Source organism: Microchirus variegatus (assembly GCF_963457635.1).
Source record: "Microchirus variegatus genome assembly, chromosome: 2".
NCBI classification, from domain to species: domain Eukaryota; kingdom Metazoa; phylum Chordata; class Actinopteri; order Pleuronectiformes; family Soleidae; genus Microchirus; species Microchirus variegatus.
The window spans coordinates 39,414,572-39,558,750 of NC_139803.1; the positions used below are offsets into that span (position 1 = coordinate 39,414,572).

The 144,179-nt window shown below is 41.9% G+C and overlaps 2 protein-coding genes across 3 annotated transcripts in view; both read right to left on the reverse strand.

Moving 5' to 3' along the window:
* Window positions 1–4,396: 4,396 nt before the first annotated feature.
* afap1 (actin filament associated protein 1) lies at window positions 4,397–61,020 on the reverse strand. Of its 2 annotated transcripts, none has more exons than XM_083903302.1 (17): window positions 60,857–61,020; window positions 43,713–43,841; window positions 42,609–42,691; window positions 25,001–25,082; window positions 24,670–24,881; window positions 23,474–23,653; window positions 18,205–18,291; window positions 17,644–17,719; window positions 14,057–14,209; window positions 12,948–13,159; window positions 12,194–12,339; window positions 11,798–11,912; window positions 9,423–9,552; window positions 7,876–8,040; window positions 7,598–7,788; window positions 7,326–7,493; window positions 4,397–4,695 (listed from the first exon to the last, which is right to left on the reverse strand). In XM_083903302.1, exons 1-17 carry the CDS (start codon window positions 60,891–60,893, stop codon window positions 4,669–4,671), a joined length of 2,193 nt encoding a protein of 730 aa, XP_083759428.1. In that variant the 5' UTR covers window positions 60,894–61,020; the 3' UTR covers window positions 4,397–4,668. The 2 variants fall into 2 exon arrangements, with proteins under 2 accessions (XP_083759428.1, XP_083759427.1); XM_083903301.1 differs by having other exon boundaries at window positions 24,974–25,082.
* A 46,317-nt stretch (window positions 61,021–107,337) lies between these two features.
* Window positions 107,338–144,179, reverse strand: part of ablim2 (actin binding LIM protein family, member 2) — a 71,366-nt gene continuing 34,524 nt past the window's right edge. Inside the window, exons 7-23 of the mRNA XM_083909944.1 lie at window positions 139,261–139,348; window positions 137,604–137,662; window positions 136,598–136,639; window positions 135,830–135,907; window positions 135,569–135,712; window positions 134,576–134,608; window positions 132,680–132,797; window positions 131,407–131,709; window positions 126,616–126,717; window positions 122,191–122,244; window positions 119,050–119,087; window positions 118,810–118,918; window positions 118,650–118,708; window positions 115,301–115,361; window positions 113,551–113,558; window positions 113,348–113,428; window positions 107,338–108,275 (exon numbers count right to left, since the gene is read on the reverse strand). Of these exons, the coding sequence (XP_083766070.1) occupies window positions 108,162–108,275; window positions 113,348–113,428; window positions 113,551–113,558; window positions 115,301–115,361; window positions 118,650–118,708; window positions 118,810–118,918; window positions 119,050–119,087; window positions 122,191–122,244; window positions 126,616–126,717; window positions 131,407–131,709; window positions 132,680–132,797; window positions 134,576–134,608; window positions 135,569–135,712; window positions 135,830–135,907; window positions 136,598–136,639; window positions 137,604–137,662; window positions 139,261–139,348 (1,491 nt within the window). The 3' untranslated portion in view covers window positions 107,338–108,161. The remainder of the gene's footprint in view (window positions 108,276–113,347; window positions 113,429–113,550; window positions 113,559–115,300; window positions 115,362–118,649; window positions 118,709–118,809; window positions 118,919–119,049; window positions 119,088–122,190; window positions 122,245–126,615; window positions 126,718–131,406; window positions 131,710–132,679; window positions 132,798–134,575; window positions 134,609–135,568; window positions 135,713–135,829; window positions 135,908–136,597; window positions 136,640–137,603; window positions 137,663–139,260; window positions 139,349–144,179) is intronic.

The window sequence follows — 144,179 nt, forward strand, 5'->3', positions numbered from 1 at the left end:
TTTGTGTTTGTGGACAAAAACAAAGACATTTGTCAACATCATCATTTCCATGTTTGACAAACTCTGATCAATGTTTTCTAACATTTTCTGACGTTTCATCGACAAAAACCAGGAAAATGAAGTGATTTATGAAGAGAATCGTTTTTTTTGTAGATGTGGCAAATACAAATAAAGCTAACTTATCGTTATGATCACTATTATGGTTCATATAATGATCCTAAAATATTAAAATAAACTGCAGACTCAAACATGACCATATTTATTTTTTTAAACTTTATTTTGTTTAGTTAGTTTTACAAATAAACTTACAACAATAATCACAGATCAAACTAGAAAATAGAAAAAAATAGAAACATTTATTGTAAAATTATGACATGACAATTTTTTAATTTTAAGATTGAGTTTAGTTAGTTTTACAAATAAACTTACAACAGTAAGTGAGTAGTAGTAGATGGCAGAAACTTTGATATCTGACTAGGTTTAATTAGTTAATTGTGTGAAAAATATGTAAAATGGTGAAAAAAGTATAACAGCGTAGCTCCAGGGTGTGTGTGTGTGTGTGTGTGTGTGTGTGTGTGTGTGTGTGTGTGTGTGTGTGTGTGTGTGTGTGTGTGTGTGTGGTGCTTGTTGTATCCGCTCTGGGGCTCCAGGGAGGCGGGTAGGTGGTGGTCGTTGTCCCTGCTGTGGAGCTCCAGGGTGTGGGGCACGGACATTTGTGAGAATGAAGAAAATAGGAAAGTGAAACTAATGTTAAACAGCTTTAATCTAAATAGTGTGTTTGATGTGTAAAAATTTGAAAAACAGTATAAACGTGGAGATGATTGTGGTATTTATTACGGCAGGGTTAATATGCCGTGTTTGTCAAATTTTGGACCAACAAACTTTTTCAAAGTTTTTTTCAATTTTGAGACGACATCGTATAGTATGTCGTTTTTGTCAAATTTTGGACAACATTTTTTTCTCCAAATAATTGGTCAAATCTTGCGTGAAATACAATAATATGCCGTGTTTGTCAAATTTTGGACGACGTATGTCGTTTATGTCAAATTTTAGACCAAAAAACTTTTCCAAAAAAATTGTCAATTTTGGGACGACATAGTATAGTATGTCGTTTTTGTCAAATTTTGGACCAAACATTTTTTTCCCAAAAAACTCGTCAAATCATGCACCAAATACCGTAGTATGCAGTTTTTATCAAATTTTACACGACGTTTGACGTTTATGTCAAATTTTCGACCAAAAAACTTATTCAAAAATATTTTCAATTTTGGGACGACATAGTGTAGTATGCCGTTTTTGTCAAATTTTGGAACGAAAGTTTTTTTCCCAAATAAATGGTCAAATCTTGCGCGAAATACAATAATATGCCATGTTTGTCAAATTTTGGATCAAAAAACTTTTCCAAAAATATTGTCAATTTGTATACATATATTAATATTATTTTGCTGATGATAAATGGCTGCTTTCACATTTAATTGCATTTATACTGCTTTTTTCCCCCTTTCGTACTCATACTGAAAATGCTCTCTCTCTCGCTCTCAAAAACAGTCCTGCATACATGTAAACACAAGAGGGTGTTGTTGCGCTTTAATAAAGTCATGTGTTGCGTCACAGATTTGCATCATACACCAGCCACTTGATATTTTTATAGAAGCTTGGTTGGTCACTGGTGTCCCGGATCCTATATTCAGCTCCGTTCTCCTCATCATCTCATGATACGTGCCGATCCAAGCCTCGTCGCTGATGTAAGGAGAGTTTCCTGAAGGTTTGTCATTTAATATAATTTATGCTTTTGAAACCATTCATTAAAAGGTAATAAAATATAGGACATAGCGAATAAAAATGGCAGAATATTGTACTAAAAAAAAGCTTTTTCATCTAATTACTTAGAAAAAACAAGATTTGACCCTTTTTAATCCTAGTACATGATGCCACCATGCTTTTAGATGGAAAACAAAGAAACAGTAAAGATTTTTAAATTATTTTCTTATCACAAACTACATGCAAAGTAAATATTTTAGTGCTAATTATTACAGCCTGAGAAGATATCACAATGATTAGCAGCAACATCGCATGTTTTTTTTCTCCATACGCCAAATATGGGCAAAATGACGCCATCTGGTGGAGAGTAGTAACAATTATCAACTCCCAGGAAAAAGCTAAATATGCATGTACTATGCTTTAATGGAAATCAAAAATTGCAGTTTGAATGTGACACTTTTTTGTACACAGTGTATTTTAGCCTTAACTGTAGGAGGATGAGAGAGACTGGTGCTGTTGTTGTTGTTGTCATGGCAACGTTACAGCGTTGACAATAAAGCACAGAAGTCAGAGTGAGCTGTTTGTCAGAGGAGTTTATTCATTTATGTACAAGCGCGTCCGTCACAGAGGCGGAGACTGTCTGACACATACAAAAAGAATAGGAACTGTATAAGGTGCAAAAAACATACACTGATGCATGAGTCTGTGCCCCCCCCCCCACCTCCCTCCCCAAACACACAAACATACCCCCACCCTCACCCTAAAAGCCAGTATGTACAGCAGGTTGACATTGACTTACACAAGCTAACGGGGGAAAAAACGGCGACAAACTGACTCCACGCTAACTTACGCACAATGAGGGACAGGACGTTATGTACAAGACTGAGGAGAGGTTGACGCCCGTGAAGTGTTGGCAGTGGAGCGTATTGTCTTTGTGAGCGGGAAAAAAGCACCATTGACATGTGTCAAGTCGATGTACGGATGCGAGTGGATGCTAAATTAGCAGATTAGCCCCGGAGCGATACCGACTACAGGCGTTACGTCTCAGCTGCGGACCATAACAATCAAATTACCGTTACTTCCGCCTTCTGGTACGGCTAAAACGCGCCGACTTTCGGAAATTCGTAAAGCGCAAAAATGCACGAAGAGGGTGTGGCGTGAAAATGAGCGGTTGGTGTGAACGCGGCATGACACAGCGATCAGGAGTTCACAGCAAGTGACCTTGTTTTTTTTAGTCAGTGTATAGTTGTCGAGTCTGGAATGTGCCTCAGAGACTTTCACACACACACAGCTACAGTAGAGAGTGTGTGTGTGTGTGTGTGTGTGTGTGTGTGTGTGTGTGTGTGTGTGTGTGTGACTACAGGAGCTGGACTGAGGCTCTCGGATGAGGAACCAACGGCGGCCGCGTCGGTCGAGGTTTCTGAGGTTTTCTGAAGCGCGAGTGCTGTTAAGAGTCCAATCCATTGTCGGTGTAAGCGGCGATTTAAAAAAAGAACGGTTACGCTGTGTAGCATACGAGTCTGAAAGTGTGTCGGCATATTCGCAGTTTCTGGTTTAGCATGAGGCTAGATAGTTAGCACCATCCAGAGGATGTTATGTTATTGCCAGGTATTAGCGAGGTCTGGAAACAGTGACAGTTGATGCGCAGAACCTTAGGACTGCAGCTGGTCTGGGTTCCCAAGGGTGCTTGGAATCCTTGAAAGTCCTTGAAACATATTCAAGGCCCTTGGGCATTCTTGAAAATCGCCCTAAATAGACACGGCTCATTGAAAGTGATTGATTTTTGTGCAAGAAAGAAGTCGAGTTGATGTTTAGGTAACATCAACTCGCCTCCCTTGTTTGTTTACCTTGTTTGTTAGAGTGGTAATTACTAGCTAACGAGCTAGCAATGAGCGAGTAACGTTAAGCAACGGAGCGCAAATGAGGATCTGATGCCTGGTAAATTGAAGATTCAAAGCTCTCCAAGATCGACGTCATGGGGGCGAAGCGACTCTTTCAAGTTAGCCTCGCATCTTAAGCGGCGTCAGCGCATTCGGTCCATGAATTTTGAGGGAATTGGTCCTGGAAAGTCCTTGAATTTGATGTCAACCAAGGTGTGGAACCCTGGATCCCCAAAGTATTTTGAAGGTCACCTGAGCCTTGGGGCGCTGGCTGTGATATTTTAGCGTTATTTTAGACGCTCGACGCGACAGAAGCGAAGAAAACGGTTGTCGGCGGCCACACACGAGTAAAACACAGAAGCACGCGAAACCAATGTGTGTTCTGTTTAAAACAAACGCACATGAGCGGGAGAAGGAGAAGGAGAAGGAGGGGCGGAGCGTCAGCAGTGAGTTTTTACAACAGTGAGGATAACGTGGGAGACGATATGTACTCCAAAACTGTAGGGGGCGCTCCGTAGAGGCAAAACAAAAAGGAGCCCAGACTTGTCTTAAGAAGACATAAGAACTGATTTTGTGGAGCGTCACAAATTCAACAAAAGGAAAAACAAACAACAAACTTTAAATATATCAACATAAATAAACAAAGGAAAACTAGTGTTTCCTTTATAAACATTTACAAATAAATACTTGGTTTTGACCTTTTTTGACCTTTTTGGAAATCTTAAACTGCCAGAATAGATTTTGAGTGAGGGAAAAATTTGGTATTTGCTTTAAAAAACAAAACAGCGAAACACAACTTCTACTATTGACACGCTCAGTGTCCTAACACTGGTGTGTGTGTGTGTGTGTGTGTGTACTTACAGTATACTGAGCGCAGACACTTAAGACTGCGTCGTCCCCAACTCTCTGAGACCGAATGAACACTTTTAAATAAATATATAGACAATTTCTTAAAAAGATTTTAAAAAACAAAACAAAAACAAAAGACAGACCAGGAAAGTAAGAGTGATGTGAGGAGGTGAGAGGTTTATGTGCCGCTCTTCTGCTCCCATTCCTGCAACACAGACACAGAGAGAAACATGATTACGTTTGAGTGCATTAAAAAAGTCCAGTGTGTAAAGTTTAGGTGAAATATTGTTTTAAAACCACCAGAAAAATGAGCTTGTTTTGTGTAAAGCAGGAGCCGGGTCAGCGCTACAGGAGCTCACAATAGAATTTTCATGCTAGCTAAAGGCTACAGAGGCTCTGCAACTCACTTCAGGCAGAAGAGTGAGGTTTTGAACCAGATTTTAAATATGTACATCAGCAATTCTCGGACAGGTGTAATTCCATTTAATCAAATGAGAGAAATACTTTTTTTTGCTCTTCTAACATAATCTAATCCAGTTTAGAGGGCGGTTTCACTCATATTTTCCTCCCACTTCAAATCACGATGATGCTGCAGTTTGGTCCAATTTGGTCGAATTAAACAACTTTTTTATTGATTTATTATTTTATTTTTTTCTGTAAAACGTATAACTTTATATTTCCTTTGAAAGGAAATGACTTTGACGTCGACTTTTTCTCAATTTCATTTTTACCTTTTCAATCCCAACTTCCTCTAATCATCAGCAGTGGATCTGAGACATGTCTCATCCCCACAACAACAAATAACACATTTATCTCTGCAAATTCGTAAAAAAAAAACAGTATATTTTTTGGCCCTTTAAGTGTGCAATATTGTTTGCCCATGAAGAACATCAGTGATACGACACGAGAGTAAACGGCACACAAATGTGTTATTTAGTAGGGCTGGGGAAAAAAATCGATTCACATAGGAATCGCGATTCTAATCATCCATGATTCTGAATCGATTCATAAACTTCAAAAATCGATTTTTGAAAAAATAAATATATATATATTTTTAGTTTTAGTATATTAATAATTTCTATTTTGAAAAACCACACAAAAACACCAGTTTGTGTTATTTGTGTACAGTTTATTTTTGTAACTTCTGGGAGAAAAAGGCAGCTAGTCTAAGTTTTTGTACAGGAAGTAAGTTTTATTTGTTTTGAATGAATAAATGTTAAAAGGAACCCCGGCTATAAAACTTGTAGTTCTTAAAAGATAAATGTTAGTATCAGTTTTAATAAATTGATATAAAAAACCTTCTTGATGTCTTCGTTTTTATAAAATTTGTAAAAATAGTTTAACTCGTATGTCGCCGTTGTTGTTTACGTCGCAATGCACTCTGGGTAGTGACGTATAAAGGTTGTACTGGGGGCTTCGGGACCCTGTTGTGACTGTTCAGCACAAACATGTCATCTGTTCAGCCTTTTCAATTTGAACCCGAGCGAAACATACAGGAGGAGGACAGCACTGACAATGTTTCACAAAACGAGCATCAAAATGAAGCGCAAGAAAGACGGGATGAGGCGAGAGTGGGACAAAACCGGTGGTGTGTGTGCGGCAACTGCGTCTCCATATATGGATATACAGTGACGCGGCGACTGCAGACGCGGGTTGTCTGCTCAGGAGAGCATCCAGCGTCTCTCGTCTCTGCCGCTTTTTAACGCGGATTTCACTCGCTTCACGCGGGCGTTTAGGCTCCTTATGTGGGAGAATTGTCGGACAGGCATTTGGTTTAAGTCTCCGTTTGTATCCACCCGCTCCGGTGAGGTCTTTTAGCAGCTGTGGTCGACTAAAAGCCTCAAATGCTTATGGCGAAAAATGTCGAGAACACAGCCGCGGATCTTTAGGAAGTTGTCCTTCCACAGGCATCTTCCCACTCCTTTCTCCTCTTGTCAGTGGGAAAGCTGTGTAAACTCACAGCACTTCCCTTGTTGCCTTTCGATAAAAGCCAATCGAAAGTCGCCCACAGCTGCTAAAAGACCTCACCGGAGCGGGTGGATACAAACGGAGACGTAAACCAAATGCCTGTCCGACAATTCTCCCACATAAGGAGCCTAAACGCCCGCGTGAAGCGAGTGAAATTCGCGTTAAAAAGCGGCAGAGACGAGAGACGCTGGATGCTCTCCTGAGCAGACAACCCGCGTCTGCAGTCGCCGCGTCACTGTATATCCATATATGGAGACGCAGTTGCCGCACGTACACCACAGGTTTTGTCCCACTCTCGCCTCATCCCGTCTTTCTTGCGCTTCATTTTGATGCTCGTTTTGTGAAACATTGTCAGTGCTGTCCTCCTCCTGTATGTTTCGCTCGGGTTCAAATTGAAAAGGCTGAACAGATTACATGTTTGTGCTGAACAGTCACAACAGGGTCCCGAAGCCCCCAGTCAACCTTTTTACGTCACTACCCAGAGTGCATTGCGACGTAAACAACAATGGCGACCTACGAGTTAAACTATTTTTACAAATTTTATAAAAACGAAGACTTCAAGAAGGTTTTTTATATCAATTTATTAAAACTGATACTAACATTTATCTTTTAAGAACTACAAGTTTTATAGCCGGGGTTCCTTTTAACTTTTGTCTTAAGTTTGCCTTTGTGTGATCACATTATCTTATACAAACTGGATTGTTTTAAACCCATAATTTGCCTTAACACACTATGCATTGTATCAATTTTTTAATCGAGAATCGTTTTAATCGAATCGGTTGAATCAAGAATCGATTTTGAAGAAGATTCACATCCCTATTATTTAGTGACTCTGGAGAATGAGAATGAAGGACGTCTTTGACTGACCTTGGCCTTTCTGAGGACGTGTCCCCTCACCGTCGACGGCTTCTGTCCGGCCTGCTGTCGGCGGAGCAGCGAGGCGCTGTTGACCGGCAGAGAGCAGGACTCTGTGTCGCTGGTGTCGCAGCTGGAGAACGGAGAAGACTCCTGCGTCCGCCGCAGAATCGCCGGCGACTGCGTAAAAACAAACAAACACGGAGGGAGAATTAAGACGCGGTCGTGTGTTTGCAGACAAAGAGCTGGAGATTTGTGGTGAGCAAAAATCGCTGATTTCTGACCTGCAGGCCAGAGGAGCCGGCTTTGGGTTCGATGGTGAGGCCCAGGGTGACGCCTCCGCTCAAGGCCTTCTTCAGACTCTCCTTCACCTCCGTCACCTCCAGCTCCAGGTTCACCCTCTCCTCCTCTTTCTTCCGACAGTCGTCCTCCACCTTCTTCAGTCGCTCCGACAGGGAGCCGTGTGAACGTTTGCCTAAAGGACGGAGGTGCGGGTGAATTCTCTGTGACAGTTTACACACGTTTGACTTTTCCGTTCCTCTGTAACATCTCGTCTCTTTACCGGCAGCAGCCTCCACAGCAGAGCGCAGGTCTCTCCTCTCCTTCTTCAGCTGTGTCAGATGGTTCCTGATGTCCTGTTTCCTCTTCATCAGCTCATCCTCTTTGGCCTGCAGCCGCTTGGCGTCGGCCTCCACGCGGTTCTTCCCGTACTTGCACTGCTCGGCATCTGGATCACAGAGATTTGGTACAAATCATGAATTTGAGCGTTCTCTCGTTCTGATCCACCACACAATAAGAAAACCACAGATTGACTTATTGCCTTCTTTTACAGTTCTGCACGCAGGATGTGGACCATGTTTAGTCTTTTTTCAAATTTATAGACCCCTAAACTTGTCCCTTTTAAACACTTTGATTTTTTTAACTTCCTGCACCAAAGTCCATTCAGAAAAACATCCATTTTAGCTCACAGGGACATGGCTTCTGCCTCTGTTGGCACGTTTGTGTCACTTCAGTAAATCCCGAATGACGGATTTCGTACGCCGTAGTCACAAAATACCACAAGGAGGCAGCAGTGGATCAAAGAAACTCACCTCTTTCCCGTGATGTAAAAATCACACATTTTCTCTATGGACTTTGGTGCAGCAGAGTGATCGGTTTACAAAGGTGGATATTACGAAGTAAACTTAAGGGTCGGTAGATTTTTTTTTATCCATTTTTCAAAACATCACTCTTACATTTTTGTGCACATAACCAATGCACAACTTTGGGGTAATGATGATGTCATAGCTCCGCCTCTCTAGCTTCACACCCCAATGATCCAGTTCAAACAAACAGAACTTTTATGTGAAGAAAGAAAGAGACTTTCTATGACATGAAACCAGGAACCGCTTAAACCAACATGTGAGCTGGGGAAAAAAGTAAAAATTTGATTTGGTCCTTTATTATCAGGCCACTGTTGAGACCTGAACCCACACACAGCCTCAGGAAAGCCAATAATTACACCAAGACGATGCCTTCACTGAGCGGAAAATACACCATCCGTCGTGGTTTGTGTGTGTGTGTGTGTGTGTGTGTGTTTATGAAGAATAACTCAATCGAACCACAGCTGACTTGTTCAAATTCAATCCCCCTCATTTGACGCTGGAACTCCCGACGACTGTGCGGTAAATCCGACACGACACATATTTGGTGTTTTCCAGTCTGACATTTGGTGGTTTTAAAACCCGCCGCGTTTTCACACATTGGGCCAATAAATCAATAAATAAATCAATAAATAAATCAATTACGACCACATTTTCGCCCTCATCCACTGAGCTGGGCCCGCGTACGTCACACAAATGGTCTTTAAGGTTTTCAAAGTTATTTACTCCCTCCCATTAAGCCCCCGACTGTAATTTGGATATCCTACATTTTCCAAATGGCTGTGGAGCTGAGCTTTGCTCGAAAGCAATCAGTGGTGGTGAGGCTGGAACTGGGGGGAGCCAGACTCTCTGTCTGCTGCTCGCTGTCAGCACACGGCGTGACTGGAGAAGGTGGACGACAGTCAGGAGTCGCCGCGTTCTAGTTTAATCCAACAAGTTTGACCTTTGTTCCTCTTGCGTTACTCACCGGAGTTGTTGCGTTTCAAAGAGGCCGTGCCGTTTATCCCATTGACACCATTCTTCTTCAACAGGTTCTTTGGCTCCGCCTTCTGTTTTGATGCCACCCCATTGGTCGCTGTGCCCTTTTTTCCCTTCAGCTGATCGGGAAAAGGAACAAGGAGGAGGAGGAGGAGGAGGAGGGAGACTTTTCAATTTAGTTATTACTGCAAACAAATCACACAAAGTGTGGGGTCACTTAGAAATGTCCTTATTTTTGAAGGAAAAACACTTTTTTTTCAATGAATATAACATTAAATGAATCATAAATACACTCTATACATTGTAAATGTGGTAAACGACTATTCTAGCTGCAAACGTCTGGTTTTTAATGGAATATGTACATAGGTGTATAGAGGCCCATTTCCAGTGTTCTAATGGTACATTGTGTTTGCTAATGGCGTTAGAAGGCTATTGGATGATTAGAAAACCCTTGTGCAATGATGTTAGCACAGCTGAAAACGGTTTTGCTGGTTAAAAATCATTATTTCTAATCTTGTCAATGTCTTGACCATATTTTCTATTCATTTTGCGACTCTTTTGATGAATGAAAGTGCGACTTTTAATGGAAAACACAACAGAAATTGTATAGGTGAGCCCAAAACTTTTGAACGGTAGTGTACAAAACGCGGAAAATATACCAAAAAAAAACCGCAATCACGTTGCGGAAATATTCCACTTTCACGTGTTAAAGCTCAAATAGGAAAACGGTCAAAACGCAGCTCTCGGATAAGAAATTCTACAAGTTCCGAGGGTTTTGTTGTGTTTTTTTTAGCGTAATAAAGCATAAGTCACCTTGTCTCGGTAGACGAAACTCAGACACCGTCTGGACGTCTTTAAATGCAAATTTAAAAAGCTCCGTGACATCAGATCCACCAGCGTATCGAGAGACATGGGACAACAGACTTTGAACGTAATCTAAACGTGCAAAACATTACATTTTTCAATTTTTTGTGCATGCAGGAGTAGAGAAAGCAAAGGATCTTGTTCAGCGTTACGATGACGCCCTAGGATTCAGCCGAGGTTTTAAACCATAAGATTACAGCCTTCACTCGAGTTAATTCCAGAACAATACGTAGATATTGACGACGTGCGACACGCTCTTTTATTCCACTGTCTCCAGCGTCCTGCTGCCTGCAGCTGCGCGCCGCAAAAACCTTCCAGCTTCTTACTGTAAAGCCCGGAGCGCTACTTAGTGGTCGTGGAGGAAATGTTAACACGCCATCGGACAACGCCACACATCAAAGGAAGTGGCGGGGGGGAGGAGGAGGAGGAGGCGGAGCTTCCCACAACACCATGTGGTGACTTATGGGGCTGTGGAGGCGAGGGTGGTACTTAGGAGGAGGGCCGTAAAAAAAAAAAGTTACACACAAAGACGACGTCCATTGTGAAGGAAGGACACACACACAAATGCTTTACTTTATACTCAGATTGTTCTGCATAACACAAAACATCTGTGTGTTAAGGAGGAGCTTTTTCACATTAGAACACAGTTATTGATCTGTAGCACGTGTTATTAATAATAAATCAGTATTTCCTGCCTGTTTTTCCATTTTCCAACAACTTATTTACGGATTATTCTCCTACATTGAGCAGATGTTAAGTCACAAAAACTGAAATAAAGAAGGGTGAGAACAGTGTTGAAAGCGTGCAGGTTAGTGTGTTAGTCACCTGAGCGCCGTCTTTAGTCTTAGAATCACCAGAGATGAACTTTGAGGAGAGTTTAGAAACAGGAGCTTTGTAGTGAGTGGAGGAAGAGGAAGCAGAGGAGGAAGAGGGACGCTTAGACGGAGGATAGCGGGAGGTCAACTTAGGGGAGGGCATGTTCTCATAGAGCTCAGTGTTCTCCTCTTTCAGTTGGCGCCCCCCTGTGCTGGGAGTGGAGTACTGCGCCTCGGGGTCCTCGAGTTAGAGCAGGCGGGCGAGCGAGAGTGAGTGAGAGGAAGAGGAAGTAAGAGAGGAAAAAGTGATAGAGGAGACAAAACTGTTAATTCACATCAAAACAACGTTTTCTTATAAAGTAAATTAAGGCAAGGGTTAGGGTTAGGATTTCTCTTTTGGTTTCATGACAACACATTTAGTTTGTGCAACAGATAACAGAGGTAACAGACAGGAAGTATCCTTTTATTCAAGGATAAAATCGAGCCTGAGCTTTGATATTTTGCAGCCGTGGCAAATAGTCAAAAGTCAGAGTAGATCAGGAGAGCAATAAAGGGATTAGTGGTACGAGGGTTTGCTTTCACCTTGTTGTGGTGCCTTCAAAGCTTAAAAAAAGGTAGACATAATAATCCTCCAACTGCTTTCATGAGCAGTTAGCAAGGAGAGACGGGGTTAGTGAAGTCTTACCATTCCGTTAATGGGCACGTCGTCATAGTGCAGAGCTGTTCCAGTGGGACAGGCGTAGCCGTTGACTGGGTTGTCCAGGTACGGGTTAGGAGAGACGGCGCGTTTACTGGTGAAGCTAAAAGTAACAAAACAAAGCCGTGGTATTAAAACGACGTGTCATTCTTCCATCTGTGACCAGAGAAGTTAGGGAAAGGCTTGTTTACACTTTTTTTAATGTCACAAACCTTGAATTTCTGTGTCCACTGTGTAACAATATCTGCTCTTTTAAGCAACATAACTTCATAAGACAAGTGTGCTGATACTTACCCAGAATTACTTAACAGTTAAGAAAATAGATTTTTTTTAAGGCTTAAAAGGAGAATAAAAATATACAGAAATGGTTCCCCTCTCCCTCACCAGAAGGACTGCTTGGCCAGCTGGATGACGTTGGCAGTGGTCTCGACGTCGATGTAGTCGTAATGCAGCGCGGCGGGGTCAGTGGTGGAGCCGGTCTCAGCCAGCAGAACCCCCAACCATCGACCCAGCTCCTGAGAAGACGAGGCCTGCGAGAGGTCACAGAGAGAGAGGTTTATACGTGTGCATGAGATTCAATTTCTGCACTACAGTGAAAAGAAAATGCAGCAGAAAACCGACAAAACAGTGTCCCTTTGAGGTTCTTGAGGACATTTTAATCCTTGTTTTTGTCAGTGGAGTTCAGTCGTGAAGCCTCAGGATTTGAGGTTTTGACCTCACCTGCAACCAGACTCTCAATCACAACAGTAAAAGTGTACATTTTCCTCTAATTTGGGACATAATTCACAACATTTGACATTTAAAATTGGTGATTGAGACCATTAACTACTCAGGAAAATGTTCACTACAAACTTCCTCATTGACTTCCATTCAAACTGAGGCTTTTTTGTAAGCAGCAGTCGCCCCCTGGTGGTTATTCAATATATTTGGACTTCTGAGCTCCCAATCAGCAGCATTGTATCACACAGCTCCACATCATTTGTTGTAGTAATGGAGGAAGAAACCAAGTCAGGAGTCCTGACCACATGAGAGGAACACAGCAGATATAATGTTTGCATGTGCTAGCGTGGCTCTGTTATTTTTTAGTATTTTCCCTGCACAAGAGGAGATGGAACCACAAACTCGTACAAAATCTCACCTCCAGCACGGCCACTTCTTGGCTGTTACGCAGCAGGCGGAAGGCAAAGGGATGTTTGTGGTCCAGGCCGGGGCTGACCTCACAGCCTCGCAGCGGCAGCGAGGCGATGTGGCTCTTCAGGTCGTCGCGGTCCTTGTGCAGCAGCAGCTGGTTGTCCTTCAGGCGGCACCAGCGCTCGCGCCAGCGGTTGTTGGACAACACGTTCAGGTAGCCTGTCAATCAAAGCGGGGGGGGGGGGTTCAAACACTCACCACCTGCACCAAAGTCCACAGAGAAAATCAGTGTTTTTTAGCTCACAGGTTCACAGGAAGTGCTGGTCTACTGCGGCCTTGTTTGGTTACATATGTAGTGTGATGTTGTACCGATGTGACGACAACTAACATCGACACGACTTCCAACAATAAGTTAAAGGTGCATTATGTAATAAAACTAAATCAACTGGCCATAAAATCCTCCTAATATGTCACATAGACTCAGGAATAATGTTCATATAACAAACTGAACTCACCAACAACAACAGTACAGACAAAATATTTGCATTAAAATTTTTTTTTTGCAGACTGCAAATCATGTTTATGTTTTGAAATCATGTTTTGGCATGTGGCGCCACCTACCGCCGTCTACCAATCATTGCAGTCAGTAGAGTCTCAGCTGCCGAGCAACCACGGGTTGCCAGTTACGTCAGAAAACGAAACCTAAAAGACCTCTGTATTTTGAATTTGAATGTAGTAACCGTTTTTGGCCACATTCTTACATATGGCGCCTTTAACCTTGTATGATAATAGACTGTGGACAGCTAACAAACACAAAAAATAAATAAAGTACAGCGCCAAAGCCGAACCGTTCCACTCGCCGGAAACGAGCCATTGGGTAAATTTGACTGAAGGATTTCTGACACTGAAGTCACAAGATGACTTCTTTAAAGTAAAATCGACGATTTTCTCTATGGAGTTTGGTGCTGGAGAGTGAGCCGTTTACCAAAAACGACCGTTTCCAGCCTCAAAAGGCTTTATAATGGTGAGATAAAGATATTGTAGGACTTTAGATTAGACTTTAATTAGTGAGGCTTTTGTTTAAGTGGTTAAAATCTTTCTTCTTCTTCTTCTTACCACACGTGGGCACGTCTTCCTCGGCCGACGACGTCTGCTCGTCCGTGGACGGCTTCTTCTTCCCCAGCCCGATGATCTTGGTGATCTTCTTCCCCGCGCCTTTCCCCACCGTGCCCGTCTTGCTCTCCGACTTGGAGTTCTTTTTCCCTTTGCCTGAGACACAAGACAAAGACGAATGAAATCCATGAATCACAATGAGATCAGTAAAGCTAGCTTGTGAGAACGAGACTCCCGTGGACTTAATGCACCTTGCCATCGTTATCCAAATTACCAAAGGGAGATGTCTCGAGTTAATTTACGCTGATTCGATTACGCGCGGATGCTTTTTTTCAACCCTGTAACGAGGAAAAAGTGGAATCTTAAGATTCTACTGTAAACAGCCATGAGTTAGAAATGACTTGTAGCAGGTTTAATCAGACCCTGGTGGGTTCAAAAGCCTTTTGTCTGAAGGATTAGGATCAGAGGTCCTATCCAGAGAGAAGAGGAGAGGGAGAGGATTGACGCTGCACATTCTGCTGGAAGTCAAATAAACTGTGTCTGAAGAGGTTACGTATGAGCCGCTCCATCTCTCCGTCTGTTCAAAGGAGGGAAATAGCTTCTGCTTGGCTCACTGTTTTTAGATACTGTGGTCTGTGGTGTTTTTATGAGCATGTGTGTGTGTGTGTGTGTGTGTGTAAGAGGAAAGAAGAAAATTAAAGACGGGAAAGAAAGTGACGGGGAAAATAAAAGGTCAGATATCGACGCTGGGAAGAACGCAAAAATGAAGCACGTAGCAGAGGAAAATGAATGAACCTTAATATTAAGAGATAGAAACTTTTTGGATTTAATTTAAGATGAAAAAAAGAATGCAAACACACGTCATGCACTATGCAGGCCTGAGGTGGAAAGCAGACACACACACACACACACACACACCACGAGCTCAGGCCACAGATGTGAAAGGGATTCGCAAAGAAAGAATGGAAGAATTAGCGTTTTTCCCTTCAGGAGATGAGGCTCAGGAAAAGTCTGATCAGGTAAATTTGATTCCAGTAAATCAGCTCTTTTTTTGTTGTTTTGTTACCAGCCATGGAAGGAATGAAGGCTGATGAAGCGAAAAACGCTGCTCGACGTTAAGTAAAGAGGGAATATTCAGATTCTGCCTTGTTATTGAGAGTCTTTGCAGTCGTTACTGTAAGTTCACACAACACAAACGACCGCTAAAAGGTGGGCAATGTATCGATATTATATCAACAAATGAGTGAAATACCATTGTAAATTTCAATTAAAACCACTTATTTCATGTTAAGCCAAATTATTTGTGTATTTGTGCAAAATGTGACCACATTCATAGAGAATTTCCTAGTTTTTTTTTGCACGTAAACCCTTATTTAACATTAAAAAGCCAATGAAATAAACCAATAATGACCTGAAACGAATGGTAATTTATTTGAGTGCATTTACAGTGTATATTATTGCCAATTTTTTGGCTTTATATCGCGAATATACGTCTCATATATAGTGACATAGATGTTATATACGAGTTAAAAGTTCTCAAAATCAGATCGAACTGGTGACATTTGGAATTACGTCACAGTTCAAAGTTCACTTTCGCTCGTTTTTTATGAACAAAAAGAAAAGAAAAGCAGTCTATTTTGTGACTTCTATTACAGCAACACTTCTTTTTTGAGCATAAAATGTGCTTGTAATTATTAATTATGACACCGACGCTCTGACTCTGGCTATATTATATTATTTCTTCAGCAGACGACCGCTGACACAGATCCTCTTTCCAAACTTACACAACCAGAGTTGATGAATCACAGCCCTGCGTCGCCTCCATAATAAACAAAACACTCAGAATTTAACAGCTGGTGGGAAATTTGTCCGAGACATAATGCTGGAAAAATGCACCGATCTTAACAAGGAGGAGTGTTAAATTTGAGCTTTTTTAGACGACCCAAATCACAGAAACGTCTCTCCCTGAGGACAATCTTCCTGCTGAGCAAACAGACGGTAAATAATCAGAGAACATTTCATCCGTGTCTCTTTGCTTTGGCGTCCAGTGTTAAAAATGCTCGTGTGTCACGCTTCATGCATTATTATCATTATCATAAATAAAGGCTCGCCCTTTTTTCAGAGTTCCTCTGAATTATGAGACACATGATGACGACGGGGGGAAACAGAAATATCCCCAAGATGTCAAACCTGGTTTGTGGATTCCCAGAAACAACACTGATTTCAGTTTGGGTTTTTTTTTCATTGCTTTAGTTATAAAATAAATGGAGCTGCATTATAGCAGTGTTTCATGGAGGGGATTAGACTCTGAAAACACCTAAATATAATCCACTTCCTCATTTTGTGTCCGGGTGAAACTTCTCCTCGTGGTTTTAGGATATTAATCCATTATTCCACGTTAATCTCGCCTTAAATTGTGTCCAAAAATGACATCAAATAACAGTCTACAGGCCGGGTCACACTATTCCTACCAAAATGGTTGTCCACCTCAGTTTCTCACCAAGAGTTCTCCCTCGTTTCTATATCCTTGTGTTTTCTTTGATCGGCGAGTTTTAAATGTGCAGGTAGCGGCCGACTTCGGCCGTCTTTTTAGTTACGTCTCGTTTGACCGTTTGGTTTGACTTTTAAGTCTCGATTAAACGCAGATTTCGAGATTTAGTTGGAATATCATCATGTCGACTTTAATCTCGACCGATCCACAGAAGCCTCAGACTTTGTGGGAACGTGAACGTGAGTTTTTGACCTGCTGAAAACTCTTCTTTCTCGTCTGGAAGCGGAAAAATATCAACAACGTCATCGAGTCTCTCTCTTTGGTGAGATTACCGACTGTAGCCTGAGACTTGACCGTCCAGCTCCTGTGGAGAGGTCACTCTCTGTGATCGAGATTAAAGTTCGATATTAACAGTTTCCTGAAGAGTTAACGGTGTCAATTGCTCGTTTTTTAAGTTTTCTTCATAATAAAAATAAAACACGACGATACATTTGGTTCCAATTTGGAGGAAAATAGATCATAAAGTTTTCTGTGACGTCTCTGAAGTTCCGGTTGCAAAGACCCAACAAGGCGTTCACAATCACAATCATCATGCATTAATTACTCCAGTAAAACTGACTGGACGCAGAAACTCTTCCCTTATTTTATGTTTACCAGCTGTAACAGACTTTTACATTTGCAGGACTCGTTGATATTCCAGTGGTTCTGATCGAGTTGAGAAGGGCTTAGTTTGACTCAGGTAGCAGCAGGGACATTATTGGACACTCACTTACAGTCCTGTGAAACATGACATGAAAAAACCCTGCTACACTTCAACTGTAGCCCTTGTCTATCAACCAGTGCGGTCGATAGACTGGCGTCATCCTCTGCCGCTCTTGAACGTCCTATCATTATGGTGTTTTATTCTTCTTTCCATTGCAAATGAAGCAGAAAGGGATTTTCCAAGTTAAGTTTTAGTTTTTTTTTTTTTTTTTTAGTTTCCCACTAACGCTAAAACACTCTGCTGAGCTGGATGTAAATGAATCATTTCTGGTAGAAACAGATGTTTTTTGTTTTTTTTCCCCCAAATCATTTCATTGTTGTTGCCGTGGAGCCTCACCTTGGTCCTTGGGGTCGCTGTGTCCGTTCTCGTGGGGCGCCTCTCCGTCTGAGCTCGGCCTGTCACATGACGCCTTCTGCGGGGGGGAAGAAGGTACCAAAAAGTCATCAAAACAGACATTAACACACGAATACTGTACAATCTGTGTAATTACGAGAAGAAGAAAAAAGCATTAAGAGCATCTGCAACATGTTATAGATGAATAATTAGCCTTTAGGCTGTGCCAAATTGGAGTCGGTTTGTCATTAAAAACCTCTGATGCAGGCCTTTTTCCCCCTCCAATAAACACACATGTGTATACAGTGCAGACGCACATGTAAGTGCTATTTTTTTTTTACCAAATGAGAACCAATAAGACGCAGTTTCCTTCTTTTCTGCAGCCCAGTGTGATTGTGTTTAATTGTGCCAAGAAAAGAGGCCCTCGGGGGGCAGAAATGAGACAAATTGGGCACCATACGTCAATCCAATGAGTTCCTGTTGGGGATTATTCCTTGCACAGACCTAATATTGATGTGTATGACAACTATAATCTGGTCTTTGCCTTCGTTAACCTGCGTTTACCTTTTCCAGTTCTGGTTTGTGCACAGGAGATCCGGATCGAAATCCGTCCAGGTCCACGCTCCCGTTAACGCACACCTCGCGCATCACCTGCAAACACACAAGACGCAGCACATCAGCAGCCGCTCAACGTTATTACTACGTCGGCAAGCGTGATCCGAACACATGGGTGTGTCCCCCCGAAACATTTCCTCACACGACGGCCACATAATTAAGAAGCTCATTCCTTCAGCGTAGACGGCATGCCTGGAGTAATGTGGGCCACATGTGTGGTGAACTCCCTCCTCCTCCGTCGTTCTCCATCATGCTACTGAACGGCAGCCAAAGGCCTTCGAGAGGCAACGCAGGCGATGAGGTGCGCGGCCTGCAGGAGGCGGTAGAGAGTGCGCAAGAGCTTCCTATCAGAGGAGTTTTAGGCTCTGTCTGTGTTGAGTACACATCTTTTTGGTTTTTAGGTTTGTCAATTGTTATTTATGTTTGTGTTTTTATAATTCAGGGGTTTTAGACTTGTGTGTGGATAAGTTGTTGGTTTTGTATATCAGGTGTTAGTCATTTTATTGCATTACTTTACTATTAGGGCTGCAACTAACGATTATTTTCATAATTATTTCCATTATCGATGAATCTGTGCATTATTTCCCTGATTAATTAAGTACTCGTTTGGTTATTAAATGTGGAAAAATGTTGATCCATGTTTCCTAAACCTTGAAATGATGATGTTCTCAAATGTCTCGTTTTGTCAACAAACCAAAATTATTCAGTTTTAATTAATTTTTCCTAAATGGAGCAAATAAAGAAAATATTCACATTTAAAAAGCTGAGTTCCAGCTGTTGTATATACTTTTCACATGCACATATCAACAATTACTCTACATAGTAGGTTATTTGTTAATTTGCTTATACTTTAGCTCTTTTATTTACTGTATATATACTTTATATTGCTGTTCAATTGTTCTATTTCTATCCTTAGTTGACGTAGCTATGACATAAAAACATTTAATAAAGAATTAATAAAGAATTCTTTGATTTTAACTCACGAATACCACTCTGACGTTTAATAGTTAGCTTCCTGAAGTTAAATCAGAGATGGTAAAAGTTGATTTTTAGTGTTGGAAATGTTTTTGATTTATCATAAGTATGTAAGCGCACCACTTTTAATGCAGAAATGTTACATATCGTGTCTTTAAATTGCCCCCGTGGGGGACGAATAAAGTGATTTTGAATTGCATTGAATGTGTGGTGGGAGCTGGTGGAGGGATTGTGGGGTGTGGAGGGGTCTGCTACACACATTAGACACCGCAGAGATTTACTACGTCCATGGAATCCTTGTGCAGATGTGGTCCAGTAGGTTCGCGAATGAGATGTGCAGCGCTCTGGACGGAGGGCGCCAGTGTGCATTACCGTGACCTCGTTGGACTTCAGACCTGGCAGTCGCGGGGCACGCGGCGGTTGACAGCGGTGTGTGTGAGTGTGTGTAGATGAGCGTCGGCGAGGGCAGAGGGAAATGAGATTTCAGATGAACCACTGTGTAAGCACGTCCGCTAATGCACTCCGACACACACACACACACTTTTCCACAAGCATTGTGAACCATCTCTGGCTGTGTCGTTCTCCTCAGCTCATTGGTTTTGGCTCAGACGGAGCATAATTGGGTTTTTGCGGGGGAAAATGACAGGCTGTGGCTCCGAGGGTTTGGCTGCGAGGCCAGAGAGCCGGACAGACGGCAGCCTCGTGTGTGTGCGTGTGTGTGTGTGTGCACCCTCAACTGGAGAACACACTTGGGTATCTAGTCAATCGGATGATACAGAACATGTCTATGAGGAAGATGTTGGTGACATGTTGTTGTGGTATTTTTGGGGGTCACAAAATTAATTGCTTGATCTTTTACTTCAGCCTTTACTAAAGATTTATTAATTAATTCATCTTCTACCGCTTTATCCTCCATAAGAGGGTCGCCATTCACTATCACACTCATACCTATGGTCAATTTAGCGTGTCCAGTTCGTCTAATTCCCAAATCTGCATGTTTTAGGACTGCGAGAGGAAACCGAAGATTAAGATTTATTAAATAACTAAAAATGTATATAACAGTTAGGTATTAAACAAATGGCAGTTTAAAAAAAAAAAAATACATATTATGCACAATTTAGTAATTTCCCCCCATATAACACTGCTTTATTTTCATTTGCCAAGCCTTTATACACTGGAGTTTTGGTGTTTATAACAAATAATAATTATACTCTCTTGTAATTTAGCATGAATAAGTTTACTATTTAAACAATTCAAAGCTTCACATTATATCTAGTCAAATCGCATCGCGAGTGACGACATCGCTACAAATACAGTAAGCTACGCTAACATCAATGTTTACGTTAGCATTAGCATTAGCAACTGGATGCTTTCGGCTCAGACGCTGAATCATTGAGGACGTGCTGTTGTGTTGTTGTTGTGTAACTTGTAGTGTTGTTTACACTGCACCTTGCTGGCTTCTTGTTTAAGCGTGACATGGTCCCACGCTTTAGACTTTTTCTGACTTTCACGGGTTGTTTCACTCTCTCCGCCATCGCGCCAGCTGTGCGGTGGTGCGTCCGCTAAAACGGTCCGTGTGGAACAATGACACCTGCGCTGAACAGGCCGCGTAGCGCGCGAGATAGGAATTAAATCGAGTAATCGTTGCAGCCGCTATACACTAAAACTAAAAACTACGAACATTGGTGAACTGATGTTACGTCAGCATGTGAAGCAGGAGAAAATGTGAGGGAGACTATTTAAAAAAAAAAAAGGGTTGGAAGCTTCATGGGAATGAAGTAAGGACAGAATATGGATGTGCGTTCCATAAACACATCGTTAGCGGACAATGTCTGGGATAATCATTACTGTAACTCACAGGCTTTGGAAAGCCTCAGGTACTCTCCTCGCGTTGCCTCCACCCTCCTTTCCTATCCTACTTTCATCCCTTTCCTCTCAACTCGTTTCCTTTTCCCTCTCCTCCTCATCCTTCCTCTCATCTCTATTTCAGCTATATTCGATATTCACATGAATGCTTCACAAAGACAAACTGTCGGGCCAACTCATTCGACCAGGGCAGGACGTTAAGAGAGATCACTCTTTCCATGATCCAAATAACTAATATTAAATGGTACAAATGGCTGTTATTTTAAGTTTTATCTGTGGCTAAGAGATGAGTTTAAGAGAAGTGGATTTAAAATAAAATAAAATAAAATGACCACCCAGCGGTCGTTTACATCCACAGAGCGATGCAGTCTCCAGACTTTGGCCACGTAAATCTACACATTTGTGCCAAATTTGAAAAGATTTACGGGATTCTTCCCGTTTGCAGGATGAGTCTAAACAGGAAGTAACAGTTTACTCGACAGCCACAAGGGGGTGACTTGTTTGGTTGGAAATCAATGGGAAAAATGTGTAGTTTCAGGTCTTGAATGTGAAAATGATGTCAGTTTTGTAAAATACGTTCCCATTTAGAAAAAAAATAGGCCGAAAGTTCCAAAAAGTGACGTGGGTCAAGTCAAATCATGATTTTTCATGTTCCGTTTATGTTGCAGATATATCATGTTCACAAGGTAAAAAAACAAAAACAACGGAATTGTGAGGTCACAGCAACATCAGCGTTTGACATTGGACCACCAAAATCTAATCAATTCATCTCCGAGTCCAAGTGAATGTTTGAAAAAGATTCTCTGAAGTTGTTCTTGACTGATTAGATTCGAAAGACAGGGAAAAAAAAAAACCTCACAACTAGAGAATAATGTTTGACTTTGGACCAATAAAACCTAATCAAGTCATCCAAAGCGAGTCCAAGTGAACATGTGCGCCAAATTTGAAAAAGGATTCCCTCAAGATGTTCTCCCGATATCGCATCGACAAGAACAACCCCCCGAAAACGTGTAACGCCTCTGGTCACGGACATAAAAAAGCCAGAGAGAGAATAATGAATACATGAGAGAACGTTGGTCCTAGCAACACAATATCCAAACACAGACACAAAGCTAATCTCCCCTGGCCGCACACCACTCCTCGCACACCCCTCACTCCCTCGCGGACTTCAGCGAGGGAGTGAGCGCCGAGTGGACGAGATGATGAAAACTCCCGTGTCGCGGTGATTAAGCAAAAACAGAAACAACACAGGCCTTATCACTTCAACATGTCTCCAATATTTTCCGGCACCTGACTAAATATACCCCACAGTCCCTACAGTCCCCCCCCCCCCCCGAGCAACAATTAGCGCAGTCTTCACCACAGTTTGGGTGGTACTGGGATTTGTATATTTTCACGGGTCTGGTTGCCCACGCCGATCAATAAACAACGGCTGATTGTTGTGATTACCCGGGAAGGGTAATGGAATCAAGGAGGACAAATATTTTTTCATTTCAGGCACAACACTGAAAATAGCATAGATTTGGCAGTTTTCCATTGGCTTCTTCCAAAGACCTTCGATAACCGCGAAAACGCGCAAAAGGAGCTGGAAAAAGCTGGAATGATTACGGAAATGCCAGCGCGCAAAAAAAACAGGCAAGGGGAGGAAGCTTAAAATAGAACACAATGCAAAGTAAAAGGACAAACAAGGAATTCCAGGGAGTTCTGCAGGAGAGCGAGGAGGAAGAGGAGGAAGAGGAAGAGGAAGAGGAGGGGGTTTCTTTTAAATCCAAAGACCAGATGAAGCCTGTTTTTTTCCCCCTCCTGTGATTGAAAGAGAAAAGAGCCCAGAGGAGCTGGCACCACACTGACAACAAATAGACGCACAGTTTTTTATTTAAAAAAAGTACCGGGGTCTATTTGATGTCGACGGGGTGGGTTTGTTTTGTCGAGCAGCCCCGGGTGGGGGGAGAAAAAGATCAAAGTGTGAGAAGAGAATATGATGTACGGGGGTTTTGGGAGGAAGAGAAGAGAGAGCGATCAGAGGAAGGACCAGCAAAGCAAACATTTTCACATCAGAGGGAAAACGCAGCAGAAACACCTTTGCATAACAAGCCCAGTGGTCGCACAATGTCAGGAAAACACTTCATCCTGAGGAGGCCCCCGGGTTATTCTTGCACGAGAGCTACGCCCTTTATCTCACAATGCGATTAGAAAACATTAGAGACGCTACACAAGTGGCGTTTCATTTTATCGCCCCCCCAAATCAACAACGTCCGAAATTAAACCTCGAGCCAAGACTTTCATCCCCGAATCAGAACTTCCTGTTCCTTCATCAGCGTCACATGCGAGGAGAAACAACATCACGTTTGCACGTCTATGTTTTTTTTTTTTTTACCTTGAGCCATTCTTCGGCCTGCTCTTTGCTCTGCACGGCCAGCACCAGGGCGTCGGCCCCCTGGTGGACGATCTTCAGCTCGTGCTTCTTCTTCTTGCCGTCTTTGGGGATGTGCGTGATGCTGCAGCCGGACAGCGTCAGCTCCATCTGCGGGGTGTGGTCTTTGGAGGATTTGTAACACTGGGAAGAGGAGGAGGAAGGTTACAGCGGAGGAAAAACGCACCCGACTATTCAGACGTAATATTAACGGACATTTCGCATTGGGATATGTGAGTAAAGCTACCACAATTGAGAGGGGTAAATCGCTCCATCTGTCCTAGGAGCCCTTTACTGGGTCCAGTCAAGTTCCAGGTCCTTTTTACCCAAGGTCAATCTCTGAGAAGCTCTGTTAATAATTACTTTTCCCCTTTACTCTTCATGTAAAACTAATCCTGTCCGAAAAAGGGCTTCAGACTCCCGTAGACCACACTCAGATATGGACACTTATATTGGAAATGCCTGAGCTACTGCCAAAAATGACCACGTGGTCCTTGGTGAACGCCTAAATCTATGCACCCAAACCCAAAAATCAACCAAAATGGTTGTCCTGCCTAAAAGTGAGGCTGCGAAAACTGAAATTATTTTTATCCCGACGCTATCGTACTCTTACATAAACATAAAAAGCATCAGTAGTGGATTAAATTCCTGCCAATAAACGCTCCTGAATGTGAGACACTGGACCTTTATGTGTTATTTTTCAACTAGTTTTCACCCTCATAATGCTAATGCTAATGCTAATGCTATGCTAATGCTAATGCTAATGCTACACTAGCAGAAACCACTTGTTTGCCATTACACAACAGCAGGTGCGCTGTTCTGCCGAGTGTTATTTCTTAGAGCGACACAGAAGAAGTAATATTTGGCAGATTAGCTTCAGCTAGCTACAATATATGGACAAAAATATTTGGATTACACCAACAGGGATTGTAATGACGTATTCAAATACACATACAGTAGTTTCATATGGACTCGATCCGCCTTTTGCAGCTATAACCGCTCAAGATTTTCTATGTGAATTTGCACCCATTCATTCTGTGGAGCATTTATGAGGTCATGCACTGCGGTGTTGGACGAGAAGACCCGGCTCTCGAGTTCTTCCACACCAAACGTTATAATTATGGATTCATACATGAATGCAGACCGTCAGCGTCTCATACCAGCAGTTTGTTATCTTTGATGACGCAGAGGAGTTTGGTCCACTGGCCAAAGCGTTTCTTGCGCAGCAGGAACGCACAGATGCGGGCGTCCTTCACCAGGTCCATGGACGCCTCCTCAGACGGCCACTGGTGATGCATCTTCTGGCCCTTCCCGTCCTCCTCCTCCTCGTCGTACGACTCGTAGGAGCTGCTCATGGCGTCGGAGTCGTAGTCTGGGAGGGTACAGTGGGAGCAGAAATCGGATTTTTACATCGAGAGATTGTAATCCAACAGCACACGAGTGTCAGCAAACGCATCAACTCACTGGAGGTGATGTATTCAGGAGCTTTACCGGGACTTAAGGGAACGGCTTCCTCATAGTAGCCTTCAGGTAGAGAGGAGCTGGGCAGTGGAGGAGGGCCATTGTTGGGAGGCTGTGGAGAGAACAGAAGTGTCCACCGTTTAGTGACTGACTCACATCCTTAAAACACCTCTGCTGGTTTACAGTTATTACAGCTGTTATTAAAGTTTCTTTTCAACGGACATTTAAAACAAAACAAAAAAAAACGATTCACTTCAATGTATAGTAATAACAACTGAAATATTTAAAATATGCACATTGTCCAGCAGTGACCGACTGCTTTGGTTCATTAAAGGTGCCATATGCAAGAATGTGACCAACTACATTCAAATTCAAAATACCGAGGTCTTTTAGGTTTCGTTTTCTGACGTAACTGGCAACCCGTGGTCGCTCGGCAGCTGAGACTCTACTGACTGCAATGATTGGTAGACGGCGGTAGGTGGCGCCACATGCCGAAAAACATGATTTCAAAACATAAACATGATTTGCAGTCTGCAAAATATATTTTTTTAATGCAAATATTTTGTCTGTACTGTTGTTGTTGTTGGTGAGTTCAGTTTGTTATATGAACATTATTCCTGACATAATACATAATGCAACTTTAATTTCCTCCACTCATTTTTCAGAAAATCCTAAAAAAGACCAGCTATGAAATTAATCTTGACCATGAAACATTTGATTTGGAGCAATAATATCGCTAATAATCACCTCCCAGCGACTCTTTTTTGAATTTAATATAATGTCTAGTATGTTTTTATATTGTTAGTTACTGCTTTTTAGACACAGAAATCATGATAAACACAACACAACACCATTCTGAAACAGTGAGCTACACCAATAAAAGGGATGTTGCTTATATATCTTGAGGATTGTGGGTAATAACGTACTCCTCGTTAAAATCACGAGATGGCTTAAGAAAAAAGACCCGAGCAGAAACACCATTTGGAAATTTCATTATTAAAGATTTTACACTTGACCGAGATGGAAAAGTTGCATAAAAATAGCAGAAAATAGCGTTGTTTCACCATCTCGTAGATACAAAATCTTGGCCAATAATCAAGATTGCTGTGCAGAAAATGAATGAGATGAACAGTTAGCGCAGTAAGACCAAGTACCAAACATGAGGCAGTTTTCTCTGGACAAGAACTTGAATCACTGCTATTTCAGATAAGTCAAGTGTTGGTTCACTGTTTGTGCACAGGAAGGTTACAGAAGATGACGCCATCAACAGATTGAGGCGCTCTGCATGGATAATAAATGAAGATTCCTCTGTTAAAGCAATAAAAACAGAGAACGCAGGTAGCGAGATGAATTACGGCAGCGATGAAGGCTCGTTCGGTGAGTCATCAGAGACGCTGACAGACAATCATTCATTTCGCCCATCAGCAATTTGGCCCAAAGTCTGGGTTTGCAAGACAGGACGCAAAGAGACGCACGGTTAAAGAAACCAAATATAACACCGTCAATTCCTCGGGTGTCAGCTCAGATCAGCGGGCAACCACTTAGCGAGACGTTGTCACCTTTGAGCGCATAATGTGCGAGAAGTACGGTGAGAAAGAATGTGTTTGAGGGAGAGAGAGAAAAAAATGTAATTATAAGGTAGTGTGTGACAGTGAAAACAAGCCAGTGGCCAAGTCTCGTGTTGGTTTAAGAAACCTAACCAGAGCTCTTATTGATACTGACTGGAAGTGGATTTAAAAGTGATTCAGTAGGCAAAATAAAGACGCCGAGAAAGACGGTTCATTTGTGACTAAAGGCGCTGCAGAGAGGCATCGGCGTGATTGCGCGATGACTGATTTGGCCTTCAGTGGTTTATGAAGATGTTTTTACGGCGTTGCAGAGCAGAGCTCATGACAGGAACAGGAGAGGATTGGAGGAGAAAATGAGGCCTCCTTTGTTTGGACTTGTCCCGCAAATCCAGTCGTTAGAGCGGGGGATCGACTGCAGCAGCCTGACGTGATCCGTCTTGGCCCGGAGCCGTACCACGAGTTTGTCGGCTCGGAGTAATAACAGAACTGTCACCATGATCTGATCTGAAGAGTCGGCCTCACTGGTTGGAACATCACTAACAGCACTATGGTTCCACACTCAAGATATAAGAACGTCAGCTTTTTGGTCACTGATGTCTTAGAGCGGGTGAATGCTTCTGGGATAAACTAAAAAGTAATTTCCAATCGGGTAATCGTTTGGTCTGTAATGGTAAATTCAGTTTCTCTGTCTCAGAGCTACGTACATTTGCTCATCACCCATACCCAGTACAGAATACCAGGTCCTTTGTGTATAGTGTATTGTATATTGTGTATTGTGTCTAGCCTGCACCTTCCTGCAATACCAGCAGGGCACCAGCTCCCCGATACCTACAGTAGACAAAGAGGTGTGAAAGCACCGTCTAAAGGAAGAGTCTTTGTCTATTGGAGGAATGTTCACTTTGGATTCACTGCTCTGGGTCTTTCTCCAGCAAGGATCACTCCTGTGAAGATTGACCTTTTCCTTGCAAACGAAAATAAAACCTTGTCGGCCGGTATTTCATTCTTCACCAGCAGCAGGGAAATTTCCACAACAGGTCCATAAAATGTCTGAAAACTTTACGAAATCAGTGTTCGTCAAACCTGGAAAAAATGACATTCTCAAACGTTTTCTTTTGTCCACAATCCAAAATGATTCATCGACGATGACATTTAAGAAGCTAAAACAATCTTGTTTTAATCATGAACAAAGCTTCAAACAGATAAATCGGTTAACAAAATAGTTGACCATTACTCGATTAATCAATTAATAGAGTAATTGTTTCAGCTCTACTGAGAACTTATGGTTGGACCAGACCAACACTGGCCAACTGGGTGCCGCAACAGTGGAAAGTCAGTAGCATATTGAATCAGTAGTGGAGGCCAAAAAACAAAAAAGGTCACTCTGATGTCAACTAAGCAAATTACTCTGCACGAATAAAAATGGAAATTGACAAAACCAAGCCAGTGGCTTTGGCTAAAGTCAGACACTGGACATGATGTCGAAGACTACCGCCACCTTCTGATCTGCATATCAAATGAATATGCGTTGAAGGACTCAAGACCTTGTGTTTGACCAAAATCAACCAAATTAGAGGCCATATTTTACCTTGGTTTATTGACTGTTTCACCTCAAGTTTTCTCGGAATGCTTGTGCAAAATGAAATTACAGATAAAATGAAAACAAAAGCTGTTTTGTCTTCTATCATAAGGAAAAAAAACCTAAGGTGTCGCTAAAGTAACCCAACAACGATTGCGTTTTACTCAAGCGTCCGTCAGTGAACCAGCTAACCCTAAAACTGGAGCAGCGACATGGAATTGAGACATCATTTACGATATTGTTTCCATTGTTTGGGGGCTCCCGACTGTGCCATGTCACAACAACAGCTGTGGAAATGGACGATATCTAATGAGCATCTTTGGTTTTGTTGGTCCCCAGGCAGAGGTTGCATTGTTCGGCGTCTGATGTCAAACGGCTGCTCTTCCAAGTGACCGTTTATCAACATGGAAATCAGGATTTTATTTTTTTACGACTAGAATTAACACAACATTGTGTATAAATCATTCCCTCCCCCAGAAGACCAGAGGAGTACAATAAATCAGTGTTTCTTCTGGAGTCTCATTCGAATAAGCCGCCTACATTTACCGGTACCAGACAACCTCAAAGTGCAGAATATGTCGAGCTGTTAAAGACCTTAATGCCACACATTGGCGTCTTCTTGAAAGGCGTTTCACAAGACCGTGGCTAAGCTGCACACATTTTCCTCGGATTGGAAAGCCTCTTTGATGTTATTCCCTGGTGGCGGAGACAAGTTTTCCACTGGTGGGACTGTAATAAACTTTAATAAAATCCTACCGGGCCATTGTTTGACCAACGTTTGACCCAACCAGTGCTGTGGTGAGGTCAGCGTCACAGAAAGTGTGTGTCACAGCAACCCACAACAGTGGTACGGCAGTCATCCTGCCATAATTACACACTGCTGCTGTGATGAAAGGAAACGGTAGAATTTTATTTCAATAAGCATGTCCACGACTCTCCAGAATGCCAAGAATAATCCGTCGGACCAGTCCTTTCCATGAGGATGAACTGTGCACCTCTTGCTGGTTGGGCCTTTTGGGATTTTTTGGGCAGTCTTTCATGGATTAATTCCATGTAGTGTTTTCCGGGGTTGGGTTGGGTTGGGCCATATGACAAAAACGCTAATCCTTAGGGTTAGGGTTAGGGTTAGGCATAATGACTGAGTATGATGCACCTTGTTGAGCCCAGTGAATGAAGCTGTGGAAATTAGGTTTAACTGGTCGATTCATTGATCCATTGTAGAGTTTTTTGAGCGTTTAAGGGGCCTTTGACTCAAGGTCCAGCTATCCATCGGGACCTTGCCAGATGGATAGCTATCGCTGTGTTGGTGAGCTCTTACCTTGGTAAGGATTTTAATTAAATTGAGCATCAAAAGTATTACTTTTCCATCTTATAAGTATTTAAGAACCATGTACTTCCGGTTCATATTATTATTTCAAAACTGTACGTACTTTTGCTGAGGATCTAATAGCTGAAGTACCCTCCAACAGTGAGTGAGTGCTGTACTTTTAAATGATTTCAAACATTTCTCAAATCCATACATTTGTATTTCTTCCCCAAACCTTAACCGAGACCAACACTGGGCCATTCGTTAACATCTGAAACAGTTGTGATCAGATCAAGGACCCCTTCCTACTGCCTTTCCAGCCTTTCAAACTTCACACAACTTCAAACTGCGGAGGGCAGCGTTGCACCTTTCAGAACTAATGATAATCATTATTATAAGACACAATGTACATGATCTTACATTGAAAACACAATGTACATGATCCTTCTGAATCGGTGCACAATGCAAGGATTAGTTTCTGTCTCATTTCAGTCAATGCAGCCGCCCCCCCCCCCCCCCCCCCCCCCCCGTTAATCCTCCCCTTCATCCTTCATCCTGCCTGTTTCTGTCTCTTTCCTCGTCTATAAGTCAAGTGCCGAGCCAGACCTCGAGCAGAAACCTTATCTCGCCTCCTCTGGGGGAAACAGTGGTTCAGTGAACTCATTTCTTGGCAGAGATTCGCTAACCCACTAAAATCCAGCGCCGCCAGCTTTCTCTTCCCTAAACCAAAAAAAAAAGAAAAAAAGAATCCCCTTGAGAGGAAGACAGACAGAAAGAAAGAAAAGGCAGAGAAGTGAAAAAAGAACAAAAGCGTTCAGCCTCAAACAATGGGGCGCAATATCAGGTTCGAGGAAGCGCGAGTTCAACTCGACGCGTTTTTGTTGACGGAGGGAGATTGTTGACATGAAGTCTCAAAAGCTTCGTATCTCACATCACGACGACTTCCTTCAGGAAACCTTTTTTGCGCAACAATAATACCATTAATAACCTTTACACAAACTGATTGTTTGGCGAGTGCAGCCGAATACATTTGCACTCCAGAGAATGTGATCCCACTGCTCTGCTATGGGAGAGTGTGTTTTCATGCACACACACATACATAGACATTCAGTTCATGCTGATATTTACTGTACTTTTGCTTCCTTTCTCCAGAACAACAGCTGGGCCTTATCACACAAGTGATCTGCAGATAAATAACAGTGTGGCTCTAAAATCAAATTGAAGTTCACCGACGTGAAAAAGTGCATACCGCCTCTTTGTTGACCGGAAAAACATGTGTGCATGGTGCAATTAACTGGATAGAAGGACGCCAAATTGTGGAACCCACTCCCTTTATTACCCGCAGACATATCTTCTTATCAAAGTTATTAAACGTGTTGTAAGCAATGTTATTTTGGTTCATTTTTGGCTAATTTACCGTACTAATTAGCATCCCCCGCCCCCCCATGCCTAAAGGACCGCCTCTTTGTGGAGTTTTGGCTCCAAATTGGTTAAACCCATGTCTCTGAGCAAACAGAATTAGGGAGTAGATCAGGAAATAGGAATTGAAAGTTGCGATATTGAACACAAAAAGGTTTTGCAGAGGCATAACAAGCAGAAATTTGGAGTTATTAATCACATATTTGGGAAGAAGTGAGGAAAAACCTACCCCAAAATGAAAAAAATACAACATCATCTATAATATATCCATACTTTATGGAACTGCTAATCCACTTACATTACATTTAAAGGGAGTTTTCATGTCCCACCACGGTTCAAACTGCCGTTCCTCCCTCACAGTAACTAAAGAGAACACTGCTGCAACCATAAGTGGAGCATCACACACAGGTCATGTGCATGGATGCAGATCAGAATGTCAGAATTCCACAGTCATAATGTGTAATTAGGTGGTGGTAAAGGAGTCCTGACCTTGGTTTGGATACTTGGGAGTGGGAGGATTTGTCTGCTGCTGCTGCTGCTGCTGCTGCTGCTGTGGCCCTGGCCTGAAACTCACATCCAAACATTTATGCTAAGTATCCATTTCTGCGTCTCAGCGTAGGAGGACCTGGACCGGACCTGACAAAAAAAATATGTTTCTGCCACAGTGCCCAGTGCAACGCTGGAATGGATAAACGGAGTGGACACAGGAAAGCCACTCCCTAAAGAAAGGATATGGAAAGAGGAAAAAACTGCATTTCCCATGATTCTTGGCAAACAACCAAGGGTAAACTCCATGTTTCCAGCTATTACCAATCGTTCGCATTTGACTCATTGACTCAGATGGAGACTTTGAAGTTATTCGACGTTATTTTGGGGAATGAATGGACTGAAGAAAAGGTCATGTTAATATTTACATAGATGCTGGTAGGTTCATGCTCGTTTACTCTCAGATTCTGGGTCAAATTTGGGAGGACTTTTCCAACTCTGGGTCAGTTGTTCTTGTCAAGTAAACCCTTGTGCCAACATCTCTGACTGTTACATTGCTCTCTCAATCCTAGTACATCTTGTATCCCACAACACTCTCTCTGATCGTGAAGTTAGGCCATTTGTGCCAAAAGTGGCATTAAAAGGTAAAACAAGTAAAACTGCAAATACTGCGACTACCAGTTGCTGTCAATAGCCTTGCATTTCCACAGCAACACATAATATACACAACTTTACCCTTCGGAAGAAAATTACTGTGTCAAAAAAACCTGGGCATCAAGCACGTACTTCTCTTTGACCAGACCTTCAGTTCCTTCACAGAGAGGATTATGGGTGAAATGTTATTGCAAGCTTTGCTTAAACCATTATTTATTTAGCGGAGGGTTTTTGTTAAGGCCCTATGTTCTTTTCCAGCACCGCCCTGCTTCACAGTTACACACATTCACATCTGGGAGCCGCACAGTACAACCACAGTATTCTCCCCTGCTGGCGTCTGGTCAACGTGCGCTAGAGGTTAAGTGCCTTGCTGAAGGTCACATGGATGGTAGTCATTTAAGGGAAGGAGGCAGGGTGGTGGTGGTGGTGAGGGGGGGAGGGGGGTGTTTCTCCTCTAGCTTTCCTGGTCCTGGCCATTTCGCCTCATTTCCGAGCTACTGCGACCCATATTTGCTCAAGCACATGTGTTTTCAGTCCCGTCTCTTGTCAGATAAATCAAGGACTGAGCAAATGTTTGAGCGCACTCGCAGCGGCGGCTACATCAGCACAGCGAGGCACATTCGAAGGTTTATCAAGCAGCATGCGAGGGCGTGATCCTTGTCAGAGCTTCGGTAATACCGAAAAAAAGGCAACGCGAGGTCAGACGGGACCAAATGTGGACAGATATCCATGCAGACGCACAAACCTCCCCACCCCTCCTACAATCACATTCTTTGAAGCTCACGCATGAGGACAAGCCGAAGCATTAAGTTAAAAATTGAAGCCAGATTGAAGGAGAAGATGAAAGCGCAGAGAGCAAAACGAGGCTTTGACGCAAGTTACCCATCAGCCTCCGGGCTGACCTTGAACGTACCCTGCCATTGTCACAAGACGACCTTGGGAGAACTAGCTTCTAGAAGACTTGAATCACTGTGGACAACTGTGCCACGTTTGAGAAATTCCCTCAAGGATATCCTGAAAATAAATGAATGACAGCCTCATCGAAAATCAGGGTTGACGTTAAATTCGTGGACTTCTCCAAAGACATCAAATTCAAGGACTGAATGTGCCGACACAGCTTAAGATGAGAGGGCAACGTCGCCCGTGATGGCGTCCACTTTTATGGATTCGCAGCACGCTCCGCATCTGGACAAGCGATCGTCCTTGGGATTCCTGGACAAGTCCGTCATTTTCTTTGGTCAGACGGAGATCTTGGAATTTTCACTTCCCATTTGCTTAACGTCAACTCGCTCACTGTTCCGCACGGAATCTCATGTCAACGACAGAGCGAGAGAGACCGTTTTTGGCGTTTAGGCCTCGTCTACGTACATGTACAAGCAACGCAGGGCATGAAACAGTAGGTGGCGTCGCGACAAACAAGGGAGACCTATACCAAAATATCAACTTAACTTCTTTCGAACACAAAAACCAAGCACTTTCAATGACCTATGTCTATTTAGGGTGATTTTCAAGGGCCTTGAAAGTGTATTTTCACATCCATAAACCGTGGGAAGAAAACGTTGGCTGATTCTGTTTAGTTTAAATTTTGTTTAATACAACAAAAGAAAACACTCGATGAGTACCGAATGCCAAAAGCCTTTAACCTTACACTTTCAATTTACGTCCGGTGACATTTCTAAGTGTCAGAACACGCTTGTGTGTATAAATACATGAGTAATCACTCGGAATATTGTGATAACAAACCGCAGCACCTCATTATGTTGGCGGCGGCGGCGGCGGTGGCAGCTCTCCACCGGCATCGCTGAAAGCCTCATTGTTTTCGGGGGGGAGGAAATGAACGCGGATGTCAGCCGATTAGCCAACACGTACTCGACAGTTGCATACATAACAGTCCTCTTTCATGCCTCGCTGACTGTTTGTACGAGACGGAACAAGAAGACAAAAGACAAAGCGAGAGTGTGATACTGTGCAGGATTCGAGACCCCGAGCCAAGATCCTCAAGATCCTGCCAAACTCCGCGATACACATCGAGGTTGTTCCACCTCTGTGTTTATACACGAACCGCCCATGCTAGTGTTACCCTCCGACAAAACAAACCCTTTTCTTCGCAACTTCCCTTTCACCGCTTTCTCTTTCGGTCGAGTGTGTATTTTTGCAGGACAGGTGCACTCGGGGCCGAGGTTGCTGCCCGTAAGAGGCCCTCGGCGGTGCCAGCGTACACAGCCGAAAACTGGTGAGTGAGATTGGGCCGGGAGTTTCCTGCGTTTCTCTCACTTCACAATGAGGTGGAAATGTGGGTCAGGGGCAAGAGGAAGATGGTGGTCCATGGTTTTGGAGGGGGGGGGGGGAACGGGAGCATTGGTCCTGTTTGCCCTGTGAAATAGGTCTAGATCTGGATTGGAACCCGTGTGCTGTAGGACATTGAACGCAGGGGTCTCAAACGCAAATGACCTGGGGGCCACAGAGTGTCTCGTTTGGCCAAAAAAGTCTCATAATTTCAAAATAAAAGTGTCTGTTTTAATATGGAGCGATAAATAGTCAATATAAACGTATTTATTATGATGCAAAATGAATCAATTAATTCAAATTGACCTAATTATAACCTGATATTAAGTGGTGGGCCCAGGATATTTAACATATTCACTCAAACAGACATTATATCTTGTTGTAAAGTTTTTATAAACCATACAATCTGAGGAACTAACACAGTTTTTAATTCAGAAGCAGTTACCCAAATACGTGCCAAGTTAAAAAAAATACGCTTTCTTTTGCGTTTCTCAACCGCAATTCCAACATTTCCACCAACACTTTTCGATTAAATAAAGTAGCACCGTGTCATATAACCTGTCCAATGTGTTAAATGTTGCCTTTGGCTCAGACGGGACATCCAACATAATGGGTCAGACGTTTTCCCAGACCTCTTCCGTTCGTTTCAGCTGAACGTCCAGACGACGGGAACTTATTTCCCACCGATATTCACACAATTACAGCTAAACTGGTGCCAGAATAACACTCTCTTGTTTTACTGCTCGAGCGGCGGGTTGCGAAACCGGATACTTTAGCATGATGTTGCTTGATTTGTAGTAAAAAAAAAAAAAAGAAAAAAAAGATGTTTCAGTGAGACTTGAGATTAAGCAGAAAGACACAATATGGAGCAATTTAAGTGAGCGATTGTATGACATTTTTCCAATTTAGTCAATTTTGAAGTGATTGACCCATGAACCCATTGGTTTGTAGCCAGGCCAGGACCTTCCAGCTGTACTATGATGCCTACATACTACAAGTATAATCTCACATGAACGTGATGTCGACTATTATTGGAAAAACAGCTGAAATAGCTTAAACAATGTGTTGCAATGGTGATTGCACAGTGGACTGGGTTTACATAAGTGCTCTATAAGCCTTGTTTACGCTTTTGTACCATGACCGAAGGGTTTTCTTGGAATAATGGCTCCATTTATTACGTTACTAATCTGTGAAACTATGAATGTACCTCTAATTAACCAAGCTACATCGTCATCGTCTTGAATAAAGGATTAATTGAGTATTTCCAATTTAAGGCGGGGCAAAAAGGCGTCAATCTGTCACCAGAAAGAATGCGTCATCACTCTGTCCGTCGTGGTTTACAGGTTAAACTGCATTAGCTCTTTATACCAGACGGCAGAAATAGATTACATTTTCCCTCAGTGTGTTATTAAGTCACTTTGTTCACTTAATATGTCAAGAGAGAGAAGAAGAAGAAGAAAAAAAATCCTGGCGTTGTAAAAAGCCTTCGAAAGCACTTTAGTGAGGAGGGGGGGGGGGGGAGTTGTGAAATAGGTTTTCCATCCATGCTCCAGTTTCTCAGCGGGGACTTTTTTTCCAGAGTGTCAGGGTTTAGCAAGTCGGGACGAAGCGGTTCTGGCGCTCGGGATTAAACCATGTGTCACTTAGCCGTGTAGCTAAGACTTAATTAATTAATCTCCAGTTTGCCACTTGTTTGCAGTGAGATCCGTCAAAAACCCGCCTCCCCTTTTCCCCTATCTCAACTCAATGACACAACATCGCTGATGTCACCAAAAGCTTTGCTGTGGTTGACCAAAACCGCCGAGTAGGGGAAGCCCACTGAGGCATTAAGTCAAATATGAAAACAGATTCATCAGCACCAGAATGGAAACCAAACCTCGACAGAAACGACCGAAAAAAAACCGTCTTCGATTCGGAAGACGTACAAAGACGGGACTGGATCAAACTGAAGTTTGTGTGATTGCGAGCCAACTCGCATGCAACGCCCGTAGATTGACACAGCAACTGTGACACATTTACTCGCTTGCAATGTGTTTCCCCTTTGGGCTCGAAAACATTTGGTTTGGCAAAATCCATCAGCGCTACATGTATCCCAGACACAAGGCTGCTGGTCTTCGGCCACCAACATTGCAGCGATTAGGAGACGATGGCGGAGATCCTTCCCCCCCACCCCCAACTCGCAGTGACACCTAACAACATAGACTTAGTGTGCATTTAGTAAACCATTTTCTGTACACAAAGCTTTGGGCTGAGATGTATGTTTATCTTTGAAAGTGCTCAGGGAGGATGGGGGGGTTGGGGGGGGACGGGGGGTTTGTCCGATTCAAAATTAATTCCAAATGGGACCCAGACTGGAAAGGACTTACTGCATCACATGAACACATTCCCTACCCCGTCTGTGCTCCAAGTAGACTCTCAGTGTAACAAATATGTCACCGAGTGTGGATTTTTTTAACGCTCGCAGATGAAACGCAAAGGCCAGGCGGTTTTTGTTTGACGGGCTAGAGAGCCCTGAAAAGTCTGTTATGAAGGAGGTGGGGTGTGGGGGGGTGTGGGGTGTGGGGGTGTGGGGTTGGGGGGGTGTCACCGCTCTCCAACATCAACACAGATGGAAACCATTTGTGTCTCAACAAGAGGACTGGTCCGTACGCAGCGCGAGCAAAAGCCACAGCGGAGCCTCGCACGGTTCCTTAGGATGCAAATGATGATGTGACTGGATTCCTGACTGAGATACAGCTGGGTTTTTTTGGGGGTTTTTTTTGCCAAACACTTGCATGTCATTGCCTCCCCCCTCAGATGTGAGCGTTCGCTGCCTTTATCTGGTTTGCATCACTGCAAATTTAATATCCTTGGGGGTTTTTTTTTACAGTACAAGATCCAAGGTTTGTTGCCTGTTAATCCTGATCAATATATTAAAGGGGACATATGATGCAAAATCAACGTTTTAATCATTTAAAATACTTATATTTGGGACTCTGGAGGTGCTATGAGTATGCAAAGTGTGAAAAGTGTTCATGTTTTTGTGGTCCACCTCAGTACAGGAGATAAAATACGCAAATGTTGACTTCCGCACTCTTTGCTACGTCACAATGAGACATTCCTGGTATTGTTGTCTCGCGAGAGTGCAGACGAGGGCAATAGATTCCGGAAGAGCGGAAGTCGGCGAAGTGTTCTATTCTTGGCTGCACAGTTGCAGCACAGAGTTCTACACAAACTTCCAGCCTCAGAGGATTAACATTTTATATATGACGGCAATGTGCCGGCTAGAGTCGGCAAATGATGGCTTTTCCAAATGCTAACTGCCGTTAGCTGCCCGGAGCCTCGTGACACTGACGTAGTTTCCTGTGTCTCATTTGCATATTTAAAAAGACAGGCACTCAAAAGCGAGCGTTCTGAACAGGGCTGTTTTGGCAGGGTATTTTGACCAAAGCAAACACAGACATGTTCATTAGGACACCAGGGAGCTAGGTTAGCTTGTAGAAAAAGGGTATAATACATCTTCTTTAAAAAAGAACTGACTTAAACTTTATAATTGCCCAAATGTCCTAACAAAATGTGGACTCCTTTAGCAATGCAAGGATCCAACTAGTGGTGGTTCCAACTAAAGGCAAGGCATGTGTAAATAAAAAAAACCTGCTGTAGGATAGATCATAAAAGAACTATTGGGTAAAAGTTGTCTAAAGTACACAATACCAGTTCATTTTAACACCACCACCAGAATAACAGTGTGGAGAGAAAAGTCAAAATTGTGGTTCCACTTTCCCAAAAAAAAAAATCAAACCCCCACTGCAATATCCATGGCCAGAAATGCAAATCTGACCAAGACACAACACAAGCGAACCCAACAACAAACACAACATACATGCACTCAAGACCTCAATACAAACTCTACATTTGTATTTTTAAAAAGGACAATAACAAATACTTTTGGCTCAAAGGGATTCATGGATTTGCAACTTGGGGCGAGTTCTCCTTGTGTCCTCCGATATATACACATATGTATATATATATATATATATAAATATATATACATATATACACATATGTATATATATATATATATATATATATATACACACATACACATATATACACATATGTACATATATATATATACACATACATATATACACATATGTATATATATATATATATATACACATATGTACATATATATATACACATACATATATACACATATGTATAAATATATATATATATATATATATATATACATATACATATATATACACACATATGTATATATAAACATACATATACATATATATACATATACATACATATATACACATATACATACATATATACGCATATACATACATATATTCATATATATACGCATACATATACACACATATATACATATATACATATACACATACACATATATATACATACACATATATATACATACACATATATATATATATACACATATACATATATTCATACAAAACATTTACCGTTTGTTCGCACAAACGAAAGCTGAATTAAGGATGTGAAAAAGTTTAAAACTTTGCAAAGTAACCTCTCAAAGGTTAACGTCTACAAAGCTGATTCTACCACATGAGAAAATACGAGCTTCAGTACATTATTTACCGTGCGTCACCGTGTTCATTTCCTTGTTTTTGTTTTCGTGACAGCATGACATACGGACACGGCAGAGAGAGAGAAGTCTTGTAACAAAATTCCCGTGACTAATCACTTCTGGAAGGATGCTCGCCCGGGGTTTATGTGTTCAGCGAAAGCGTCTCCGTTCGTCATCTGGAGCTTAATCCCAATTCCATTTTTCTTTTTAAATGCAGCTTAATGGAAACGCACATCATTTACATTAACTTTTTCTTTGTTGATACGACTTGACGGCAGGATGGAACGCGTTCACATGGCTGAGACGCCGAGCTTGCCGATGAGTTCGACTGCCAAAGATAAAAGAGCAATGCGAGCGTCGCGTAAATCTCGGATAAGAAAACTCACGACAGAGAGAGAAGGAGAGAGAGCGAGCGAAGTCTTTCAAGACCCGACTTGGATTTGTCACATTTCGAGGACATTAGGATCTAATTAGAGCCAGATCTTGTTTTACTGAGCGTGAAAGCACATGGACACGCCAGCGCGTGGCAGATCACACGTCTTTCTCACATATTTACGAGGTGACGGGTGCAGAGAAGATCAAAATGAAAACATCCTGTCTTTTCAAAATAAAGGCACAAAGGCCAACATTACTACTGATTAGAGTCAATGTCAATGTTTTATTGGCCCAAATTAAAGTTGTTTTTCACTTCATCTAATTACGTTGAAAAATGCTAACAATATGTATTTGTCAGTTGTCATCTTTTGGGCCATAAAATCTCAATAAATATAGATTGGTGTGATCCGAACCTTGAAATTACGATGTTCTCAAATGTCTCTTTTTGCCCACTAACAAAAATTATATTATGATTTAACTAGTGCTGGGCACGTTAGCACGCTAACGGGGTCCGTGACGCGCTTCCATGACGACTGACCGGTAACAGACGCGCGTGACGCCATGTTGACATGCCGCGGCACAGTTTACCAGTTAGCGTTAGCTCCTTTAGCGCTGTTAGCGCGCCTACAGTCAAACTGGAGCGGTGTGTTTATGAAACGAAAAGAGCAGAGCTACAAATAACCAGTGTACCTGTGTTTACCGAGTACGTGTGCCTCTGTTTTTAAAGTTTAGCGATACTTTAGAGACTCGTTTTAACAATCGGAAGTCACGTAAACATGACATCACGCACGTCTTTTTCCGGTCAGTCGTCATGGAAACCCATCATGCGTTAACGTGCACTAGATTTAACGATTTCTTTCTCATATGAAGCAAAGAAAACGGAGCATTTTTCACATTTAAGATCACAAAACTTGTTAAAATAGCTAAACTATCACACATTGTTGTTGATATATTATGTTTTAAAGCTGTTAAAATGTATGAATACGATATTGTAGTCGTACGTCTAACACCGCATTCACCTTTAACGCTGATCCTGAACGCATCGTTCGTTGTTCAACACTCAAGCAGAACCTTAGAACAATCTCAACACAATCCACTTGAGGTTCCGTGGACCGACGGTTCCTTATATAACAGTGAGTAATCAAAATGGCCGCCAGCGTGGTGTAACTCCTGAAGCCACAGGCTCTCTCGGCTCTCTCGGTATTGCAGAGAGCGCTGGTTTGGCTCAGCGTTGAGCCTTGACGGGTCACAGACAGACCATAGCCAAGGCCGTCTCTCTCTCTCTCTCTCCTCCTCCATTCTTCAACCACAGCTCTCTCTCCTCTTTTTCTTTTTTTTCAAGTCTGATGCTTTAGAAAATATCATATTTTACACATAAAAAAAACTGAACATAACAGCGTCTCGTCTGGCTCTGCTTTGCGTCTTCAACTTATTGTTTCCTCCCTTTTGCATTCTTCACTCTCTCGCTCTTCCTTTTAACCATCCATCCATCTTTTTTTTTTACCCCCTGCAGGCTAAAATGTACTTAAAAAGAACTGGAGTTGACTGGAGGTTGGAAAGCTCGGCTCTTCCGTCCTCCGTCTGGACAGCGTATCCAGAGGTCAAGCGAGGAAATGTGATGAGTGGTAATTTCGGTACAGAGAGAGAGAGAGAGACTGTAAAGAGAGAACTGGAAGAGAATAAAAGATAGCAGCAGGGTTTGCATCCAAGTGTATTTATGAGAGCTGTACTTTACTGGCGTCATTCTGCACACCGAGCACATACGGCACTTTGTGCAGACGTAGTCTCCAATCACTGTTGTAACCGTTGGTCACAATGTGCTCAAATTTCCATCCCGTTAAAGTATCTGCTTACTCAGATTAACAAAGGATATCGATAATTGCCGTAATTACAACACATTCCAACTGTTTCTGAAAGTTCAAATCCAACATATGCTCATTTCAAGAAGATGGCGGATCAGCGTCTTTGTCCCTCCCTCCAAACACACAGAGCGGCGGGAAAAAAAAATCGAGCAGAAAGCAGCTAATTTTATCCAAAAACGTCTCTAAGACGATCCTCCCCGAGTGATAAAACCACCATCGGTCTGCCACCATTTCAAATTCCGTCTTTTAAAACTGTTAATACGTGCCGTAAATTGTAAATAACGGCCGGATACTGAAAAGTTCTACAAGTATTTTTTAATATAAAATGGGCAAAAACACAATTTTTGGCCCTTTTATGGTGAAAATAAGCAAAACAAAGGCTCAGACGGACATTTTGAGGCACAGGTGTTAAAGGGGTTAACTTTTTCTTTTGCAAATGGTGTATGAATGAATTTCACGTACTAAAACTTCTTGAGCTCTTCTCTGTGGTAGTCGGAGTTCTTCTTGGACATATTTAACTAACTTTTCGGACGTTCGCAGACATCGCCTGCAACCGGGCTCTTATTGGACGACAGCGGCTGTCGATGTGCTGCGCTTTATCAATCAATTTTCCTCAAAATGTTATCATGATTTACAAAATTCACACCGTGAAGACCCAAAGAAGCGATTGAGACCAATAACTCTCTCTTAAATCGATTAATCAGGCCTACGTCTGGTTACATTTGACGTAGAACACGCTACCCAGATGGCGATCTAGACCAAGGTGGCGACCGGTCCAGCCAACCAGAAAAGTAATTAATAAAAAAAGACAATCCGTCCTCCTCTTTCATCCAGTTTTGCAAGAAAATCCTGGGCTGTTGTTCCCAGACACACACACAGGGGTCACTGGAGAGAGCAGATGCTGAGCAGTGGTTTTAATTAAAAACTGCACTGTAAGGTCTTGCATGTGTGTGTGTGTGGATTTAGAAGGAGGAGTTGCGGCTTGAGAACGACTTGAAACAAAAGCAACATCCACTTTTTCTTTCTCCTCTCCTTTCTTTATCTTACAGTTGATGTTAATCACTTTTTTCTTTGCCTGTTTTACGATCAAGAAAACAGAAGGTGTCAGATCTGCGTCCCAGATCACACCCACGGTTGCTATGACAACCAGGGGAAGTTTATTGTTCATTTATCATCATTTCGGCTTGGGCCAGAGATCGGGAAGGAGAAGGAGACGAGACGCAGCAGAGGAACCCCAGCGACACGAAGTTGGCCGGCGTTCGTAGAAACAGCTCTTTTCACTCTCAGACGCCCCCAAAAACTAAGACTGAAAGTGAAAGTTTCTCTTAAGCTGGACTCAGACGACAGGAATTTTTAGGCCGATTTAAATCCGAGGACGCATCTGGTCTCTGAATTGAATCAGGAATGATGTTCGGCCCCAGACTATTTCGAGGCTTAAGGGGTTATCTAAAAAGGGAGGATCCAGGTGAAGGTTAAGGGACTGGATTAAAGTCTTACCAGCCATGGATGAGGGATTTCAGGGAGGGGCATCTGAGGTGGTGCCGGTAGTCCGCTGTGGATCTCCGACTTGAACGAAGGTTCTGCAGTAAAAAAAGTGACAGAATTTAAGAGGAAGTTTGTATCGGGGAAATCTTGTTTTGAGTTTTGTCAAAGTTCTATTTACAGCAACGCGCCTAAGTAGCCGACTCCTTTTTGTTTGTGTGTTCAAACTCGACTCGGAAACAATCTTTCGCTCCCATTCTGCATAATCACATGCACAAACTGTTTACCCAGATTAGAAACTTGGATTAAATATTCAGCATTTGGACGAATCGGAGCGCGAGGACTGACATTACATCTCGACCGACGACTTGGACGCCAGACTCTAAACACTGGCTTTGGTTTTTCGACGTTGGATAATGTCGGTGAAATTAGTCAGGCATGCGACCCGGCACGAACTGGGCGTGTTGCATGTGTCCGACTGTTTCAGCTAACGCTGTTTCATTAAAATACAAGCCTTTTTCCAGCAGGAAAGTGAAGCTTGTGCCACTTCTCCATTGACGAAGTTGGCGGTTTAACAATTTTTGTCAACGCGGTTTACAAAATGACACAAACGTCAGTTCCCCTTTGGGAAAGCGAACAAGCTGAGGCAGATTTTACGAGGGGGAGCCTTTTGTTGAGTGATTAAAATCTGGTTTTCCTGTTTTCCCCAGTTGCTGCCATGTTTTCAATGAGCTCAGACCCAACCACCGCTAGCAGTTTCTGCGAGTAACATTGCCTCATACGCCTCAAAAAACCTTATCTGTGTGTCATCAGTATCCAAAAACTGGTATCAGGGACGATAAAGTTGGATCTTATATCTGAACACTTTGCTCGGTTCAGGGGGTGAAAATCACATCTGTTATCGTTTCGAGCTGTTTTTAGGCACAGTTTTATCGGCCGCGATCAGTGAAATCAATCCAAAAACAGCCTCACCCTCCTCCGAACATGTGAAACCTCTGAATTCTCACAGGTGAAGCCAACAGTCTGATCACGTACAGAGATATAATCGGTTCCAGATTACGTCTAAAAGTGTTTCGCGGGGCGTGCGGGCGTTGCATTATGGCCGGCGTGCGATCGCACCTTTGTCAGCGAGAACTCTGTTTAGGATGTTGGACAGGTAGATCTTCTTCTCTCGGACCCCGGCGCTCAGGTACTCCCTGTCCAGCAGGTCCAGGAACAGACGAAGCTCAAACACCAGCTCCTCCATCGCTGCGGGACGAGAAAACACAGATGATGTTAATTCGGGGGGAAGCTATAATTATCACTCCAGATAACAAGGACGTTTATCCAACGACTCCTCGTAGACCCAGGGCTCTATAGTGCCCCCCAGAAGTCCGGTCAGAAAAAAAGTTGTTGGATTGGGACGAAATTTGTTGAGTTTGTCAGGGTTACTCTGAAGTTTCTTGAGGAATTTTTAGAGAATTTTTGACACAAGAGAAAGTGGCCAAAATCGCATTAAATGCTAAATTTTAGATTTTTTTTCTATCACGTCTAAGTCGCACAAAGTTGTTCCGATTTTAACCAAACTTGGTACACTTGTTGCTCTCATGATTCCAAACAAATTTCCAATGTACTTCCATTTGCTCCGTTTATTCAGAAGTCAGCCATTTTGGAAAAACAAAAATGGCTAGTCTACACGTTTAAACAAACTCTTCCTAGCATGTTTTAGCTAGCCATGTCAAACTCGGTCCATATGTTGTAGACACGTTAATGATTAAAAGTTGTCAAATGATTTTCTCTACATCAAAAGGTGTGGCCTCAGTGCTCCGACAAATTCGACATTAAAATGGCAGGAAAACTACATGAAAATTCCACTTTTTGAAAGCTTTATCGTAAACAGATCTACGTGAAATTTCTGTTGCATGGGGCGAGGGCCATATCGAGCGGTCCTAGTTATCTGTAATCTCACTCATAACAATGACATAATGTCTCTGGCCAAACAAGCACATCCACAATTATCCTACAATTTGTATTTTAAGTCAAGTTGAAGAAACTCCTCAGTTTCACATTAAACGTCATTCATTCTTGACCTTTGAGTGTCTTTAAAGTGCAGTGACATCATCAGTTATTAATCATCCTTTCGTTGCCCACATGTTTTTTTAGCGAAAGCTGTCGGCAGGCGTCTTATCGCTCTCTCCGAGCCAACGCAAAACAGACGGCGAACAATAGCAACGCACCGTTATATAACAGGTACGCGGAGCAGCCGGGCACGGAGATGAAAGACGGTCAGTCGCTCAATCATCGATTCAAAACGACTCTTCATTCCAGCTACAGAGACCCAGCGGGGGCTGATAGCAGCTCGGGCCAGGACAGACCTGGCAACCCACCTGACGGACATATCGCGGCTGAATTATTAGAACCTGGTGGAAAAACGCTCAACGGCCAGAAAAGATTACAGCAGGAACTAAATATAGCACAGATCTAGAGGCTTAGGTATGCGTGTGTGCAGTAGTGAGGAGTGTGCGTTAAAGTGTGTGTCCCTCTCCGCACACACTCCCATCTGAGAGCCTGTTGTGATATGGATGGTATCATGTTGAGATCATAAGCGTGACTGCGAGTGGCCACGCAGAGCTCATCCTTATCCTGAAGCCACTCGAGCTTCTCGTCAACATCTGATTGCATCGCAGGTGACGACGTCACGCCGGAGAAAGCAGCTGCGGGCTGAGCGAGGGCAAGTGGAGTCGACGGTGATCCGTTCAACATGTTTTCTTTTCTTTTTACAACCCTCCCCCGATCCTGCGTCACGTAGATTCTACCCCCCCCCCCCCAAAAAACTTTTTTTAACTGAATTTAAAGCTCTAATGTGTAACATTTCTGCATTTATATATAAAGATACGATACGGTTCTGTGCGCGATACATGGTCCACGATACCAATAAAATAACAATACAACAGTTCAGTGATAAAGACAATCATATAGCGATACGTCACGATATCTGACAAACTGAAGAAAACAAAACCTTAACGTGAAAAGTTAAAAGTGCAGGATTTCACTATTTACTCACAACATAGAGAACAAAGTGCATCGAGTCTATGTATTGAACGTGACGTGACGATCATGCTCCCTGCTAAGATAGTCGTGACGTGTCCACAAAAGCACAGATGGACCGACCCGATCCGTCTTTAAACTAACCGTCCCCTCCAGCTGTTCCACAAATCGATCTAAGGTGCGGGATTGGAATAAACCAGATTGGATCGTAACTCAAACCGCATCACATCAGTGGGGCATCTCTTAGCGTAGCTTTCTCCGCCATAATCCCGCTGTAACTTCTAATCATCGTATTGAATGAGGGAGGACGATGACGATACATCGGCAAATCCATATTTTTCCGCCACCGCTAATCCTAATGGCTGGCTAGCATACATGTTTGTCTCTTCACAACAAGCCTGGAGCAGATATGCTAGCCAGAGGTTAGCTAAAAACGGCAGAGAAGGATCAGGCAGAATTCCAAGTTGAACGTGACGTGGGGCATCTCTTAGCGTAGCTTTCTCCGCCATAATCCCGCTGTAACTTCTAATTATCGTATTGAATGAGGAAGGACGATGACGATACATCGGAAAATCCATATTTTACCGCCACCGCTAATCCTAATGGCTGGCTAGCATACGTGTTTGTCCCTTCACAACAAGCCTGGAGCAGAGATGCTAGCCAGAAGTTAGCTAAAAATGGCAGAGAAGGTTCAGGCAAAATTCCAAGTTGCTAAAGCTAAGCTAAAGATGACGCATTCCAGTGTTTTTTGGGGGGCAAACTAAGTGCACCATCAAGAGAGATGGAAAGGGAAAGGAAATGCAACAAGAGACGAGAAGACGAACAGAGAAAAACGAGATTCCAGCTAATTTGATTCATGCGTTTGTACATTTTCAGGCAAAAAAAAAACGCCAAACATTCCCTCGTCCGAGCCCCTCAGTGGTAACGATATTTTAGCTTTATCTTGGCCCGATGTTACAGAGAATTAATTATCTTTTGGGCTCTTCGTCCGATAAACGGGACATGAATACTGAGCAAATAGTCATTCGATACGGATCGTAAAAAATAACTAGCACATTAATCCTTAATAAACATGCCATATAGATACAGTCCCAACAAGACTTCATGGCCATGAAAACCAGCGGAGGGTCCTTCTGCTCGACCACACAAACTGTTCAAAATGGGGGAAAATTTGTTTTACGTCCTAAAAGTCATGATTCTCTTAAATCCGAGACTCAAAACTGTCTTAGTCACTCGTAGACGCTCGTGCTCCCTGCTAAGATAGTCGTGACGTGTCCACAAAAGCACAGATGGACCGACCCGATCCGTCTTTAAACTAACCGTCCCCTCCAGCTGTTCCACAAATCGATCTAAGGTGAGGGATTGGAATAAACCAGATTGGATCGTAACTCAAATCGCATCACATCACACAGATATCTACGATTAATCTGCAACAGGTGAGAAAGCTGGTAGCTGGCAAGGGCTACGGAGGAGGCCGAACCATTCCAAAACATTTCATCATCGTAGCTCCGTGTTTCAATGAGTTCTCCATGAGGAGGATCGCGCTCAGCGTTCCAAGCCAAGCGCAGCAGCTCCGAGGCCACTTTCACATATTCCTCACACATTTTGATGATTCTGCAGGGGAGAGCGGCGTCAACAGAGAGTGTCCAAGAAGATGGGATAAGAGCCAGGAGGGAGTGAATGTGGGAAACGTCATGTTTCCATCACATATTTTGAAATATCAGATTAGAAGAGGTCGTCTTAGGTGTTTCCATCTTACCCAAACTTTTCCCCCAACAATTCCCATTGGGAAGAACAACGGTTATAACAATATAGAGTTTTAAGAGGTGTTCATTTTCTGCTTAAAACCAAAATTCATTGATTTCTTTATATCTTGACATCAACATGTGTGTTACGTTAACTTTATAACAACATGTATTTGAGGCAGATATGGAGGAAAATAACACCATTTTAAAGGCGCCATATGTAAGAATGTGGCCAAAAACGGTTACTGCATTCAAATTGAAAATACCGAGGTCTTTTAGGTTTCGTTTTCTGATGTAACTGGCAACCCGTGGTTGCTCGGCAGCTGAGACTCTACTGACTGCAATGATTGGTAGACGGCGGTAGGTGGCGCCACATGCCAAAACATGATTTCAAAACATAAACATGATTTGCAGTCTGCAAAAGATTTTTTTGAATGCAAATATTTTGTCTGCACTGTTGTTGTTGGTGAGTTCAGTTTGTTATATGAACATTATTCATGAGTCTCTGTGACATTTTAGGAGGATTTTATGGCCAGTTGCTTTAGATTTATTACATAATGCACCTTTAAGCAGACAAAGACAGACAGTTGGTGTATTATTTTGGTCTGAAGCTTCCACGGGCAGGAAAACCCTACTGTGTTTTAGCTCCCCGCTGATTTACAACAGTTTATACGTGAACCGGGGAAACTATTCGCGGCTAAAACAACCGGAGGATTTTTGTTTATGGCTCCTCCAGCAAACTGTGCATCGCCTCCCGAGACTTTGAAGTAACCACAACCTTGGTACAAAAAGCGTTGGTATAATCTACAACGTTTGTCCAAGTCAGACAAGCAGCAGAGAGGCGCTATAAAAAGAATCGCGTCTTTAAAAACTCTCGCTTCGGCGTCGTCATCAATCACCGAGCTGTCGGATTCTATTCAGAGAACGACAAATACACAAAAAACGCACACGCACACACATTGTTTTTATGTAACAGCGAGAGCAGCCAAGAACTCCACGACTGCTGCACCATTTACTGTTTCACAGAGCAACCTGTGCAACGCTTTACCTCCACGAGGGTGGTCAAAGAGCTCCGTGTGTGTGTCATTAAAAACTTAAAGCACGTCCTCCAGATCACCAAAGACGACGCAGCGTTTAAAGGAGGACCACCCTCAAACAAGGCCCGAGGACACGCAGGAGAGAAAAAAAAAGCCTCATCATGCAAACACAACACCCACGCCCTTTTATGCACTGAGGTTAAAATAAAACACACACAAACTCTCTCCAAACTTTTCCTTCACCCTTTTGTCCATCTGTCACTCAACTCCCTCCCTCCCATTTCCTTGAACATCAGTCTTTGACGACACCTCACTGATGCAAACTCAGACTTCTAACACTTCTAACTCACATCTAAACTGTTTTATAGAACAGTTAGTCCGCATTTATTTGAAAGGATTCTCTCTAGGTGTTTTCTCAGGTTTGAAAACTGACCGCTAAGATCTAAACGCTTCGTACTTGAGTTCGAATGAACATGTTTTGCAAAATCTGAAAGTATTATCTCATAGTTCCTCAGATTTCAGGCATCATAATAACAAAATTCTGCGATTTTAGCTTCTTAACCTTTTAAGGTACACACTATGAAAAAAGCAAAGGAATTTTTTTTTTATTGCATTTTTTATTATTTTATTTTATTTACTTATGATAACAATAACGACAATCAATATTTTTTTTTTTTGAATTTGAATTTGAATTTGACCCTACAGTATTTCAGATACAGGCCTCTACCAAACGGTTGAGACGCCTGTTCATGATAAACCTGGTTTGCATAATTCATAAATTAAGTATTAATGAGTTCAGCTTGATGCATTATTCAGTGACTTAAAGTGTGGTCGACCAAATGGTTGAGTAGTAACTTAAAGGGTTAATTGTGACATTTACTGGACCAAAACATCAAATCCATTAAAGCTGGAATCCTCACGTTGGTACAAATCTAGTAATAGCAGTTAGCGGTTAGCGGTAAGCGATTCCCCAGAGAGCTTAGATAGACCCCAATTTATTGATTAGTATTTCAAGAAACAAATTTTAAAAATTAACATAACTTTTTATAGAAGGGCAGTTCTGAAACAAAACTTTGATTTTTGAAAACTCTATAAATAACATATTTACACTTCCGTACACTGATCGAACAGGGATTGAGGAATCCAACTCAAAATTGGTGAAACCAGTGAAGACAAATTGTGCTTTAGCTGGAGTAAAAATCACACCTTAATGAAAAACTGTGTTGCCGTGGCAATGGTGCAAAGACGGGTGTTTGAAAAGAAATGTTTTAACGTAAAAACTGCATAAACATAAACCAAAAGAATTTCACATTTCGCAAACGCGCGTCGCACAAATATGTTCCAATATATTTACACGAGACGCGTTCTCAGCCGTGTAATTTACCGCTAACCACACCTGCTGTGTCAACACTGGGGCTGGCATGACAAATGATAGCGAGAGCTATTAGATTCCCACACACACACACACACACACACACAGACACACGAAAACAAAAACAAAGCTGCTAAAACACCCGAGACAAGTCAGCGGGTTGTTTTCACTGCGAGGACAAAAGGCAAAATGGGTTTTTCCTGGGTGAGCCGAGCGTGTTTCGCTGTGTTTGTGCGAGGCGGCGGGGTCATGTTTGGGTCTCGCGGGGGGAACCTGAGACCCTGTGGCTCCACTGGTGTTGTCAGTGCAAAAAATGCTTAGGCAGGTTAGAGAGAAGAAGAGGAGGAGGTGGAGGAGGTGGAGGAGGTGGGCCCAGTGTCCTCTTCCCAGAATACAGCTGTTGTGATTGACAACACACTGACAGGAGCTGTGTGTGTGTGTGTGTGTTTTTGTACTTGCGGCATACTGAGGACCAGTGAGGGTTTTTAACCAACAAAGTGAGGTCATTTTTACGGAGTGAGGACATTTTGGCCGGTCCTCACTTTGTTTTCATTGAAATCACTTCCTTGGGTTGCTATAACATGCTATACTCAATTTGTCAAAAAATAAATAAAATAAAAAAAATTTGGACGACATAGTATAGTATGACGTTGTCAAATTTTGGACCAAAAATTTTGGGTCAAACTTTTTTTTTCAAATTTTGGATGACATATGACATTTTTGTCAAATTTTGGACCAAAAGTTTTTTTTCAAAGATTTTTTCAAATTTCGGACGAAAATAGTATAGTATGATGTTTTTGTCAAATTTTGGAACCAAAAATTTGGAGTCGTTTTTAAAAAAAAATAAATTTGGACGACAGTATAGTACGACGTCAAATTGTTGGTCAAATTTTGGATGACATGATATTTTTGTCAAATTTTAGACCAAAAGTTTTTTGTCAAAGATTTTTTCAAATTTTGGACGACATAGTATATAGTATGATGTTTGTGTCAAATTTTGGACCAAAAATTGTTGGTCAATTTTTTTAAAATTTTGGTCGACATAGTATAGTATGACGTTTTTGTCAAATTTTGGACCAAAGATAAAAAAATAAAAATAAAAAATCGAAAAAGTTTTCCTGCCCTTTTTGCTCTGGGGCTCCACCTGCAGATATTTTATGGTACTGCAACCAGTAGTTCTTTGTAGATGTCATTCGTGAAGTAGATATTTGTAATTGTGTTGATTTATAAAGTGGAAATGCTGGTCCTCACTTTGTCAGCAACCCAGTCCTCAGTATGCAGCAAGTACAAGAATGTGTGTGTGTGTGTGTGTAAAGGCAGATCCTGACCTGAGCGCTTGTCAAAAGTCCAGACTAAACACATCCCCTAAAGTGTTAAAGACACTGTTAGTAACAAGAAACAGACACAGTCAGGACATTTCTTTGCACACTCACGCCATTTCATTGATTTGTGTCATAAAGTGTGTCCGCCTCAACTACAACTATGTGGTCTTTTCGAGTCTTTATACCCTCAATTAACTGCAATATATTTAATTGTTTTGGATTATAGAGCTTAAATTCGTCTCCTCGTCAGCACCAAAAATGTACCTGTCGGGATTTTGTCATGTTTTTCTTCATCTCGTTCTTCTGAAACAAACATGTGCATGTGCTCTTAGGCCAATTTGGGTCCAATAAGGGGTATACGTTAGGGATGGGACTCTTTGGGTGGCTCACGATTCGATTCTTAGGGTCACGGTTCGATTCATACGATTCTCGATTCAAAAATATACAATGTATAGTGCGTTAAGGCAAATTATGGCATCAAAACAATACATTTTGTATAAGATAATGTGATAATGTGATCACACAAAGGCAAACTTAAGACAAACGTTAACATTTATTCATTCAAAACAAATACAAACTTACTTACTGTGCAAAAAAATAACGTGCATAAATAAAAGCTTAGGCTAGCTGCCTTTTGCTCCCAAAAGTGACAAAAATAAACTGTACACAAATAACATAAACTGGTGTTTTGTGTGGTTTTTCAAAATAGAAAAATTAAAAATTAAAATTAAAAAAAATATTTTTTTTCCCCGACCCCTAGTATATATGTAAAAGTATTCTCAATAGACTCCCAATAGCATTATCTGGGTCCAGTTTTAATTGGACTCCTCGTAAACTAAGGCTTCATGTAAATGTACTAACTGCTTTAAAGACTAATCACCACTCTCTCTCTCTCTCTCTCTCACCGAGTGTTTTCACTTCCCTGTGAGAAACTGTGTCCAACGCCGTCTAATTACAAACCATCGACACCATAAACTCGCGCCACTGCTGTAAATGTAAACCATTACGGGCTGTTTGTTTACTCAGATAAGTGAGGGTTCTTTCGGCCTCCGAAATCTCGTCAAATTCAACACGTAACTTCCAGATGATGAAACCTGCGTGTCTGTTAAATCCTAGATTCTGCTGATGTGAACGAAGGTGCGTTACCGAAGGTCAAGGTCAAGTCAGGGCGAGAAGAATTTTCGCAAGCAAATGTTACTTGGAACTAAAAAAACCCTGAGATGTAATCCACACCTGATATCTAATTACCACCGTACCACCAATGATGTTCTCGAACGTCTCATTTTGTCCACGAACCAAAATTGTTCAGCTTTAATGATTCCTTTGTTAAACAGAGCAAAGAAACTAGCAAATATTCATATTAAATAAGCCTGTTTTATGATTAAAAAACATCATAATTAATTAATCATTGTAGCCATTATTTACACTCCAAATTCCAAAGTATAGCAGGCCTCTTTGTGGCATGATGTGGAACAGAAATTGACCATAAGAAGTGGATAATAACTGCTTAAGTCAAAGTAAAAAAGTCACCGACCATCACGCTTCTCTCGTGCCAAACATCTACTGCTTCCAGCTATGCATTCTGGGTACTAAACCTATACAGGATGTGCAGATACAACAGTTTCCTTCCATTTCCGACACCTGGCGCGTGTTTTACTGCTGCAGGTGATGCAGGACCCCTTCCCCTTCACGAGCCTGCACCAACCACCAGCCGCTGAGCCCCGGTGAGCACTTTCTAAGCTTCTGGGAAACTTTAGTGTAGCAGTGTGGTCGGGTGTTACAGTAAGGCGGTGGTTGTCGTTAATTGAGGTTGGTTTACAGCCTTGCATCGTCATGGTTACTGCCCCCAGCGGGCCACCAAATCACAGCGGGGGGGCACGACTGGTCGGACGGTGTTTCGTTTGGATAACGAGGCACATGGTTTTACAGGAAACCGCTCACACAGAAGCAGAAGGACAAGAAAACTTCACGTAGCTTAAAAAGATTAGCCTCTTTGTTGATGGTAATGTGTGTGGGGTGAAAGTTAGTCTATATATCAGCTTACACTAGCCTTGAAAGTGCAATTTTAGTAGTGCTGTGCAATAGGTTAACGCGCGTTGAACGCACGACACGCGTGTGACGTCATGTGTACGTGCCGCGACACCGGAGTCCAGGCACCGTTTACCAGTTAGCTCCGTTAGCCCGTTTTAGCGCCGTTAGCGCGCCTACAGACGAAAAGAGCAGCGCTACAAATAACCAGTGTTTTTAAAGTTTAGCGTTTCTTTAAAGACTCAATCCGGAGTCACGTAAACATGACGTCACGCCAACTTTTTCCGGCCAGTCGTCATGGAAACGCGCCGCGGTAACGTTTGACAGCACTAATTTTTAGTCAAACAAATGCATCAAATGCTCCACTCCAGCGACATGGATCAAAGAAAACTGCCAAACGTTTAACATCGGAGAAAGGAAAGAGTATTTTGTACTTTACATGTTTGTCTTACACTGCTGCTGAGAGGCTGTGGAAGTCTTGAAATATGACCTAATAGCAGAAATGTTTCATAAAGGGTTCGTACTCGGCCTCGACTTGGACGAGCACCAGTAGAGAGGGAGAGTTACGAGCAGATCAGAGGACGTGCAACGCTGCATTAGTTTACGATGAAAGACGAGCTGTCTCTGCTCTCTCAACCTCCCCCCCCACCCCCCCCTCATCCTTTTGCTCAGGTCTGTAATTTTGAAGTTTCTGTGCGTATTCCTCGTTCCATTGGACATGCCAAGCGAAAAACATCACAGAGCAAGACTGATTGCCATCGAACCGTACAGGTGGTTTACCGTGCGAGCAGATGTTCCCCCCCCCCCTCCCCCGACCACAAATATACATCTGCAAAAGCCTGATCTGAAGAGGTCTGAGTGGCGGTTAGTGATGGACGGCCAAGGCAGTGATGACGGAGGTTTGAAGAAGATATGAGAAAAGAGGAGGAAAGAGGGAGGGGGTCCAAGTGCAAACCAAAGGCAGATAGTGTTTGGGGTGAGTGTGCGCCCTATGGTATCTCTTTTAAGAAGATAATTAGAGGGTGCACATCTAAAAAACCACAGGCCATGGAGTGGGAGATGGAGATGGAGGGGAAAGTAGAAGCTCCAGCTTCTGGAGATCCCATGTATCTTCTGGTGGGAACGGAGGATATGTGGTTTGCTTGATTGGACTGCGAATGGTAGCAGCCTGGGTGTGAGAATTAGTGAAGTTATGGAAGTGGCAAACCTACTTAGAGGCATCATTCATCCTCTGATGACAGAACTACCCGACTCAGAAGACGACTATAGGCACATGAATGTGTCTGATCTGCTTCCAGAACAGACTGCAGGTCAGGTTTCTTAGGCTGAATCCCAATTTTACCCTTTCCCTTTTATCGGAGTTCCCCTTGGCCCTCAATACAGAGTTGAGGGTGCTAGGGGTAAGAACGTTCCCCTAAGAAATGAGACACCCCTCCATTACCGTCACGTCATCCTCACTTTGACGCTCACGGACTGCTACATCAACAATCGAGTCGGCGAGCGATATCAAAGCAGTGCGCCGGTATAATTTCACTTAAAACCTCAACGTGTCACGCCAAGGGTTATCGGATATCTAATCTAAACAAATAGCTATAGCAGTTAGCCAACCACTTACGAAAGAAAAAACCGGGATATTAGCCTCGGCTACGACTAGCTTGTAATTCAAAACAAACTTGACTAGTGATTCAGAAAAAAACGCTGACAATTGAGGAAGACCCTAATAGTATCATTAGACATTACTGTCGTGATTAAAATGCTGAAAATACATTTGCGCGAGTCCTTGGCTTGAGCCATCGCTTCCAAAAAGATTTACCGGCTAGCATTGGAAGCTTCATTTCAAGGGGTACGTAGCCCTACGGCTTGGCCCTAGCCCTTAACCCAAATGAGAAACGAGACAGCCCTACCCCTCACATGAATGTGCAAAAACAAGGGGTAGGGGGAATGGGGCGGAATTGGGATTCAGTCGACATCAACAGTTTTTGAGCCACAGAAATCCTGTGGCCTAATATTACCTTATATAGATGTTCGCTGCGCTACTGCTGTTGTAATATTAATCTGAGAACATGCTCATTCATCCACGCTTGATCCCGATGTGACCTCATCGATCGCCAAATCTGTTTATCGTACCGTTACTGTAAGCTCACAATGCATTTGTGGTTTCGGTGTATTAGTAAGGCACTATTGGACAGTATATGCACATGCGAAACAAGTCAATAAAGGTTTCCAGAACCCCCCGTGCTATGCAAGTGCACACACCCATGGGAAAGTCTGAGATCTGCAAGGGTGTGTAAATCCTCGCACTGACAGAATATAACTGGCTGAACACCGTGCCCTTACCCATATCTCTGGATGCTCACACAGTCCTGACAGTCGCCCGTTACAGCCCTCCTACAGTACCAGAACACCCCCACCCCCCCCACAAACCACTGTAGCAGACACACCCGTATGGGCATCTGACAAACACAAGTCAGAACATGGTGTAACACCCACATAAACACAAGGAAATCCCACATGTAAACACATCCTGTGGCCACAAGTGTATCCATTTGTCCAAACCTACCCTTTAGCCCTTCCTTTGTTTTCGGTGCCGTCTTTGCTGCAGGACCTCCACTACTCCACCAGATCCCCCCCCCCCCCCCCCCACACACACACACATACACACACCTGCACAGTGAAGACTCATTAAAAACATCACTTTTGTTCTCGCAAACAATCTTGACGTCAATGTGTAATTGAATAAAGAGGCAAGGACACCAGAACCGACCAAATGTGGTCACAAGAGACACATCCAGGACACATTTCGATGCCAAGTGCAGCGTTGTACTCTGGGCTGTCCACATGTGATCATATCATTGAGGACAGATGTTAATACCGGGTCTGAATGCTGCTAATTTAGCGATGCCTCCCCCCCCCTCCCTCCCTCCTCCTCCTACCCACAACCAATGCAGCTTTGGCCTTGTAATCCTTAAAACTTTGTCCAAGACAGACAATTCTGACAGCATCGCAAGCTAACCAGCTCATCCCATTACAAGAAAAAGCCTATTAAAGGCGCCTGGTGAGGCTCATCAGGAATGATCCTCTCCTAATGGACCCAAATTACCAAGGTAACCATCAATGCCAAGACTAAATAGCACTATTTCATCTGAGCCAGGAGTCCAAAGCCGAATACTTGGTTGATGATGTTAAATAACAGGGCGGGTTGCCAGTTTGTACTTTGGCATACGTCGGGTTCTTCTGAATTGTTGCTCGAGCTTGGCCCGAGATCAAAATCCCTTCTCGCTGTGTTTTTCCAGATGGATATTGACACAGAGGGAAGGCAGGGAGAGCTATGATTAGTCGGTCTGAAATATATATATATATATATAAAAAAAAAAATCTCTGTTCCCACATGCCAGCTTACTGACAAGGCCGGCTTTGGAGGGAAGGAGGGGGAGATTACAAACTCATTTCTCCTCATCTGTCCTCTCCACTCCTGTGATCCGTCTTCCCCCGGCCACTAAAAGGGAGGGGCTCACGCGTCTGACAGATGAAAGCTTTTAAACTTCAATCATCATCGGGGGGTGAATGGGAGTCCTGAACAAGGCCACATGAAGTACAGTGACACCCCCCCAACCCACCACGAAAAATATAATATGTAGAAAAAACAGAGCAGAAGGGTGACACCATGTACCCATTCTGCCCACATCACACACACCCCACTTGATCGCCCGTCGACTCAGGGTTTCCGTGAGGAAAGCTGCAAATAATGAAAGGCAATAAACACTTTAACACTTGTGCATTCCCCCCCCCCCCCCCCACACTCCAAAGAAAACATGGCACCCCTTATGCGAGAGACCATTTGAGGGAAGGACTTGCAGAAAAATAAAAGATCTGTGACTGTGTCAAAGTAGGTTACCCCGTTTTTCCATAATCCGCGGATCGAAAAGAAAGAAACTGTTTTTGGTGTGGAGCAGCTCACACAATTTCATTTCAATGGAACGACCAAGATTGTTGAGGGAGTTATTTATGGTGGACTTCAAGACTGGGAAACATTGACGAAAAAATTACCATGGTCTTTTTGTGACTCAACAGCGACGGTCTCATTATTTTATTAATAGTGCTGGGCACTTTAAAGTGTTAACGCTAACGCACATTTACGCATGACACGTTTCCATGACGACTGACCGGGCAAAAGACGCGCGTGACGTCACGTTTACGTAACTCCGGGTTGTTAAAATGAGTCCCTAAAGTAACGCTAAACTTTAAAAACAGAGGCGCGCGTACGCAGTACACGCACCGCTCTTTGCGTTCAATAAACAGACCGTTCCAGTTAGAGTGTGGGAGCGCTAACTGCGCTAAAGGAGCTAACACAGCTAACGTAGCTAACTAGTAAACGGTGCCTGGACTTCCGGCGCACATGTTTTTTTCCAGTCAGTCGTCATGGATCATGCCTTAATGTGTGTTAACACTGACGCCGCTAACGCGCCCAGCTAATGTGAAGCTAATGTGCACAACGATTAATAATTAACCCACCATTGATGCATCTCTGCAGATAACTGTGGTGCACTTGTACTTAATAATGGTCAGAATACGCCGTTGTCGTCTTTTTTAATATATGTGGTAACATGTAGTGAATGCAACTGCAACTTTATGTCATTATACAACAAAGCAACCCACCATTTCCTATAAATATACTTCCCACAAAAAATGCAAGCTGAAGGCATTGGGAAACTGTGCAAACTGAACCACTTCACCCATCTATTACATACCTGCATATTGGACGTCTTAAACTCACAGTGGTCAAAGCCACGTCCAAATCCAAAACCAAAACACGATCAGCTACATTCTTATGCGCTGCAGAGATGTGATTACAGCCCTCGGAAACAATGGGCGTCTGTCAGAACCTCACCGAGTGCCCGGGCAGAGGAGTGCCGCGGGGGCCATCGGATACCCTGCAGCTGCTCGCAGAGGTCCTGTTATTGTAAGGCTCCATTCACCGCAACAGGCAACAGACGGCATAAAGAGATACGGAGCGTTTGTGTTGTCATTCCAAGAACTGGGTTAGTGTGGCTTTACCCCACAGATGAACCCGGACCGCTGTAATAAGTGACTGGGCACTGGCGGCTTACGCTGAGCTGTGGGGTAACGCGATAGAACATGAGCGAGGGACCGAAGTGAAAGGCAATGCTTTTCCATAATTTTCTTGAACGTAACTGAAGAAGGTGAAGCTAATACGTCTTTCAGCTAAAATTAGTCATGTTTGAGTTTACGGCGTGTCAGAAACACGCCGTAAACTAGGGATACCACTATTTTCTATCCAATACTAACGCTAATATCACAGTTTTTAGGTATCTGCTGCATGTGGAAATGCACAATACGATACTATCACAATATGTATTAATATAAGAACTCTAGTGAGAGTGAGCACCATCTAGTGGACTGAAATATCAATGCTATTATGCTAATCGCCCCCAAAAAAAGCTGTCGATATACAATATCGTAACACAAAAGCACCGCGCCTTTCGTCCTATGTCAGCTGGGATTGGCACCAGCGCCCCCCAACTGGATGGATGAATGAAAGCATTGCGATATTTCACGCAATGCTTTTCGATGGTGACGCTAATGCTCATGCTAATTAGTCATGATTGGGGTTAAAGCTAGGGGTCAGAAACACGCCATAAACTAGGGTTACCACTTTTTTCTGTGCAATAATAACACTAATATCACAGTTTTGAGGTATCTGCTGCGCACAATAGGATATTATCACAATATTTATTAATATAAGAACTCTAGTGAGAGTGAGCACCATCTAGTGGACTGAAATATTAATTGATTTTTTTATGCTAATCGCCCCCAAAAAAAGCTAAAATATCGTAACACAAAAGCACCGCGCCTTTCGCCCTATGTCAGCTGGGAATGGCACCAGCGCCCCCGACTGGATGAATGAAAGAACGACAACATTGTGATATTTCACCACTAACTTTCACTTTTGCGATAAGTCCACATAGCTAACAGGATCACTGCATCTCTCACTCCATTTATGTGATATTTAAGGTTTTCGGATTTGACATTTTGACATGTACCGACGATGAATCTTCAAAAAAAAAACACACACACACAAAGGAAGGAAGTACAGAGCAGCTACACTTGTATCTTTCACTTCAGTCCCTCTTTCAACACCCTGAGTCTGCCAAAATAAAGCAATAAACGGCGAGATTCACCCAGATGTTGTGTTTACATTGTTATCACAGTGAGGCGGAGCTGATAAAAAACCTGTTGTCTATCGCAGAGTCTTTAACTTTTCTCCCCTTTTTGCAGACAAAAGCCAGATGTTAGTGGGTGTTAGGGAGGCTTTTCGACCAGTGGAAAAGGGGCTTAACTGAGGTCATTTTTCTTCCTTGGGTACGACCGGAGTGAAAATCTGTATTGAATCATTTCAAATCTAGGCCATACGTTGAGGAGGGGAGGACAGAACCCCCCCCCCCCACCTCCCCTCTCTTTGTTGATACTGTACGAGTCAGCCAAAACTGTGCAGGAATACGCTCTGCTCCAGCAGAGATCAGTGGCAACAGTTTCTTTGCACAACTTACAGTAATTTGCATCCCTTATTTTATGTTTCACTGAGGCGTGCAACATAAAAATGTGTTGTTGATGTATCTGGGTCAGAGTGTTGTCTAGCAACCATGAGGTAATCAGAAACAGACTTGTTTTTTAAGGTCACAATGATGCATGCATGCTTTTTTTTTTTTTTTTTTTAGGCTAGTTTCTGCAGAGCAAGTCAACAGGGAGAACGTCGAAACGTTTCACTCTAATCAGTTTAAGTGCTGTGAAGTGTGCTTGGGTCATAAAAAAGGGTCAGGGTCCAAAACCCCTGCAGACAAAATGTCTTCTCTTACAAAATCGGCATTTCATCGTTGCATTCAAGTAAATTTGTGACTTTTTTCACGGTATCTCATGTCGTCATGTGAAGGTTGACCTAAAATAGGCAACAGAAGAACCAAGACTCGGGTAAGTTTGCATCGTAAAAATTGATTACGCTGCGACCAAGAGGACAAAATATCACCCACCGGTCTAAATACAAACTACTATAAAACACAAGTATGCGTCGGTGTGTTCCTGCACGTCAAAAAGTGGTCCATTATTCCAGTTTTTAAGCGGAAAGTACATGCCCCGCCCACGCCACATCGAATCCAAACATCTGTCAGGGAAGTCACAATCTGACATTTCCTCAACTGTGACTCAGGCCTGAAGGAGTGAAGCCACGTTAGACTGGGCAGATGTTTGAATGGGAGTTTGGCCTGAAGTTCACACTGTGTGTTGGACCACAACCGTAATGACACCGTCAGGAGACAAGTGTCTTCCTGTGTGTAATATATATATATATATAAATATATATATTTAATGTTTATTCTCTTTTATTAAAGCTGAACGTTGTGCTTCTTTCCAGTGCATGCCATGTGTGCACCACAGTACTTGCAGGCCTGCTGTGCCAAAGTGTAGTGGTTTTGCAATTTCAAAATAAAAGTCATGCAAAAACTAAAAAAAAGAAAAGAAAAAAAAGAAGATATTTTTAAAGATTATTACCAATAAATGCTTTTACATTATGAAAAAATAGTGTTTTTTTAACGCTTGCAGCAACATGACAGCCCCAAAAAAAATCCCTGATACGAGCTTTAATCTCCTGCGTGGGCTTTTTCCTGAGAATGCAGAACAAAAACACTGGTTTTCCGTGGTCACTCACTCACTCACTCACCCCTGCTGGAAGTGAACAGAACAGGGTCGCTCCTCATCGTCAAGCCTCTCTCATCTAATCCACACAGAGCGCGTGCCCAGCGGCTCCACGGCACCAGTAAAATCCACGCGCGCACACACACACACAAACTTCGGCTACTTTCTTTCTTTCTTTCCTCCTCCTCACTCGCTCCCTCTGAAGAGAACCGGCCACTAAACTCCTCTCCGTCTCTCTTTCAAACTTCTCTTTCCACTCCTCCTCCTCCTCCTTCCTTTCTCTCCTCCTCCCGTCGTCTCTCTCTCTCTCTCTCTCTCTCTCTTAAACTGCCAGCATGGATACTCATGGTGCGTTTAAAGACGGTCGGTAAATACGGACGCTCTCAGCATTCTCGACTCAAACTACAAAAACGCATTAAAATAGTTGTTTTTTTACTTCTTTTTTTTTTTGGTAAATTGAACTGTTGAGTAACATTAATAGGCATTGTATTTCATTATATTTTAATTTTGTTTCATATGCTGTAAAACCATGTATGCATACAAGTACAAGTAATAGTACTGGTCAGTTAAAGCAGGGTTTCCCAACCCTGGTCCACAGGGAACACTGCCCTGCCATGTTTTAGATGTTGCCCTGCTCTTTCAACTTTTGTCTTATTAAAAATAATATATATATTTAAAAATGTAATGTTTCAACTTTTGTAAAAAATAAATAAATAATGTTTAATCTTAATCAGGTGTTTTTTGGAGCAGGGCAACATCTAAAACCTGGCATGGCTGCGTTCCCTGAGGACCAGGGTTGGGAAACACTGAGTTAAAGTAATAGTACAGTTAAAGTAAAAAAAAAGAAGTAACACAAAAAACCTACTTAATTAAAGTAACTCATTAATTCAAACTAATTCATTACTATAGAAAACTGTTCTAAAAATTCAAAACTGTTCAAGTACTATTATCAAAAGCAAGAATAAATAAGTAAATATTAACTTAAATGATCGTCAAAAATCCCGTGAAATGCAAAAAAAAAACAATATAGGTCTTAAAAATTCATAAATCTAAAGCACGTGTGCATACAAGTCTCTTGCTCGACTGCACCTGAACGCAGCGTTTCCCACCTCAGCCTCTCTGTAATGTTATCCACAAGCTCCTCATTTGTTTATGTTCCCGTCTTAAAATGTACTTTTACTGCTACTCTTTAAACAGGACGTTAACAATTAAATCAACGACTGCATTCAACACAGAGGGATTCAAAAATAATAAAGGTGTATAGACTTATAAGTGCAGTCACATTTTGATGTGAGGAGTTGGAAGAAACAATGATATTTCACTTTGTTTTGATATGCAATGCTAATTTTATATATTAATGAAAAGACACACAGAAATAAGTCATTATAAGTTAATATACAGTGGTGGTCCGCATGAATATGACTGGGTTTGAGGCTTTGACCTTTGACCTGTTGTCTAATAACTAAGTGCAGCTCTGAAAGTCTGCACATTTAACTGTTGAGTGAATTTCAAAAATGTAGGAGTGGAGTTAAAGCCACACACAGAAGGAAAGCATCACTTAAAGAGAGAGAGAGAGAGAGAGAGGCTAGCCTCCGTAATTACACCCATTAACATAAGATGCTGCTGACCGACCTCAAACACACACACACACACACGCACACACACATATCCCCAGGAGGATGCAAGAGCCAGTCTGAGTTCAATATCCCATCTGCCACCAGGGGAGGAGGAGGAGGAGGAGGAGGAGGAGGCAGATGGGGAAGTCAGAGTTTATGCAGTGCTTTATTTTCTTCTCTTTTTTCCCTCTCCTTATTTTCTTCACGGCTGCTCTTTTTCAGCCAGAAACATGAGACAGAGGGAGGGAACGGCACGGAGAGAAAGAATAATGTCCCCGGCTCGACTTTCAGTTCCACCCCTGTTCCGTGGAGTGGGGGGGGGGGGGGGGGGGCGAGGAACGGCTGAGGTCGTTGAAGTGCATTTCCCTAAAGGATAATCACAGTAATGTTCCTGTAACTGACCTATTCCTCAGTGTATGTGTGTGTGTGCTGCAATGTTTTTCTTTTATTTTGTAATTGATTAATCACAGAGTGCGACGTCCGACACAGGAAATCAAAGATCAAGATCATCACAGATCAAGACTTAAAAAATCCTGAAAACTCCAAGACTTAGCAAAGGAAATGTCTAAAATCTCAATAATTAACGGAGGGGATTGCGAGTCTTGCAGGAAGTACTGAACTAATCTTTTTAATAGTGCTGTTAAAAATTAGCGCGTCAACGTCAACGCACAACGCGTTTCCATGACGACTGATCGGAAAAAGACGCGCGTGACGTCATGTTTACGTGACTCCGGATTGTTAAAATGAGTCTGTAAAGTAACGCTAAACTTTAAAAACAGAGGCACACTGGTTATTTGTTTAATAAACAGACCGCTCCAGTTCGAATGTAGGCGCGCTAGCGGCGCTAAAAGGAGCTAATGCAGCTAACGGAGCTAACTGGTAAGCTTTTTCCGGCTGGTCGTCATGGAAACGTGTCGCGCGTTAACGCACGTTAATCTATTGCACAGCACTACTGTTTAACGAATTGATTCTAATGATTCAAAGAACTGCTTTGCCCCTCACTAGTTTGTGAGTTCTGTGCAGCCGTGCTACGACGACCCTGGCCATGTTGAGGACGAACTACAGTAGCGGAAAACGACGCGATTGACACCAAACAGAGTCGAGTTGTGCTGGAACTGTATAATGGAGAAGTGCCATACATCTACACCATAAGGATTCATCGCAACAGGCAGCAACAGGCCACACACACAAATTGCGGTCCGACAATTGCCTGTCAAAACAAAGCGCTGGATAATGGGAGAGCCCAACCCCCGTAGAAAAAAGAAAACCCCCTGGTCCAGATTTTCAATCCATTAAAATCCACTTTGCTGTTCTTAAAACAACAGGAGCAAACCAACACGGCTGGGTGCGGAGAAGACGAGGAGCAGCTCGGCTGTGTTTGTACGGGCAGAGGAAGGCGTGGCGTGGCGTTCATCAGCAGCGCAGGGACAGATAACCCCGCGGCGGAGAGAAATCCAGAGGGAGGTTGCAGCTGTAGCTTGAGACTAGCTTCATCTCGATGATGAAGAGGGGAGTGTGCGGCTGAAAAGATGAGTGCTGAAAGGATGGAGGGATTGCAGTGGAAAATGGATGTCTGTTGTAACTCACTGTATTACTATATGTGTGTGTGTGTGTGTGTGTGTGTGTGTGTGTGTGTGTGTGTGTGTGTTGGCTTGGCTCCGCTGCATTACAGTCAATTACTGACATCACTATTTGGCCCCTGACTCAGATTAAATCTAATAGATATTGAGATAGTGTAATAACTTGGACTCTTCTCTGGACTGGACTGGACTGGACCGGACCGGACCGGTCAGCCATCAACCTGTCATGATTTTCAGACACCCCCACAAAGAAGACCCACAAATATGCATAAATTTGCACACACACAAACCTCTCTTCAATGAAGTACCATCAAGGAAAACCAAGGTCTTGTTCCTGGTTATATATCCAGAAATGTGACATGAAAACGAGCATACATACACACTGTGGTTTAACACATAATTACACACAATGGGCAAAGTGACTTTGACTGTTTTCAAGAGCTAAATATGGACTTTTTTTTTAAAAGCCTCCACAGCTTCTCTGTTGGGGTAAAGGTCTGGGCACTGACTGGGTCGCTCCTAAAAGTGTAATTTCTTCCTTAAAAGTCAGTTCGTTTTTTAGTAGATTTAAGGGCCATTGTCCTGGAAGACACCTCAACAAACTTAATTATGGTGTCAATTATGATGCTCCTCGCCTTTTTTATAATTCTTTAAGATCAACTAGGTAACCTCATTCCACATTTATTGTCTCATTTAATCCCTAAATCCAAAATCTTGTTTCATAAATTGGGCTTATGGTTTTGCAAAAACCTGCTTCTTGAACATCTTCTTGGCACTGAATGCTAATGCTAATTGTCCAGTATCGTACATGAGAATGTCACTATTTTTGGTGCCTTCCATATCCAGGCAAAACAGTCTCAAAAACTCAATAAAATAATAAAAGTATTATCTACACTGAACCTTTTCTATGTGACCAAAACCATTTTTAATCAATAGCCTCAACAACTCTTTATGCCCTGTGTAAAACTGTTTATAAAAAGTAATGTAGAGAAGGTGTAGTGACGAGTCATCTGTCGTCACATGGTCGTAGTGTGACATGACATAATTAGCTATTTCTCATTCCATCCCCCCTTCTCCAAGTCGCCTGATTGAATTAAGACAAATGGTTTGGGGTTCGAGACAAAGTGAGCCTTGTCCTTGGAGTGAGAGGAGCCACTGGTGGAGTGCTTTTCTCTCAGGGGCTGATGGGAAACCAGAGACGCCAGTCTACGTTAGAGACTACTACTGGGACTGAAGTATTGATTGTGGAGTACTTTAGCTCCACCCTGATTTGGAAAGACGATGACGCAAAGCATCGGTGATAGGAGTTTAACGTGGGAGATTTGTCTTTTTCAGAAGAAGTCAAGATGACCAGACCAAGAAAGCACTGTAGTTCAAGAACCTACAAGACAACCTGGCCCTGTTGTGGATGTGAAGCCTTACCCTGGTCATCTGGGATCAACATACCCACTGAAAATTAGTACCAGTTTGTTTGGTCTTGGTTTTAAAGCTCACACAGAGTGGTCCTATCGCACATATATGTGAGTTATGGAGGTCTACTTACATACATTAACTTGTTTCTGTGGTCAAAAACCTCCTAATTGCTGGAAACGAGCCGATAGAAATCTCTCCTCACTGAAGCTCTCCTCAGCCGCACTGTTTCAGACTGAAATCTCACACCAAGAAGACAGAACTGTGTTGTGATTGGCCAGCCAACGACAGCTTTCCCAACTGCACATCCGCTCTCAGAAGCACAGCCCCCCCCCCTCTGGAACGGTGGATGCACTGCTACTCATCATCAAAACATTGTTTCAACAATGTTTAAAAATAGCTTCTTCACGACTCCCCACCACAGTCCCTTTTATGACTTTGACCCGGAGTCAGACCCAGAGTCAGAAGACACTGTCGCTCGCGAAACACCTCCACAACGGACGTTATTCTTCTTCTGTGATTCAATGTACGCAACAGGATGTGCCCGGACTAGTGCCCGGAGCAGGAGGATCCACTGTTCAGGAGAACTGCTGTTTACGTAACCGGACCGTTTTTTTTTCAGAGATCTCGCTGAGCCCGAGATTACAATACGACACAGCGTTCTCAGCAGTGGCTGAACTGTTTGTTTCGAACCTTCAGGGCTTCATAAACGAGGTAATGACGCAGACCACACCAACAAAAACAGCGCTAATTGGAACTTCCATTCTAGGTCCGCTTTAAGTTAGTGAAAAATACTTAGATGCAAAGTTAAGCTATTTTATTCATCAGAGACGTGCCGTCTCTCATGACCTGGTAAAAATGACCCGCTACAACATTCATGGTACAATCACAACTGGCTGACATAGTACAGCCGCAAGTTGCAATTACAGATGAAAAATGTTTTTTGGAAGCACTTTTCTGCAAGTATACACACTGGAATTTAGCTAAAAGCTGGACGCAACTGCCTTGTAAACTGTATGCAACAACTCAGACAACAAACTATCTTAACAACACTCATGAAATGCTTTTTCGTTGGGCAGGAAGATGGTACAAGATCCCACGATCAAAAACTTGCTTAAACACTCGATCTTACCCTCTGTAAGTGAAGATCCTTAATGTACAATGTACAATAAGGAAAATCAACAATATTATAGGAATGTTTGTCTTGTGGACAAAAAATCCATGTTCCCAGAAAGCAAGAGTGCTGAATATTTTAAAATCCCACCCGCGCTACAGTGAATACGCCCCAGCAGCGGTAGCGGGCTAACAGGTCAGCGAAGTGAACTAACTCTGCGTGACCCCGGTGACGGCCCACGAGTGTGTGTGTCTGTGTCTGTGCTGACAAAATAAAACAGGGCGGGGGGGATGAAAAGGCTCGACTGTGTGTGTATACACAGGGCAGCTTGTTTTGATTCAGTGTGTTTCCCCTTTCCCAGAAAAAGGCTGGCATTCAAGGCACGCCTGTCAAAACAGCGGCCAACCTGAGCGCCTGTCAACACACACACACACACACACACACACACACACTGGTTTGTGCAGATATCCTTTAAAGGACTCTAATTGATTACCTTTCATTTTAACGGCCTAAACAAGGCGTTAAACCAAACCAGTCAAACCCTAACCCTGGGGGTGTCTAACCCTAAATTTAACCTAAACCTAAACAACAACACCACACACACACACACACATGCTCGTCTGTCAAGCAAAACAGGGTGGAGAAACTCATGAGGGACAGCTGTTCCGTGTTGGATTGTGAGTTTGTGTACACTGCATGTGTGAGTGTGTGTGCATAGTTTTGGAGCTGTGTCGCTGCACAGGAAATCCCTACGGATTTCAGCGCCGAGGTTACCAAACGAACCGAAATGAGCGTCCACGCCCATATCTCCAGCCTCAGAGTTCAAGGTTTGAGTTACAATTTTCCAAGACGCACAATTGTTTCATAGCTACGACTGCTGTGTTATTATGTTTGTTTTGCCCTTTTTTTTCGGACAAAACGATAATGTGAATATAACGTCCAAAACCCCAAGTCCAACGTGTTCACCAAGGATTGCTCACTGTCAGTGTTGTAATGTAACATAGGAGAAATTAGAGGTGGGCACTAGGTTAACGCACGTTAGCGAATGACGCCGTTTCCATGACGACTGATCGGAAAAAGACGGGGCGTGATGTCCTGTTTATGTGCCGTGACACCGGAGTCCAGGCACCGTTTAGCATTTAGCTCCATTAGCTGCATTAGCTCCTTTAGCGCCAGTTAGCGCGCCTACAGTGGAACTGGAGCAGTCCGTTTATTAAAGGAAAAGAGCAGCGCTACAACTATCCAGCGTACCCGAGTACTGCGTATGTGTGCCTCTGTTTTTAAAGTTTACCGTTACTTTAGAGACTAATTTTAACAATCCGGAGTCACGTAAACATGACATCACGTCATGGAAACGGCGCCGTAATCGTAACCACGGTTAACGTGCCCACCACTAGTACAAATACTTTCTGACTACTTCCACTAAATTTCCTAAATAAAATGTGTACTTTTACTCCAATAAATTCTAGTTGGTGTAATGCCTGTTTGTTGTCGCTCGTTGTTTCTAGCGGCACTAGCTGTTAGCCGTTCAGCTGTTAGCCGCAGATTGCGGCTCCAAGTGGACAGCTCCAACACACCAGCGGCTCATTGTTTACCGTGTCCGACACCGAGGCTCCGGTCTCCGGGTTTTCTGGTCTCCTGTCTCCGTATCTCTGTTGTTCCGGACGCCAGGTTTTAGCTAACAGTGTGACGTTGTTTCAGCACTCAGCTGAATACAACTTCTTGGAGCTAACTTACTTTTAAGTACAGTAAATGTCTGGTACTTTAAGACTTTTACACAAGTAATATTCTAAAAGGTGACTAATTTCTAACAAAGTCATTTTCTGGTAAGATACTTGTACTTTTGCTTTCAAGTACTTTCTACAAGCCTGCTCCCACGTGTTTGGAGACGTCGTGCAACCTGCCGTCCACAACTTGTCTTATCTGAAAATCCGCGAGAAGGAGAGAACAACTGTCTGTTTTAGAAGCTGCTGCTTAAAAGGTACAAAGGTTGTCATTTTTAAACCTGGTAAGCCGTCTGGTTTGGATTCGGGCGCTGCTTCTTTTTTTTTTTTTACTGCAGGGTGCAAAGGTCAACGGAATCAAAGTCAAAGCTGGAATGGGTTTTTCCCGGACATGTCGTTTTAAATTGAGTGGAAAGAGGAATGTTTTCCATCAGCAACAAATAATGACAGGTCTTGTCCTCTTCAAGGGTCAAGCAACACCGGTGAGGGCGGGACGCAGAACGATGTGTACGGACAGGTATCAGCGAGAAAAATAAGAGTCTTTAACTTTCATACTAAAGAAAAACCTAACTTCTAAAGGACTAGATTAGCCAATCATTTGCATTCATGTCTCCAGTCACTCCATGAACGTCGAGTACCAACGCTCACTCTTGTCCTAGCTTTGTTGTGGTCTCCAACAACTCCTGAGGGAGATCTCTGGTAGCTGCTAAATGCTCCATTGTGTTCAATATAGCTGGTCGCTAACTGGGTCTGTCTGCTGTTTGGTGCACAGTAAAGTTGCAGGTTGTAAAAACCAAGACAATGGGCCTCTTTCATTAATATCTTTTGAATTTATTTCCTTCAGAAAGTTCCCCCAGAAGTGTCTATGCCAGGTTTACACCAGAAAAGAAGTATAGTGTGTAAAATATGTATAAAAAAATATAATAAAATAGGATTTATAGTCATTTATATCATACAATATTATACAACTTTGGAGCTGAAGACAACTGTCCATTTTCCACAAGTATGGCGCTAGTCAAATGTGCATTAAAGTGCTCTTGAATATGCATAGATTCTTGAGACAGTACTTGAGAACAAATCCCAAATAAAGCATTTGTGAGTCTCGGGATCTTAATAAAACTGTGTGAGTGGGTTTTAGGCAGAAAAGTGTCCCGAAGAACTTTGGCGAATGATGATGTATGAGCTGTTATATGTTAAAAGACTGTATGGAACAGAGGCTCAATGAGTTGAAAGCACATTTTCTGTCCTTTACACGAACATTGGACCCATTGTTAATATGAAAATATAGATTAGAGCAATATACATGTAAAATGTAATCAATCCTATAAATAGAAGTGAAGCACAGGTAAAATAATATTATTTCTTTCAGAAGAACATGAATTGAGCGATGGATTGGGTCAAACCTTGGCTGATATAAGTCAGGGGGACAAAGAAAATCGATCCAAATATATGCAGCATCAATTATCGAAGCCCTAATCTCCAAAAATCAACATCGGCAAAGAAAATTCCATATCGATAGACCTCTAATATCGACTATGATTCCATTGGAAGAGTCCACAGTTCAGGTTGCTTCGGGCTGCGCTGCACTCTCGTTTTGTTTTTCCACACATAAACAAGTCGAGCTAAATGAGTCATCGCGGGTTTTTCAGGTCAAATCTTTGCTCAATTGGACGACTCTGTTGGCAGAACAATGCGCAACGGACAAACAGAATGACCACATGATCTATGGGGCTGTAGGAAAAGTGTTAACACACACTGGACTTTCCCCCCCCCCCCACCCTCCTCCTCCCTTTAAGGGTTGAGTCGACTCTAATCCGTGAGGTACTGGAATGTGGGTGAGGGCTGCAAGGAATTCCTCTGGATCCCAGAACTCCTGCTTGGCTGTGTTACAACAGGCTGCAGCTCTAACATCAAGCGCGCCGCTACCCAACACATCCAGTAGCGAGCACGATCGCTCAGAAACACGTGTTTGTTGATCTGCGCCGTGCCTGTTTTCCATATGCGATAGACACAGTCCACTAATACCAAATAGTGGGGAGGAAGATATGTCACTTACAACTCGATGCAACCTACTAAAATACTCTGGAGATGTCAGCGTTTGCAGCTGGTTGTGCCTGCAGATAATGTTCTATTTTCTTAGTGTGTACGTATTAATACAATGTCCAGATGTTTCGCATTAAACTAGTGCCATAAGAGCCCACAGGCGATGGTTTAAATAGTGTTTTTGAGGCTCAGAAACACTAGGAAACCAAACACAGCCCGGAGCTTTTCTCCAGGCTGTGTTTTCTTTAATGGGCTTCAAATCACCGTATAATAAACACAGTATTGTTTCACACACACACACACACACACACACACACACACACACACACGGCCACACCACAGGCTCACCTTTCTTAACTGGAAGTGTGTAATGGATGTTGACGTCAAGGTATTATAAATCTCGAGTCCGAGTGCGTCACAGCTGAGCGGGCCAGCTCGAATGTCCCTATCTGGAAGTCCCATCATCATTATCATCATCATCATCATCATCATCATAGTCGTCGTCCTCACCAGAGTCGGAGACTTCTGTGTGTGTGTGTCTGAGTGTGTTCTGTAACCGTGAGGCACGACACTCGCGTCCATATGGGCATTATGTATTGAGCTGCAATCATAGATTGTGCAATAGAAATAGGCGTAGCCTTCCAATTCCAAAAAGTGAAGCTCAGGAAGCAGGACATAAGTAGCATGTCCTAGCACCATGGGAGCGACGCCATTGACGTATTTTGAACGGAAGTATATGGGAAAATGGGCCAAACTTCTCTTTTGGAGTTAATGCTCTCAATTACAGGTCTTGATCAAAAGTATATGATATCAATTTGGCCTGGTTGCAGGTGAACTTCTGTCACTTTTTGTTGACTAAAGTCAGCTCACTGTCAAAGTGCATCAGGGCAAATGGATCATTTCTTGATTATTCCTTAAGAGGTTTGCAAAATATTTTCAACGCATCCTTGTTCAGGGCGATGCCGACTATTATGATGGTAAATTTCAAGTCATTCTGAGATACTTTTTGTTTTTGAGACTAAAGTCAGCTCACTGTCAAAGTGCATCAGGGCAAATGGATCATTTCCTGAATTTCAAAAATGCATTATTCCTTATGAGGCCCACAGGTCTTGATCAAAAGTATATGATATCAATTTGGCCTGGTTGCAGGTGAACTTCTGTCACAGTGCCAGTGAAATCACAAATCTCAAAGTACGTCTACTACGTCCACTCTGAGTCATGAATAACGGCTGCAATGCACAACCGCTGGCGGAAATGCTACAGCGCCAAATGCTAACTTGCTTTAAAAGCACTTTTATTTGATACTTCACAAAAATAAACACTTGGCATAACACTGACAAAAAAACTTCCTCAAAGTTCGATCTCAAATCTCTGCTCGTTCAATTGAAATAATCAACTGAATTTTGTATTTGCAAGAAAATGCAATGACAACGCAGTGAGACAAAGATCTCGACTCTGAAGCCCACAGTGTTCTCATCACCACAAAGGTCTCAACAAGTGTGTAATGGAAGAAGTACGGAACCACCCGGATTCTTCCCAGAGGCAGTCATGAAAGGTAGTGGTCAAGGAGGTGAGCGAGAATCCAACTATTTCTTCTAAACAGCGCTGCAGAGGTCAGTACAATTTTATTGCCCCAGACTGGAACATTGGCTCGCAGTTAGGATAAATTCAAAGTACAAAAGCTATTTCAACAGCATAACAAAATAATACCTACTAAGAGGCAGCCAAACATGCAAGGAATTAGGAATTGAAGCAAGATTATTACACATAATACTAAAACAATATCTGAGTTCAAAATCTAGAGTTTCATGGGCACATTCACCAGGGTTATTGCACCTGGTTCAAGGGAGGTTTCTTTTTTCTACTGCACTTCACTGACTCTCTCTCCCCTGAGGGGGAAGCTTCAAATTCTTTTGCAGAATTGGTAGAAGCTGCAGGAATTAAAACAACCAGACCAGACCATAACAGTAAAGCCCTAAAAAGGGTCAGTCTTGTGTTTTCGACTGAGGACAGTACCTTTACTTGGTAAGCGGGGCGTAAACTGAGAACGTTGGCCGCGTCAGAGATACGTAGCACAACGTTGTACCAGAACGACAACAAATCGGCAAGTTTTGTGTGAGCAAATACCGGGTCTAAGGGAATTAAGTTTTTCTGTTGCCCAATCAGCTGACCATACCATTTTACTCTGGTACCCTAAGGGAAGGGTGCCAAAAATTGGAATGTTGGGGTTGGTTGTTTTGGTAGCATTCTTAATGGTAATGCAAGAAAAATATGGATCGTACCAAACCAAAACATGACTTAAGAACTCTCTAAACTGGAGGACAAGTGTTCTGTGATCCAAGACTTGGACAGAACTCCAAACCCAAAGCATAATGCAAGGACAATGGTGATCGGGATGATCAGGGTGATTGTCTCTAGGTCTTACTGCACTTAAATGGCCCGAAAGAAATCCTGACTTAAACCCTGTGTATGATAAGCGTGGAGACCTGAAGTTGGCAGATCCCTCTCAGGTAAGACTGACAGAGCTTGAGTGGATCTGTCAAGAAAAATGTGATTAACTGCCAAATATCCAGGTGTACAAAGCTTCAAGAGACGTTTTTCAAGAAGATTAACAGCGCGTAATTGCAGCTACCGGGGTTTGTACAAAGAAAGAACCGAGTTAAGGGTCGAATTTGTGTTAATTTGTGTTTTCAACTACATCGACCTGTCTTTTTTGTGGTGATAAATGGCAGTGATCATCTGTACTGTTGAATCAGTGCTTCATTATTCTACTACCTTTGCACAACATAGCTATTTCTGGGTACAAAATTGAATACAAAGGAATGTTAAACTTGCAAAGAAACAACAAGGTGCGTCAATAGTACAGTGTCTCTGCTTTAATTAGGAAGAAATATGACCATTTTCGAGGAAACGATTGGAATCTCTTTCACCTGCCGTGAACTGCCGGTGTCTGTTTTGAAGACAGAGACGTTTTTCTCCGAGAAAGAGACAGTGTTGCATAATTTGATACGTCTGTCTCTGTCACAGAACAGCTGCACATGCGGCCGCTGCCTTAACCCAAACTGAACAAGACCTGCAGGCAGACTGGTGAGGGAATTATGTCGAGAACGGAACCAGGTGTTTTTACAGTGAGGGCGCCCTTCAAAAAACACTGTGATCTGTGTGTGTGTGTGTGTGTTTGTAATCATACTGTTTTCTTCATAGAACTATCTGCCGTGAATCTCTCTGCCCCGGTGATATGCGAGCAAAATGGTTAACGGGAGTTTGTTGAATTAGAGATAACATTTCTATTGTAGTTGCCAGTTAATGTAGCTCAAAGCCATGGTGTCTTTAAGCCACAGGGATGAAATGGTTCTAGTTTCTGCTAGAAATGTTGACCTGCACCTGAAAACTGTACTCTTGACTCTTTCACTTCCTGGACTTGGAAGTTGAAATCATCTCATCATCAGGCTCATCTCAGTTTTTATTTTTTTTAATTCTTACTATGTTACTGTAACATTATATGAGAAATAAAGGCCTCAAAGTGCTAGCCTCATGTAGAAATTGGTATTTTACCAACTTCTGGTTGTGGCGCCTCTTTGGTAGATTATTTAACAAGCGGTGAAACTTCTGTTTTTGTACTTGTAAATGTGGCGTTTGTCTGTCCAAACCTGACTAGAGCCCTATGTGGTTAGTTAGTTTGTATCTTGTCTGTAAGGAATGAATGCAATTGTTGCCCTGGGAACTGCTTGTTTTTTCCTTGTGGAGGTGTAAATACTCTTCGAAAGAAAGAAAGAAGGAATTCAAGTCATTCCGAGATACTTTTTATTACTTTGAAGAAAGTCAGCTCACTGTCAAACTGCATCAGGGCAAATGGATAATTTCCTGAATTTCAGAAATTCATTAAAATTATTCCTTAAGAGATTTGCAAATATTTTCAACGGATCCTTGTTCAGGGCGATGCCGACTATTATGATGGTAAATTTCAAGTCATTCTGAGATACTTTTTGTTTTTTTGAAGAAAGTCAGCTCACTGTCAAAGTGCATCAGGGCAAATTGATCATTTCCTGAATTTCAAAAATTCATTAAAAATATTCCGTAAGAGGTTTGCAAATAATTTCTACGGATCCTTGTTCAGGGCGATGCCGACTATTATGATGGTAAATTTCAAGTCATTCCGAGATACTTTTTATTTTTGAGAAGAAAGTCAGCTCACTGTCAAAGTGCATCAGGGCAAATGGATAATTTCTCAAATTTCAAAGATTCATTAAAATTATTCCTTCAGAGGTTTGCAAATAATTTCAACAGATCCTTGTTCAGGGCGATGCCGACTATTACGATGGTAAATTTCACGTCATTCCGAGATACTTTTTATTTTTTTGAAGAAAGTCAGCTCACTGTCAAAGTGCATCAGGGCAAATGGTTCATTTCCTGAATTTCAAAAATTAATTCAGGTTATTCCTTAAGAGGTTTGCAAATATTTTCAACAGATCCTTGCTCAGGGAGATGCCGACTATTATGATGGTAAATTTCAAGTCATTCCGAGATACTTTTTTTTTTTTGCTGATGAGCTGCTGCCTGCTTGGTGCAGCATAATAAATCAGTAAAATTCCTCCCAAAAATTTGAAAAGCAAGGATGCACACCATCGGGCCATGCTCAACCCATATCCAAAGTATGAGGGCAATCAGACTAACGGTCAGCGGCATTTTTATTATATGCCTGTCACAGACAGACAGACACACAAATGCAACTGGCTTTATGGACAGATTATCATTTCAAAATGTAAAATTCATTGTATATTTTATCCAATTTAAAAGGACACATCAATGCGCACCACATAAGGCACAAGCTAACATGACAGGACCAAAAATATTTGTCCAAACCTGGTGTAAACCCATCAAGTTCTATCAGGTCCTGGTACACAAAGCTGGAGGTGGTGCTTCGAGCCTCTGTGTTAAGGGTCAACCACAGATGTCAGAAGTGTGCGCGTTCAGGGGTCATAGTGCGCTACACGGCGGTCAAATGTCACTGGCTACAGCCTCTGCTCTTCCACTGGGACTCTTTTCTACCTTTTTATGACGGAGAAAGTAACCGTTCGCCTCCTAATGGCCCTCAGAATGACTCTTTTACCTCTGTGTAACTTGCTTTAAAGACACAAAGACACAACCTTTTGCCCTTTCACTACTCCCGTTTCAAAGTAGCGTCACATCTTAAACTTTTAGTAAATACTCGCAGTGGCTTTATTGCCGTCAGAAGCCCTACTTTTGTAACCCTAACCCTAAACCACCCTACACCTCATCTATCAGCAAAAGACCCTTTTAATTCTGCCCAAAACTGCCCCCAAGCCTCAAAATATTCCCTCAAAAACCCTTATAACTACAAACTCTGTCTTAAAATCGCCCCGGACCGATAACTAACATGTCAAAGGAGCCGTCAAAAGTCTTAACCTCCCACTATCTCCTCAAAACAGGCCTCAGAGCAAAACCTAACCATACAACTCACCTCTGACCCTCGCCCCCCCCCCCCCTCAAAATATTTACCTTTCAGCACCTGACACAGACAAAGAACTCTCCAGGCTGAAGTCAGCCCTCAGAGAAGAGCCGAGTCGGCCGCTGACCTGCTGTAACAAATCATTTTACTGCTACAGTGTGTTGTACCTGAGCTAATGGTGAAAACAGACGGTAAAAGGAGACGATGGAGGCGTCTCAGGTTCAGGCGGAAGAGGCAGCTTTTCCTCTTCGGAGCTGTAAAGGTGTGTGTGTGTGTGTGTGTGTATTCAATCTTGGGGTTTCTCGGCCGTTTAAATGATACTCTGGCCACCCTCGCACACTATTATGTCACTTTTTCCAAAAAGCATGCTTGAATCTTGAATGTGACACGCTGTACTATCGAAGATAAATCCCACCCGCGCCGGAGCACAGCGTAGCTTGTAGCTAACTAGTCTAACGTTAACAAATTATCACTTCGTAGAGTACAAAGCACCAATTTAGTTTAAATCGACTACTTCGATTCAAGAGAGAGAGAGAGAGAGAAATGGCCACAGCTGCTCAGGCTTCACGCATCATAGAGAATTATCGACTGCTCTGCCTCCGACTGTGAGCTACAGCCGAGCTTTGGTCTGAAAGAGTACGAATGGACCGCGACACAAACCTAATTAGAATTTCAAAATAGGCTATTGTCTCCGTGAGTCTGTGATCAGCTGCTCGGCACCACAAAGGGAACATTTACAGAATGCAAAATACTTCTTATTTTGCTCTTAAAGTGAGAAAACACAGATAAAAACCAGTCAAAGTTGGTAAGGTGAGTAAATAGTGGTTAAATAAGTTTGCATGTTGTAGATGTAGACGCAAAGTATATCACAAAATGCCTTTAAACTACACTGTAAAAAAACAGTGCAAGATTTTTACCGTTAAAAATTGTAGTATGGTATGTGCCGCAAATGCAAATTTATGACTATACTTTTACAGGTAATTGAAAAACAAGTTAAAATCACAAATAAAATATCATTTACTTTTAAATTACAGGTATGTAGTGATATTATAAATGATGCAATAATATACACTGGCATTCTTTGTCCAGTATGAGTCAGCATCTTCCACCGCTGATGTCTTTATGGGTGGGTTTGTCCACTTGCTCATACATTTTTAATGGACCTCACCCAAATACACACACACACAATAAAAATGTCGTTTTTGACGACTCACACGCTTAATATTTAACATCATTCTCTAACTGTGGAACAAATATTCTGTTCCCATGAAGCAGATATAAACGACCCACGACATGACTCAGCTAAAATGCTATTTGTATTAAATTTTTTAGACTATGTGCATTGTGAAGCAAGCGATACATAGGGTTTTTGGAATGAACCGGATTTTTACATTTTTATCTGTTAAGTGATTTTCACCAGTATCGCACCGATACCGAGTATCATATCGGCTCAGAATTACTACGTTAGGGTTGTACCACCTCTAATTTTGGGCCGATTCTTGTCCCTTTTGCAAATATGGTTTGGAATGGTACACTTTGATTTGACTGTCTGGATAAATAATTGCGTAGCTATTTTACGCAATAAGTGTGCGCTACCTTACATTGCGTAAACATTGAACCAGTGTGACACACATTGTCCACAATGAAAAAAAGGCATGTAGCATTGCAGCATGTAGCTTTTTCGTCTAAAAATATTTTTTCTACTGTCGTATATAAATAACAACAAACTATAAATTGAGTAGGTGGAGTATTAATGTGGCCATACTGGTGTTCTTGGTAACCCAGCAGAATGATGCCAAAAACTGGGACAATGCTCTGTTTGATGATGGAAACACAAACTGGACTGGGCTGTTTGGTGGAATCGGGGCTTAAACATGTTCATCTTCTCGTTTCCTCTAATTTGGTCTAACGAACTGAAACGATGTCTTTGGAACTCTGCGCGGCCTTTCCTTCTTCACTCTTTGACAAACGCTCTGTTGTTGAAACAGCCGTCTATGCAAATCTACGGTGAGTCAACGGTTGTTGTTGGCCCCTCCGACGCCGGCATATGTTAGCAAATCGAGAGTTTTGGTACCTATAACGGATGCAAATATTATGCCGCTCGTGCGTTTCCTTGGGCGTTCCTGCATCACAGTTTCCATTTGCGGCACGTTTTTTTTCCGTTGTTGCATTTGAAGTTCCTGGATTAGCAGCACGTTTCCTCCTGACGGAAACCTTCTGGGGCCTTTGCAGAGTATTTGTTCTTGCAACAAAACCACTTGTTTTCCAATCTTATCAGCTTTGTTTTTTATATATAGAAAACAGTGTCTTGACTATTTTTTTTGAATAATACAAGGAGGAGGCAACGGTATTTGCCATGCACATCAGCGCAATATAAAAGCCATATGCACGCAATGTGGTGGGTGATCCCGAGGATGGAAGGAGAATGACTTCATCTCTTTCCACTGAGTCCAGGAGGAGGAAGACGACGAAGGAGGTGGGACAGCGAGAGCCTGGAGAGCAGAGGATGTTTCATCATCCTGCTCCAGCTCACTGTCTCATGGTATTTATAGTACAGACGTTTGGTGAAGTCATCTCTCTGTGTGTGTGTGTGTGTGTGTGTGTGTGGACTTTGATACTGCATTTGAAGTTCACTCTCACACACACACACACACACGTACATCTCAGTCAGCCGCCATTGCTGGCCGACTGCTCCGCTTGGCATGTAGTTCGGAAACTGAGCCCGCGCCACACACCATTGGCTGCTAAGTGGTCAGAGCGGGGGCTCCAAACAGCCAACCAGCATCCAGCCAAAATCTCAGCTCTGTTTCCGGGGCCTGGAAACCTACCATTTCTTGGGAGACTTTGCACAACGCAACTGCATATTTTAAACGCCATTAATCAAGCTCAACGTTAACATTTTACCGCGTTAATCACGTTCTAATAGCATTAAGATGTTCATCTTCCAACCGGCGGTGGCGTTTCATGCCTCATTCTTTACCGTCTTGCGCAATAAGGTCGTTAGACGCAATTAACGTCACTGGATTTCAACATTGGCTGGTTCCTTATTTATTTTAATTTCACTGAATCAATGTGACAACAAATGCTGTGATGGTAGTCTTGATAGTCATGATAAGTCATAATACTAATACATACATACAATAATAGGGCGCAAGCATAGAAATTAAGGAAACAGCACCTACTGTTTTAGTTATTGGTCATTTTGGGGGATTTTGGTGCTTTTGCTGATAACCGATAATACATTTCAAAGCCAATATCGTCCAATACCGATATCGTGCCGATAATATCTTGCATCCCTAGCCTCTCTGCTTCATCTTCAAACTTGGTACAAACCTTTCAGTTTGTATTTAATTCACTTTCAGGGTCAGTGCAGAGAAGTTTTTGCAAAAAAGTTCCTCTTTTGTTGATCGCTTCCAAGAATCCCTGAAATTACAAGCACCAGTGTGAAGCTGAAATCTAATCTCAAACACCACTTTCCATCCAGTGTAATATAAGTCATGTAAATAACTACACAGCTACCGCACCCTACCAACACATCAAAGAGGCGAAGGGAAAAAAGAACCCACATAAGAGCCGGGGACCATGTAAGGACAAACCAGACGTCCACATGATTCACGTTAGGAAACCCAACCATGTTGAGCTATATGAAACTAAATCTGATCAACAGCTTAGACTCCGCTGCTTCATCTTATTACCGAAAGCTCACTTAAGTCTCCCTTGATTCGACATTACAGAAGAAACACAGCTAATGCGGAGGAACCGAGAGTTGGAGCTATTCCAGTAACGCAAAACACGTCTTCCTCTCACACGAGGCTCTGACATGCATTCCTCTGGTACAGACGTTTTTTTTCAGAAGTCTGACTGATTGATGACAGACAACAGCGGTGCCCCCAAAAACATGCAACCTCCACATCGATCCAGATGAGGTGCATGTGCAGGAGGCTTCTCCAAAGACAACAACAAGAAGACGTCTGCCTGGTAAGAAAGGTTCTCTCCCTTGCCTTAAAGTTAAGTGAACAAAATTAAATATGATTTATGTTAGCTGCTTTAAAAACTGTTAAAAGGGATGATTCCAGGTGCTTTTATTTTGTAGTTGTAGCTTTACTTCCTGTTTACCTTTCAGTTACTTTTTTTCCTACATCGCTCCGATTTTAGTCCGACTAGGACAATAGTTTGGTTTTCCGAGTGTCATGTTAACATGTTAGTCCGACTTAAATCAAACTACTTCCTAGTCAGACTAACACGGCATGATCATTCTGTCTGTGTTACTTTTGTTGTAGCTTTACTTCCCGTTTATTTTTCAGTTACTTTTTTCCCTACATCGCTCTGATTTTAGACCGACTAAGACAATAGTTCGGTTTTTCCGAATGTCATGTTCACGTGTTAGTCCGACTATAATCTGACTACTTCTTAGTCAGACTAACACGCCAAGGTAATTCCGGCTGCGGTACTTTTGTTGTAGCTTTACTTTCCGTATATTTTTCAGTTACTTTTTTCCCTACATCGCTCTGATTTTAGACCTACTAAGACAAAAGTTCGGTGTCATGTTAACGTGTTAGTCCGACTATAATCAAACTACATCTTAGTCAGACTAATATGTCTTGATAATTTGATTCAAAGTCCCATTACTCCTGCATGTGTTCGCTTCTAGCAGGAAAAATCACTATGAATTGTCATAAAGATACTGATTTAATTGTGGATGTAGATGTGATTTTCAATGGAGAAAAAAAAGCACTAGCTTATAGATACAGCGCCACCTGTGGAGTCGTACGGTACGCGATTGGAATATTGATAACTGTTGGAGATCAGACATAAATTTCCTCCGAAGACACCTTAACCCCCAGACTTTGTCCACATTCCAGCTAAGAAAATGCAAAGCATTTGCACCAATTTCCGTGCACGAGCACAAACTAAGACCGACAATATGAGAGTTGTGCTCAAAGAGGAGAAAAACCACGACATGTAACTGTCTGACAATGAAAACGATGTGTTTAGTGGAAAGAAAAACATCAGCCATTAAAGGGACGCTGTAATTCGGGGGGGGGGGGGGTTAACTGCACACATTTGTGGGGAACGGCACGGAGCGTGACATTCGAATCACTGCTCCTTTAGGGCAGGTTTTTCCGGAAGACAGTGGAGGGAATCCATATCCTGTCTGGCCAGAGCCAGATGACAAAGCTAAATAAAGCACACATATAGCAAAAACGCTGGTTAGTCTGCTGCATCAATTACCAGATCAGGGTAAGTGGATGGAAGACATTTCAGATTGGAATAAACAAGCAAACTCTTCTCTGGCACAACGTGCAGTGGTGCTTGGTGCCACGTATGTCTGTTCTTGAGCCTTTTCACTCTAAAATGACCTGTTATACCTGGGATTCCTTAACCTGACTGAACCAGTTGTGGGGCAACGCAAACGGACACGTTGCATAGCAGGGCTGAACAATTTGATCAAAATCGCAATACTTGTTAAAGCCAAAATAGCATTATTGTCTTGACCTATGCACATCTTATCCTACAGACTGAAGGGAATATCTTGGTTCTTCACAGATCTGCACAAACATCACCAAGTTATCATTTTTTTAAATGTGTTTTTAGAATGAAAATGAGAATATCGCAATCGCAACTCCCGTCTAAACAAACGCAATTATCAAATTAACAAAATCCTTCAGCGCTATTGCACACAAAGAAGAAATTTGCATTTTTCACACGCCAAATCAAATCAAAAACACTCTCTGTGGTGGTTGGTGGAGTTTGCATGTTCTCCAGGTTCTCCAGGTTCTCCATGTTCTCCGGTTTCCTCCCCACACTTCAAAAAAATTTAAATTTGGGGGTTTAGGCAAATCGGACACTCGACAATTGACCATACAGCAGGTGTGAGTGCAAGAGTGAATGGTTGTTTGTCTCTATGTGGACAAAGCAAAGTCCAAAAAGTCTGTTTTAAGCCTGTTTTAACCCAAGTTTAAATGAGTTTTTGGACCAGTGTAAATAATCCTCCAACTCCACCTCCACCCAACAGGTGAGTCACTATTGGTTATTTGTCAAAAACAAACTTAATCTGGGGAAAACGTAATCAGATTGCAGTTAAGTTGTGTGGGAATGCAATTTTTTTTGTCTCTCTCGCACATGGTCTCCCGTAGCTTCTTCATTTTGATGTTCCGATTTAATTGCTACTGTGCAAACGGTTTCAATAATATTTCCAAACGCACAAGGAAATCATTACAGAAGGAAGAATTTTAACGAGGAATATAGAGGCACGATCTTTTTTGCCGAATCAGTGGGGGAGCATTACGATAGTTACGAAGTCTTCGTTACGCCACGGCCCGGCTCGCTCGCTTTCAGTCGGTGACTTCCATCGACGGTGACGCCATCCCATCCAGCCAGCAGCTACGACTGCGAGCCGCGGAATTTGGAACGATTTTGTTATTTACCTCCTTGGCAAGACTCGGAGGTGAAGACACACCGCCAAGGGAAACACATATTTTTTGCAAAAGGCCCCCAAATTATGCAGTAAATCCACGCGATCTGGGCGCAGATTTACGGCCTAATGAGAGGCAAAAAGAAGAGTATTAGAGAGGAAGATGATGAGGTAATGAGAAAATGGTGATGAGTTTCACATGTCTGCTGAAGTAAGACAAGGCCGTACACGCGGAGAAAAAAAAAAAAAAAAAAGACAGAAGGAGCAGGGCACGGCGGATAATAAAGACCATGCAGCGGCTTTAGAGAGAAGAGGGGGGAAAAAAAAGAAAAAAGCCACACCACATAATCACAAGGATGCGACGCGGTACGGTAAACAACATGAGGACTGGATCTTCAGCAGAGCAACAGATGAGATCACTGCTCTGCATTTGAAAAAACGCTCACTCCTTCTTTATCGTCATTAGTCAACGGGGAATAGCTAATAATTACACGCTGATTCGTATCATTAAGGTCAAGGACTCTGCATGGCTGACTCGGCACATTTTTCACTTTGATTCTATGTTTAGCAACCGCTTTGTGTTGCTGATCGCTATATGCACTACCGTTCAAAAGTTTGGGGTCACTTATTTTTGAAGGAAAAGCACTTTTTTTTCAATGAATATAACATTAAATGAATCAGAAATACACTCTATACATTGTTAACGTGGTAAACGACTATTCTAGCTCCAAACGTCTGGTTTTCTAATGGTACATTGTGTTTGCTAATCACGTTAGACGGCTATTGGATGATGAGAAAACCCTTGAAACCCTTGTGCAATTATGTTAGCACAGCTGAAAACAGTTTTAAAAATCATTATTTCTCATCTTGTCAACGTCTTGACTACATTCTCTATTCATTTTGCAACTCCTTTGATGCATAAAAGTGTGACTTTTGATGGAAAACACAAAAAAAATTGTATAGGTGACCGCAAACTTTTGAACGGTAGTGTAAGCAACGCAGAAATGTATAATATGTGGCGATACGATGCATTTCCTGATACAAAGGTGACGTACGGTTAGACTGCGATATATCGGGATACTATAGACAAGATGATGTACTGCAATTTATTCAAGAACAACTGCTAAATGCATGAACTAAATTTTTACGAATTAGGCTTCTTAATCGAACCCGAGTTCCGTCAATCGTACCTAGTCTAGCGGACCATTACATGTGAAAATGACCTTAGTGAGGGGAGTGGAAGGAGTATGAGAGAGAGAGAGAGAGAGAGAGAGAGAGAGAGAGAGAGAGAGAGAGAGAGAGAGAGAGAGAGGGGTAGTTAAATGCCTGTAAAACTGCTGCCAACTAGTGGTTGGAGGCTTAAGTACATCACAAACAAATCAGAAAACCGACACATCGATTTAAACCAGGTAAACGTGAGGCCTTGTTCGAGCTCAGTTTCCACTTAGCCTCTCGTTAAGAGTCGCGCAGAGCATCGATTTTACTCAAGGATTCCACTGCACAAATGATCACACACACACACTCTCACACACACACACACACACACACACACACACACACACACACACACACACACACACACACACACACACACACACACACACACACACACACACACACACACACACACACACACACACACACACACACACACACACACACGGTAAATAAACACACACACACTTCACAACAAAGCGGGAATACCTCAGCTGCCCTTTACAGTTGTGCGATATTCTCCGCACACATTTTTTACCCCCCCCCCCTCACCTTCACTTATTTTTTCTGCTAATTTCTTTTAGGGCGTGTCTCTCTCATTATCAGGGTAAATATCGTGACCGAAGACCAGAATAGCTGACGGAGAGAGAGAGAGAGAAAGAGAGAGAGAGGCAGAGAAAGAGAGAGAGAGGCAGAGAAAGAGAGAGAGAGAGGAGGGGAAAAAAAGTGGGTTAGAAAAATAACAGAATGGAAACTTTGCATGAAATTGACTCTCAGGCTCGCCGCTAGCACGCGGGCCTTGTATAAATAATGAGTGGATAGGACCTGCCAACGACACACACACACACACACACACACACACACACACACAGTCGGTCACCTACAGCACATACACATGTGCATACAAACACACACACACACACAAACACACACACACACACACACACACACACACACACACCCTTGGAAAGAAATGTGAGGCTCCGCTTATTAACATTAAGTGAATTTGCCAAAAAAAAGTCACACATGGCAAATGTGCAGTTCTAAAAGGCAGGAGGGGGAAAAAAAGAAAGAGATTAAAATGGACGACACATCCGTTAAACTGTGTGTGTGTGTGTGTGTGTGTGTGTGTGTGTGTGTGTCCGTCCAGTGCATGCATGCCTGGAAAAGCTCATCCGCACCGAAACAAACACAACAGAGTTCTGCAGCGCTGACGTATTCCCGTAGGCCGGCACGGATGTTATCATCCCTCTGGATGGATCCATGTTCATGGTTTCCATTTACTGTAAGTTGAAATATCATAAACAACAGCTTTGTTTTTTTGGGGGGGAATCTCGACAGGTTTTGCTCTTCACTATCAAAATTCAAGGACTTTTCAAGGGCCGAATGTGCTGCTTGACACAGCTTAAGACACATTTCCCAGGCGCCACGTCGTCATTTTCTCACTTTTGCTCAACTTTGCTCGCTCATTGTTCTGCACGGAATCTCACGTCAACAGCAGAGAGAGACAGTGTCCACAACACCGTTTTTCTTTTAGTGCTGGACACATTAACGGCGTCAAAGTTAACACGTTTCCATGACGACTGACCAGAAAAAGACGCGCGTGACGCCATGTTTACGTGACTCCCCGATTGTTAAAATGAGTCTCTAAAGTAACGCTAAACTCTAAAAACAGAGACACATACGCAGTACACAGGTAGCGCTGCTCTTTTCGTTTAATAAACAGACGGCTCCAGTTGAACTGAAGGCACGCTAACGGCGCTTAAGGAGCTAATGCAGCTAACCAGTAAACGGTGCCGGGATTCCAGTGCATGGATGTATAATATGAACTGGATAGAGCACCGCCCCTTCGCTTCCGTTCATTTCCGGGTTATGGGGCCCATAGAGCATGCGCAGTAGTGTCACTACCATATAAAGATCTATAAAAGCCCGTGTCCTTGTCTCGAGGTGTCCTGTGGACACTTTTACAGGCGTCTCTTTTACTATTGCGGTCAATGAGAACATTGCTTTTTTGGGCTTTTGGGCTTTTATGGGGATTTCTGTTGCAGTACCCACAGTGGCCACCATGTAAAAATTGTCTTCAAGACAAGAGGGGGCGGTGCTCTATCCAGTTCATATTATACATCCTTGTACCAGTGCCACGGCACGTAAACATGACGCCACGTGTCTTTTTCCGGTCAGTTGTCATGGATACGCTTCATGCAACAAACTTTCAAGGATCTCAAGGACCTGTGGGAACCCTGATCACATGACCTCGATGTTACCAACTAACCAACAGGTGCTTTTTGTGTCTAAACTCGTCAAAGTTATTTACACCAAAAAAAGCACCACGAGTAATTTAAACACTATCAAGTTCCATGTCAATACTGGAAGTAATTTAATTTTCTTTCTTTCAGAAATGAGGCAACTGGTCTTGACCTCACTTTGCTTTGAAGCCCCCAAAGTCGCAAACATTGGTCCTCAGAGTCTCAGAATAATGACACACTTTTGTTTTTCAGATCTTTGAAGATCATTTTTGTTCTTTTAACTCCCTCTCTCTCTCTTCTCTGGTCTTTCCATCTGTTTTTTGTCACATGTGTTTTTAATCGCGTAGGTAACTGGAAGCTATCGTGGCACGCGGCACGTTCCCGCCCCCCCCCCCCCCCCCCCCCGATCGCGGGATGAGAAGGCACAACAAAGGCGGAGGGGTCACGGGACGACCTCTGACAATCGCACACACACACGCATGCGTTTCTGGTTTACACCTGTGGCCCCACTGGGACCTGATTCCACTTTCATCAGGTTCTGCTTCTTCTCCACAGAAATGCAGAGACACACATGTTCGTGCTTTGAGATTCAAAGGTGGATGAAGGCTTTAGCGAAGTAGTACTGTACTGGGGATCGATTACCGAGTTAAACGTCAACTGTTTTCATATCGATTATTAGGTTTTAGAGAATTTTAAGGTTCTTAAAGGTGCATTATGTAATAAATCTAAAGCAACTGGCCATAAAATCCTCCTAATATGTCACAGAGACTCAGGAATAATGTTCACATAACAAACTGAACTCAGCAACAACAACAGCACAGACAAAATATTTGCATTAAAAAAAATCTTTTGCAGACTGCAAATCATGTTTTGGCATGTGGCGCCCCCTATCGCCGTCTAACAATGTTTGCAGTCAGTAGAGTCTCCGCTGCCGAGCAACCACGGGTTGTCAGTTACGTCTGAGCTACAATGGCGGAGAAAGCGAAACCTAAAAGACCTCGGTATTTTGAATTTGAGTGTAGTAACCGTCTTTGGCCACATTCTTACATATGGCGCCTTTAAATGTGAATAATTTCTGGGGTTTCATTGCTCCATTTTGACAAAGAAATCATCATTTTGAGGTCAATCGACATTTTATGAACCAAACAAAATACTAGATTATGAAAATAATCTTTATATGCAACTGTACAAACGTTAGCAGCGAAGCTAGCGAGCGGACATTTCACTCTTATACCTATTTAAAAGTCAGTTTTCAAGTGTTTCGTTGTGACGTACTGACCCCTTCCAACTGAAACCTGAAGTTTGTGTCACCGTGAAAACCTGCTCACTCTCCCACACCAAAGTCCATAGAGAAAACAAGAAATTTTACACCATGGCTCACAGTAAGTCGTTGATCCCCTGCTGCCTCCATTACTGCATAAAACGTGTCATTTCGTGACTTAAATGTTTAAAAATCCTTCATTTGGATTCACGTAAATGACACAGATTCACCAAAACATAGTAAAGGTAGATTTAGTTACTAAAACCCGGATTTTCTTCATGGAGTCTGGTGTGCGTGAAAAAACCTCCAGCTTCATTTTTGAGCTAAATGAAGTCTGCGTCCATGTGACACTGAGGCGTTTCATTCCCATAATGAAGCAGGAGCTGGAATACTCCGACTACCACAGCATGAATCTGCCTCATCACATTCCATCCAATCACGGGCCTCGGCCTCTGCACAGACTCGGGTTTGTCTCGTTCCACTCACGTTCTGGTGTGAAGGAATGCAAAGACAGAAAAAAGGTACGGGCTGAGTGTAGCTCTGTCTCTCTGAACGTTATTAGGGCTTCTGTCTTTCTCAGTATGGGGACATTCTTGTGTTGTCTTCACCCTGCAGGCTTTTTAATAAACATCCTTTATCTGTCATCAGACTACAACAACAAGGCAGAGCCCCGACCTTTTATCCCTCATACAGGAAATGGAATCCTACTGAGCATTAGCATTCTTATGAATGAATGAATGACTAAAATTTAAAATTTAAAAAAACTTGTATCAATACAGTGAAATATCGCAATATTTTACATGGCAATATTATATCGCTTTTGGAACACCATGTATCTTTATCCGTCACTTTTTGTGGTTTAGCATAAACAATAATCAATTGACGTTTCAGTCCACTAGATGGTGCCAAGTGCTGACTCTCGCTAGAGATGTCGCGTAAAGTACACAGCGCCATAATGTCGTATCGCAACTTAAATATCGCGATCATTTCGTATCGCGGTAGCTCCCGCAATTCCCACAGCTAGCAACTGAAATGTTTATGTTTATGTACTGTTGTGGTTTAGCATAAAAATAATCAATTGACGTTTCAGTCCACTAGATGGTGCCAAGTGCTGTCTCTCGCTAGAGATGTCGCGTAAAGTATATATCGCAATAATATCGTATCGTGACTTAAAAATGGCAATAATGCACTGTTAAATATTAAGGGTTAATTTAGTGTCAAATTACAAATTACACATTTCTGTTCACAGAAACATCATAAATGTTTTTTAAGTCACGAAAAAACTATTTTTTTTTATTCAAAATGTAATCTTTTTTTCCATGTATTTTTCATATAATATACTATAATTGCACTGAACTACAGACATAACATGTAGACAGGAGAGACGGACCATTAGTATTGTTCAATGACTGCATTATTTGTATTAGTTGTTATAATTAAACAACAATGAAGGAAAAACAACCAAAATTTGGCTAATTTAATTATCGGCCAATTGGAAACCCTACCGGTTTCAAAAAAATCAGTATTGGTCACAAAAAACCACACTCTAAAATAATAAGTGGTCACTTTAAATCAAAGCATATTCCTCGCTTCAGTTCGTAGAGACTAATAACGCGTCGTTATTCTCACCTGACGTCTTTACTGCAGTAGCGAAGAAGAAGCCGGTGGGTAAAACCTGTCAGAGACGATGACGACGAGACGACGACGATGATCTCAGGACGACTGAAAACGGTTAAAACGTCAGATAAATTAATCGAGCGACAGACGTCAAACTCAGTGAACTGTCGACAGATTTAAGATTTTGTTCAGGAGCCAAAACTGTCACTGTTATTATGAGAGTTTAATCCATTTACTCTAATGATGCATTAAGACCAGACATGAGGCAAATGTTTTTCATGTGATTAGATTATACACACACACACACACACAAGTCAGCGCCTGATAGAATAAACAGTCACGCTAGGGCTGAACGATTTTCACATAAATATCTTATTGCGATTACTTTGTCATTTAAAATGATGACCATGTGATATTTGTGCAAATCTTTGAGTTACAAAGAAACACATTTTGGTTTAAACGAATATTGTGTTGTGATTTCGATAAAAATTATATTAATTGTGATCTGAAAGCTGCTTTAGTTGGTCAGGTCAAAGGTCGGCAATGTTGTGTTTTCAGAAAATGAGGTCAGCTGACCTAAATATGCCCAATATTTTAAGATGAAGATTCCAAGATTCATTGGGTTAAACTCTTGTAAACTCATACTTTTCTCTAATTTTAAACATAATTTACAAAATACAGACCCAGAACTATCGATTCCAACAATAAACTTGTTAACTGACGTTGTTAAATCAAGGTGCTGCCCCCTGTTGGCTCTTCAGTATATTTTTACTTCCACAATAGCTTCTCCCGGCAAACTGGAAGAATATGTTCATTTATATTAGTGCTGGGCACTAGGTTAACCACGTCAACGATAACGAATGACGTGTTTCCATGACGACTGACCAGAAAAAGACGCGCGCGACGTCATGTTTACGTGCCGCGACGCAGGAGTCCAAGCACCGTTTACCAGTTAGCTCCGTTAGCTGCGTTAGCTCCTTTAGCGCTGGTTAGCATGCCTACAGTCGAACTGGAGCGGTCTGTTTATGAAACGAAAAGAGCAGCGCTACAAATTACCAGCGTACCTGTGTACTGAGTATGTGTGTATGTGTTTTTAAAGTTTAGCGTTGTTTTAAAGACTCATTTTAACAATCGGGAGTCACGTAAACATGACGTAACGCGTGCCTTTTTCCGGTCAGTCGTTATGGAAACGCATCGTGCGTTAACGTTGAGGCCGTAAACCGCCGCTATCGCATTAAACGCGCCCAGGACTAATATGTATCCAGTCTATTTACATGTCATCAATGTCTTTGATTCCATTTTTCAAAGCCCAAACTCTGCGTACAACTCCTAAAACTCACAACAGCTTCTCTTCAGGTTCTAAAAATCCACTTTTATTTATTACATTCTCCTCTTTATGTGTCGTAAAACACACAGCCTTTAAAATGGTGTGACGCGAGGGGGGGAAACAGGTGTTGCGTTGGGTGCTGTGAGGCATTCAGGGACCTTATGGTGAGGCTGTTAACAAGTCCGGGCGAGTTTTTCTGACCTACATTAATACGTTAACACACAGCAGGCTCGCATGGGGAGGGAGGACACACAGACGGATGGACGGACACGGGAGGTGACATGAGGTCTACGTGATGGTCGCTACTTCTTCTACACTGTATGTTTTTCATTAGGAGCCGGGCAGACAAATCACGACGGCGAAAGAATCATGTGTTTCACGTGTGTAGAAGAGCAGCTGTGCCGCGATGCACGGCTGCAAAAATGCGATGACACGACGTAAATCTCACACCTTCACGGTGCAGCAGATCGGCAGCGAACGGCCGCCACACATTCTTTTAACTGTGTTCTCGTGTGTGTGGACACACGTGCAAACATCATGGAACTGTTTCACCGCCTGAAGGAAGAGTTGGGTTTTTGCGACGCTGGATTAATCGAGTGAACGCCGCCCTTTCGTTGACTTGGCACGGAGTCAGAGCTACGGTCGACTCTGGCGTCGTTTTGGATAAGAAATGCAAGAAATGGTCGATAGAAATGCGACAGGTGTATCAAAACAAACAACTAGAAAAAAACGCAAAAATATTCAAAAATCAAAATTAGGCAAATATTCAAAGGGAGACTTTTTTTTTTTACATTTTCCAGTTGAATTACTTTGTCGCTGCCCTCTAGTGGACAAACTATGTAATAGCAACAGCGACAGACATACATTCAAGCAATAACCAACATGTGATAAAATTGTTATCAAAGGCTTCATGTTTACATGTTTTCTTTTAAATAGAGAAATAATCATGACCACATTTTTTTGTAATTTTGATATTTTTCTTTAACCTTAATTGTACAAAATGGCTATTTTCATTTTGGTTACTCAATGAATCGTCAAATATTCCGATAATAGGTTATTCAGCGTGCTTTTTTTAATAATTAAAACAAGTTCTCAGATTTATCGACTTCTTAAAAGTGACTTTTTTTCGGATTTCATTGCCCCGTTTGACAAAGAAATCAGTAAAACTGAAAATTTTCCATAAACACATACTGTATTAATCGTGAAAACAATCAATTTGAGTATAAGATTATGAAGAAAATCGTTTGTTGCAGCTCCATTTTTTTTTTACTGGTTGCATAACCTGGGACGGCCTTTCAAAAATGAATAAATAATAAATAAAGACACATAAACCTGTCCTGAATAGAAATCTGATGCAAGAAATACATAATATGTATGTTTGGCAAATATAAAAATGTATTAATAAGTCCAAAGTGGCTGCGTAAGAAAAATACATAACTGAGAAAAGGTCAGTTTAGTATGTTTCCCTATGTCTGACATTGTCTCCTTCACTAAATCAGAATTTTATCGGGCCAGAAATGAGTCCAATTCATGTTATTCTAATATGAGAGGTAGAAATATGACGACATTTATCATCCTCCGAGTCTCCTCTTTGCAAGAAAACGAGCTCCAGCCTCCACACTGATGTAAACTGTGGTTCTTCTAAAGACGGCGGAGGTCTCTCTGATAGCGATTCCACCTCCCTCTAAACAGAAGGTCTTAGCCTCGGCGTAGCATCTGTTAGCCATTTCGCCAAAAAAACAACTGCAGCGTGTGTTTAACGAGATCAGAGTTCCTCGTTCAGAACCAACGCCACCCTTTACTTACTGCTCCCTGAAGGTAAGTAAGGTTGAAGCAGCGCCCGCTGCTCTTTAACTGCATCTACTTTGGACCGAGGCCAAACCACAGCACACACACACATACCTACACACACACTCTCTCACACACAACGTCTCTGCTTAAGCTTCTCCTTCGATGTGGTGGAGGTGCTAACGACCCATCGCTCTTTCAGCCCTTTATCTTCGTGTTCTCATCCCTCGCATGCAAGAACCACGTGGGAGGTGATCGCGTTTATCGTGCGAGTGTGAAGAAGACCAGATTTCGTCTCTTATCAGATCACTTTTATCTGCTTCGGAAGAACACAAAGAGCAGGAGATGTGAACGGAAACCAAACACAGAGAAGGGAGTCGAGAAAAAACCTGATTAGGGCTGCAACTAAGGATTATTGTCATCATCGCGTACTAGTTTGATCCGTAAAATGCCAGATAACCAGGTTTTCATGATTTCTGTGTCAAAATGGAGCAAAGACACCGCAAAATATTCACGTTTAAGAAGCTGAAAAACACTCAAACTGATTCATTTGTTAGGGATGGGACGATACCACTTTTTTGCCAATACTGATATCGCAAACGCGAGTATCTACCAATACCGATATTATTCCGATATGGTCATTTTAGACCATTTATGAACACACGACGCCGTTAGCGACACATTTGTGCCGAGTCATTTCAGAGACATGATTCTACGACCGTGTGTCACAAATATCGTTCTCCCCAAAAAGAAGAAATAAACGAACCCAAACATGACTCGGCTAAAAATGCTTTTGCTGAATTTTAGCAGTGATTTTTTTTTAATAGTGAAGCATGCGATTTATAGGAATTTTGGATTGTATCGGATTCTACATTTTTATCGGTCCGATTCAGTGATTTTGACCAATACTGACCGATACCGATCACCATCCCTAGTATTTGATTAATAATCTCGTTCTTGCAAAAAGGAAAACGTACCGTCAATAAAGGAGCAGGTCATAGTAAACATTCTTTACATGATTTCAGTAATAGGTTAATCAGTGTGTGCACAAATCAACGCTCTACTCACTCTGCTGTAACATGAATAAGTTGCAACCTTAGAAGAAAAGTAAATCAAATGATAATCGGCGTCACTATTATAGTGGCTAATCGAAAATTAAGATACGAGTGATGATGAGACTGCATCAGCTGAGGAAGTGACCTTTGACCTGACCTGAGTCACGGCAAAATACGGTTTGGATGATCAGATCCATCACAGGCGTGATAGGATCACTCAGGGTGGATGTTAATACCAAGAGTCTGAGTGGGGGGTCTTAGGGGCTTCACAGCAGATGGATTGTACCCGTCAGCTCCCTCTAGTGGTAAAAAAATATGTCATATTTCATCTTGTCTTCAACAACAAAACTGGAAAACGATTACATACAACAACCTGAAAGACCTCCAGAGTCTGTGTGGACGTGTGACGGATGGAGAGTGGACGTGGAAGCGTGAGACAAAGCCTGTCCTGTGTGAGAAGACCTCACTACTCACTCACTCTTTGCCTCTCAGACAGACAGTGACTCACAGCAGCGAGACTTCATCTGTTAAATACCTTGACATCTCCCCCCATCACACACACACACACAAAGAAAGAAAAAAACTCCCCTCTTCTTTATTTCTGACTAATGCTTTTCCTTCACCTGCCCTGCAGCAGTCTGGATGGTATATATGGCATCTTAATGGAGATGAACACACATACGCACACACACACACACACACACGCACGCGCACGCGCACGCGCACGCACACGCACACGCACACGCACACGCACACGCACACGCACACACACACACACACACACACACACACACACACACACACACACACACACACACACCTCTGTTCTACTCGAGCCGATGTTGACTCAAGACATTCCTCAACACGTGTTTTTAACTTCACACAGTGAAAGCTTTAACCTTCATTTAAAACATACTTCAAACTAAATCACGACAACTCAACGTTAGCTTCACATGTCTTTTTAAGTCAACAAAGATGATGCTGATTATTGCGATACGCACTCGTTTACAAGCACGTTAAAAGTCCAATTTTAGTCAGAATAAGGCAATAATTTGGTATTCTTAATGTCATGTCAATGTCATAAACTAAATTAGTCAGACTAAAATCAAGCTAGTCTAAAATCAGACTAAAATACATGGATAATGCAATTCATAGTCCAATTACTCCTGCATGTACTGTATATGCTTAGTCGGACTGGAGTGGGAATAAAACGATTTTCTCCTCCGCAAGTTGTCCGATTGCCTGTCTTAGTCGGACTATGGTCATAGCTCGATTAAACTGTGCATGTAAACGTCAGAGAAAATGATCCATTAAAGAAAGAGCAGGAGATGACTAAGGATTATTGTCATAATCGACATGTCTTTTTAAGTCAACGAAGACGATGCTGATTATCGCGATACGCACTCGTTTACATGCACCTTAAAAGTCAGATTTTAGTCAGACTAAGGCAATAATTTGGTTTTCTTAATGTCATGTAAACTCATTAGTCGGACTAAAATCAAGCTCGTCTAAAAATCAGACTAAAATACCTGGATAATGCGATTCATAGTCCGATTACTCCTGCGTGTACATGCTTAGTCGGACCGGAGAGGAAATAAATAGATTTTCTCCTCCGCAAGTTGTCCAATTGCCAGCCTTAGTCAGACTATGGCCTTAGCTCGATTAAACTGTGCACGTAAACGTCAGAGAAAATTATCCATTAAAGAAAGAGCAGAAAATTTGCACGAAACCGGATTAGGGCTGCAATTATTACAGGATTATTGTCATAATCGACATATCTTTTTAAGTCATCGAAGATGATGCTGATTATCGTGTTACGCACTCATTTACATGCAGGCTAAAAGTTGGATTTTAGTCGGACTAAGGCAATAATTTGGTTTTCTTATTGTCATGTAAACTCATTAGTCTGACTAAAATAGAGCTTAGTTGGACTAAAATACCTGGATAATGCGATTCATAGTCCGATTACTCCTGCTTGTATATGCTTAGTCGGACTGGAGTGGTAATAAAACGATTTTCTCCTCCGTAAGTTGTCCGATTGCCTGTCTTAGTTGGACTACGGACTCGAACTGTGCATGTAAACGTACCGACTGTCGGAGAAAACAAGCTATTTAAAAGTCAACGATATCTGTCGAAAACCAAAGTCTTGGTCTTGTAACACATAACAGAGGTGAGGACTGACGCTGTGTCTCCACACGGTGATTTTCTTCAACCTCCTGCGCAGTTAATGTCAGGACATTTGATCTCTGTACAAGAACACACACGGTGACTCAGCCAGCACCACTTTATAACTCTGTAATACAATTCCCTCCTCGACCCTCTAATCACTTATGGTTATCTGTCCTGTTGAAGCAGTGAAGGATCAGAGCGAGGGGGCGAGTGCCAACACACACACACACACATACACAAAATCAGTTCAACGCATGATTGGATTACAGAGACTCACTTTGTCTTGGTCTTTTTTACAGGCTTTTCATTCTCTCACCTCAGGCGCTCAGGTTCTCGTTCTGTCATGTTTTCATTGACTGAGGAGGTGAACACAGGCTGCAGCAGGAAAGTGTGCGTAGGTGGGAACTCAGGAATAATCAACACGGTGAAATATTGCGATTTTGTGTGGAGATATTACAAACAGTAAACTTTTTGAGGATTAGCATAGCATAAAATACGCAACTTTAGGGAAAACGACAATGTCATATCCCGTTGTTGTCTTCTTCGTGTGCTTGGAGTTTGTCCCCAGCGTACAAGCTAAATGTGCACGCTCTACGTCTTCTTCTCTGTTTTTGGTGTATTTCAATGGCAGTGTTACAGCGCCACACCCAGGCCTGGCATACATACTACAGATAATTTTTAAAAAACAAAAAAACAATGCCACGTTTACAGAAAACTTCTTAGATACGAAATATAAAAATATCTTGTAGGCAAACTTCCGTTTCTGGCTTCAGGCTGCGAGTGCATACACGTTTAACTGGATGGTAGCACCTCATGATATTGGGAAAACACGCAAAATGTGGTAATGTTGTTGATTATCGCAACGGCGATTTGACTTGCGATAAAAAAAAAAAGTATAGGATGCTAGTGTCTGCATTGGGTTTGCTGCTAACACGGTACCAGATCGTAGCTATAATGTGTCGTTAACAGCGTCATACGTTCATAAATGGTCTGAAATGACTGTATCGGAATAATATCGGTATCGGTAGATAATTGTTTCACGCAAAAACACGCCAATCTGCTTTTAAATACAATCCAGAGGAGTGGTGTATACAGTTGTTGGTTTGGGTAAAACTTGACCAATTGGCTTCTCATTTCTCTGCCCACCAAGTAGTTTGGGTATGCGGGCGTTGCAGTATAAATATACAAATACTTTTCCAGTAGGCTCTTGTACAAACAAATCTAGCGCAGAACGCACGATAATTTGCAGTTCGAGCAGTTGCCACACACGCTAAAAACACGCACACGCATGTTTGTGTTCATTAAAGCTAAAAGCATCTCAGAAACGGAGTGTTTTTGCAGACGTGACGAGTGACGGTGAAGACGAGTTATAAACACACACCGTAAAAAAACGTCCTCTAAGAGAGTCTTGACTCGGGAAAAGCTTCGAAGCTTAAGTGTCACCGAGACGCTCCGATAACAGAAAGTTTACGGCCTCTGCTGACAACCTGTTGTTACAGCGAAAACCACAAAAATCCCCTCAACTTCCTCAGTCACGTGTGTCCACGCTCAGCACAAACAGGACAGTCCTCATCAGTCCTTAGCTTTATGATCCAATCTTTGGGCTATAGGCTAGTTGTCAATCACACAAAACTACTACACTGCAGGATTAACAGGTGTTTCTATTATATGGTTCACGTTATCTTTTTCAGTGAAGGTATAAAGTTACACGATCACTTCTATAAAGTCTGTACAACCAGTGAAAGAGCGCAACAAAGAAGAATGGTACATTCCTGTACCGTTGTATCACTAAAAGCACCGACAACACCGACATCCTTATACCGGGGTCCTTATAATAACTGGAATAATTGTAAGTATCTAACGCTTGTCAGGTTATCGTTTCTTCCCATCGTCTTTGACTTGTATCGACAGAGCGCGAACCGTCCAAACACATTAGCTCCTGAGCCGCAGATGTGGCCGAGGCCGTGTTCCGACACGACGTTCAGCACCTGAGCTTCTCCACGTTGCAGTCATGCGTCTCCTCACAAGCGTCGACAGGCAGGAAATCATTGAGCTCTGAACTACAAATCAACAATAGGAGGGCTAAAAAACAGACCTGAAATAAAATAAAAGAAGCATTTAAAAACAATAAGAAAGAAAAACAACTCACTACTTTTAAACGAGATAGAGTGGAAGCTCATTCCTGAATTCAGGAGCTTCAACCTTGACTTTGGGACAACTAAGAAGACCAGATCTGCAGATTTTGTGACCTTGAGGGAACATACGGCTGGAGCAGATCACAAAGACATTTATAGGCAAATTCCAAATAAAAGTTGAGAAAAAAAAACCCGCAAACATATCTCATGCTAGCCTCATTGCTAGCAATACCGACAACAACAACCTTGACTGATTTACTGCAAAACAAATACAACAGAAGGGCTTTTAATAGTAAAAAAAGCAGCGATTCCGAGTTCCAATGACAAATGGAACGTCCCATTACAGTCACAACACAGCCAGGGTTCCTTATATACCTATATACGGCAGCTGAGACACTACTGACTGCAATGATTGGTAGACGGCGGTAGGTGGCGCCACATGCCAGAACATGATTTCAAAAGATAAACATGATTTGCAGTCTGCAAAATATTTTTTTTAATGCAAATATTTTGGCTGTACTGTTGTTGTTGGTGAGTTCAGTTTGTTATATGAACATTATTCCTGAGTCTCTGTGACATATTACGAGGCTTTTATGGCCAGTTGCTTCAGATTTATTACATAATGCACCTTTAACTTTTCTTAAATGTATAGAGCAAATTGCAAGGATGATTTGTGCATATTCTATAGCATCATTTCTTATTTATGCAAGTTTGAATATCGTTGTTCTTGTACACCGTTTTATGTATTTAAAGTTGTTGTTTTTTTTTTTACAAAAAACCACGGACACAAACATATCTCACGCTAGCCTTTGTTTGCTAGCAATACCGACAACAACAACGTTGACTGATTTACTGCAAAACAAATACAACAGAAGGGCTTTTAATAGTAAAAGAAGCAGCAATTCCGAGTTCCAATGACAAATGGAACGTCCCATTACAGCCAGGGTTCCTCATATACCGTGTGCTTCTTCTATATAAAAGACCGTACGCGCCACTTATTCGTGCCGACGACTGATAATCGATCAGAAAGCATACCTTACGGTCATAATCTGACACGTATAAACGTAAGAGACTGCAGACAAAATGATTCATCTACTTTATAATCACTCATGATGAGAACAGAGCTTTCACCTGCAGGCAAACATCTGCAGCGAGGAGGAGGAGGAGGAGGAGGACGGGATATTGACTTTGGGCAGACAGCAGACTGGTGATGTCGGCCCACAGCAAAGCACAGTGGGAGACGAGGGGTAAAGAGCGAGGAGGGGGGGGGGGGGGGGGGGAGCGAGGTTAGACAATAGGAGAGGAACAGAAGGGAGGATAAAAGGGGAACACTTCAGAAATGGTGAGGATGGAAAACAGACATTTTTTTTCCCCCCAGAAATCTGCAAGTCCACGATAATCTATGCAATGCAGTCTATGTTGCAATATAGAAACATTCTCACATGTGCTTAAAACCAGATGCTGAACTGAAGATTGAAAGGGAGGACATATGTACACACGGTTGCCATGGCGTCCACACACACACACATGCAAACACAAACTGCACATGAATCACTCTGACTAATTCATACCAGAATTCTATATTATAATAAAACGCACATTTTGTTTGTTTTTATTTTTATTTTACGGTCGGGACATTTTCTGCAACTGATGCAATTAAGTGTAAATAAACAAAATACATGTAGGTTGGATTTGTGGTTGAACTATGTTGTTGTTTTATTGCATCCAGTAGCACAACGCGGAGAGGAAGTGACACAGAAAAGCTTCGGGTTACATTATGGACAAGTTATTAATCATTTAAAGAGAGAAATTATCATTAAAGGTGCCATATGTAAGACTGTGGTCAAAAACGGTTACTACATTCAAATTCAAAACACCGAGGTCTTTTAGGTTTGGTTTTCTGACGTAACTGGCAACCCGTGGTTGCTCGGCAGCTGAGACTCTACTGACTGCAATGATTGGTATACGGCGGTAGGTGGCGCCACATGCAAAAAAAACATGATTTCAAAACATAAACATGATTTGCAGTCTGCAAAAATATTTTTTTTAACGCAAATATTTTGTCTGTACTGTTGTTGTTGGTGAGTTCAGTTTGTTATATGAACATTATTCCTGAGTCTCTGTGACATATTAGGAGGATTTTATGGCCATTTGCTTTAGATTTATTACATAATGCACCTTTAACTTTTCTTAAATGTATAGAGCAATTTGCAGGGATGATTTGTGCATATTCTATAGCATCATTTCTTATTTATGCAAGTTTGAATATTGTTGTTCTCGTACACCGTTCTATGTATTTAAACAGTACAGCCAAAATATTTGCATTAAAAAAAATCTTTTGCAGACTGCAAATCATGTTTATGTTTTGAAATCATGTTTTGGCATGTGGCACCACCTACCGCAGTCTACCAATCATTGCAGTCAGTAGAGTCTCAGCTGCCTTGCAACCACGGGTTGCCAGTTACGTCAGAAACAAAAAACCTAAAAGACCTCGGTATTTTGAATTTGAATGTAGTAACCGTTTTTGGCCACATTCTTACATATGGCACCTTTAATATTTTAAATATTTAAGTAGTCAGCAGTGCAGGCCTAGCATTCAGATTTGTCAACAGAGACATTCAATGACTGTTTATTAAGTTCAGCGATTCTGCGTTTCATTTTCTTCTTTTTATTTATCAGATTGGAGGGGAAAAGCAAACCAGACTCATATTGAAGAATCATATTGCGCACAAAAAAATATTTGCATATTTTCCCGATTTCTTTCTCCGTATGTTCTCCAGACCATCCACAACCACCCTCGTCTTTGCTCTTATAAAAACCAAATACTGTAAAAGCCACATTTCAGATTACTCCGTCCTCTAATAAAGAATTAAAAAAAAAAAACTCCTGAGGTTAAAACCACACTGCTGCTTGCCGTAGTTTGTGGTTTTCTGCAAACACGAAAATCACGGTTTTACGCTGCGCTCACGCACGAGTGCAGAGTGCACGTCTGTCTGTCCCTGGGTCCTTCAAATCAATCCTGGATTACCACACACACACACACACACACACACACACACACACACACACACACACACACACACACACACACACACACACACACACACACACACACACACACACACACACACACACACACACACACACACACACACACACACACACACACACACACACACACACACACACACACACACAGATGTCCAGTGGTGATGATGTCACCAGTGTTATTGACAGGCTCTGGATAATGGAGCCAGCTGCTCGCGAAACTCGAGGCTCTTGTTATTGTATAGTCAAAGTGTACGAACTCATTTGAATACAAAAGATAAAATGTGTATTTCATTTCATCGTGTCACTAGAGACGTACTAAAAGTCGTTTTTTGGGGTAAATATTCAATCTTTCTAAGCCAATTTTACAGCCGTTTACGCCCGTAATAAATCACATGTAAATACAAGCTTAATGCTTTATAATTACAAGTCATTTCCAGGTTTTTATTATCATCTAATTAACTGATCCTGCCTAATTTTTCCCCCCAATCCCATGCTCTGCCCGTCCGGTTTTCCCTCTATTGTATTTGATTAATTGTCTTTGTTCCACATCAATGAGATGCAGGAACGCCCTCCTTCATGCACAGGCTGCTGCATTACATTATAAGGACAAGAGATGGAGATGGAGGCGAGGCGGGGGGGGGGGGGGGGGGGGGTTAAACAAATCAGCTGATGCCATGAGGCGCTGCATTAAAACTACATTTCTTGAACGAAAAAGTATTCAAATGTTGGAAACGAGTTGCACGCATCTCTGAGTGTTGAAGCGCTCTCTCGTTAAATGAATCATCCGCACATTAAAAACGCCTCGTCCTCTCGATAAAAAGAACCTTGGGAGGTGTTTTCTGGAGGTCACAGCACACAGGGAGCTGACAGGAATCCAGGATCCCAGCTGGCCTCCTCCCCCCCTCCTCCTCCTCCTCCTCCTGCAGGGCTGATGATGCTGGAGGCAGCAGCCTGCATCCTCCATCCCAGGCCATCCAATAGTCTCAGTCTGCCAATTAATCACACTCCTCCTCCTCCTCCTCCATCTCTTCTCCCTCTACCACATGGTCCTTTGTATACCTCTGCAGTCTATCGCGCCTGTATTTCACACCGATTTAGCAAAAAATGGGGAAAATATAGGACTGATTTGGTCCTCTAAACATTGCAATTGTGATTCCAGTTGCTACATTATTGTTATTTCAGATTACAAATGTGTTTGAGCTTTCCCACATGAGATAATATGAACAATAAATAAGCATATAAACAGCATATGCATGGGCAAGAACTTCATATAGTAACCGGAATTTTGCGAGCGGGTCAAGAATGTGAAGACGCTAAATTGGAGCATTTGTGAATTGCTATTGGTAAAAATATAATAGTCTGTAATAGAACATTGCGACAATAACTATGTGATATAATCTTCTAAGGGTTCAGTATACGTTGATATACTATATGCGATTAAATGTTTTGACTCAGATTTGGTTCCGTCTTTGTCTCTGTATTATCTTTAAAAATTACTTTAAAAAACCCACATTTAACTGGTTTCTTTCACTTACACTGACAACAAAAACTTCATATTTCATTATGTTCACATTTTATGTAGATTCCTATACCAATAAAGACAGTATTTAACCATTTTTAATGGTAGCTACCTTTCTTAGCCATGTTGCCCAGGGAGAAACCAATCAGGTGCTGATTAAATATGACAAAAGCTCATTGTAATAATGTACAAAATGATCATTAGACATCATTAAAAAACACAAATTCACTTTAAAACCAATAAATGTGTCACTGAGCAGCTTGTTCATGAGAATAACAATTAAAACAATAAATAATATCACAGTAAATTTATGTCAACACTATAAAGGACAAGACGCCATTTTATAGTTTGTTGTTTTTTTCTTCTTTAATTAAACACATCCAGCGCGTGACTCCCGGAAGCGCATGAGACAACACAACAGACAACAGAAGCTCACGCGGAACCGAGCAGACACCGACACCCGTGAATGAACCCGTGTGTGTGTGTGTGTGTGTGTCTGCGGGTGAAAGTGTTTTGTGGAGCGGACAAACAAACAAACAAACAAACAAACAAACAAACAAACAAACAAACAAACAAACAGCAGCAGAATCTTACTTTTATCGCTGCTGTCCGGCTCCATGTCCTACATTGATGATAGTCCCCCCCTCACTCACTCTCTCTCTGACCGACCACCGGTGACAACAGAGTTCCGGTTGTCACGTGCCTGACACGCCCCTGCCTTGGCAAGGAATCAACCATCATCCCATTTGACATGGGGGGTCTCTCCAAACTGTTTGTTTGTTTTTCAACCCCAAACAAACTGAATTAGCTTGTCGTTAGCTTGTTGTTGTAAATAAACTTGACGAAAAATATAGCATTTAATCATTATTCAATTTAAATATGAATATTCTGACAACAAAACAATGCTATTATACACCGAATTTGGACTTACTCACTTTACATTTTGTTCTTATCGACCCACATGTCACTGTATCACAAAAAGAGGTGTTTTCACTTAGGTTCACTCTTATGATGTCATTTAAATGTTCATCTGACACAGTTTTGTCGTTTAAACCCGTGAAACAAAACTATTTTTACCCATTCTTTGTGGAAAATAGTATGTTTTTGGCTTCTTACTGGTATACGAGCAGTTGTTGTCGCCATTACATTAAACCTCCTTTTTTTGTACCATGTTAGCATTTTAAAATGACTCAATAAGAGCTGGAATTGATAAGCGGAACCAGATGATTTGATGAAATTCACATGATATAAATGGGGTTACGTCCATACTACTATGTTTTCATCTGCAAACAGTACCGATCTGGGTCCGGACGAGCATTTCAGCTCAGTTTCAGAAAGTACAACTTAAAGGTGCATTATGTAATAAATCTAAATCAAGTGGCCGTAAAATCCTCCTAATATGTCATATAGACTCAGGAATAATGTTCATATAACAAACTGAACTCACCAACGACAACAGTACAGACAAAATATTCGCATTAAAAAAAATATTTTGCAGACTGCAAATCATGTTTTGGCATGTGGCGCCACCTACCGCCGTCTACCAATCATTGCAGTCAGAAAAAAAAAAAAACACAACACAAAAACACTTTAAAAAGTCCAAAAGGAACGATATATATTTTTTAATGCAATACATTTTTAACAGCACTTTTGATGACAGATTGCTGATAGTCTTGGCTGATTCCCCGCTCATGCGTCTCCCGCCCTGCTCTGCTCCGACAGGAAACTCCACGGCAGCATGTTGGTCCTCCTCCACTCCTCCTCCGTCTGCTGCAGCTCGTCCACCACCAGCTTGTGCCAGTGCGTCACGGCCTCCACCTCCATCCTCAGGCGGGCGATGTCGCCCTCCTTCTGCAGGGACATGCGCGCCACCTCCGCCTCCTCGCCGCCCTCCTCGCCGCTGGAGCGCAGCTGTATCTGCAGGAACCGCTGGCTCTGCACCTCGTTCTGCACCTCGTGGGCGTTCACCAGGGACGCGATGAAGGCCTTCGTCCTCTGCTCGAACTGCTGGAGGCGGTCGATCTCTTCCCTCTGCTGACCGAGCTGCCGCCGAAGCTTGGAGTTCTCCTCGAGCAGGTCTTGGGTGCTTTCGTTATCCATGCTCTCGGTGGCTGCTCAGTCCATAAGTTGGTAATGTTCTAATAATTCGGGTTTGTGCACCAAGGGATGCAAGAGGAAAACCCCAATATAAGCACTTGATAGTTCCTTTTTTCTTTGATGTTTGGCAACAGTTGGCATCCTTGATGTTGCTTTGCGTCCTCCTTCAACCTTTACCTAAAGAGTAGAACACAAACTAATAACGCCCTTTAACTCATGATCCAGGTGAAGGTTTCACTGGATCATCTCTGACAGTGAAGTACCTTCAATGCTTAGAATTCTCGGGCCTGTTCAAAGTCAACGGTGGATGATGTCATGAGGTTCTTCAATGGCGTATATAAATAAAAGGATAATCACAGTCTTTGTTGTTCTTCGGAAGTCAGAACTGAGTTGAGAGTTCCAGTTCCTAGTCTACGGTAAGCCGTTGTTTGAAAGATACCGGTTGATAGAACGGCTTGAAAACAGCGTTACGGAGGATTTTTGATTATCAGGTGAGACGACCGATGATGGAACCTCGGGAGTTAAGTTGAAAGATTTTATTGTAGCTAGCTTAGGCCCGCGGAGAACCGAGACAATACCTTGGTATCTAGCGATGGAACCATTCAAAGACGCCTAGTTTGTGTCTTATCGTAGGTTACGGCTGCTTGTATTGAACACCAGCTCTGGTTATAAGAAGTATGTGAGTAAATAAACTTGGAAGTTGGCACAAGATTACAAATATTAAGACAAAAAGGAGCAGGAAAATACAGTTGACGCAAGTGGTAGCCATCGTAGAAGGTCGCTCCTACCTTTCAACTCCTTCAACTGGAAGGGTTAGGGTTAGGGTTAGGGTTAGGGTTAGGTTTTCTGAGCGACTGGAACGCACCAGACGATGGATTTTTGTAAAAGCTAAATCAGTAAAGATGAGTTGACACAAAATTTCGACTTATGGATTATTTATAAATCATTGTTTTGCTTCTGGAACTGCGTCCGCTCCCCATACCAAACCCCATAGAGAAAATCAGTGATTTAGCATCACAGTGAACAGGCTTTGCTAAACCAACTGCTGCATCAACTTTTAAGTTCAAATTAGGTTTCTTTTGTGACTTTGATGTTTGAAATCATTTGTTGGATCTACATAAGTGGCACAAACCTATTAAAGAAGGCAGCAGTAGACCAGTATCTTCTGTGTCCCTGCAGGCTAAAAACGCTGATTTTCTCTATTGACTTTGGTGCAGTTCACAAAGTTTTTGAAATAAAACTGAACCCCAAACTGCGTTTGTGTCCGACGTGAACAAACGAGCCGCACGCTGCATTCCAAACATTCAACATTAATGTATTTTCTTGTATAAGGATTAGAGAGGAAGGAGGGGGAGGAGGAGGAGGACGTGATGGAACAGAAACAAACCCGAGATAACGATAAGAGCTCTTAATGAAAATACCACAACAGACGCACTGTCAGAGATAAAGGATGGTTCTGGCAAACGCGTGTGCTCTTAATTCATTTTCTGATCATTACTCTAATAAAAATCATAATAATAATAATAATCTATCAGGGGGAGTTGATTCACCATCATATGAGTCAACGCTGAACTATATTCGACATTTATTACGAGCACAAAAGAAACAGAGCAGTAACAAACAAACAACAAAAACCGCCGCACGCTTGTTTTCATGATCGTAGAACACACACATTCGTGCCAAAGCTCCATTGAAAGTGTGAAATCATGATGATGTTTTGTTGGGTTTTCCCTGTGCGCTGACTCAGCACTGCCCAAAAAACAGGCCTTTACATGCAGTAGTGGATTTTGTTATTTTGTTTTTTGTTTTTTTTAAACAAGCGCAGACAGAAAAGTCCTTGTTTATTAGAACGACTCAAAGCGTAAGGAAACTTTTTGTTTGTGAAAAAAAATATCGGACGATTTCCAATTCGAGTCGACTGTACGAGAGCCTGAGGCACAAAAAGTGTTCAAAAATAATATTTCCATTCAGGATAAATGTGGTGAATTAAAGTTGAAAGAAGAGCTGAGCCTGTTTGCCACACATTGTCAAATATTAGTAAGAAATGTACCAATTTGGAGTTAAATTGGACTTAAATAAAGATAATGCAATTTCATTTGAGATATATTGATATTCAATACTCACTAATAGTGTAGTAGATTTAAACAAGACGATCCAAACATTAACTTTATTCTTATACAAGGATGGAACTGTAAAGATATGAACTGTGTCCGAATTTATGAGTTACATTTACATAAAAAATATTAAATATATCAATTAAATTGTGGCCAAAATTGAGAGATATAATCTGGGACATTCTTGGAAGAACGTACGTAGCGTAATCTTTTAGCCCAGAGTTTGTCAAACTTCTTTTATACATGGACTCACTTTCAAAAAATGACGAAATTGAATTGAAATCAAAGTGAAATTGTGAATTAGTTTCTGGCTCTGAACGACTCAGAATCTGTAATGTGAGATCTCTATTTGATAAAAAATGAATCACAATTTCATTTCCTTGCTTGTGTTATTCGACAAATCCAGATTAAAGTGTGGACGATGGTCAACAAAAATATCTCCCGTGACCCGTTTTTTTTGTGTCACATCAATCTAAATCAAATCTAAAGTCGATAAATCGATGTTTACCTAGTTTCAGGCAACCAAATAAGTGTAATTGGTCAAAATTGCAAGTGAAACCAGAGGAAGAGGAAAAAACTTTTCACTTTTCACATTCATTTATTGAACAAACTCAAGCACTCCAGTCCATTCTGACTGTGGACGTCTTTTTTTTTTTTTAGATAAAGCACTTTAATAGCAGACGGATATTAGAACATGATGCTTGATGGACAACGAGTTAGTGTGTTACTTACAAGAGCCAAAAAAATAAAATAAAATGAAATAAAAAGTGATTTGACACTCTCACTTAAAATTAAACTTGATATGTTTCTCTCTCTCTTTCTCTCTTTTGCGTCGGTGATGCTAATTCGCTCAGATTTAAAAAATAAAATCCCTTCCTTAAACATCGCACATTAAATAAATATCTAACACAAGCTAACGGTAACGTGAGCGGAAAAAATCATAATCAGTCGCCGAAAAACGGACGCAGACAAACAACAAACTCCTCCCCCTCGTCCTCGTCCTCATGCATCGCCTTGACGGTAGAGTTATACACCGCGGTGGATTGTATACAGACAAATATATCTGGTATATGTCCAGTATATGTTCACATACATTTTGAAACCGTATGTTAGTTGGGCGCGCGGATCGAGCATAATGTAGCTTGACGCAAAAAAAAAACACTGCTTTCAAACGTATAAAGTGGAGTTAGCGTCGGAGAGCGATATAACGCGGTTATAGCATCGAGAGCGGCGGAAACAAAAGTGGGCGTGGCCCTCTTCTTCTTCTTCTTCTTCTTCTTCGCCTTTTCACGATTTCTCTCTCGCTCTCACAGTTCTGCGTCTCACGAACTCTCGATCATTTTTTTTCCGGAAAAAGTCAAAAATAGCTTATAAAAATAATTTCTCTGCGACGTTGGACACCTTTGTTTACCCTGAAACTGTCTGTACTGTACTAGGTTTTCCGTTTTGATTATCTCTCTCCTTCCATGTGTGATTTACAGGCCCCCCCCCCGCCCCCCCCCCCCCCCCCCCCTTTCCCCGGCCTTGGCTCTACCCCCCGTCTGCACTGATTTACGAGAGGCTTATGCAAGGACGTGGGACGGCGTTCAGAGCATAATATAATGAAAACTACCCATCCAGGCTCTCTCGAAACGGAAAAGTGGGTGCGATGTGATGGCGTTTTGGCATATTATGGATATAAGGATAGCACAAGAAGTTGGTTCTTATCCCCCCCCTCCGTCTTTGGGAGTCTCTTCCGTGGCAGAAAACAAACGGAACTTGCTCGACAAAGGTAACAGTCAGTCAGAGAGACGGCTACGTGATAAACAAAGTCGCTGCGGAAGAAAAAACGTTTGAGATAAGAAGACGGAGATCAGTCGAGGCAGAAGAAGGCGCACATGAAACGCTTGAGAATTGGAAAAAGATGTTGTTTTTCTGCTGTGTGTGAAAGTGTCAGGATGGGCTGGATCAGAGTCGACGGTGGATGCAGAAACCAACGCGGGGGGTGGGGGGGTGGGGAGGTGGAGGAGCGTCAACAACAGGCCATGCAAACGCGAGCCGTCGTCAGTCAAACATTTCGGACCACGTCGCGTACAAAAAGCTATAGATGCTGCCTGACGTGTGCGACGTATGCGAGAGAGTGTTTCTCGTCTCGATTACACGGCACGGCGTTTTTTTTACAGGTGGTACAGGAGAGTAAAGTCGCGATCGCGGCGCGGTGCATATATTATTATACTGTAGATAGAGATTTTTTTTCAGATGGGTCGGGTGTTTGCGCTTTCTGCCTCCTTTCCCCGGGAAACAGGATGGTCGGTTGTTGAGATGTTGCGTGTTGTGTTTTTTTCATTATTATTTCTTCTTCTTCGTCTTCTTTTGTCGTCTTGTCTAAAAAAGGCGTGCCCTCTTCTTCATGTCGTTCCTCTTCCACAGGGCCAGGCGGTCGAACTGATCCAGGGTCATGCCGAAAACCCGCTGGAAGTCGTCGGGAGATAGGTGTCTCTAAGAGAAATGGAAAAAAATCGCATTATTAGAAACACATTATACATGATAGAAAATAGTAACTGGAGTGTGGAGTAAATAACCACAGAGTGACTGAAAACACAAAAAAAAACGTTGTTCAATGACGCACCGGAGCCGTAGCTAGCATAAATCCTGCGCGAACTCTGTAACGCGAAATTAAAACCCCTCGGTGAAAACAAGGCACAGAAAAGCTCTGCCAAATCTTTAATTTGTTCCTAAATAGTTGAGATAATTCAGTAAAGAAGAAGAACACGTGAGGCTGCAGTACCACTTGATAGAGACAGGGGGAGACAGAGAGCAGTAACCAGCGCCGCGTTTGCGTATAGCGTGTCACTAAATTGTGGAAATGTTGCTTATATACATGTTTGTTTAACACGTGGTTTAATGCCTAAGTGCGCACACTAAAGTGTGTGTGTGTGTGTGCTTGTATTTGTTAACTCTTTGGGACCGAGCAACAACACTGCTCTTGTGAGGACCAGTCGTCCTCATGGAGTCTGGTACCAGGAATTTGTAAGTTTAGGGCTGAAATGTGAATTGTGGTAAGGTTAAAGTTATTAGTTAGTGTTAGGGCATTAACTGGTTATGGTTTAAGTTAGCGATAGCGCTTTGGTTAAGCTTTCCGAACGAATGGAAGTCGACGCGTGTCCTTCAAAGGTTAGCCGTGCCAACCTGTGTGTGTTATTTTTTTGTTTTATTTTTAATATTTTTAAATTCATGATTTGAAACCTACATTTTAAACACTTAGAGCAGAGGTCTCAAACCCGTGGCTCATGGGCCACATGTGGCGCGCCAATCGATTTCATGCGGCCCAAGTTATTTGTGTAGGTTATTTTTAAATTCATAGATTAATTTTGCTTCAAAAATGAGTTTCAACCTCGGCTGAACGGTTGATTTTTCCCAAAAAAGTGAGTTTGTTCACATGACCACCACCTACTGACCAGACTAGATGCTCAGTTGGTTATTTGAGTTTGACTTTTTTTAATCAGTCAAATTTGGCAAGGTGGCTAGTAACGTGTTGATATTCTTTATCTCTTTTACATGTTAGAGCGGACGACAGGCATATGTGGAGCAGAATTCATGGATGTGGATTTCAAAACTTCGGACCTGAGGCGAGCTTGGCTTGTCGCCTCCTTTGCAGATCAGCAGCAGATCTCAGTTTGGACTCGCACATGAAAGACTTTCACGGAGTCTGAAAACCATAATTTGCGTTCGACCGCACGAGCAAGCGTTACATCGCCTTTTGTGTTGAGGTTTAACGCGACAAATTCAATTGCGTGCCTCGCAAAAAAAAAAAGAAAAAAGATCCAAATCCACGCCGAGCTGCCACCCAAAACCCCAGCTTTTGGCTCCGCGCTGCGAAAACTCCCTCAGTAAATGTCAATCATACAGAACAGAATGTGCACGGTGTTCATTAAGAGCCACAACAAAAGGCCTGATGGCGCTTCGGTGTGAAACGTCTTTACGTGACGGCTACAGTAAACCAGAGGTGTTTCAAGAGGCAAAAATCCTCCTAATCCTTCTAATTCCTCTCCTACCATGCTGACTGGATTAAAACATGACTCAGAATATATTTCTTTTATGGCTGAAATTGAATTTTTCTAAACACATTACTCATCAAATTGATCATTTCCAGAAGAAAATGGAACTTTCTCTCTTCGCCCTTTTCTCCGCATGATCAAATCTCCACGATCGATTAATCCGTGGATCGTTTCCTGGATTAAACGATCAGTTCTTGAGGCTGTCGCATGTCAGAAAATGTGAATTATTGCTTACCCAACCTCAAAATGACGACAATCTCAAATTTATTGTTTAAATGTACTAAATTTTTTGTTCTACAAAGAAAATAAACCTTGAAATTATTCACATTTAAAGGCAAAAATCCTCCTAATCCTTCTAATTCCTCTCCGACCATGCTGACCGGATTAAAAACATGACTCAGAATACATCTCTTTTATGGCTGAAATTGAATTTTTCAAAACACATTACTCATCAAATTGATCATTTCCAGAAGAAAATGGAACTTTCTCTCTTTCCCTTTTCTTCGCATGATCAAAGAAATAAATAAAAAAATCGATCTGGGGATCGTTTCCTGGATTAATCGATCAGTTCTTGAGGCTTTCGTATGTCAGAAAATGGGGATTATTGTTAACCCAGCCTCAAAATAATGATGATCTCAGATTTCTTGTTTAAATTTACTCCGTTTTTTTGTTCTACGGAGAAAATAAACATTGAAATTATTCAACAATGGCTATTTATCTATATATTGTACGACGTATGAAGCCTGGCTTTCTTTGTAATCCTGGATTTCTTCGCTCACAAACATGATGCAGGTAAAAAAAATCTCAGTCCCAGGTCAAAAAATATCATATTTGTGTGGCATTGCCTCATGGGAAACTGTGTTTATCTTGGCTCACAGTTGAGTTTTCTTACAGATTCCAGTTGCTGATGAGTTTTGGTGAACCAGCAGCACTTTGGGCTCAGAGATCAAGGAAAAGGGTGGTAAAAAAAAGAGAGAGCTGTGTGAGAGACCACAGGCGGACATCTTGAGTCAGTCACACATCGCTATTCCGACCACGTTTGGGAATATCCCACGATTAAGCCGCAGGCTCGGAGGGAGTTCTCGTGTTAGCGTTTGAGAATAAGGTTCATTTTCTGACTTTAAAAGGTTGCTTTCGCGCTTCAAACGCTTCCTGTTTTCCGTCGCAAAACTTAATGAACGATCTGAAAAAACGGACCGTGTAAGAATAACAGTGGCAGGAAATCGGTTCTAACGAGACATTAAGTCGTCCAATTATGCTTGTAAAGTTACACCGCCACCAATTACGCTCATGTCTCTCAACAAAATCCCACAATTTACACCAAAATGTTATTTTCCATTTTACAGATGGGAATCGAAGGGTTGGGACGGGCTCGTGGTGAACCCCTCATTCCACATCCATTGTCATTAATGTAATGTGCCGCAAAAGTAACAGTCGCCAGCTCTTTTCTTCTCGGGTCCTACACCAGATTTTTTGGATGTCCGTCCTCTGAGGTCATTGACTCGTTCAATATGTTTGCATGACATTCGAAGAAAAAGCTAATTGTTGTGTTTGTTTGACTGAAACTGGACTTTGAAAGTCTGAAATTGCACAAAATCTAATTGTTCAGTCGGTACGCACGCAGAAGAAGTAAGACGACTTTGACAAAAACAATGACGAAATTCAAGTCGGTAAGTTTTTTAGACTGACGAGGAGACCGATTTTATGCTAAACTGGAATCCGCCAAGCTGAAAGGGGCCATTTCGCCCCCTAGTGGAATGAATTCAATCAACTGATTCACAAAGGTGTTGGAGTTCCGGTCAATGTCGGTCCGCACCAAAACAGACTAATGAGGTCTTTATGCTGATGTTAGGAAGCCTTGCCTTTCCACCGCGACGCGTGTCGTCCCAATGGCGATATCGGCTTCGGCTCAATAAATAACATGACTTCATATCAGCATGACAGTGCAGCCAAGCAATAAATTCAATGAAGATGAAGGAAGATGAAAGAGACACAACAAACACTGCTGCACGCCAACAATATTGGTTACAAAAAGCCTCAAATCTTCGCTCTCTGACACGTTCCATTCACGTTTTTTTCCCCAGGAATAGCCAACAATCTGTCAACCAATCAACAGATTACAGTGTTTATAGCTCCACCTTTTCAGTGCTTGGTGCCCCAACTGAACGGTGCCTTCTGGAGTTAGTTTGATCCCCTACACCTTTTTATAATTGTAAATAACAACAGTGTGTCATGTACACAACTGAATCAGCCGTACTACTTGGGCCAAACACCAAACTGTTGACAAAAAGCAAGGAATTCTTTCCTGTCGTGCATCTCTATTTCTTTGGCTCATTGATTTTTGGTAATCTTCGACCAAATAAGATGGGGTTTTTTACATCATACACTCTTAGGAATAAGGGTTCCAAAAGGGTCCTTAAACAAGGGCTGAGGTTCTACCTGGAACCATTTGCTTCTGAAAAAGGGTTTTTCAAGGGTTTGTGGTAACACTTATGGTTCCAGTAAGAACTGTTTTGATCTAGAGAACCCTTTAAAACCCCTTTCCTGAATAAAGGGTTTTAAAAGGATTCTCCTATGAGGACAAGGCGAAGAACCTTATATGGTTCTACTTAGCACTTTTATTTCTAAGAGTGTACTTGAGTCACTGCTCTCTACAGTTCACAGTCAATATTATCCAAAAACCATGATGCAATTTCAAAGCAAAGATGGCAATCCAATTTATTTTTTATTAACCTTCAAAGGAATTCAATATTCAATGGGATTAGTAAGTAAATTTAATCAATATCAGACTTAAATTCATTAAATCTTACAATTGAGGATAAAGGAAAATAACCTCAACTCTATTTGTTGTTGCACTGGTACACTCTTTAGAAATAAAAGTGCTTAGTAGAAACATATATGGTTCTTCGGCTTGTCCTCATCGGAGAACCCTTATGGAGGGTTCCACCAAGAACCCCTTTAAAAACCCTTTATTCAGGAAAGGGGATTTAAAGGGTTCTCTGGATCAAAATGGTTCTTACTGGAACCATTAGTGTTACCAAGAACCCTTGAAAAACAGGAAAGGGTTTTCCAGAAGCAAATGGTTCCAGGTAGAACCTCAGCCCTTGTAGAAGAACCCTTTTGGAACCCTTATTTCTAAGAGCGTAGGACGAATATCAATGGAAAACCTATAAAGTTAAAATCCTTGATGTTTCACTTTCAAAAGAGTCGGTCAGTCTCTGCCATAATTGGTGGGATGGTGTGGGAACTTTGTCCAATTGTGTTAAACGCAGCAGATTGAAGGACTCGATCGTAACAAAGCCCTGACCAGAAGACCACGAAACACAATAGCGTCTGCAAAACCTCTGGCCATGCAGCGATTATACGTACATTTTAAACTTGTAATCATTTTTCTTACAAAAAAACAAAAAAAAATTGGGTGATACTTTCCCAGCGTCACATCATTCTCTTTAATGAGCTGTGGTTAGAGCAGAGGAAATGACAGGGAGCAGCGAGACGAAGATTAGAGCTCACCTCCAGTCTGGTGCGATCTACGTCTCTGGGAAGCTTCACTTTCACTCGATGCGTCACCGCCAGCATTTCATAAGGGTAGACCTGGCACACACAAGAAGTATAAGCATTGTGGGAAGATTACGGGGGGAATAAAATTGGACTCCAGCGGCCAAAGCGGCTGCCAAGTATATTAAAAAATATTTGTTAAGTATTAAACTTCTTACCTTGTATTCTGTGAGGGAAGAGAGAGAGAGAGAGAGAAAAAAAGACAGGATTAATCTGATTTTTTATTCCCATTATTATGAAAACTACCATAATGGTAGTCTGGTCTTGCAATATTGGGTTTCAAAGGAGGCGTCAAAAGGATTATAAATTGTTAGATAGAGCCAGGACTGTAGAAACACACTTGTAAACACACAGTAATAATTCTGCAGCTGGCGGAAAAAAAATGACATCACCTTCACTATCGACCAGAGCCAGAGCTGCAGGGATTCTACGCGATTGGTTCAGACGATAGAGCTCCGGTAGAGCTGACGTCACGCAAGACTCCAAAAGCCAAAACAATGCCATATCGAGAGATTTCACATCATTTGTTGGCTTGAAGGGAGTAAATTAAGTAATTGGGGGCTGAATTACTCTCTGCGATAATTTAGCGTAAATTGAGATGAAGTTGTTCTTGGAAGTTTCAGAAAGGGTTAGGGTTAGGGGTTAGCCAAAGCTCTTGGTTAAATTTCAATTTTCTGGATCTTCAATTTAATAAGTAAAGGAGCTTATGAAAACTAAACTGGAGACGTTTTGCTAACGACGAAGCAACAGATCATGCTTCATGAAACAGGATGACTCTGCTACTTTGTAGTGACTTCCGTAATCATGCATTATTTTTATTGGTTGCAATGGGAAAAGGTTACTGAACAATTGGTAATGCAGTGAAGTTCAACAGTACTGCAGAGGACCAAGGGTCGTACCCTGTGGGACTCCTCAGGTCATGGTGGTGATGGTCAAAAAGAACAGCATGAGCCTTTAAGATAATATCTTAACTAAAAAAAAAGGGACTGGACTAGATGATTAGAGCCAATCGTCCAATCTGTCAAGAATCATTTCATGGTTCGGTGAAGCAATGCAGAGCTGATTTAGCTCATTTTACCCCCCATGACTTTGTTTTTTCCGATGCTAAGGGCAATCTCCCTGCTCCGACGTTGGTTCCAATACTGAGTTCAGATTATTTTAAGGGTGTTCACATTGTAAATAACAATATATATATTGCTTGTTTATATAGAGATACACCAAGATATTATAGGATTTAGAACAGACTGGAACAGACACGTGAGTAAACTCATCATGTTATATGTATTTTATGACATCAGTCTGGCCTTAAAGGTGCATTATGTAATAAATCTAAAGCCATAAAATCCTTCTAATATGTCACAGAGACTCAGGAAAAATGTTCATATAACAAACTGAACTCACCAACAACAACAGTACAGACAAAATATTTGCATTAAAAAAAATATTTTGCAGACTGCAAATATGTTTTGAAATCATGTTTTGGCGCCACCTACCGCCGTCTACCAATCATTGCAGTCAGTAGAGTCTCAGCTACCGAGCAACTACGGGTTGCCAGTTACGTCAGAAAACGAAACCTAAAAGACCTCGGTATTTTGAATTTGAATGTAGTAACCGTTTTTGGCCACATTCTTACATATGGCGCCTTTAAGTAGTTGACCAGACAACTGGGTTAGGGTCAGGTGACTGGCATCCAGCCTTGTGTGGACAAAACTGACTAATAAAAAAAGGGGTTTACGAAGACTAAACTGTTAACCCGACGTTGTTAATGTTTTCTTCCAAAACTCAAAAAAAAAAAAAGCTGGAGTGGATCCAAAGCAATTTCAGCTAAAAGCATGTAAACCACTAACATAAACCAGAGTGGAGAAAAACCCAAGATAAACAGCTCTGAGTTGATTTTCTCTCTCTCACCTCTCATGCCTCCCCAGCTCTGGGAGTCTGGGTCCACTTCATCCTCCACCATCTCAGCAGCCTGCAGGAGCACAGACACATAAACAGAGCCACAGTTTACACACGTTTAGTTTTTTTTTTTAAATGTCCTGCTTCGTGATGCCAAAAACGCTGCTGGTCTTTATCACATCTCTTTAGAGCTGATCCGAAGCCTTTCAGCCACTGCTCTTGCTTTTTCATTCGCTCGCATTCTTTCACGGTGACCAATAGGAAGCGAGTGTGACGCTTTGTTGATAGAGAGCTTACGTTATTGAGTTCGGAGAGGCTAAAAAACGCAGCTGAGGGGAAAAGGGAAGCAAATCATGTCAGAAAAACTTGTTGTTTGTCCACTTCAAACGAGTCATTAACGACAGCTTTGTGCTTTTAGCCGTCGAGTCCAACTACAGTCAAAACTGTGCCGTTAGCCGTCCAAGTCCGAGCGTGCGAGCAGCTGCTGCCTCCGATTAACGTACAATTTAGATTTAAATTAACGATAAAACTGATCAATCTTTACATTTTAAGGCCAACTTTGTATGCTGTAACATTAGCTTAGCCCCCATGACGCGCTACATCGATTTCATTCCACTTTTGAGAGACGATATAAGCTAGAATACCCTAGCTAGCTTTTGTGCAATGTTATTAGCTCTGGTAAAGAAAAATTGACAATGTTGGTCAATAAAATACCTACAAAAATAAAATATCAGAGACACCCATTAGCTAACTCTGTTTGCTGTAACATTACTCTTAGCCCGCATGACGCACTACATTGATTTCGTTCCGTATTAGCTAGAATACCCTAGCTAGCTTTTGTGCAACGTTATTAGCACTGGTAAAGAATGGTACATTTTGGTCAACCAAGTACCTACAAAAATAAAATATCAGAGACACCCATTAGCTAATTTAGTTTGCTGTACCATTAGCTCAGCCCGTATGACGCACTACATTGATTTCATTCCGTTTTTAAGAGACGATATTAGCTGGCTAGCTTTTGTGCAATGTTATTAGCACCGGTAAAGAAAAATGGTCAATTTTGGTCAACCAAATACCTACAAAAAATAAAATATCACAGACACCAAATAGCTAACTGTTTGCTGTAACATTAGCTTAGCCCACATGACGCACTACATTGATTTCATTCCGTTTTTAAGAGACGATATTAGCTAGAATACCCTAGCTAGCTTTTGTGCAATGTTATTATCACTGGTAAAGAAAAATGGTAAATTTTGGTAAACAAAATACCTACAAAAAACACCCATTAGCTTTAGCTTTTCTTTAGCTCCAGTGCTAACTATCAAAAGTCCTGCCTGGCTAATTGTTTTGTTTTTATAAATCCTCCATGGTCATTTGAAAATTGCAAAGATGACGCAATAAAAGTCTAAAAACTAAAATGGAACAGTGGTTTACCTTGAAAATAAATTGAGTTAAATTGATTTTTTGATGGATTTAAAGAGCGTAATGCAATTACAGCTCTCAAGAAATGTTGCATATCATATCTTTACCAGCACGGTCAGATAGTGAAAAATAGTTTAAGTTTATTTAGGTCATGAATCCATCGCGGCTCCCAAGCTTTCATTTCCTCCTCAGTTCTGTTTTTGTCTCCACGGTCGTGATCCATCAACGGTCGCAGAGGGAGTGTAGCAATATCGGGAGATCAGGAGATGATAGACTAAATACCCCCCCAACGTTCCCTCATAATAAACCAGGCCCGGCCTGTGTGGAGTGAATGGTACTGGACTGACCTGTGAGTAATCTGATACCAAAGCTGTGAGAGAGAGAACCCTCAGGGAGGTTCAGTTATAAGGTTTACAGTGTTTATGGGCAGAGAGTGGGACGTAATGATGGTCGTGGTGATTTGTGTGTGTGTGTTAATTTGATTAAAACCTTGATGCGACCTTGAGAAGATGGAGACCACCCAGTTGACTCTACCACTTGGTAGAGTCTTTATGGCATGAGCGACAACTCAATCGTAAACGTCCTTGAATCTCTTGAATCCCATCAGGAGTCACTGTCCAGTGTTTTAGATAATAAACGTTCCTCGCAAGCACAAATCAAGCCCAACCCCACCACGGCTCCAGCCCTGCCAAGGTTTGGGTGCCTGAGCTTTATTAAGCCTGACTAACACAAAAAAGGACATTGTTCAAAAATCAAATCAATGCGTTGTGTAACGCCCGAGTCAGGCTGAAATGTTCGCCGTATACTCAATGGAACCATATGTAACGTTCAAATTCAATCAGGAATATCATTTGTGTCAAAGGATTAATGTGTATCGCGAATACACAAGTCGACATGGGAATAAAGAGGAATTTAATGTCTGGATTTTCCTGACAGAAACGATTGCGATTGACGATATTTGTGTGATGAGATACGCATTTGTTTGAGTCAACAAGAACTTCATAAAAACTGGAAAGATGAAGTGCTCTCCCTTGTGGAAAATAAATCAGTGGAATTGCACGTTTGTGCGCTAGGCGGCATTTCAAACGTATTCACATGAGATTTCAATGACTTTTCCCCAATTGTTGATGATCCTAATAATGTAAAAAAAATTCAACACATTTAACTTTATCGTGTGTCCTTTCTATCCCAATACACCAGTGTGTTTCCCAACCCTGGTCCTCAGGAAACACAGCCCTGCCACGTTTTACATGTTGCCCTGTTCCAAAAAAAACACACGATTCAGATGAAACATTAAATTTTTTGAAAAAAAACAAAAAAGTTTCACAAAAGTTGCATTTTTGGAAGAAAAAAAATTCACAATTTTTTTTTTCAAAAATGTAATGTTTCAAATTGTATTCCCAAAAAAATATAAAAAATGTAATGTTTCAACTTTTGTTATTATTATTATCATCTTTTTTTTTTTACATGTTGCCCTGCTCCAAAAATAAAACTTGACTCAGATGAAACATAACATTTAAAAAAAAAAAAAAAAAAAAATTCACAAAAGTTGAATTTTTGGAAGAAAAAAAAATGTAAAAATTTTATGTTTCAAATTTTATCCCCCCAAAAAATCAAAAATGTAATGTTTCAACTTTTGTTATAATTATTATAATATATATATATTTTTTTTTCAAAAATGTAATGTTTCAACTGAATCAGGTGTTTTTGGAGCAGGGCAACATGTAAAACATGGCAGGGCAGTGTTCCCTGAGGACCAGGATTTTGAAACACTGCAATACACAACATACAGCCTCCAGAGAACATCTTGTTTCTGGCTTGTTCACAATCTGATTACTGTCCAAAATTGTGAACCACAGCATAACTTTTTACAGCATCATGAAAGAAGACGAAGATTAAATTTGCTCGCAGTGTGCGGTGGCTCAGTTCAGCAGCTCACCTTGTAGATGCCGTTCCGTCCATATCCCGGTAAAGACGCAGACTTGTTGTAAGGGAAATCTGCAGAGAGAAGAGAGAGACAAACACACACATCTCTTGTCTCGTCGCGCTTTAACGCACTCGCCTGCATCGGCTGTTTGAGCTCGCGATGGGCTACTCACTTGGCTGGGAGGTGTCAGTGGGCAGACTGCAAGTGGACTTGCGCGGGTCCAGGTCTTCCGGACCCATTTGTCCGTCAATCTCGCTCTTCAAGATCATCCAACTGGTCCTCTATGGAGAGAGAGAGAGAACGATCCGGGAAAAAAAAGTGATGGATGATGGTAAAGTAGGAGTTAGTGAATTAGTGAATGCATGTACAGAAAATGGCTTGAAAGGACAGAGACATTTACATAGAGACCCACCTTGCCGTCCTCGCCCTCCTGCCAGGATGTTCTAGAAGCTGTAAAACATGTCACATGTTACAGGATGTCACAGTTTAACGTGGCCCTCAGCTCCACTGAACTGCACTACCAACGACTGAGATCATCAGCTGCAGACGGCATCGACTGTGCGGCGAAACTGACGACCGCGAACGTCCTATCAGATGTTCACGGCGCCGTGAGGAACGACGACGACAGATGATTTCAGCTACTCAAAGTAGTCGTAATATTACCTTCTCTGTGAAAATCGCGATCCTTAAAGGACAGATCTATGACGTCAAGGCCACCGTCAATTTGAACTTTGTGGTAAAATCCCCCCCCCCTTTTAACTCATAAACCAGTGGAGTTGCCCTCTGGTGGCCATTTAAAGGGATAGTTGGGAATTTTGGACATAAGACCTATTTTCCAGCTCAGTCGGTGTGATGGAGACGTCTGGAGAGGTTTTCAAGAAATTTCATTTGGTTCTTCTAATTGCCGAGTTCGCTGGTGCTATGGCTAGCGCAACTCAATGGTAAAAGTTAGCATGGCATTAAAAACACTCATACCGACTCCACAGTGCACCCGAGGCAAATCAATTGTAACGGCAGACTATCGATGTACATATCTGTGTTGATAAAATGTTTGACATAAAACCAACCTTGCAATTTGAGGGATTTTTGTCTCAGCAGCAGCAGCAGCGCGTCATACTTCCTGTTAGGCTATGGCAGCGGCGGACTGTTTCCGCTGCTGCTGAGAAAGTAGTCCCTCAAAAATTCATGCGATGCGAAGTTAGTTTTGTTTCAAATATTATTCTATCAACACAGATATGTACATCGATAGTTTGACGATACAATTGATTTGCCTCGTTTCTAATGCCATGCTAGCTCGTACCATTGACTTGCGCTAGCCATAGCACCAGCGAACTCGGCAACTAGAAGAACTGAATGAAATTTCTTGAAAACGTCTCCATCACACCGGCTGAGTTGGAAAATAGGTCTAATGTCCAAAATTCCCAACTACCCCTTTAAGAGGATACAGGGTTTAGGAGATTCCACACTGGCTTCATTGTCAATGTTAAAGGGTAAGGGTTAAAAACTATTTAGCTTATTGAAAAGTCACTTTTCACCACTTTCTGAGCAAAAAATATTTACTTGACGCGTTTTATTTTACGGCGCCGACCTCACATCTGCCTTTATGAACACAGTCAAGACGCTGACAGCTCATGAATCCATAGGGCCGCGCCATGTGCAGCTGATTTACTTGTCGTATTCCATCAAGAATGAATATTTCCTTGTGCAATGGAGTGGGAGTGAAAAACAGGCGGCTCCTCGCCCTCCTACAACACTGTGATTTTGGAGTGATGTGCACATACAGCTAGAAGGAGGGGGGGGGTATAGTTAAACCATACACCATAATTAAGACACACAAACAATGGTTAGGAGTGAGAGTCATGTGACTGGTACAACACTAATGACACAGCGTTACAGATTGATTTCATGTGCGCCGACCGCTCACGGTGAACACAAAGTCACAGCATCACCACGAGAAAACTGACAAATGAGCCCTGGGTGAGATGAGTGCAGACATGCAAGAACCGGTGGGTTTAGCACAGCAACACCCAGAGGGCACCACTCCCCCTCCCACTCCCACTCCCACTCAATTTTTAATTAACAAAGTGCTGCTGTCAAACTGGGGGTAAGTGAAATGTTTCACAGGTAAAATCCAATCATTCAAGCTTTAGTTTTCTCCCCATGATGGTACCATAAAGACATACATACAACTGCTGCTGCTGCTGCACTGCCCTCTAGAGGTTAAACATTACAATCGTTGTTTAAATGCGTAGCTGGATCCCGATCTTCGTGCACAGATAATTTTATTGTAGCGCGAATGTTCTATCTTGTCCCAGTAAACAAGCACCGTTTGAGTGAAGAATCCGTGTATTATGATTATAATGTGTCTGCCTCCTCTCCACTAGGGGGCGAAATGCTCCCGATTTGTCTTCCTACTATCCATTAACTTAGTTGTCAGACCTTGAAATCTGTCTTTTCGTTGATCCCGAAAATTTTTTTTTTTGCCATGTTTCGTTGCCACTCGATATCGCACTGTAGCCCCGATAATAGGCTAAGCCCCTCCCCCTTTGCGCACCTGTAGCATAAACTGCATATTGTTTTCTTTTTTGTGTTTTTTAAACCTTATTGTTGGCCAATGGGACCATTGCACAGCAGCCATTTTGAAAAATCAAGACGGATGTCGGTTCACGTTCGCTGACTTTAGGGTTAGGGGTTGTTTTTCTTGAAACTGCCTTCCATCTGCATCAATTTTAGAATCGTTTGTGAATATTTCAATGTTACACTGTAATCTAGTGGCGGGATGGCGTCACCTCACGGGCAACACAATTACCATGCATTGTGGGAAATGTAGTTTATGGTCCAGGGTCTCTGCAGGTTTCAACAAGTCAAATTTAAGAATTTTTAAGACTTTTTTTTTTAAGACCATAATGAGTAAAATTTAAGACCCATTTCAAATCCATACTGGCAAAAAAGCACAAAAGACATAAAGGAAAATTGGAGCCACAAATCGTTGAACTTGCAAGTTTTCTTCGCTGCTATGCTAAGCGCTAACATGCGCGCGCACAGCACGCTAGCTAGTGGCCTACTTTAGTTCCGTGTTGTAGTTCTGTCATCGCATCCTCAAAAAATAGAAACATTTCAACGCGAGACTGAAGTTTATGCATGGTTTAAATAAAGGTAACTTAAATAGCTTTTTAAGACCTTTTGAAATTGTATTTAAGACCTTATATGAAATTTTAGGAGAATTTAAGACATTTAAGGCTTTTTAAGAGTTTTTAAGACCCTGCAGATACCATCATGGGTTCCTTTCTATCTTGTGGGGTAACATCGACAATCGTATGGTCTAAAATGGTCAACCTCGGTCGATTTTTGTCGTTTTTAATCGTTTTTTACGACACAGAGTGGGTGCAGGATGCTTACGCCAGTCCTATGCATGCACCGTAGATCCAGAGAATCTACTGCGATGAGGGCGGTGCAGTGGGGTTAAAACAGGGGTGACGGACAGGCGACATGCAACACATCGTGCAGAGACCAGACCAGAGGAGGAGGAGTGTTAAAGAAGTTTGGACTGTACCATGCTGTTTGTAGATGGGGGGTTTTCTATAGAGATTATCTTTGACCACAGTCTCTGAAGATGGGGGGGGGTAAAGAAAATGGAAGAAGCCAACATGGGAAGGGAGGAGGGGAGAGAAAGAAAGAGAGAGAATGGAGAAAAGGAAGCATGAGTTAGCCGTTATTGAGGGATGAGGGATTTTTTTGAAGAAGCAAAAAAAGGCGGGGTCATTTTTTTGTATTATCACACATCAGAATCATTACCATTTTTTATATTATTCATGCAACATATTCAGAATAAATAAATAAATCAATGTATGGCGAGGAATGGTAATAAGACAAAAACCAATGACATTCAAGGGATAATATCAGAAAGCACACATGCATGTTTATACAGTAAGAAGAAGTCAAATTAAATCATTTAAAGAAATAGTTGTAGTTATATGACGCATTCTGTGCCTGCTAAAGTCTACGATATCCAATATGAAAGAATATCCGAACCAAAGCCCATTGAGAAAATCGGCGATTTTACATCACTGCGCACAAAAGTTGTCAACCTCCATTAAAGGCGCCATATGTAAGAATGTGGCCAAAAACAGTTACTACATTCAAATTCAAAATACCGAGGTCTTTTAGGTTGTCGTTTTCTGACGTAACTGGCAACCCGCGGTTGCTCGGCAGCTGAGACTCTACTGACTGCAATGATTGGTAGACGGCGGTAGGTGGCGCCACATGAAGCCAAAACGTGATTTTAAAACGTAAACATGATTTACAGTCTGCAAAATATATATTTTTTACCGCAAATATTTTGTCTGTACTGTTGTTGTTGGTGAGTTCAGTTTGTTATATGAACATTATTCCTGAGTCTCTGTGACATATTAGGAGGATTTTATGGCCAGTTGATTTAGATTTATTACATAATGCACCTTTAACTAAATAATACAATAAAAAAAAACATTATTTATTGACTTTGTTGTTTGGAATAGTTCATTCTGATTCACCTCAGTGACACTAACTTGTCAGAAGAGGCAGCAGAACACCAGCATCTCCTGTTTCCCTCCGTGAGCTAAAAACGCCGATTTTCTCTATGGGATTTGGTGTAAGAGAGTGAGCGAGTTAACAAACTTCAGTTTCCAGTCAGATAAACGCTGTCGACTTGAGCTGACATAGATTTTCTCCTGATTTAACCACACTTAAATCAGAAGGAACCTAAACAAGATAGATTTTGTAGCATTGGTGCAAATTCACCAAAAACGCCTCCGTTTTCGCGTTCAATCCAAAATGGCGGCCTTCCTGTAGGATTCACAGGAAACTTGTCATCGACTTTTATTCACGGCACAACCTAATGAAGGCGTGTACCAAGTTTCGTTCATGTACGTTATACCGGACAGGAGATGACCTAGTAGCACTTTTTTTTGCGTCAGTCTTTAGCCCCGCCCACTTCCATTTTTTTACGCACCAGGTCTGATGCTGTCGCAAAAATCAGCGAGTTTTGGGATACGCTCAGGCCTTCAAAAACGCGACTTCCTTGTGGGAAAAAAAAAAATACAAAAAATAATAATAACTCTTTGAGTTTCAATAGGTTTCTTGCACAGTTGTGCTCGAACCCTAATGAACAATAAAGGAGGTCAATTGGAGTCTAGTTGCATTAAATACACTGTTAGCTTGAGTATTTCTGCAGTAAAATGGGGACAGTATGTTTTTTTTAGCTGAGCTAATCCATCCTCAGGATCCAGACAGGCCTCTAACAGAGATGCTTGGGAACAACTGTCGCACATTAAGCCACAGGAGAACATGACTCACAACAAAACAACACATACGGGTCATTTCTTTGGCTTGTTTCAGTGTCTGCCAGCATCTGAAACAATATCCATATAAAAAGCAGTAAGGGATGATGGGTATGAAAGACATTAAGTGAATAATCCTTGGCTGTTTTTATCCCTTCACCGGCTTCCAACTTGGGAGGCTTTTTTTTTTTTCTCTTTTTCGTTCGCTCCGAACGACTGACGGCGCGACGCTCAATGGGAACAACATGTTGGATCAAATCGGGCCCCCCCCCCTCTCTCTGCAAAAAGAGGACTCGAATCGACGATGGACGCGATATTTAACGTCAGCTCCCGTCCAAACGCGTGTTCTAAATTTCGGTCTCGTGCCAGATTCTTTAGCTGCGTGTCGAAGAGAACTCGCTTTGAAATTAGAAAACAGTAGGGGCAAGATGGTAAAGTTAACTGCCACACCACAGTAAGTGCTAACACATCGGGTAAACGGCAGTCTCAGATTCTGCCGTTTACCCGATTCACCACGTTTTAGCATAATATACTTTTACTTATAGGGGCCAATTCCAATTCCTATCTTAACCTTCGAGCTCAACCCTTAATCTTAACTTTGCCCTCAAAACCAAGTGTTGAGGGTTATTTTGTCACTTAGAAATGGGACACCCCTTAAATGCAGATACATATTCAGACTGTAGGGGGCAGAATAACGCATTTACGTCACGATTATTTATTCCGATCCGTTTGTCAGTCAAGTTATTAGGTTGTCAGTTAGTTATAAGATGATACTCAAACAAATACCACAACCACGGACATATTCAGCTGACAGTTACCACACACCACGGCTTATTGACAAAAGATCGTAAAATAAAAATAAATGTTACGCAACAATGACGTCAGTAATCCATAAAATGGGCCTAAACTAAGATAATACAATGGTTTTCATCATTTTTATATCTCTATTAACAAAGAAAATACTTAATTTGTAGCGTACTTGTTTCGCTGCTTTCGGCGCCATCTTTGTTATGTCAAAACACGCAATGCATTCTGGGTAGCCCTTGCTCCCAAGGGTGGTCTCGGAAAAAATCTCAATATTGAGGGCGATACAGCCCTTAAACTCGCCCCTCAACTTAATTTTTCTGAGAATTTCGCATTTTTGAGATTGAGGGTTAAGCAAGGAATTGTGGGATTGACCTTTTAAAAGTTATCTAAATCATCGCAGTACATATTCTACACATCGCTGCCTTGTTATTTCGCAAACATTTCATACCATCAAAGAACCAGATGATGGTAAAACACCATTTAAAAACATGGCACTCCCTATGCAAACATTATGGGAAAAGTGAGAGTCGTATTTTCTCTGGTGACGAGACGCGTCTGTGATCTCACAGATGCTTTGCTGCTCGAAAAAACAAATATTCCCAGACTGCATTAATCCTGCTCTTCTCCACTTCGTCTTCTTCCTTTAAAAAACCCACAATTCAGTCTGTGAAAATGTAAAACGGAACCAGAAGTTGCATCTTTCACGGCAGATAATGATGTTTTTGGGTAAAAAAAAAATGGTTACTGATACTGAAATCACAGATTAACACATGGAGAGCTCTGATTCTTTGATGTTTCAACTTCACACAGTAATAAAAATCCATCCACCAAAGCTGTGGTTCACCAGCAGCTCTTCAGGTTTTTAATCATGTCTACACAGGGCCGGCCCCAAGGCATGAGCGACATAAGCTGCTGCTTTGGGCCCCGTGACCACTAGAGGCCCCCCAAGAGCAAATAACTCATAAAAATAAAAAATAAAAGTTTGGATTTATTCTATTTAGAATTTTTCTCCCCATTTTTACCAAAGCTTTTACATAGTTGTCAGATGTGATTATTTAATTTTATATTTTATTGATAAACCATTTTTATTACCTTGTTCCGGGTGCCTCATTATTATTTAAGTATTTGTTTGATATTTATTTTATTTAATGCTGTGTTTGTGTTACAGGAGTATATTTCGATTTTCAGACCTTAATATCTTAATATTTTATTTATAAAGCGTTTTTGTTTTATGTGTTGATTCTCTGTGTCGCCAGTAGGGGGAGTTGCTGATTTCGCCAAATATTAATTGAAAGATTTTTTCTGTAAGTTTGCAAATCTGGTGTCTGCTTCCATCGCAACAAAAAGATCTCACATTTAGTTTTTACAAGCGTATTCGCGACGGAGTAGAATAAGTAGAAAACCTTTAGTATAGTAGCTAGTATAATCAAATTTTCTAATTTTCCTGAGGGCCCCATGGAGGCTTGGAACGGCCCTGTGTCTACAGTTGAACTACTTGTCATCTCGATAAAGCGTGGATGTAGCAACTGTTTTCGTGTCCCATTACGCCCAGATTTTCGATTTACGACGACGTATTTGCCGTGATGCACTTCTAGGCTGTATACTTCGCACTTAAAGGGGTTTTTAAGGTCCAAATTTAGCTCAGAGGTCTGTGTCTCGGAACACAGACATCGGTGGACGATGACGTTCTCCCATTATTTGGACCCCAGCGAACGTACGGACGCGGTTTTGCGAAGCTTACCTTGTAATCCAGCTGCAGTCTAATCTCTCTCGAGAAAAGATGTGCGAAGATGGTGGAAGTCATTCCAGTGGAAAAAGCAAAAGTTTGAGTTGCAAGCCAAGCACGGCCATACCTGGTATGTGGAAATGCCGTGGAGCGGGTACGTATGTAGAGGAGGGAGATTTGCCGTCAGAGTAGGTGGATAAGCTGGGGGTACTCCGACCACTTTCACTACCTCCAGTCGGGGATGGAAGGTGGATAGGCGTGGAGCATGAAAGGCAAGGGGGGGGGGGGGTAAGAAGAAGGGTTTGGGGGAAAAGAAAGGACATTGGGGAGCAAAAACAAATAAGCAGCGTTAAGGTGGGCATTTTAGATTAAGCTCAAACAAGCAGGTGTTATTGAGACAACGACACAAGTGACTTGATGACCCAGCCATTTACCGCGTAAAATCTACTGACCTGTTCAGTAACGAGGACCTAAAATCATCCTGGATGATCTCACGTTCAGTTAAAGGTGCATTATGTAATAAATCTAAAGCAACTGGCCATAAAATCCTCCTAATATGTCACAGAGACTCAGGAATAATGTTCATATAACAAACTGAACTCACCAACAACAACAGTACAGACAAAATATTTGCATTAAAACAAATATTTTGCAGACTGCAAAATGAAATTTTTTGGCATGTGGCGCCACCTACCGCCGTCTAACAGTCATTGCAGTCAGTCAGAGTCTCAGCTGCCGAGCAACCATGGGTTGCCAGTTACGTCAGAAAACGAAATCTAAAAGACCTCTGTATTTTTGAATTTAGATGTAGTAACTGCTTTTGGCCACATTCTTACATATGGCACCTTTAAATAGTTGACCAGACAATTGGGTTAGGGTCAGCTGACTGGCATCCAGCCTTGTGTGGACAAAACTGACTAATAAAAAAGTGGTTTACGAAGACTAAACTGCTAACCCGACGTTGTTATTGTTTTCTTCCAAAACTCGAAAAAAAAAAATCGGGTTGCCAGTTACGTCAGAAAACGAAACCTAAAAGACCTCGGTATTTTGAATTTTAATGTGTAGTAACCGTTTTTGGCCACATTCTTACATATGGCACCTTTAAGTGAAAAGTTCTTCAAAGCGCTCTTTGGGTCAACCAAAACTACGCAACTCTTGCAGCCTGAAAGCTAAATGCATCAGAACAACGATGTGTTTTTAGTGCATCATCGTTTTGTTGAGTGTTTGCATGTGTGTGTGTGTTGCTATATCAAAAACAGGCTAGGTGATGGAGTCACTGACACCGTTACAGCCTCGAGGCCAACATAACAATCACTGTGCATCCAGAGCTTTGGGGAGACAGAGGGGGGCCGATTGTTCACGATCTTCTACCATTTGACAAAAACAGGAACCATCAGCAGAGATCTGGATGCAAGTGGATGAGATCACCGAGACACTAACACACACACACACACACACACACACAGTGGTCTGAGCGATCTCCGTCACACACACACACATGCCTGTAAACACAAATGTGTGGTAGGTCCCGTACGCACAAACATCTGGAGTTAAGTTTGGAAGGAGATGCGTTGACGTTTCTCGGAGGCAGACTTCGCGTTCGACAAAAAAAGGTGTGGTCCGTTCATTAATCATAAACTACTGACACCATAATAAGAAACAAAAAGGGTTCGAGGTCAGAGAGATCGAAAAAAAACACTCTTGCGAGATCCTGTCCTCGCGTCGGGCCTCATTACCGCGGCAACACCGACGCTTCGCTTGACTCATTAAAACGCGAGTCCCGTTGCAATGAAAACAAACATCCCTCTTTCATGGCAAGTAAGCGACCGCTACGGCCCCCGAAAACGAGGCCAACAGCAGTGCCGCGTTTGCATGCCGCTGCAACTGCAACTGGCAACCGGACCCCAAATTACAGCTTGGCTCTGCCTCCATTTCTTTCATTCCTCTGCCTCCCCAAACCCCCCCCCCCCCCTCCCTCCGCTCTTTCATCTCCTCCATCGGAAACACTCCACTCCCAGTCTTCTCTCCGCCCTGTCATGGAAGAAACCGCCAAAACCCTGGACCGCGTGTTAGTGATTTTCTGTGTTTGAGTGGAAGCTGAAAAACCTCCTCCTCCTTCTAATCAGGCTATTTCAAGGCCCTTTGCACGCATGTGACACAAGAATATGATGCACGGAGTTCTGCATAAAGAAACATCATCCTCTTTAAAGCAATGGTTTGAAAACTAGCCTACATGGGTCACCCTGGACAGGTCGCCAGTGCAGTACAGGAACACATAGAGTCAAATCAGAGTGTCCAATTTAGCCTAATCCCTGAATCTCAGAGGTGTGAACAGGCAAGGCAGACAACTGCTTGGGGCCCCGAGCCAATAGGGGGCCCCCCGACACTTTTACCGAAATGTGCAGTGACCAGCCGCCTCCCCGTCCCCCTTAAAAAACAATGGGCGATTTGCAATGACATCTCAGTAGGAAACCTCCCTAAAGGGGCCCCACCTCACTTTAACCTGTGTGAAGTTATCATTCTGCAAGTTGGAAAATGAAGAGGATTATTTACACTGTAATGCATATATTTTTTACTCAGTTTATATGTGTTTTTCAGTTATTTACAGTATTTTATTGTTCTATATATTTATATTGTTTTATAATGTGGCTTCTTTACAATGCAATGTCTTTTTTACTAAGTTGATATAGTTTTTAAAAGCACTATTTTATTGTCGTTTACATTTAAATTTTCACATACTTTTTAATTACAAGGTTTTTCCATGTTATTTCATACATTTTTCGTTGGCATAATGGTTGGAAGGGCCCCCTGGGAATGTTCTGCCTAGGGCCCCTACAGACTCTAGAATCGCCTCTGCTGAATCTGCATGTTTTTGGACTGTGGGAGGAAACCAAAACCTTTCTAAAGGAATCATTTTTTTGCTGAAAAACGACTTGTTGCCCTACCTGCAGACCTCAGTGTGTCATCCATAACCTGCGCTCTCTTCCATATCCACAAGAAAATCAAAACCACATCAATGGAATAACAAGTCGTGAGACACACGATAATGAACAAGGAATCATTCAGGGGGGAAGACGACGACAGGCAAACACTCAGGTCAGCACATCTAATCTGTATCATATCAAGAGTCACACTACGTCATGTCAACCATGCATAAACAACAACAACAACCACGTCCACAGACACGAGGGAGCAGAGCAAGCAGAACGACACAACTCGAGCGGTCCTACGGTCGTACCTTGATGCACACCATGAAACCTGACAGCACCACGATACCGGACGACGACGACAACAACAACAACAACGTCACAAAACCTGCTAACCATTCCAACCACGGGTGGAGGGAAGGGGGGGGGGGGGACACATAGGAGAGAAACTAACTTTTACCGTTAGGAGGAGGTAAACTGAGATGCAGGGATGTCCTAGGATGTTTAGGGTCAGGTTGGGGGTCCTGTTTGGACCCGAGGGCTGAGGGATCGGGGGGAGAAGATGAGGGGGAAAGGGAGGCGGGTTGGATGAGCAGCTCAAGGTCAAATCGTGCAAAAGGCTACAGCGCCGGGTTTTGCGATGTTGATTTCAGTGACGTGTGTGGTATCGCGTCGAGCGCGAGCAGTTTCATGGCTTTAGTTCACGAGTGAATTAAAAAAAAAAAAAAAACACATTAGTTACAGATCCATATTCAGACACACAGCAACACCAGGTCAGGACATTCTGTTTCCCATTATGATTAATTAGTCTCTGGATGAGCCAAGAGACCCGGGTGAGTTTATAACACACATGGTGAATTTAATGCAGAACTAAAAATCCGTGCCGACTGAAGTGGATTCAAAGTGCTTGTTGTCACAGCACTCCATTCTGAAGGACGTCTGATCCTGGTCGTACACAGACAGGACTTTGCTGCTGTTGCTAAATGACGAGAGTTGCAAACATAGACTGTGTTTAAAAATGAAAGCAGTCGAGGTGATTTTGAATAATTTTAATGAATTTTTGAAATTCAGGGAAATTATCCATTTGCCCTGATGCACTTTGACAGTGAGCTGACTTTAGATGGAAAAACAAAAAGTATCTCGGAATGACTTGAAATTTACCATCATAATAGTCGGCATCGCCCTGTACAAGGATCCTTTAAAAAAAATTGCAAAACTCTTAAGGAATAACTTTCATGAATTTTTGAAATTCAGGAATTGATCCATTTGCCCTGATGCACTTTGACAGTGAGCTGACTTTAGTTTCAAAAACAAAAAGTATCTCGGAATGACTTGAAATTTACCATCATAATAGTCGGCATCACCCTGAACAAGGATCTGTTGAAAATATTTGAAAACCTCTTAAGGAATAATTTTAATGAATTTTTGAAATTCAGGAATTGATCCATTTGCCCTGATGCACTTTGACAGTGAGCTGACTTTAGTCTCAAAAACAAAAAGAATCTCAGAATGACTTGAAATGTATTTTTGAAACGTATAAAATTGTTTTGAAGCTTCAAGATTTGCGATTTGCCCGGCCCGACGTCAGTTTCGGAAACTGCTATCAGGCAAATTTGGACGATACTAGCTACCAGCAGTCACACTGGTCCCCACTTACACAGTAAATGCCATTATTTATCATCTATTTTTAACGCAATGTACAAAACTGACGTCATGTTCTACTGAAGAAGACTTGAAGCTAGAGATTGAGATCATTAACTCCTCAGGATGACATTTACAGGCGTTATAAATCAAGTGAGAAGCTAATTTCCTCAACAACTTGCGGAGTCGGTCCTGCTTCCTTATACACAGTCTACGTTTTACGACTCTCATCCTCTTTGAGTAACTAAACTTTTAAATCAAACTTCCACATATCAGCTCGTCTCTTGAGAGGTTTTGTCCACTGTCTGTGTCGTGACCAGGTCTCGGTCTCTACGTGCTTTCACTGATACCTTTGAAGTGAGGGATGTAGTTGTGCTGCTGCAGCAGGGCCAGGGTGGTGGGGTTTAGGTGTAAGGACATGCCTGCACCGCCACCTGCTGGTGCGGGTGAGTGCTTGTCACCACCACCACCACCAACACCACCAACGACAACACCTCCACTCCCTTCAGCCCCAGCGGAATAGTACACAGGGTGGGAGGAGGAGGCCCACGTGGTTGGGTACTTAATGCCACCCATGACGGTCGGGGGCAAAGGGAGAGAACTGGGGTCACGGGTTTGGATGACGTGTCTACCGGCAAGGTTTAACTCTGGCCCTGAATGTCCAATCAGAAGACACGTAACACATGAAGACACTATTGTGAAGTCTTTGTGAAAACTAGCAAAAACTTGCTATTAATTAAACACCTTAAATTGAAATTATTCACTTATTTTGGTGAAGAAGAAGAGGAAATATACCAAAATATTTTACATTTACCATTAATCAACGGGATATAATCATGTATAGTGCACAATACGACAAACATTTCATATCATACATCTTATATATACATTAATTTTCTCAACAGCTGTGTCTAAACAGCCATATTGGGATAACAATTGCATAAAATTATGATTTCAATTCATATGTTCATTATGTGACATATTCAAAAAATGTGTACTAGTTGTTTTAACTTGTGACTTTCTTCTCAAAAACAAAAAGTATCTCGGAATGACTTGAAATTCACCATCATAATAGTCGGCATCGCCCTGAACAAGGATCCGTTGAAAATATTTGCAAACCTCTTAAGGAATAATTTTAATGAATTTTTTGAAATTCCGGAAATGATCCATTTGCCCTGATGCACTTTGACAGTGAGCTGACTTTCTTCTCAAAAACGTTTTTACGGACAAAAGTCCGAATTAGTTAAACAATTCATGTCAAATTTGCGTAAATAAAATATTAAAGTAACTTTTGACAGAATTTAAATGTTTTTATTTGGTCAAACAAATTCATTTCAAAGTTAAAGTAATTTCAAGTACATCTGGTCCTGACTGAACAGAGGGATGTTATTCATCTGCCAAGTTTCTGCTTTATCAGGGAAACACAAAAGCAACATTTTTACTTTGGCTTGAAATCGCCCTAATTTGTTTTGATAGAATAATAAAAGACTTGCCGATTGTAATCAAACCAGAGAGGAGCATGTCATTTCATTTCTTTCTTTTTGGAAATCAACAATGGAAGCAAGTGTTCTCCAAAGAAAACAAGCACCATAGACGTCGCGTGCGCGAGTGTGAGGCTGATACCTGGTCGGCTGAAGTTCTGGGGGGAACGGCACGGCGTGTAACGTCCGTACCCCCCCAGTGAGCTGTTAGAGCTGGGGCTGGAGGGCCTCCTCTGCCGGGGCGACTTCTCCCCATCGCCCTGGATACACAAGACACATCCGAGAAAACACAGCTTTAAATCTGACTTTAATCTCAATGTGGGAACGATTGCATTAGTGATATTGCAATAAACTGATTAATCATCGTTGCACGAGGGAAAACAAAACAGATGATAATGGAAAAAACGGAAACCTTTAACACGCCACAGATGGGGAATATTCTCATTGTTGTGTGTCATTTGAACCAATTCAGGTCATTAATCAACGAACGAAAATGAACTGTAATGCATACGCCAAGCAGAGAAATTAAAGGCACGGGAAAGCAATAGCATGTACGTACGTGGTTGCAATCAGAGTAAAACTGTCAACAATGACCACTGAAATCAGATCTACGCTTCAAAGCTTCATGTGTTTATGTATTTTTGGCTTCAATATGGCGGAAAAAGATGCACAAAAAACTTTACATTATTCTTTCAGAATCAGGTCTACTGTGCAAAAAGTCTAGACCACTATTTGATTTGTTGTTTTAGCAATTCTGCGATGAAAAATTAGAGACTAAAGTAGCTTCTACAGGCTTAAGTTAGCATAGTTAGCTTCACCCTGAACAAGGATCCGTTGAAAATAGCTGACTTCAGTCTCAAAAACAATTTAATGAATTTTTGAAAATCAGGAAATGATCCATTTGCTCTGATGCACTTTGACAGTGAGCTGACTTTCTTCTCAAAAACAAAAAGTATCTCAGAATGACTTGAAATGTACCATCATAATAGTCGGCATCGCCCTGAACAAGGATCCGTTGAAAATATTTGCAAAACTCTTAAGGAATAATTTTAATGAATTTTTGAAAATCAGGAAATGATCCATTTGCCCTGATGCACTTTGACAGTGAGCTGACTTTCTTCTCAAAAACAAAAAGTACCTTGGAATGACACGAAATTTACCTTCATAATAGTTGGCATCGCCCTGACTAAGGATCCGTTGACAATATTTGCAAACCTCTTAAGGAATAATTTTAATGAATTTTTGAAATTCAGGAAATGAACCATTTGCCCTGATGCACTTTGACAGTGAGCTGACTTTCTTCTCAAAAACAAAAAGTATCTCAGAAAGACTTGAAATTTACCATCATAATAGTCGGCATCGCCCTGAACAAGGATCTGTTGAAAATATTTGCAAACCTCTTAAGGAATAATTAAAATTAATTTTTTAAAGTTCAGGAAATGATCCATTTGCTCTGATGCACTTTGACAGTGAACTGTTTCTTCTCAAAAATAAAAAGTATCTCGGAATGACTTGAAATTTACCATCATAATAGTCGGCATCGTCCTGAACAAGGATCAGTTGAAAATATTTGCAAACCTCTTAAGGAATATTTTTAATGAATTTTTGAAAATCAGGAAATGATCCATTTGCTCTGATGCACTTTGACAGTGAACTGACTTTCTTCTCAAAAACAAAAAGTATCTCAGAATGACTTGAAATTTACCATCATAATAGTTGGCATCGCCCTGAACAAGGATCCGTTGAAAATATTTGCAAACCTCTTAAAGAATAATTTTAATTAATTTTTGATATTCATTAATATATATACATATTTTTATATATGTGTATATAATACGTAATGTACATATATATATATACGCATATACATACATACATACATACAAGTGCCTCAAAAGTTCTTATTGTAAAGGTCTCAAGCACACGACCAAATACTTCCCAAGTACTGTGTTAGTATAACTGCATATACACACACACAAACACACATGACAGTGATTGGGGTCGGCGTCATGCAGCAATTCATCGGGCATTAAATTACCTCTGTGGGAGTAGGAGAAAGTAGCTGGGGGGACTGCAAATAAAGAGGGAGAAGAAAGCAATAAAAAATGGTTAGGATGAACTCATATGTGAGGTTATATGAGTTTAACCATCCAAACCATGAGCGCGATCATTCAGCGCGAGTGAGTAATCACATCCACAGGGAGGAGATTTTTTCGTAGGAATGAGCGAGGTGGATTTGAAATGTGTTCGTTTCGTTTACATGCTCAGAGCTTTGAGAGGGTGTGACTGCGCCGCGGAGGAATGGATGAATGTAGTGGAGCGAGAGGAAAATGGAGTGTGGCATTGATGAATGAGGATGATGGAAGCAACACAGCAGCTGCAAAAAGGGAACGGTGCGCAAAACAACAGCGATGTGGTGCAAATTTGTGTGGTTTATGAAATAAAGATAGTGATGAAACTTCCAGTAAAATGGATAAAAAGACACTTTCCTAGGATTGGGCTTAGTCTTCACCTCCTTACAGATAATTGTGCCTTTTTAGATCCCTCAGTTACTTATACAGAAGAATTTTGGATCAATATAGCGGTGAGTCGTCTGCAAATGGTACAATACATCTAGAGTTTGGAGAATTTTGATTGGACTTTGATTGAATGGTAAATATCAGATCAAGTTTTGATGCTTTTGGAAAGTTTGAGGCCTCACTGGGGGATTTAAACTTAAGCCATTTGTCACTTTCTCCCACTGTTACAAAGCTTTTTTGACTAGAAACTCAAGTTGGTACTCTACCGCACCAAAGTCCATTGAAAAATCCAATGTTTTTAGCTTGTGGGGCTATAGGAGCTAAGTTTGTGTCACTTTGGTAAGTCCATATAAAGAATGTCAACCACCAAAGTCACAAAATGACGTATTTAAAGTTACTAATGAAAGCAGCAGTGGACAAACGACTTCCTGTGTGGTGTGATGTTAAATCGCTGAATTTCTCAACGGACTTTGGTGCAGGGGAAAACAGACAGAAAGGAAGGGATCGTCTACCTCTCCGTAATGCCTCTCCTCGGACGGATAGCTGACATACGGAGAGTAGGACAACATGTCCGGCCTCTCGATGTTGTAGATGGCCTTGGTCTTTGGAAGAGCAGCCAGGTCCTTGTAGTCCAGCCTCTCCTCTCCTAGTTTGGCCTGGCAGTGAAGCAGGTTATTGTTATTTTCAAAGACGATGTGATGCTCTGAAGTGTAACTCAGCTGTGTGGAGCTGCTGCCCCCTAGTGGTGGTGGTGGTGGTGGTGTGTCGCTTACATAGATGACTCTGCTGGGAGAGCCTGAGGCGCTGGACGCCGGGACTGAGGTGATGCTCTCGGAGGAAGTCCGGGTCACCTGGAAAACAGAGAAAAACGGCAACACAATTAGTGGTAAATCAAAAGTGGACGGTGAGGGGGGGGAGGGAGGTGAGGAGACAGGGAGGAACATAAAGTTATTGCTCATCCACTCAAGCTCATGCTTTGAGTTAAATACAGATTATCGACTAACTCGTCTGGAACTCCCAACACTCATGCACACGTATTAAACTCAACAAAGCTCTTAATGTCACAATATTACTCCCTTAACTCACTAACTACACAGCATTTTGTCTTCTAATGTACCAATAGTGCAATATTGGACAATAAATAGTCAAATGTCATTCTGTTGCCTCACAGAACAAATATTTGGAGCACAACCATCGTCAGAGAAGTGCTTTTTAACCGCAGGAAATGAAGAAAAACATATCAGGTGTCCTTTAAAGACGTCAACTATGTCCACAAGTCTGTGCGTCCCCCCTCTCTAAAGATACAAGATACAGATGTCCCGTACATGCACACACTCTATAAAGCATCATCAGCCACTGAACACTTAAATCAGGAAAACTGACAGTGTGCGTGTGCGTGTCGACACAAAGCAAAAAATGTCAACTGCAACCCATGCAGCGCATGTTTTTACATGGGGAGCAGGGACAGAGCAGGGGTTTGGGTGGAGATGAGTGGAGTGGAGGTTCAGGTGGGTGCAGCAGGGACTTTCGGGAGCACGGACCTGCTGCTCAGTGTTGTCATTGAGCTGAATCCGGACCTGCTTCTGGGAGAGGAGAGGGGGTGATGGTGAGGAATGAGGATGGGAAATGAAAGGGTCGATAAAAAAATGTCCCAAAAAAACCTGAATGAAATAAAACCCTTTGTTTGTGAAGGAGCCGATGCATCCGCCGTGTCGCTCATGACACCCACTTGTACTCATATTATGTGATTTAACTTGTGTTTTGTGAATTTAAAGGCGCCATATGTAAGAATGTGGCCACAAACGGTTACTACACTCAAATTCAAAATACCGAGGTCTTTTAGGTTTGGTTTTCTGACGTAACTGGCAACCCGTGGTTGCTCGGCAGCTGAGACTCTACTCTCTGCAATGATTGGTAGACGGCGGTAGGTGGCGCCACATGCCAAAACATGATTTCAAAACGTAAACATGATTTGCAGTCTGTAAAATATATTTTTTTATGCAAATATTTTGTCTGTGCTGTTGTTGTTGGTGAGTTCAGTTTGTTATATGAACATTATTCCTGAGTCTCTGTGACATATTAGGAGGATTTTATGGACAGTTGGGTTAGATTTATTACATAATGCACCTTTAACTTAGTTTCCATTACTGATAGACCAAAGCTAGATCAAGCATTTTTTTGAGTTGCGTGCACTGAAAAAACAACAGAATTTAAAATAGTTTAAAGTCAATAAACAGACCAAAGTAATCGATTTCTGAGGAAGAACACTAATATCTGTTACTGCGTAAGACACTCACAACTGCAGTATTCATAAAACCTTCTTCTCCGATTATTTACTGTTTGTCCAAAATGGTAATGTTGCATAGAATTCTATAAATATAAGAATAGGATTGGGACAAAGCCAAATATACAAGCCAAAATAGCACTACTTACGTCATTTTTGAACTTTTAGTATGGTAGAAAGGGAAATATTGAAAGCCAACACTTCTATTTATCTGTTTTGCTTCGAAGAGTTCGGATAAGCATCGTAAATGTGAGTCAACTCACCTTACTCTTCTCCTCCTGCTTGGCTGCTTGTCGGCATGGAGGATGCCAGATAGAACATCCTGAAGACACAAGGACAAAACACAGAATCTGTCAAAGTTTTCACAGAATACATTCACATTATTACAGAGTCAGGATGGCAGCCATGTTGACTAATTGGTCCATTTATAACTACAGATGGCGCAATACCACTTTTTCCTGTCAAATACCCATATCTCAAACTCTCGTATCTCAGTCCAATACAAGCATTTTAGACCTTGAAGCTGCTAACAACAATTTTATGCTATTTCAAGCTATTTCAAAGACATAATTCTCTAACTGTGTAACAAATATTCTTCTCCCATAAAGCAGAAATATACAGCCAACAACATGACTCAGCTAAAATGCTATTTGCTTCAGGTATATAATGTATTTAATAATGATTAACTAGCATTAGCATGTTCAAGGAAGAAGCTTTAGGCAAAAAATATATGAACAAGTCCTGAACACCAAATTAAAACTTATAGACTGTTATATCAGCTGTTTAATTCTAGTCTACTGACAAGTTAGCGCTTGTTAGCATTAAGTTTGACTTTTCTGCTTACACCACTAGCATAACAAATAAAGCAGAAATAAAAAGCCCACAACTTGACTCAGCTAAAATGCTATTTGCTTCAGGTATATATTATATTTAATAATAATTAGCTAGCATTAGCATGTTCAAGGAAGAAGCTTTAGACAAAAATATAAGACTAAGTCCTGAACACCAAATTAACAGGTATAGACTGTTATATCAGCTGTTTAATGCTAGTCTACTGACAAGTTAGCTCTTGTATTAGCATTAAGTTTAACTTTTCTGCTTACACCGCTAGCACAACAAACATATTTAGTGTACCAGAAACTCTAATTTTGAAAGTTTGAAGAAATGCAAAATAATTTCATTAACCTTTCATAGCATGATTATGCTAACAGGCCTACACTAGCGTTAGCTCAAAGTTGGCAGTGACTCTGTTCCACTCCAATTTTATTTATAAAGCGCTTTTTAAAATGTCATGGTTGAGACAAAGTGTACAGAAAGAAACATCAACAAACATAGAATATATTAAAAATGCACATTAGGAACACATTTGTGTCAAATCTCTTTTAAATAAGGACGTATTTCCTCAACTGTTATAATAGTATATCATTATAGATATGGAATTATTAAATGAATGCTCAATACGACGTGAAACAAATCAACCGTCCAAGGACACCAGCTGCTACCTTGTGTCAGAACAGCAGTGTCTGATGTGTGGCTGTGACTCAGGCACAAATTATGTGAATTAACTAAACTGCTAATCCACTTCATTAGGATCCAGAAGACCCATATGGGATCGGGTTTATGCTGACGTCGGGTGCTGCTGATGGCAACCAGAAGCAAACCGAGCCTGCAGACAGGTGTCGGAGCTTTAGAGAGCGCGGTGTGCGATAAAGAGAGAACAGGGTGAACCCGCGGATTCTGTCATCACTGGACCAACAGCTTCTGATCGTCTAAGAATAGACGGCCATGTGTTGCGTTGACTGATTCCTTTTGTGGCTTAGATGATAGCAGCAGCTATCCTGGAAGGTTTCAGGGTTAGGACACAAAACAGCACTCTCTGTGTGTCTCTGTATCCAAGAAAGTCAAACAAACGGTGTTTACCTTGCAGGTACATTTCCTCGCCTTCTGCAAACATCTGCTCACAGCGGGCACAGCGGGCACATGTGGGGTGGTAATGCTTCTCTCCAGCCTGTGGAGCAGGAGACAGGGATATGTTATTGTCATAGATGGTATAAGGTCTACAGAGGAAGAAGTGGTTTATTATTCAGCCACAAGGTGGAGCACTTGTTCAGAGTAAGGAGTAGAGCAGCTTCATTCAGGGCAGATCAGTGAGGGAAGCCAACGATGATATGAGAATCATAAACAAATTGACATAAAACGTCTCTGCAGCATCTCAACAGCTAATTATGAAGGAGACGCCATGACATGACTTGACATTCGGAGGCTAATGGAGGTTGCGCGTTATCACCAGAGCTCGAGGAAGAATCCACACGGCAGTGCAAAGAGAGGAGGAGGAAGACACGGTCGAAGGACGGATGTTCCTGTTACATTGCGTTATCGTTGAAGAGTTGATTACTTTTTCTTGACTTGTTAAACCGCAGGCCGCTGGGACCTCCAGGTCTTGAGGGATCCATTTCGTGACTAATATGACTCAGTCGAGGACAAAAGTCCAGCTGTTTGGTCTCCTATCTGGAACTGTCTTGTCTGGTTTATACTTCATCACAAGGCACTTTTGATCATTGTTGCTTGAATGAGTCGTAGGACATAATAATTATTATTCTGTGGATTCCCCCAGCGTATGTTTTCAGTAATTTCCTTGGCAACTAACCACAAACTACACCCTTAGAAATAAAAGTGCTAAGTAGAACCATATAAGGTTTTTCGGCTTGTCCTCATAGGAGAACCCTTTTTGGCTCCAGGTAGAACCTTTTCAAACCCTTTATTCAGGAAAGGGGTTTTAAAGGGTTCTCTGGATCAAAATGGCTCTTACTGGAACCATTACTTTTACCAAGAACCCTTGAAAAATCCTTTATTCGGGAAAGGGTTTTCCAGAAGCAAATGGTTCCAGGTTCCTCAGCCCTTGCAGAAGGAACCCTTATTTCTAAGAGTGTACCTTACCGCCAGCTCTTCTACAATCCTAACTTATGCTTCTGTCTATAATCTGTGCTCCCTTTACCTTTTTTGATAATGGATGGATTTGATAAAGTTGTTGATGACATTTGTGGGGGAGAAAAGGCTTGTTCTGATTTAAGTTTGTTCTGGGTTTTGAGGAATGGAGCATATATATCAGGCTTTGGGTTCCTGTTGTGAATGGTTCTATTTGGATCTGGGCTTACTCTCTGTGGTTCCTCTGGATCAGGATATTAGTTACCAACTCAAAGCATGTGCACACCCAAAAAAGAATATGGATGTGTACTTGCGGAAGCAAGTATTCTTCTAAAATCAGATTTCAGTTGGGTCACCAACCCCATCACCACCTAACCACCCAACAGATATTTCCTCAGCCTAACTCCATCCTGTTTTGAACTTTAACAACAATCAAAACCCGACTGGATAAGTAGAACTATCTCACTCTGTTGGCAGAACATCTCGTTTTTAAAACGCCAACGACGAACGGACTCAATAACGAGATGCAAATACTTTGCGATGAACTCATTCCCTTTTCTCCCTTTGCAAAAACAATCATGCGATGGTTGCTGATGATCTCCACCTCCACACTGCATCACCATCATTACTCAACAACAGGCCTGAACACTCCACATGTCCCTCTGAGGCTCCTGAACTTTGCTGCATCATCTCAGAAATACAAACGACAACGGAAAACAGGACGTCAACACCCTAATCGTTGGATAAAACCCGAGCTAATGCTTATCTGAAACACATGCGCAGCAGATGGAGAGAGGAGGCACGCGGAGACACAAACTGACCACAAATGAGACCAAATCCTGGTATTACTGCGAGGAAAATAAGGTCAGGTACTTAGCAACTTGCAGCGTGCAGTGGCAGCAGAGCCAACTCTTCATATTTGAAGTGAAATGAGACAGATACATGTAGACGAGAGACAGAGAGAGAAAAGAGGAAGTTGACTTAGAAACACTGAGGCCAGGAGATAAAAAAAGGCTGGAACTGGATTGAAATTCCCAACATGGAAAGTATGAGAGCGCCGGAAAGGAGATAGGACCGCAATCAAATCTTTCCTCTGACAGGCTGCATGAGGGGAAAATGATCATATTCAATGTCCTGCAGGACTGATAAGTCAAGGAAGAGAAGGGGTTGAGGGTTTGGAGGGGAATGAACTTGATGATGGGATGTTTTTCCAAGAAATAAGGGGTAAAAGAGGGTTTAGACTCTGTCGTCTTTTTGAAGCAGCAGTGGTGCAGATGTTGGTGTGACGATGGCAGCTCTGTGGTAATAGAGCAGGTGAGGTTACGAAGATAGTGTTGAGCCTTTCTCTACCACTTTATGGATAGGTTAAACTTTTAAATATAAACAAAATGTCAGCAGGGCCGTTTCTAGCTGTTTGGGGGCCCTATGCGAGTATGCGAGATACTATTTGGGGCCCCTGATTCCTAACTTTTTCTGATTGCCCCACAAACACTTAGATGCTTTGCAAATGTGTGCAAAATGAATGCATCCAATACATGCAAATAAAGACGGGTACTTTTAATGCTCAAAAATATAATAAAATATGAGTCTGAACTTGCAGTTTTGGGGCCCCCTGGTGTCTGTGGGGCCCTATGCAGCTGCATAGTCCACATATAGCAAGAAAAGGCTCTGAATGTCAGCTTCACACAACTCTGTCTCTCCCTTTCTGATGTGGTACATTTAGACGATTTCATAATTTAACCATTAAACAATTGTTTCTACACTGCTTCCAGACCATATTGTTGTTTTTTTAACAGGCCATATTTTCATCTCGATTGCACAAACCAGTCGGGCGAGAGCGTCGATCCATTTAGAAGATTGGAATAGATTTTGGTGAGCACGCCACACCATTCCCATTATTCTTTTCAAGGTCTAGGTCATCAAACTCCTTTTCTAATTTTAGATCTTCTCTCTCTGCCCGACTGGCTACTAGGAAAGACACACAAGGAACAACATTTCCATCCTCTCTCCTCCACACTGCTGCTGCTGTAAAGTCCCGACTATTGACTCGATTCCTCCCCGCGGAGCAGACGCTTTGATCTCGAACAAATGCCGTGACATTTTGAGAGCTCCATCTCGTATCGGCCGATGTTTCAAAGTGCACTCCAGTAGCTGGTAAAGTGTTTGGAAATCGAGGCCTCTCAAGCTAACACACAACTGGGCCAACTAACTGTGTGTGTGTGTGTGTGTGTGTGTGTGTGTGTGTGTGTGTGTGTGTGTGTGTGTGTGTGTGTGTGTGTGTGTGTGTGTGTGTGTGTGTGTGTGTGTGTGTGTGTGTGTGTGTGTGTGTGTGTGTGTGTGTGTGTGTGTGTGTGCTGGCATTTCATTTAGGACCAAAACAAAGAGACCGCAAAGAGCTGGAATAGTGTTTATCAGACTGATTAAGAAAATACACCAGATGGACAAAAGTATTGGGACGACTGACCGTTACAACAAGGGCCGTATTGCCATATTCAAGTACTTCAATATGGAGTTAGGAAATTAGTGAATTCCAATTCCTTGCTTAACCCTCAATCTCAAAAATGTGCGCTCCCTCTAGTGCAAGTGCTGTCCTGATTCTCAGAAAAATTAAGTTCAAGGCCAAGTTTAAGGGCTGTATTGCCCTCAATATTGAGATTTTCCCAGACCACCCTTGGGAGCAAGGGCTACCCAGATTGCTTTGCGGACAATCTATCGTTTGCTATCGCTTACTTTTCAATAAGCCGTGGTGTGTGGTAACTGTCAGCTGAATATGTCCCTCAACACTTGGTTTTGAGGGCCAGTTAAGATTAAGGGTTGAGATTGAGGGTTAAGATTGAGGGTTAAGATAGGGATTGGAATTGTCTCTTAGTCTTGAAAGACTTTCCTCAAGATTTTGATGCGTTTCTATGGGAATTTGTGCCCATTTCCTCATTAAATAGAGCATTTATGAGGTCAGGCACCAGTGTTGAACAAGAAGACCTGGCTCGCAATCTCTGTTCCAGTTCATCCCAAAGGTGTTCGATGGGGTTGAGGTCAGGTCAGTCAAGTTCTTCCACACAAAAATGTCACAAAAGTCAAACCATGTCTTTTTAGTCCTTGCTTCGACTAATGGGGCACAATCACGATGGAATAGAAAAGGTTCTTCCTCAAACTGTTGCAAAACAACAATGGAAGCAAAGAATTGTCTCGGTATGCTGAGGAGTTAAGATTGTCCTTCACTGGAGATCAGGGACCTAGAGCCCAAAGAGTGTTTGAAACACCTGAATACAATAATTAACAGGTGTGGCCAAATACTTTGTCCATATACTCAGACCATTTCTACCAAATGGACCTATATGCAGAGCTGCTTAGTAGAACAGCCATAGGAGGCGCTCTCTAACTCTGACCTGTCCCATTATAAGTCAATGTCTTCCATCATGCATGGGCCAAGGCTGTAGACAAAACTTATGGATGAGGTGCAGAAGTCTGATTCTATCTCAGATGACTTGATTTCCATGATGCTAAAATACTTTTTTTTTAACAAAAATGTTACGTAGTGTATCTTTAAGCATCAAAAACGACACCGTTTTTGTTCAAATCATGTAATATTAACACACTCTTGTGTGATGTGCTGGGGCTCATTAATAATGCAACAAGGTAATATATTGCTATCTCGCTTCTTCGATATCAGGACAACAACCAACACTAACCTTAACCTCAACCAGAATCACAATATTAGCTCACAAACATTTAACTAGTCCCTCAGAAATCAGGTTTTGGTCTCCATGTCAGTGTTTATGCCAGAAAAAAGGTCCTAAAGAGGTAACAAAAACACACACACACACACACAGAAAGATAAACGCTCTCATTCCATTTCTTCTGTTTCTTCCTCTCTCCAGACGCAGGAACCTGATAGGTGTTTATGAAAGGAGGGA

What these genes read in the sequence shown, in the direction of transcription:
- afap1 (XM_083903301.1), bottom strand. Translation starts at nt 60,893, where the DNA reads ATGAGGAGCGACCCTGTTCTGTTCACTTCCAGCAGGG. An exon ending in CAGCGACCCCAAGGACCAAG is followed by an intron (nt 14,210 to 17,643) that starts GTGAGGCTCCAC and finishes CTTGTGTCTCAG; the next exon opens with GCAAAGGGAAAAAGAACTCC. An exon ending in CTGGCCAAGCAGTCCTTCTG is followed by an intron (nt 11,913 to 12,193) that starts GTGAGGGAGAGG and finishes TGTTACTTTTAG; the next exon opens with CTTCACCAGTAAACGCGCCG.